General features: G+C 37.4%; 4 protein-coding genes and 1 long non-coding RNA gene across 5 annotated transcripts; 3 read left to right on the top strand and 2 right to left on the bottom strand.

Moving 5' to 3' along the window:
- Positions 1-14,852: 14,852 nt before the first annotated feature.
- LOC139130007 (scavenger receptor cysteine-rich domain-containing protein DMBT1-like) lies at positions 14,853-39,522 on the bottom strand. Its single transcript, XM_070695723.1, has 21 exons — positions 39,366-39,522; positions 34,795-34,878; positions 34,049-34,205; positions 33,488-33,663; positions 32,128-32,254; positions 31,285-31,451; positions 30,742-30,883; positions 29,577-29,758; positions 29,198-29,327; positions 27,816-27,991; positions 27,375-27,519; positions 26,476-26,648; positions 24,090-24,240; positions 22,033-22,205; positions 20,905-21,043; positions 20,527-20,714; positions 20,072-20,216; positions 18,598-18,770; positions 18,195-18,339; positions 17,438-17,636; positions 14,853-17,033 (listed from the first exon to the last, which is right to left on the bottom strand). The coding sequence occupies exons 2-20, from the start codon at positions 34,862-34,864 to the stop codon at positions 17,462-17,464; spliced, it is 2,934 nt and encodes a 977-aa protein (XP_070551824.1). The 5' UTR covers positions 34,865-34,878; positions 39,366-39,522; the 3' UTR covers positions 14,853-17,033; positions 17,438-17,461.
- An 11,322-nt stretch (positions 39,523-50,844) lies between these two features.
- On the top strand, positions 50,845-83,498 carry LOC139130006 (uncharacterized). The gene is made up of 4 exons (XM_070695722.1): positions 50,845-50,861; positions 77,605-77,808; positions 79,775-79,911; positions 82,061-83,498. The coding sequence occupies exons 2-4, from the start codon at positions 77,616-77,618 to the stop codon at positions 83,474-83,476; spliced, it is 1,746 nt and encodes a 581-aa protein (XP_070551823.1). The 5' UTR covers positions 50,845-50,861; positions 77,605-77,615; the 3' UTR covers positions 83,477-83,498.
- LOC139130004 (uncharacterized) lies at positions 54,161-57,637 on the top strand. Its single transcript, XR_011551739.1, has 2 exons — positions 54,161-55,049; positions 57,221-57,637. It is a non-coding gene; the product is annotated as an uncharacterized lncRNA (long non-coding RNA).
- LOC139130003 (uncharacterized) lies at positions 58,198-63,697 on the bottom strand. The gene is made up of 2 exons (XM_070695720.1): positions 63,520-63,697; positions 58,198-61,720 (listed from the first exon to the last, which is right to left on the bottom strand). Exons 1-2 carry the CDS (start codon positions 63,604-63,606, stop codon positions 59,633-59,635), a joined length of 2,175 nt encoding a protein of 724 aa, XP_070551821.1. The 5' UTR covers positions 63,607-63,697; the 3' UTR covers positions 58,198-59,632.
- Positions 83,499-84,067: 569 nt separating the features above from the next.
- LOC139130005 (protein mono-ADP-ribosyltransferase PARP14-like) lies at positions 84,068-100,669 on the top strand. The gene is made up of 15 exons (XM_070695721.1): positions 84,068-84,571; positions 86,387-86,562; positions 86,931-87,161; positions 88,264-88,485; positions 88,956-89,073; positions 90,516-90,665; positions 90,951-91,016; positions 92,230-92,400; positions 92,757-92,951; positions 93,271-93,449; positions 93,854-93,931; positions 96,757-97,120; positions 97,240-97,391; positions 97,682-97,856; positions 99,250-100,669. Exons 1-15 carry the CDS (start codon positions 84,127-84,129, stop codon positions 99,543-99,545), a joined length of 3,018 nt encoding a protein of 1,005 aa, XP_070551822.1. The 5' UTR covers positions 84,068-84,126; the 3' UTR covers positions 99,546-100,669.
- Positions 100,670-120,198: the final 19,529 nt, after the last annotated feature.

Here is a 120,198-nt window from a genome sequence, read left to right as displayed (position 1 = left end):
AATCTGTGACAAAATGCAATTTAGACATAATTTTTCATATCTTTCTCTGATTTCCACATCGAAATACGGTTGGCCTAAAAATGCCACGGATTAACTGAGCTGCCACAGGACGGTCTCAGATTTAGAATGTACTGGACGAAACCAGTATCGCTTAACCCTCATTCACAGAGAAACCATGACTTTTTTAGCTGTAGGTTTCACACCCATTTTATTGCGATCGACCACAGAATATTGATTGAGTGTTTTGTGGCTCAGTTCTATACGAAACGAACATCACAGAAGTGTTAATCAAATTCCTAAACAAAAGCTAACAGTCTCTTCAGTGCACATACTTACGTAAACCCGAGCTGTCGACAGACTACCAATGCCGCATTTGCGTCAAAGTCGTCATCGCATACAGTACCCCACTCATTGTTGTGATAAATTTCAACACGCCCTTCATATTGAGACGCACCATCGCTAAGCGAACGCGTATCTCTGAGAAGAAGAGAGATGTGATCACCAATGTAAAGGCATAGATATTTTTACGCAAACAAGTTATGTGAATGCAGGATATCTGCTGCGGTTGCAGTTTAAGTTTACTGTGCGAACAGTCCAAGATCTTCGCCTCCGAACACGAAATATGGGGATACTAATGGTAAACCAGAGGGCAAACGATATTCATTAATAATTTGTCCTTGGAATGTTGTGTTGGTTGCCCGACGTGCAGTGCACATGCTTACTCTTACGCGCATACATTTATATTATATCTTACTGTATTCAAAACGAACTGCAGCATTTTAGAAAAGAATTGGTTGAGCTCAGTACATGTATGAAATTTAGAAAACCTTTATATTTATGTCTTGATCTGGTTTTTAGCCCTCTAATTTACATATGAAGTACTTTCTGTTCTGCCCTTCGTTCGGTAACAATTAAGTACTAATACTAAGACTGGCATAGTGACCGCCTTGCTCTCAGACTGATGCTTAGATTTTCAAAATAGCAATTTTTAAGTTTAGAATGGCGATGGATGTGAAACATAGGCTTGAGTGTGTAAAATGAGTGTTTTTGCGTGTTTTGAAACATAACCTCATCCCTTCGCGAAAGTTATGAGGCCGCCAAAATCGGGTCAAAATAAGTGCGCCGCACCAGCGTTCGATTTCAAGCTCGATCGCGTATGAACAGCTGAGAGCATAGAGCAAACAGCTCTGCGACATCGGCACAATGGATATTGTAGCCGTACCAGTCAGTTTATCTCCAAGAATTATACATGTCGTTAAACGTCAAATATGCCACATTTACCATCTTAGAATGGAACTTGTGAACCCATTGGGAGAAGCGTGAAGTGTCGTAACTCGTTCACGTACATTTTGTTACTGTATGAATAAACACTTTAAATTTTTACATCGTCTGCTCGTATATTTTCATTTCTGGCTTGCCTTAATAGAACTGAACTTCTTTTAACAACCTAAACAAAAGTTTGATTTTCCCCAGTATCTTACATTGTGTCCGAACGGAAACCCGCATCGGACACGATCATGGCCTGTGAATCTCACTGACAGGTACAAATCAGAAATATGACACGTCCAACTTTTCTATCGCGAGTATTTTCAGTGCGGTTGGTATTTTGTGGCTCATTTACGGCTGTAGATGATGTAATTCACCGTCTAGATACTTCAACTCGTCAATAGGAACGTGTCGTATAGTGGTTTATCATGATGCACCGTCAACCGGGACCGTAATCTTCACCAGCTTAACACGACAAGAAAACACTGCACCGGCCGTGAACGATGACAGGTGTCGGTCGGAAAACGTACAAATTTGCAATGCATTCCTTTGTTTGTATTTTGGTGAAAATTTGCTTGTACCTAAGTTCAGTGCCCCTGAACTGAATGTAAACAACAAAATTTTGGCCACTAAATTATCAATGGCGTTTCGGAGTATCATAAGTCCTATTCGCTCAGCTGTTTTATGTATATGGACATACCAGCGAAGGGTACGCATAACCCTAATTCGGTTACAATGAAAATATAATAGATTCATATCAGTACCTTCTAAACAATAGAAGAATAGCAATACAGGCATGGCATGCATGATAACACGAGATATTGCAACATACTTTCTATACAGAAGGAGTGTTTTTAGCTGTGCAAACGGCTCTTGCGATTCAAAAGTACAAAAATACTTTTTTATGTATTTCTAGTTTAATCTCATGTTAATGGTGTCATGACACCCGTATTTTCCTCAGCATGAAGCTTGAACTGTAATGTAATAGTTCCGAATAGAATACTATGTTATTCGTAATGAGAAATCACAGATTTACCGTGTTCACATTAGATGTGTATATCTTCTGAGTGGATACAATTGTGTTCTCCCCATCCTTTGTGCGCGCATTGTGTCAGTTTGGTTTCGTTACCCGTACAACGTAAATCATCAAGCCAGATGGCGCCTGTGTCGTCGTAATGTTCGTCCCAAAAGTGCCCATTCCTTGACAATATATACACCATGCAGGTGTAGGTAATTAATTTCAAACACCGGGATATATATATATATATATATATATATATATATATATATATATATATATATATATATATATTATATATATATATATATATAACCGTACACTCTATGCCCAAGTTCAGAGGTTGCAATAAAGCCATTATGGTGATAACCGGGAGGGCACATTGTATACATTTTGTGTATATATATATATATATATATATATATTATATATATATATATATATATATATATATTATATATAATATATATATATATATATATATATATATATTGCAGCATACGAACAGTCCCAATATAAAGTACACTTTTTTAGACGTTATAGAATAGCTTAATGGCCTTTAGTTTAGCAACTGACAGAGAAAAAATGAAAATCATTTGAAATCCGAGAAATTCAACACAAGCAAGTATGAAAAGAGAGAGCGAACCCGTATCCTAGTTGTCGGCACACTACTGCTGTTGCCTTCATATCGAAATTGTCGTCGCATACTGTGCCCCATTGGCCCAGGTGATAAACCTCCAAGAGATTTTCTCTCAGCCTCACATCACCTTCGTCTTGATCAAGAGTGAGAAAAAATGGTTCGGTTTAACTTTGCTATGACAGCGAATATCCACTGGTCATGGGCACATGAAATGAATAACTGTGATTATAGTCACCCATGAGTCTTTCATTACATCTCTGGGGCGGGAAAATATTACATAAACCTGGCAAAAATCCATTAATGAATTGTGCTCCGTTTTCGACCGACACCTGTTTGACATTTCCTAACATTTTGAGATTACATGCTCACTACACTTTTCTCACTGCAAAACGCACGAACGTTCATCCTCCTATATTAAGTGCCATTTTAAACGATTATTTTCACAAAATAAGCAAAGGTCACTGACTCACTTGGTGTCGATGTGCAGGAGACGCTGACATACTGATAGTGGCCGCAGTTATTTTTTCTGTTTTCTGAAAATCCACATTCAAAAATTGACTGTTCATTTCCAGTGCAACGAATACTGTCAAACCAGACTGGTCCACTTCCTTCTCCGTATTTTGCATCATTATATACAGTTCCACCACTGAGTGAATAAAACGAAAAATGCAGAGACAAACAGACAGACAGACAAATAAAGAGCTGCAGACAGACATACCGACAGAAAGACAGACAGAAAGACAGATAGAAAGATATAGACTCACAGACAAACGCACAGACAGACAGGATGCAACATCATCCATGGCACCGTCCCTCCACCCACGGTAATACAATTTGCGCTTTTTCTAAGTTCACCTTATTCTTACGACAGGAGTGACCTGGGCTAGCTTGGAACTTATTCAACCTTTTGAAAGACGCCTTTCGTCAGCAAAATTCTTTGTAAGCTAAACTTTTTTGTTTGCCGTTGTGTTCATGTATATAATCAGCCAATTAATTGTGAATCAGACTCCATACTAGAAATGTAAATTTGCACTCAGGAAAAGTTTGCTCTGTTACAACATATGACTATGTCCATCGGTCTGAATATGCTAGTATGGCCATACACGATTTTGTCGGTGATGATATTTTATCATCTACAACCGATCACACATTAGACAATGCTTTACTTGTAAAAGTGTGGGTAAAAAGGGAAGAAGTTTACATTTTTCAAAGGCAATATAATGCTGCAAGATAGTAGACACACAGAGTGTGTTCATAGTTCGTATATATTTATGGCAAAACAAATAATCACTTCTATTTCCATGACAATCATGACAGAGTGAAGTACAATCAAAGAATTCTAAACTGAAGTGTCACTTTCATCTGTTTTCCGAAAAAAGTCCTGATTTGCGTACATAATAATAATTCATTAAAAAACATGAATACACATTCGGGCGGAGATCTTGGCAATTCAGTGACTACAAAACAGCCAGCTTAGCTTTGAAAAGATAAAATGTATATTAATGGACCATTTTGAGAGACGTGTATATAGCCTAAAGCTCTTCATTATGCAAACCTGGTACTCGAGATGCCATAGTAGATAATACTGTTTTTATGTTCCTTTTACCTTAGGCCCAGTTCTCTGCATACCACTCTGGCCGTGTTTGAATCAAAACCATCTCCACACACAGTTCCCCATAGGTCATCAACCAACACTTCAAGTCGTCCTTTGTTTGTTAGTATCGAGTTCACCAACCTCACCCGGGTTCCGTTGTTAGCGGCAGCTTCGCATAAAATATGACAAAAAATATTTATATATTTATTTATTTATGTGTTTATATATTTATTGATATATTTATATATTTATTTATTTATGTGTTTATATATTTATTGAGATGACAGAGAGACATTCAGATTTTTAATAAACGGCATTTCGGAAAAACGTTAAGTTTCCAGACTACTAGTACTTTGATGTCTTTCGCAGTGCACCATCACAAGACAGCTGTACTGCAGGATGCACATCTCGAGTGTGTTATCACAAACAACGCGCACTCGTGTAAGCGCATTCTGTTCCTTTTATACGGTTCAGTCACACTACAAAATGTGTCACTATTCACTCTGTGTGAGTGACGCATCAGTAGAATTTTATGCGATGCCTCAAAAATCACTTGACAACAAAGTCTCGTAGACATTAGTCATCCTAAAATCGCAAATAGAAAACTTGCATTATTGAACATGATATAAACGCCTTGTGTATTTCTTTTGTTAAAACGACAGAGTGCATGAAAACGCAATAATACAGATAAATTCACATTAATGAGTTGTCTGTATTATAGTATAATACACGTAAATTCACATGAATCCACATGAATACAGGCTTGCTGAATACAAGAAATGGATTCTTGACTGTATTCATCTGTATATGCACTCTTCAGCTAAAATACAGGCATTAATCCATGCTAATACAGTAAGTATTATAGGATTTTTATGCAGTGACAGTGATGAGCGATCATTTAGGTACATGTTGTTTTATTCTAGAGATTGCAAAGCTTCAATTTTGACTTTGAAAGTGATACCTTTTGGTCAGCTCGCCTCTTCTTCTGTAAAAAATTAACAGTGACCTTAAACGCGTCTTGTCCTCCCACTTTTATACGCTGATGATTTTTTTGTCTTTAGGTAAAACGATACTCAAGCAAACTCTTTTGTGCAGAATAAATAATCTGACCACATGGATGTTTGAGTAAAGTACAAGTTTATCAGTTGGCATCAGTTGCCGATGAGAGAAAATGCCGAGAGAGTTTGACCGGTTGACCTCGCTGTTAATTTTATGCAGGAAATTACAATAACAATGCTTGGTCGAATGACGCAGTGCTTTGAGGGTGGGATCACCAGTGGTATATGGGGAGGAGTACCTTCCCGATGGTGATAAGTGGTGCAGATTACCGTCGCCTAGGTGACTGGCGTATACGCGTGCCAAAAGACACCTATGGTTGATTTCCTGTTGACCAGTCGGATGGCAGAGTTGCAAATACCTGGACTGAACCATTTGGTTTTTTGTGGGTGTCGGTGGTACTTTGACAATATAAGTAAAAATGCACATATATTGAGTTTATTGTCTTGTTTATGAGCGGCCAGTATTTCCAACAGCATAAATTATGTGCATTTGCCCTTAAAGGAATAAATAATTTTCGAATAAAACATCGCGAATGTAACTACATTCCTTAAGCTCGACGGACACTTAAGTGCCCCAAAGAACCATGAAATCGCCCGACTTTCGATTGAAGAGATGAGTTTTGCCAAACCGCGTATACAGAAAAAGTGGCAGATGACTTTATTTTTAGAATCAAAGACAATATAGCGAGATGTAAAAAATGTGAAACAGGCTCCCCACCTAACTATCCTAAATGTTTTTGTGTCGAGTTTGTGTTTGATTCGTTTCGAAAATGTGTTCCTACATTCTTATCCGATTGTTTGTGTTAATGAAATGTTTGTTCCGCTTTGGATATTTGTAGAGAAGTTGGATTAGTGTGTACGGTAATGTTTTGTTTGTGTGGGGAAAGCTTATGGCGAGACGCTGCCACTGCATGAAAACGCAATAATACAGATAAATTCACATTAATGAGTCGACAGTATTATTGAATAATACACGTGAATTCACATGAATCCACGTGAATACAGGCTTGCTGAATACAAGCAATGGATTATTGACTGTATTCATCTGTATATGCACTCTTCAGCTAAAATACAGGCAATGATCCATGCAAATACAGTAAGTATTATTGGCTTTTCATGCAGTGTGCCGGACCTATGTTGTTACAAAAGTTGATAGAGTCGCCCTTTGACGCTTGCGTTTCGAAACCCGAGTGTGGTTTCTCATCAGTCGCAGTGTAGATTCTTTCCTTAGTTTTTGTTTGTGAAAATTTATTTTAATGCATTTTAGTGGTCTTGCTTTCCGATTAGCGAGGCAAGTATATTAATTTTGGTCACGTTGTGAGTCCGTTTGGTGGTTCGGTTTGTTTGTTCTATATTTCTTTACTTCGGTAAATTTTGTTTTGACTGGTGTGTCTTTTAGATTTTTGCGGAGGTTTGTGAATTTTTAGGCAATAAGTACCACTGCGGGGTACGGATTTTATGTTTATTGGATCAAGATACTTACAAGTATCCTGGTTGATGTGCTTGTTCTCGTACATTTTAATTAATAGTTCATACACTTTGTTTACTGTTTGTTCTGGCTTGTTGTGTATAATACTGAGTGTTACGTAATTGCCTTTCGCATTCGAGTACGTAATCGTTTGTGTTGACAATAACGAAAAACCGACCCTTGTCGAGGGTAATTTTCCCAAAATTTGTCCAATGTTTTCAAGCTGGTTTATCGCGATTCTTTTGGCACGCGACATGTTTTGTTTCCTTGTTTGAAAGGGTTTCTCTAGAAGTGCGAGTTTAGCAGCTTCAGATAGCTTTCAAGTTTTTGTTTTTTTGTTGTTCGTGGAGTCCAATTTGACTTTTCTTTGAATTGGTGTTGTTGCGATCGTTTGTGTCTCACGATGTAGCGTAGTCACATTATACGACTTTATTTGTTGAAATCCTGAGGTGGTTTTATTCTGTTTGGTTTTGTTGGTGTCCGAATGAATTTTAAGGCTTTTGCCTAGTACTATTTTTCGGAGTTTCATAGTTTGAGCGATGATAGGTTGTTGTTGAATTTCATGTTGTTGTCGGCTTTTCTTTGGAATAGCTGATTTATTTCCACGGCCATGTTTTCTGTTACGTTACTGTGATTGTTTCTTTTGTATTTAATGTTGTGTTTCAGTTGTTTGTTATGTGTACGATTTTTGTTATTTCTTTTAAGTGTTTGTGTGTTCTATGTCATCTTATCGTATTTTTTGGTAGTTCCCTTTTGGAGTATTTGGTGGCCCTGAAAAGGGCCGCTTGGTATGGGTTTTTGTTAGCGCTTGGCGCGTTTGTTTTGGCGATAAGCCTAGCTTTTTATGCTTCTTTTCGCCGATTCGATGTGCTTGGTGAGTAGGTGTTTGCCGCCTTCTTGTCACTGTGTGTGCTTACATGGACAGTCTGCATAGCCCTTGAATGTGGTCTCGATTTTGATCAAACTTACAATTTAGGAGTATATATCAAAACTGATAAATGATTTATGTGATTACTGTAGCTATAGATAGGCTACATTCAGGACGGGCAGCGACGGGCAGTAATTAGTAGGCAAAACAGGTGGTTTTCACCGTGGCAGAACTCGGTGCCATGATACTGAACTTTAATAGTAAGCCTGTCACCTTGAAGGTAATGCTGTAGGTGAAACAAGGACACACGATGGTACAAACAACACCACAAGTGAAACGTACATACAGAAATACACGCGTTCCTAGGTTGTGCCCACCCGGGCCACGCGATTAAAATATGACTGATACTGCTGGATAGTGTTAATTGGGTCGGTAAACAGTCAATTAATAGTTTAATTGACTACCTGGGTGATTGGCAGGTCGTGTCCAACGACGCATATGCAAAGCAGGCCAAAAGACAAAAGCCCCCAAAGTTATTGACAGCTGGCCAGGGGTCACCATGAATACGTAATGAAGCTTCACTACGCAGAAACTGCGTAGTCAAGCCTTCTTACCGGTCAAACTCTCTCGGCATTTTCCGGCAAGGATGTGAGGAAGTACTGACATTCAAGATACATGTAAAAGGACTATGAACGTGTTATAGCCTTTTGTTGTCCCTTTAAATTGTAATATAGTGAGAAAATTTCCTGGGAAGACAATCTGCAGCCTGGCGCATGCCTTTAAGCACAGTCATTACTTAGGAGGGACTTCTACAGCTTCTTCTTCATAATGTTGAAGTTATATTTTTTGGCTTTTCCTCAGAAAATAATGTTTTAAACATAGATCAGTTGCTCCTAGAATGAAAACCTCTCGTCATATCGTGCCATCTTGCATGCAATTTTTTTTATTTGATTTCCTTAAACTGTAGGGGCGGTTGGACGAGAGCCCCACTGAGCAGCCCTTGTAACCAGGACAAGGGTGAGATTAATAGAATCTCACACCCCAAGGACCTGGGATCAGATTTCTCACACGAGTTGGGGATATTTTGTCTCACACGAGCCGTTTTCTCACATGACCACAAAATGCGTTAAATTCATATTGGACATGTACAATATTATCCAAAATCGTGACAACTCTGTCGTCTGCCACTGTACTTTGACCTGCTTACGTTGTAGTTCTGGTCCGTGTGTTACTCGTCGTGTCATTGGATAACATTTTGCGCGTGGAACGAAACAGACTATTTATCATCCAATCAGAGCTCATGTAACACTTACTGCAGAGTGTGGGACGGTTTCTGAGAGTGTGGGATCGATTTTTCCCACATTGTCGATCCCGCACTCCCAGCGGCCAGGAATGTGAGAAACGACAGCCACTTCTATTGCTTTTACTCCCGTACGCAAAACGTCCCCGCATCCAAAAAAAAAACAATTTTATTCTTCCCTTAAATATTCCTTTATTGAATACTTTAGAATAAATTTTCTGTTCTTTTAAGATTTTTAAACAGTACCTAAGTTTTACAAGTCTAGTCTATTTGGAAAAGAAAGAAAAAACAAATGATAATACACACAAGTCTTCAACTGTGTGTTCGTTATCACATGTTCCATGTATTCAATATTTTTTGGAATGTTTAAATACATTTATTTTTCCTTGAGAAAAGAAAACGATCAGTACATTTTTCATATTTGTCTTATGTAGTGCAAAAGTAGCTATACTAATAACTATATTCATCTCATTAAACCTATCAACATCTAACACATAACCATAAACTATTTGTTTCAAAAGTATTTTAAAGTTTGTTTCCAATCCATATTTATCATCTCGTTCACTTTTTAGCAGAATCGCAATTTAATGATGCACTCAAACAAGAAATGCCCACAATAGTCTTTTTATAACATGCTTAACACCCAAATGTCTGTTAATGTCAATTTCCACAATTTATGCCGATGCAATAACTTACATGTAACATAAACTAATTTAAACTGAGATATTATATATATATATATATATATATATATATATATATATATATATATATATATATAATATATATATAATGTACAGATATCAGATATTATACTATATATATATATATATATATATATATATATATATATATATATATATATATATATATATATATATATATAATGTACAGATGTCTTCGTGGGAAATTACAGTGCTCGATCTAAGCAGAGCGTTATAAATAATAACACAAATTACTTCTAGTATAAAGTAATAAAATATATTACTTAAGTTTCATGCATCCTGCAATCTTCAAACAGAAGTGAAAGGATTCCTAGCAACACTCTCATTTATATGTTTGGGACGTACCACTCTATTTGTAGGTGGTGTTAAAATTTTATAAATAATATTTGTTTTGGTGGCATATTTTGAAATCAACTCAGAGCGTTTGTTTAATAGTGTAGATTTGTCAGCGTTGATAACGTGCAGCTTTTCTGATATACAAAGATTACATCGCTTGCTTATGTTAGAGTAGCTCGATGCTTTGTCAATAAATGACCACGAAATGTCAAACACTTGGTCCTTACTCTTAAAGTTACATACATACTTTGACAACTCAGTATTGTTCTTATATTTCTCGTTACGGAATGATTGCATGTGGTTAGTGAAGCGCGTCGTGAAGGTATTATCATAGAGACCGATGTAAAACTTCTCCGTGTTCAACAGAGGACAACACTTTCACTTCTGTCTGAAGATATGCAGGATGCATGAAACTTAAGTAACACATTTTATTACTTTGCACTTGAAGTGATTTGTGTTGACAAGCAAACCATATATATATATATATATATATATATATATATATATATATATATATATATATATATATATATATATCTCAAAAACCAAATTTCATCGGTGTCAATAACATGAAAGTGTGTTCGACACAATCGAATGTCTTAAAAAATCCAAAAATTAAATAAACCATCCTGTCTTCTTTTGTCAGGTAACTATTTTTCCACAAAGCGTCCTTTTAGATATCAAACCTGTTCACTTTTAATAATATTTGGAAGCACTTTTAATCCTATTTGCCATCGCACGCAGCAAGATGTTATAGTCATGGTTGAGCAGCAAGATCGGTCTGGCACAGTGCCATAACCTCCATTTATCGAACCAACTACAAGTTTCTCTAACCGATCCCACAAAACTCTAGAACCGTTTATGCAATTCTTGGTAAAACCATGACCTATTCTTCTTAAAGTTAAGGTGTAAAAATCCTTATGATTTAACTTCGGAATTGAGAATTTGTTCTTGATCAGTAACAATTTTGCCGTAGCCTTCAAAAAATTGCATTGTATATTTAAAATGAATGAACGTGATTATTGACCGGGCATTGATATAAAGTTGCTTTTAAAAACAATTGAAATCATTTTACTAGGCGTTTTTCATTTTTATATCCTTATAGCGATTACAACAATCGATTAATTGTGACATATTCCGTGTAAACATATCTCTACACATTATTCTCCCGATGTAAGAAGCATTGTCCAACTAGAAATCAGTGCATGAACCTACGTAGGTTCACAATATAAGGGGAATGCACTGTGATCGAACGTAGATAACATGATCAGTAAGCCTCTCGATGCAGAGTAAAGTACGGGTCCAATGCCTCGCTTTTGTTTTGTACCTTCCCGTTGTTAGCTGTACTGCGGAGTTTTGCGTGCATACAAACTTTTCACAATTTGTTTGATTTGGAAGCAAAGTATCCTCACGAGAACCGAACTATACTGAGATGGGTAGAGATAAGAGACTTACCGAAATAATACTCAAAGATGCGACAATTCTGTGCTTTCTTCGGCAAGGAACACACAGGGTCGGATGAAATTTAACCCTCTTCTGGTCTAAAAGCTCTTTTCCTGTAAGCTGGATTTATATAGAGCTTTGGACGTCAGTCGCAGATTGTGACGTGTGTTTCTCTGTAGAACGATCATTTACAAGAGTGCAGCCATGGCTAATTGTTCTACTCTGGAAGCAAAATGACACAAATAGTTCTACCGTGTCAATAAAAAGGTGTACAGTTCTACATTATCACTCGTCAGCTCCAGCTTCGCCTTCATATTTTCTATTGAATTTTGAAATATTAGTATTATTGAGGATTTAGCCAAGCGATTCTGTCCGTGGCTTCTCTGCCAGGTGACTGACTGCCGTATGTTGTGGGTTCGAACCTGATTGAAAACTAACTGTATTTATTTGTCCTGCTAGCTATTCAAGCCAGTTCTTGTGATAAATCTTCACGTCAGTGTAATAAGCTCACGTCTGCAAATTTCACTTATTTGGCAGGTCCACGAGAAATTTAAAACTTTTATGGTCGGTCTCATAAGTGTAGCCATAATATAGCAATGTGAAACATGTCCTTTTAAGAAAATGAATATTGAAAAACAAAAGTTTCACTTTGACTGAATTTTGCCTTACGCAACAAGGCATGCCAGGTCTCAGTTATTTCCAGAGGAAGAGTAATTTCAACCAGAATGCCAGTTACAACCTTCTTGCACTGACGCGACGAATTATATTTAAAAACTGTAGGAAAATCCGAAAAATGTTTTGCGGTAATTACCGTGACCATATACTCTCTAACTGCCATGGCCAACAGCATGTCAGATATAAAACAATAATTGATGAGTAGATTCATCAGCAGAATAGTTCGTACTCGCCGTTTGTACCACAGGGTCAACTTCAGCGGCAGAGCAGTCTTGTTACTTATATTCTGTCTTTCGCGGTCAAACTCGGCATTGAGTGGCCTGTTGACAACAAATGAAAACCCGAAGCCTGTTTGCCAATAACTCAAGACTCTCCGAATCTTTGAATGGGTCGTTCAAAAAGATTATTATTTGATTTAGTTATCTTCAAGCATTTTGTTCGAGGAAACTTTTCACATTTCTTTGTTATAAAACAAGCTAAACATCTGAGTCAGCGTGATTTCGTTTAACTGTGTAGTCGTTGGCACGATATCAAGATACAAACGCGTCGGAAGAAATGAATCACTTGTCACTTGTAACTCAAGTAACGGACGGAACTAAAATCACAAACTTCTGTTATCAAGCTTGCCACACACCATGCAATGGGGATGGTAGCGGATGACATGGATGTAAAACAATACAATGAAGATAACGGGCAACGATGGAAACTAATCGAAGTGAGTCATTTTGTTTTCGATCCTGATAAGCTTGACAAAGCATCGTAAAATCGTTTTAATAGAGATCTTTGAACTGCACCATAGAGTTTATGACCTTTATACAAGAAACGTAATGCGAAATTAATATGGATACTGTGGTTATTCATCGTAATGATGTTTATCTACAGTGGAGGAACGAATGATGCAGACCAGAGGTATTGCAGACTGCGTCCCGAAAGTAAATGATTTCTCTTTTCTCTCTATGCTCAGCTATGATTCGCTGTTGAGCACATCGATGCTCTCATCATGGTGCCACCGTACATGGCTTTGTCACAAGCGATCATCATATTGGTTTCTGCCCCTTTCACAAATATTTACCTACAGCTAGAAAGTTATTTCTTTGTTTTTAACCGATGCTAAATCTACCAATGCTTTGGGGTTTCACTGAGATTGACACCGAATTCCGTCCACGTGCGTTTGTTTGCGAGACGGATACGATATGCAGCTTGTATTACGTTTATGCTCATGCGCAAAGCTTTCACAACAGTCAGACTTGGCTCTCCCTATCAACCAATTAAGGAATTGGTCGGAGGTGCTTGTTGTTTGCTGGTCAACCATGTGCGAACTATTGCGGCAGATGCCGACTCCGTGATCACACAGTTTCGAATAATAATCATTTCAACGATGGAGCACGTCCAACGGGGGTGAAACAGACTCCACTACAAAGAAAAGTAAATTTGATATTTCCCGAGAATATCATGTGAATGAAGGAATATGACACGTAGTTTACCATTGTACTTCCTTCTTCCGCATTCAAATCACCGCTTAGATCAATGTTCCGCATGCCTTAAATCCAGTACTCTCTCGTAGTAAACAAGCAAACGAGAACATCTTCAATGCCAGGCATTTTGGGATCCAGGAGTATTTGTTAATGTAGCATTCGGAAGATGATCTTCCGCGCCATTAATACCTTTTATTTTCTGAAGTGACAAAAAAGGAGCAAAAGTTCCGGAACTTCTGTCCGAGCGAGCCAAGTCAAAAAGCTACTGGGTAACGAAACTGGACATAATTATATTTATCGTCGTCTTATCATGGACCCTTGAGCCTGTTGATAATGATCGAGCGTAGGCGTTAATGATCGAGGGTTGACACACAGCAAGCTGTTTGATACTCAGTAAACAACGAAGCAAAGTTCCCCATTTTGTTTGTTTGTTTGTTTGTTTGTTTATTTGTTTGTTTGTTTGTTTGTTGTTGTCGTTATGGTTTTTTTCCTCGGGAGATAAGACGTTGCAACTGAAAGTATACCTGTAGGGGCTAATAACCCTTCTTCTCTCAAGATTTGTGTCGCGCTGCAATGAAATCTACGCATTCGCTTAGTAAATTGCTTCTCGCATATCGACACCCCAACTGACGGCAGTGCACATACACTTGTCCGCTGTGCTGCTAAAATCTTCACAGTACTATGATTGCGCGAGCAAGGTAACTAACTATCTGAGAGTAGATACCTGGGTGGCTAAAATAACTTGCCTAAATAATAATCAAGATGCCACAACGTTGTGTTTCTGTGACAAGGAACACACAAGGACCTGGGACGTCTTGAATTTGGCTCCCTTTTGATCTGAACGCTCTCGGTCGGATTTTATGGACGGACGTGGACGTGAGCCGCAGATTGTCACTATTCTTACAGCACTGACATTGACATACGTCAGTATTCTTGAGCACAGCGTGCTTCTCTATAAAATGACCAATGCCAAGAACTTGTTTGTTATGTAAAATAGTTTTACTCCAGCAACAAAATAACCGTTCTACAGCGTCAATATGCCAAAGAGATAACATAATGGCGATACAAACAAACCCATGTGTTAAAACGCGTAAGGGGGAATACACGTGATTCAACGTGTATGCACGTTTGTTAACGTGGTTTTGTTTGTAGCATGGTCCATTCGAATTCTGGGTTCAACCAATCAAACGGTTTCAGACGAAGAAACCACCATTTTAAATGTCATGGCATTTGCACAGGTTGAAATTGAAATCAAATTGGATGTTTTTTATCTTTCACAAATAATATACATAGAAGGAATACTCATTTCCATACGCATAGTACCATCACGGTTGTTCTCAAGAAAGCAGAACGATCAAGCAGGGAGTGGCTGAACCTGGGTGAGTGTCTCTTTATCAATATTTGTCTCGCGAAATACGTGATAGTCTCTTGACGAGCTACGTATGAAAACCATATTTCTTGATAATTCATTTCCATCGTCGCGGTTATTAATAATATTTTTTGCTACAAGGACAATAATTGACTACAAATGCTTAGGTGTACAGGAAGCCAGTGTAGTAAAATTAGCAGGTCAAACAGACGTATTGCAATATAGATGTGAAAGTTAAGGAATCGATAACATGCTATCACTCACCAGGATTGGCTGAAACACTGACCTGTTTCAATGATTATCGCTTATACATCGTAGAATTACACAGCAATACAATTTCGATAACGTACACTTTGAAAATGGATAAAGGTCAGCTTGAGGCATACTTTACACGCTGTTATAATCGTGTATAATTCAGCTAAAGTACTCATGCCAAACAGAAAAATAGTCAGAAAGCCTGAGTTATGAAACTTATATTATGTGAATACAATGGCACTCGACGAATTGGAGAAGTTTGGGATCAATATAAGTTTTTAGGCAACATTGTGCATGTGACATTTCTAGAAGTGATGACGTCAAAGTTGTGTGTGTGATTATTGAAATGAGGTCAAAAATTATAAAAGGGGCGGTAAGCATTAGGAATGATGGCTTGGAATCTTAGGGGGAATGATAAAAAAGTCCCCAACTCTCAGGATTAATATTTCATTTTTCTAATTGTGTCATCCAAACTCTAGCCAGGTTTGCTTCGCACAGCTATCCTCACACCGATGCGGAAGGAACATTTCATTAATTTCACAGGGACATTTAATATTTATACTTTGTTTATAATGTATAATAAACAGTACCAATGCCGGGGACCGAACCTAAAACCTTCGACACTACGTATAACCTGTATTCCACGAGAGAACAAGATCCAAGAAGGGCGCTGCAGTTCCCGTGTAAAGATTACGATGGTAATGCTCTGGCTCTCTATACGATTAATTTGCATTGACATTTGTTAAAAAAATACGGAACACTACGTTTTTTCGTAATTTTCTTGTCTACTCATCGTGCTCTACACAGTATATATAGAAACAACAGATAAAAAAAACCAAATTGGCAAAAACTAAACTCTGCGTGAAGTTGAAAACGCATGGGCCTTGGGTAATGCAGGGCCCCCTAACACAAAAAATTAATCGGTGACCCCTCCCCAACTTTGAGATCCGTTATTTTTACGATGTTTATTGAGATATGAACCATACAGCGTAGAATAGACTTCGGTTCGATGTATATGTTTGTTTTTATGAGGAAAAGCGCCTTAGTAACTTTACAGTTTGCAATATTGACGCCAAGTATAGATTTAATTTATTTGCTAGTCTGAAGCTGTCCCTGTAAACATGCTATATATTGTATTTATAAGGTATTAATGACAAATTGATCATGGAATTTAATGCAACTGATAAACACTCCATCTCCATTGCAAAGCTACACGGCGAAGTTAATACACGACATCCATAGGTCTGACCTGGTTATCTTTTCTTTAATGTTAACAACTAATCGCTCTCAATTTTGAAAGAATCAGGAACGTTACCTATCTTGCGAATTCGGCACTAAGCTTAGTGTGCGATTCTAATTAAAGGGTGTATTGAATTAGAATATGCAAGGTATATGCGATCTTCATTTAATAGAAAATATAATAAAAAAGGAATATAAAGTAAACATGCGATACATGTTGATAGACCCATAAATACTGCCAATAGGCAATGTCTCTTGCTATCTGTTTCTTGTATTTTTGTGAATACTATTAATTCCGTGGTCTCTGAAAGAAATAAAAGAGAAAACATTCAATCAATCGCAATATTATGAGACATATCCCAATTTATGTGAAATACGGTGTCTTCCTCACTCTAACAACAATCAATTCAAGTATATTCTGCATATTGCTCATCCCTGTTCGGTCACAGCAGTGCTGTCTTCGGCGTTAAGCAAAATCTTCTCCCACTAAACGTTGAACTAAAGAGATATTTTACACTGCCGTAATCAAACTTACTTAAACAGTTCATTCCAAAGAAACAAAGTATATCGCGAGAATTGAGTTAATGATGTCTGCTGTACATGTCAGTAAAAACGTAAAATCTCTCTCTCTCTCTCTCTCTCTCTCTCTCTCTCTCTCTCTCTCTCTCTCTCTCTCTCAGTACACACATATAAGGAGATACTGCTCACATTTTACAGTATATTTTGCATATCCTATGGATCCGAACACTCGATTCCGACATCTTCATCGTGTTCGCCGTCGTGCTCTCCCCATGCAGCGTGGTCACACTCTGCTAAGTTTGTTTGTCCGTTAACGCACTCCACTTCATCAAGCCATATCACTCCAACGCCCTCACTGAAGTGCGCCTTACTAAGTGTTGTCCCTCCACTGAAGGTTCGGGGTTGGTTTTTTGTTTTATGTATACAGAACAAGATATGAAAATTAGTATTCGCCATATTTACAGAATGAGAATGCTCCACAAAGTTTATGTAAAAATAAATGACGAAGGCAATTGAAGATAGAGGATATTGCATAATTACAATCAGTGAATCTACAAAAATAAAACTACAATGTTAATGATGACTACTTGATGTAATTCTTGAGTATAAAATGTTAAAATCAAGTGAAACAAGTGAGCTAACTGAATTTTTTTCAGCCAGTGATTTGGCGGAACATCAGAGGAAAGCTTGGCCAAATTTCCGTTTCCGTTATGAAGTCATTTTGCCTTTTCCAATCCACTCTTCTTGGTTTGTGTGGCAACAGGATCCGCTGTTTCGATGTAAATTCATATTCTTTCTCGGTTTTAAGGCTGTATACTCTAGTCTTGCCCAATGGCGGGCCAACGACCTTGCCAATACTATAGTGGCACACGTTCACAAGCATAGCATGATTTTAAACACTGTTAATTATTTAAGTCGTTACCTTACGATTGTGAAATTACTTTACCTGTAGCCGAGTTGTCTGCAAGCTGTGGATGCGTCCTTGTTTCCAAATTTATCGTCACACACTGTTCCCCACTGTCTATTGTGTAAAATTTCAAGTCGACCTTCGTGCACACTTCGTTCACCGACAAGCCTGATATCATGTTCATCTAAAAAAAGATGGAATGAAAGTCAGAAATACAGATATAGATTGAGACCCCCCTCTCCCCCTCTCTCTCTCTCTCTCTCTCTCTCTCTCTCTCTCTCTCTCTCTCTCTCTCTCTCTCTCTCTCGTTTGTGACTTAAAATTCGTATCATAGCCATGTGCAGCTGTAGATCCATGAAAAAGAAATTTGATTGGACATGATGAGGGAAGATCCTGGACATACACATGAGGTGTTTAGAGTTTACCCATCGTTCTTTCTTACTTTGAATTAGGCATAACACGCTGACGTCTTCAAAGTGCTCACAATCGTGTGTTCCCCATTGTTCATGGGAACAAGATGAGAACTTTTCCTCGAGGCCAGTACAGTGTACGTCATCAAGCCAGATACGTGAGTTGCCTTCTCCAAAAGCGGCGCGGCTTTTGAAGATACCAGGTCTGTATTGTGAGAAATTGATTGATTATGATATACATTCCAGTTTTATTGGAGAGGGGGGACAGACAGACACAGGGAAAATAGGGAGACATATATACAGTCAGATGAGACAGAAAACAGATAGGCAGACAGTTGGACAGAGATGGCAGCAGAAACATGGAAAAACAATCGAAAAAAGACAGGCACACAGAGACAGAGACATGTAAATAGACGAGGCAGACAGACAGACAGAGACAAAAAGCGAATGAGATAGAGACAGACAGATAGACAGGCTGACAGACGAGACAAACAGGCAGACAGACGAGAGATGGACGGACAGAGAGCATAAGAGACAGACATACAAACAAACAAACAGGCACAGACACACAGACTGGGACAGAGCAACAGAAACAGAAAGACATATAGACCTACGAGATTCAAATAGACTGGATAACTACATTTACTGACAAGCAAACAGAGACGGTGACGTTGTTCCACAAATGACGAAGCAAATGTAATAAATCGAATCTTGATAAGATAAAAGGTACATATTATTACGTGGCCAAGTTGGATTTGGGTTTAGTCCACTGGTACGTTTATTGTTGTTGATGATAGTCGCTATCCCGGTTAGTCGTAAACTGGGTCGATAATAACGCAAGAGGTACCCCATGATACTTCTACGAGGTTACAATATTTAGAAATGTGATGTTGCCTACTGAGACGTGGTACACCACGAACAGTCAAAGAGACTGGGCACACAGAAGTCAGCATGACTACATGTCTATGTCCAAATGCAGTGTGGCGTTCGACTCACAAGTGTCAAGAGCGGGTACATCTTGTTCTAGAAAGTACGCAACTTCGATTGATTCCAAATGGACAAACTTTTAGCAAACTAAAGATGAGTCGGCAAAAGGGAAGGGGAAGTTTCTCCCATCTTCTTTCAAATCACGACGAAATATCTATCAACACATAGCATTGAGGTCTAGGAAACGTTCGTTCATTGCAAACAATTTAAGCGTGCACAGTTGTGAAAAATACACACTAAAAGGAATACAAACGATTACTTCGAAGGTCGAGACAAATAAAAGTTGGAAATTCTTCTCAAGGTACGGCTCAATGATGGGGTTACTGCAAGTAAAAGTTAGGGTCGTTGTCAGTCGTTAAAGCTTAATTAAAAACAGACAGAACAGGCGTATGTTAATCCAAGCGAAATGACAATAGTTGGGAGAAAAATTACAAAAATTACTTTACAAAATTACGAGAAAAATTACAAAATTGTTTGTAAGTTAGAAATGCACTTTTTGCAGTCCAATGATACACTTACAAATAGCCAAGCTGTCTGCACACGACGTCAACGTTCTTCTGAGTGAATCCGTCGTCACACACAGATCCCCATTGATTACTGTGATATATTTCAAGACGACCCTCATTAGGTGAATTACCATTGACCAGTCGTAAGTCGCCGTCCTCTGAAACCGACCAAAGTTGTTATATAGGACAATCGGACACGTAGGAAGCCTATGGTTAGATCAAACACAGGCAAAATAGGAAATATGTACCTGTTTTCTAAGATGCAATAAAATGATTCAAGCATGGATTATTTATTTATTTATTAACTTATCGACTTCAGATAATTTGTTTAGGGTTATGTTAACGAGCCTGTCAATAAAATAACAGACTCATTTTAAGACATACAGTTGTAAAATTAAAATGTTCCTCTTTATGCATAAATTGGTATTTACATTGAAGAGACAATTGACATGTGAATTCGCTACCTACCTTGGCGACTTCCATGTTGACACTGCACGTACATGTCTTTGATACCATGGCACATCACTTTCGGATTTCCCTCAAAATGTTTGATGCACTGTGTGAGGGCGTTTTCATGACCGCTACAACGAACAGTATAAGGTAATGCCGGTTTTGACTTTGCCGTTGGAAAATCTTTCTCTTGTACTTCGCTTAAACTATTGAAAAGAGACGCAAGAGTGAACAAATGAATGCCCATAAATTATAAATTTTAGCCTCTATGGCAAAAGCACATACACTGACACACAGACAAGATACAAAATATTGTCACCGATGCTTGTTTCAATCTGCACACCATTCACGCATACGAAATATTTTAGTGAACAACATGTTGAATAAATTTCTTACGTGTATCCAAGCTGTCTGCATGCAACTAAAGCTGTATGGTCGTCTTGAGTACATAGTTTTCGCCATTTACTGTCATGATAGACCTCAATTCGTCCGTCGTACGAGGAACGCCCATCAGCGAGCCTAACATCGCCGTTTTCTGAGGTCAGAAATGCAGATGACAAATTATTCGACAGAGACTGTGCTAGATCCGTAGAGTGCTAGTCCGTAGAGCTATAAACTCAGCCGTTGATAAATTGTATCTTTTTGTTCGCTAAGAGATAGGGTTTGCAACGTTGTAAGCGGTCGTGAATAATTACAACACGCGCAAGGAAAAACCAAAATCGTCACGTTTTTGCACCTCGAAAATCTCGTTTAGAGGAAAGAGTTTAATATCAAACGCGACGAGTTCAATTTCGTTATCATGTTCATCTTTCTATTTATCCACGGTTCCTGGAAGATCAGCATTTTTTCTGGAAGATGGTTACACGGAGAATTTCCAGAAAACCCACATCTTCTGTTGTCAATTCATATATTTTTACGCATACGTTGATCAATATGAGCTAAATTCAGCCATCTGTAAACGTTGTCACCGTTCCCAATTACGACTGAATCTTGTTCAAGCGCCTGTACCAGTCATCGGTAAAAATAGATGACTTATCTTGCAATTACTCCAAAAGATTCACTGTCTGACATCGCATAAACTCTGAGATACTTAAATGCATTTCAGTATTGACTAACTAAAGACACTCTTTTTCAAATCACAAGATATCATAAGTTTTTCGTTGTTTCAAGGTAAGAGAAGATATTCACTTTATACACATATTTATTTATTCACATTAAAGGATAACCAATTTACAGACACAAATTGAGTTAAAGTTCCCTAATTGGGCAGTAATCTTCCATGGGATGTAGAAAAGCTGTACAGATCAGAAAACTAATAAAAACACTAAAAAGTATGGAAAAAATCATTACAAAAATAATGAGTAGCAATAAATTAAAACTATTTGTCAATGTTGTCTTTAATAAAATGCTTAAGTTGGGTTTTAAAATGCGCAAGACTTGGGCAACATCGAATATTCTCTGGTAATGGAGTTGACTTTTGACTGCACTGGTACTTGGTCATAACAATCGAATAGACTGCCTTACCCGGTAAATCACAGACGACAGTTACAACGTGACGGTTACTCCTACTCGAATCCCCGCTGGTATCATGCGCACAATGCTTCAGAGTGTTTTCGTAACCACTGCACACTATATCCATGTCGAAACGTGAACTTCTGTGGTCTCGATTGCGATTGGCACTGGTTAGGTCTCCACCTCTGTACATTTGGGGTAATTCTTTTGTTTAATTCAATAAATTAGAATATTTACATCACAGATTTCACCACGATTCGAAGAAACTTAAGTAAGGTCACCCAAAGTGAGATGCATATCAAATTTCAAAGCAATCAGACTTGTGGTTTCAGGAGAAGGCAATTGTTGATGGACGACGTACGGACGGACGGACGGACGGACGGACGACAACGGAAAATCAAGCTATTTGATTATCTCCGCGTCGCTGACAGCGAAGCTAATAAAAATAAATTTATAATAAATAAATTTCAAAAATGCGTGCATTGGCCTTAATATAATAGCCCACTATGTTAACGCAAACTCATATATTTTTGAAAAAGTTGTATTATTTATTACATTATTTCCCTAAAGGGAAATAGGGTAGTTCAGTCATATTGCTTATTGAGTGTGGGTATTAAAACAGTATAATTTGCCAAAACATCGAGTTATTGTTAGGAGACGAAAATAAGTTCTGTATCGAACGGTTATAATAGGATGGGTCTCGACACAGGAAAAACACATCTTGCTTTTTTATGCCTTTGGTTTAATATACTCCTAGCGTAGCTCACACGGCATTTAGCACAGGCCTATTAAAAGGTTGACAACGTTGCCCTCTTGCGCCTGTATGATTCAGCAACTTGAGATTTGATACCTTTATTGTTTATGATTTCCATGTGTTTACCAATAATGTAGAACATTATTATATGTGATATATGTTTTTGTATTAACTTTAATAACGATATAATAGACATCAAATCAGGTCCAATAATCGTTATCATTCAAGGTAACTAAGAAATTTACCAGGTCCAAGGAACATATTGAAAATGACAAAGGCAATGGGGTCATCTTGAACCAAAAAATAGTGGTGGTACCAGGTGTCCGGAATGGGTAAGCGTACCCTGCCAGCTAGCCGCACCCGTCAAGATTGACCCAAGCGACAAATCCATTGTTATTTGGTGAATTCACCAAATTACTTTTGTGAGTCAAAATTTGGTATGCTGTCACTCATCATTTGAGAAACAGACAGGTCATATTTTGATACAACATCTCCGTATCTACCGTAGAACTTCTTAAATGATTTCACTAATCTACTTTCTTGGAATCCTTAAATTTTGGTTGCCTAATCCTTTGCATTTTTCATATCATGCTTTTAGAACTAAAAAGAAAATTAGAGCACCGTTGAGCGGTCAAAGAATATTCAAGATTTAAAAACTTGAAGACAGAAGTATCAGAGTGCGATTCCATCTTTTTTGCAAATTTCATTTGAGACTAATAAGAAATCTTACTCTATGATGAAGGCTCAGGTCCCGCCGTTCTTTTAAGACTTGAGATATTTTTGTTTTCGGTTTATTGAACGTTACGACGTCGTCGCTCTCACTTAAATGTGCATAATAAGGTCCGGCAATCGATTTCACAAATGACTATAAACCGACAAAATATATAAGGATCCCAGGTAACAATAGCATTTTGAACAAAGTATGCCCCGTCTTAGTGAGAGAAACATCTACCATATTCCTGTATATGTAAAATCTCAGTCAGATGGGTGTAGTCTTAGCGGTACAGGATTACTGTATGGTAGTGGTAAAACGTGTCATTAGCAAGACCACTTTTTCGAACAATAGTTATTCAGCAAAGAACGTAGTGTCATCAAAAACCGCCTTTCTTACCAAGGCGACTGTTTCGGGATTACAGATTGTTTTGATTTACTGAGATAAGAGGTGAGTCGTACATAATTACATACTGTCTTAGACATACTGAATATTTTTCGAAGCAAAGAGATTTGAATGAAAGAAATGGTGCGCATATTGGCGTTTTAAATAGTTCGATCGCAAAAAAAGGGTTCTGACCAATAGAGAGAATTTCACAGTTACCGATATCCAAGCTCCCGGCATACCACGGATGCGGTTTTGGAATCTGCACTTCTGAATGAAACGGGTACCCATTCCTCCGTCCTCCGATCAAACATTTCCACGACTCCCTTATATGCCCATGTACGACCACTTAGGCGCAGGTTGCCATCACCTAAAAAAATGGTTGCATGCCGTAACTGTTATTTCTTGACAATATGAACTATTACTTTACTGTAAAAAAACTGAAAGTAGGTTTACGTTTGGACGCAAAGTGTTTGTTTGTTGCAAGCAGTCAAGACTACGTTAATTATTCTTTGTAAAAAGATGCGTAAATGCAGCGCTGTATTATTTGACAAGCTGACAAAGGACCAGCGAAGTTTTCTGATAGATGTTTTCGTTGTTGCTCAAGTGATCCTACTCTTGAGAATCCCCTTGTATTGCGATGTAAATGTTGACGCATAAGAGGTCTTTAGTGTCGGTTTAACCCTTTCACCACCATGGTTCCACCCAAACCCATTGTTATCAATGGTGATCTTGGACCTGTATACAGGGAACTGGGGGTGAAAGGGTTAAGGTAGAACGCGCCTCGGGCACAGATATTAGGACTCTCAAAGTTTTACAAATCTTTTCTGATACACATCTTGTGGGGATTAATTTTAAAGCACTTGGAGTGAGAAAACATTTCAACGGCTGAGTTTTGTTTTTTTTTCGAAATTCGTGAATTTTATTTTTCTCCATGGAGTTAACACGGGGATGGCGGCCATTTTGAATTTTAAAATATCTGTAAATTTTTGGTTACTTGTTCCCCTGGTAACAAAATTTGCACGGTGACCCCTGATTTTTACTTTTAATTTTGAAAACGAATGGCTGAAATATTCCTCAAGGAAAGTGTGAGCAAAAGTTTAAGTCTTTCACTTTCGAGGCGTATGCTACCTTAAATCACAGTCCCTCTATGGATAGAGGGACTGTGCTTAAATGTAAGTTTATTTGTACGAATGGTCGATATGCACGATTACATAATGCCCTTTATACTAATAATTGTTTGTTGAGTGACAACAGACACTTAAATATAATTTGATCGGAGAGCTTTGAAGATAATTTGAGCATTAATATATTTTAGAAGAGATGTAAATGGTAAACTTGTATCTGGAAGTAACAGCTTGGCACCACAAAGTGAAGCCTCTGTATTGAAAACTTTAAAAAGTGACGTCTAATTTCGTTGAATACGTTGAATATGATGTCCTACCGTTTCAGAGATCTGAAGCTAGTGTTAACGCCCTGTGTAACTTCTTTTACGGTGTCCGGATGCACGCCAAAAGATATGCAAGTGACTTTTAAACTTTTTCCCGCACAATTTTTATCATCGTATAAAAGGCCACTTGAATTGCCTCATCAAGCGAGACTAAAACAATTTATGGTTATGATATAAAAAACTACTTCATCGTTCTACTGGTATTGTACAGATTTCGATTCTATGCGAAGTCATTCACATGTTCAAAATGGCGATTTGATATTTTTCCACTTTTAACTTTAACTTAAATTTAAGTAATATTTAATTTGATTCGTTGTTAGATTAGATCTTGTTGGATTCGTAATTGCATGTAATAACGCACTTATGTTAGCAGAAGAGGCTAGGGTTAAAGGTGATATTAACCGAAACGAAGTCATTAATTTTCTTGACAGATATTTAATAACGAAAAAATTGACAAAAATTGAGTGTTTTCAGCAATTATAGAGAGAGTGAATATATTTCAATAACAATTGCAGTTAAGGAATGAGCTAAGAAGGCTTTCACTCATACGCCAATCATGGTCTTTGACCTGTCGCTCATTTTTCCCTTTGCTTAATTGAAATCATTCTCCTAAATCATCAATTTTCCTCTAAGGTATAAAAGAAAGCATCTGCACAAATGTGTACTGTATACACAAGTTGTATTGTAGATAATTTAGTATCAAGCAACAGGAAAAAAAATGAATAACTGGAATACAAAGTTTTAAAATGCAAGTGTAAAACTACTCTAAATGTTTTCATAATATTAGTATATCATGTTCGTAACTTCATACATCGTCAAGTACATGGCTAACACAAAAACAGCAAGCTCCATTGGTGTTGTGAATAGTTATAAAGAATGCTTCATGTGAATTTGAAGAAATTTTGAGCAGTCAAGCATCAAGACTGTTGTTTTTACGTAATTGGTACCGAAATGTCCTTATCCACTACCTTAACATAAAAAATATCGTGCATTTACAAGTACATCCTACTAAACAGGTAATCGATCTCACATCAACTTTACTGCTCCAGAACCGTAGCAGATAACGGCTTTAACCTGTTTGAAATTTAATATGGTCCATGTCATAGAAGATGTATAAAAGTGTGCCTTCCAAATGATAAGATAGACATAGCATACCTGGTAACTTGCAGCGAATGCTAACATCCTCATCATGTTTACAATTATGTTCACCCAACCCACGATAGGCGCATTTATTCAACTTCAGCTCGTGTCCACTGCAATCTACATCGTCCATAGCTATACTGGAAAGCCCTTGTCCATGCGAACCTGCTTGTAGTATTTCGCCATAGCTGCCGGAAAGTAAGATATACACAAATCTATATGAGGGAAATTCATGATATCTCAGGCAGATAACTCTGAACATGTTTCACTCATAGAATATCATTACCTTGGATTTTTAAACATACATTCACCTGAGATAATGTGACTTGATATTTCATGTACATTGGTTTAATTAGCTGCATCACACTTTCATTACTGAGCTTAGGGATCATGATAACGATAAAATGTGAAAGTATAAAGATGAAGTATAGCCGTTATTTATTTATACTATCTATTTATATATTTATATTTTTTTGAGAGTACGAGTTGCTATATAGTAATATTAATCAGGACTCACACAGAAGAAAACATGAATAGCTGCAAATCACAAAAGTAGCACTTGTTGATAAAGAAATTTCTACGGGGCGATGTCACCCAATGTCAAATAAGCTTTTAATTTTTTTGTACTCCCAGGTAAAATAATATACCGTGGTTTCAATCGGGTCGAACTGACAACGTACGGTGCCCAGTCACCTAGTGGAGAATCCAAAGACAAAACCGCTCGGGCAAATCCCAAGTCTCAAAAAAGATTGGTTCAATAACCGAGCTAGGTTGTTACAATTTTTTCTGACTGCGCCCTCTCCACACGCTGTAGAGTTCGTGAAGCCTGAACGTAACCGTAAATAGCAAGTGATTTGGTTTCTTCAGTTAGAACAAAAAACTAATTGACAATAATATCTGGGATCTGTTCTCACTTGTATCCCAACTGTCTGCACACAACTTCAGCGTCATTGTCATCAAAATCGTCGTCACATACTGTCCCCCATTCACCATTGAAATAAACTTCCAATCGTCCTTCAAAGGGCTCTTCACCATTTGCGAGCCGAATAAGACCATTCCCTGGAGAAAATAAATTTAATTCTGTTCTTACATAAATTTAAGGGCCTTAACTTATTGATTTTTGACCATTTAAATAAATATGTGGTCAGATTGACTGTTGTTGAAATGTTATCAATTACTGCAACATTGTCAAAAGCCTGTTACTTATGCTATTTTTTTATTTTTAGGTCAAAATTACGTTTGTATTGTACATGTACTGCAAATCTATGCCATTTAACTGTATATCAACTTGAGTTGTGACGTGATTTCGGTGGAGATAATGTGTGTGTTTATTATTATGACGACTGTGATCTTACTGTGCCTGTCACATGTGAGGCTAATGCCTCTGCTACCATAACCATATCTCTTGCATGTATCCCAACCGTTATGGCTGCAGTCAATGAGTTCACTTTCATATCCCTCACAAAGGACGTTTTTCAGTTTCCACATGTCTCCATAATACGATTCATCTTCCCTCTTTGTCGTGCCTCCGCTGTGTAAATACATTTCATTGATTAATATCTGTTACTAACACTTTAACAGCGACGACTGTATCATTTCAACAGCTATCAAGTTCGGTCGTTCATATGCCACATTGATCAAGATTGATTGATTCAAATGCCACACTGATCTGTATGGCATGATCCATATGCCACACTGATCAGTATGACGTGTGATCCATATGCCACATTGATCAGTATGACGTGTGATCCATATGCCACATTGATCTGTATGGCATGATCCATATGCCACACTGATCAGTATGACGTGTGTTCCATATGCCACACTGATCAGTATGACGTGTGATCCATATGCCACACTGATCTGTATGGCATGATCCATATGCCACACTGATCAGTATGACGTGTGATCCATATGCCACACTGATCTGTATGGCATGACCCATAGCCCACACTAATCAGTATGACGTGTGATCCAAATGCCTCACTGATCAGTATGACTTAATTAATATGCCACGCCGATCAGAATGGTTTGATTATATATGCCAAACTAATCACTATTTATTTATTTATTTATTGCAACCCTATTAAAGCAGAGGCTCACTTAAATCAATAAGAGCAGCAAATTACACAGGGCACTGCAAATAAAAAATTACAAAGCAGCTAGCTAAAAATATCTAACAAAGAAAACTAGCTGTTATAAGCAACAAACCATAATGACTTTTTATGTTGCTTTTATTCGCTGTTGTATTTTTAGCCCTCACAGTTTATATAGACTTTAACCTTTATTTTTTGCTGTTATTGTTTAAAGGACCTCATCGAAGATTACAGCCTTATTGGGTAATCTCCCAGATTTGTGCTTGTAAATGGGAAATACTTCATTGTTAATAAATAAATAAATAAATAAATAAATAAATAAATAAATAAATAAATAGACCATATTGTTAGTGACTAAACTAAAAAGAAAATGAAAAGTTACTTCCTGCTACCTACTATATCTGTTGAGAAACGTCTGAAAAAGTGGTCAATTTCTTTGTAGAGATCTTTCTTGTAACTCTTTGTAGAATCACCCAGGAAATACATTTCAACTCCTTTCATTCTCTAAAATCATTGAGTTAGTTCAATTCGCTATTCTTTAATAACATTTCTTCAGTATGGCTTGATCCATATGCCACACTGATTAGTATGGCTTAATTCATATGCTTTCACCTTTTTTGCAATCAACACAATCAACGCACCTGTAACCCATCTGTCTGCATGCTATCTTTGCCATAGTGGAGTCAAATGAATCTGCACACAGTCTTCCCCAAGTGTGTTCATGATATATTTCCAACGCTCGTTCACTGCCGACTAGTCGGAGCGCACCATCTTAAAGAAAAACATGAGAGTTGGTATATTGTTGTAACACAATATACTGTTAATTCCACAAGGAAGATTATGACGATCTTACCGTCCATGATGACGGTGAAAATGAAGAAATCAAGATAGAAATACCAATAAACATTTCACACGTTTAATAAGTAATTTCTATGGCATTACACAGATATTTCGTCTCGAGGTTGGCAGTTCCAGATAAATGGCTGTTTACTATATGGGTAGGAAAACAACAACTATTACCGGATGGTTTTGGTGAGCAGGTCAATCCAGCGACCCTGTTACCGTCACAGTTATTCAATGGCCGACCAATCATTAAGCATTCACTCAGATGATCTTCCTGACCGCCACAAGAAGAGGTGTCGAGCTGAAATGTACCATTTACCCTGGGTGTGTGGGTATCGTTCCAAATGGAAATATATTCCCTTTAAGCAAAAAACAAATAAACGAATACACAAACATATAAATCGGAGGTAATATATATGAGGAAATAAAGTATTCCTTCGTGGAATTTTACTACCAGTGAATTTATAGATGTAATAAACATCAAAGACCAAAATGCTGGGTAATAAGATTCGTTATCGGTAATATTCTAGAGGAATAACGTCACTGGTAATGACAAAACCATAATGTAATCAAGCAATGAAGCTACCCTGCGACGTTATACCAGATATTTCGACTAGTTAACTGCAAACATGCAAGAGGGATAGCGAGTGCGAACATGAAAGGAACTGATCATAACCGAGTGGTATGCCGTCACTTGGTGTGATTTACTGCCATTGTATTATAACAGCATATTGAACTTTAGGCATGGGACATCGAAAAAGGAATTTTGACAAAGCCGAGAGCTCGGACCTGTGCTAGCCGTGGTATATCGCGAATATATAGTTCTTTCCCGGTTCTTTTCACGTTTCGAACACTCAGATCGCTGTATTTGCGCCATCAATATACAGGTATGATATCATTGACCAAGAGTGAAGATATAAGTGATCACAATGTGTGTTCTTTTCATCACGAGTAAGGTTGTGAGTTTTTGGATTAGGGATACATTGCATGCAAATGTAGCTATACGTCATCGAAAGAAGGCTCGATGGCATTGCATCACAAATTTGCACTCTTACCCAATTTAGTTCTTTAAGTAGGTCGACTACACGCAAGTGCACAGTTGTTGGACAAGACAAATTCTCCATGCCCTCGTTGTTGGGACTTGTGCGCAATGTGCGAAAGAATGATAAGTTAATTTCAGAGCCTTTCACATGACGTTCAGAACGTATCCAAATAAAATACCATTCGGTACTTTTTATGGTGCAAAACTGCAATGGATTTCGTAGCTGGTTTAATGTTCTTGTGTTCAGGAAGAACATTTTATACCTCTGTGAATACATAAATAAAATACAGGCATACTTACATGTGACCTTGCTTACTGCAAATCACAGATGCTGCATCTGCGTCGAGATTCTCACTACACAGAGCAAGCCAGGCGCCATTCTTGTATATCTCTACTCGTCCTTCATACGCAGATTCTCCATCTACCAAACGCACGTCTCCTTCTAGCGGTCAAATGTTGTATAATGTATAATAATGGTATCACTATTTTATACAGTTACGGAATCTTTGCAGAATCGACGTAATATTTAGTTTCAAGTGCGTTCCCGTTGTTATCTAGGGTAAATGTCAAACAAGTAAGTCTTCAAGATGAATAATTTTTATGATGAGTATATTAGTAGTCATGATAACTGTCATAATCGTCGTCGTCATCATCACCATTATCAACCGTCATCATTGTGTCCTTTGTGTCACCTTCATCACCTTTCTTATGATTCGTGTAGCGCTAGCTCTTGCGCGTCTAGTGAATATATATTAGCACACCCACAATAAGTCAATGTCACAAACTCGTATTGAGCATGTATTCAAGGCTTTGGAAGAAGAAAGTTTACGAATTCGAACTGACCACTTCTTTCACATCCAAGACGAACATCTTCGGAGTGAAGACAATCATGATGTCCCCATGCCTTGTGACTGCACTGTGTCAGTTTAGTTTCATGCCCTAGACATCGTATATCGTCTAGCCAGATAGTGCCATTACCAACAGTTGAGTCTGACCTGAAATGCCCATGGCTTTATCGAAGAAAATGTTGAATGAGTATTGACAAAGAATAGATTAAACAGAATGCATTCATTAAATCGGAAATCTTGACATTCAAGACACACCGGCTATAAAACGATCTTGTACAACAAACATATGATACTTGTTCAATAGAGGTGAACAAAATCAAACAGATCGCAGAGATCATAGTGTACTACTTGTAATGTGCTCTATGGGTGAAAAGTGTATCACAATCAGATATTTACAGATATACATAAAACGGCCGGGGATATTATACTCAATCAAGCGTCTGATGAGCAACCACATAGTCCGATCGCAACAGAGCACCAGGCGAGTGAATTTTTAAACTGCAGGTCAAAGGCGTCTCACTGAAGCATATCCCGTAATATTGCTAGGTATACAGTTTCCATCTTCTTCTTGTTAGTGACAAGCAAAAACTCAAGACACTCCAAACTCCAAAAGATTAAATAGGTGCAGCAATATTAATGTAGCCAGAATACAGCCATTTGGAATTTAAAGTACTGATGAGTTTTAGACTGTTTTTCTGTGTTCTCAAAGTGTGGAAGGTAGCACCTATTTCTTTCTTTTCTTTTTTCTTTTTTCTTTTTGTTTTTTTATTATTTAAAAAAGTACACAATCAAGAGAGAACAGCATATGCGTTATATGGAAACATAAGTTTAAATTAACCTGTATCCAAGCTGGCGACACACAACCGTCAAAGCATTTTCATCGAAATGGTCGTCACACACTGTACCCCATTGTCCTTCATGGTATATTTCTAAATGACCATCTTTCAACCGTACATCACCTTCACCTGAGAGTAAAAAAAAATCAATATTGTGCAACAGGTGTGCTATTAAATTACAAAACAAGAGATTTTTTCTGAATCAACTCTTCGGGTGTAAAAGATATCTTGTCCTTATTACGTAACCACCACAAAAGACCATTTCCAGGGTTGCATGCGATCTCGAAACTTATATACTGCAATCGACTGGATTGCCAGCAGCCTTGTAAATTAGTCTAGTCATACATTAACGGTACATTGAAGTGGGTACATATTATGTCCAAAGGAATGGCATCTCCTGTTCAAGATCGCCATACTTTATTTCGTCGTAAGCTTAAAAGTCACTCAATATTTGACGGCCGGAGAGTCTTCTGAAGCGCTGAGTATGTTTATTGCACATCATAAATGTTAAGGTTCCAGTGATGAATCCCCTTTAGGCAACTGAGCTCTTAACCCGTAAAGTATATTTTCTCAAAGTTTGGATTTTAGCATATGCTGAGTTGTTTTCAATATGCTTTATTAGTATTAATTCATGTGACACTAAACTTGCGTGGCTTTCATGTCGATTTTCCTACCAAACTGTGCAGAATTTCTGGTCGAAACGCGTAATCAAAATCTCTAGTATCAATGTAACACAGAATGTCTGTGCGATTTTCGTAAAAGGCTCCATATCGTTTTCAATCATGCGATAGTTTTCTTTTCCGTGATTAATCTCTTATTCTAAAACATTTGAGAGTCTATAACACAAAAATAGACACATCAAAGGAATCAAAGCCAAATTTTTCAGTAAGATCATTATGTTGTAACAATTGGTACACACCTTCGACACATTATTCGATAAAGATCTTACTTTGAAGTGTTCTGCAGTCTTCTATATAAAGAGCGGTTTGTTATCTTCTACCTCGGCAGTTACCACATTTATTTTGTTTGTATTAAAAAATCACTTAAATCACTGACAGTATTACTACTAAATAACCGTTCATATAGTAATGTATCATGAAGTAATTTGATCAGCATAAAACCGAGTTGGAAGGTCTGCTTACACCAAGTTCAAAAAGAAAATCGACAACATTTAATATTTGTCTGTTTTGTTTTGATTCGCTTTCCTCTCATCATTATCTACAAAATTTACAGTGGTACAGAAAATGACGTAACTTTTCATTCCGGATGGTGTTATACTTCAGTGTTTTGTTTTGTTTTTTGTTGAGTTTTTTGTTTGTGATTATGGTTTTTTGCTGTTTTGTATCTATTCAAAGTACATACCTGGTGTTTCAATACAAGTTACGCTGACATCATGGTAGTGAGCACACTTTTTTGTGTCGTTCACCACAAATCCACAACCAAAAAGTGACTTTTCTGATCCGCTGCAATTGACGTTGGTTAACCATATCGGCCCGTCTCCTTCCCCGTACTTGGCGCGATAATAAACGGTACCGCCACTGCAATTCGAGCAAAATGTTTAATCGAAACCGAGACAACTTCTCGTAAACAGCGATTGAAAAGCCCCCAACACTTGGAAGTGATGGACTTTCCTACCAGCCATCAAAACTGTTACAACACAAGAAACAAATGCACGCGCACTTTCACATCTAATATGCAAAGTGCAGTTTGGCAATTTATAAATCACTTATTGCGAAATTGTATACAATCATGGCATGAATGAATGAGTGAATAAAAAGGTCATGAGACGTCTTTGAATTGCCACTCATGTTCGTTCAGTAAAGTAACTTTGAACCATAACCAGCGCTATGCTGTACACAAAATATAATGTGAAAAGTTTAACATAAAATATCTCGACTGGATAATGTATTTCATATATTTCACCTGTAACCGAGCTCATGACAGACGACTCTCGCTGCCTTTGCGTCAAAACCATTTCCGCAAACAGTTCCCCATACATCGTCGACCAAAACCTCCAGTCGTCCCCGAGTTTGAGAGACAGAATTCGCCAACCTGACCCTAGATTGTGGACCTTGGGTTCCTAACAGCAACAGAAGATAGTTTCTACACTAAATTTGTCCTTGAATTTATGTGATAACATATATCAGCATATAACAGCATGTGATAACGAGAAATGAAATGCTTAAGGTTTTCATACTGATAATTCAGAAACATGATGAAATTCATTGAAAGGGCATCTCATCTGCATATGATAGTTTCGCTTGAATGCAATTAACATTATTATGTTGCTTTTCCGAAAGGTATATATCACAGGGCTCGAAGGTTTTCTTTTATGTATTATTTCTTGGACCGAGTGTTTTTTTTCTTTATATCACTATGTTTAACCAACCAACTTGCTTTACCCTCGAGAGATCGAGATGTGTTATTGTAATAATAAGGTTAAGTATATGCATCACCAGAGAACCTATAATATTGAATAACACTTAGTGAAAGATGCAAGGTGGATTACAATTAATTTATGCAAATAATATTCATGAGCATTGTTTCGGTATTAAAATTGTATGGCAATGAGTCCTTATCAGTGCGGAATATTCGTGTATAACGAATCTTGCATGGTATTCCGAGTAACTGATCGCCATCAAAGATGCAAACGTATGGATACTGTTTACCTGTCTCTAGTATGGCAGCGGAAGAAACGGCAGCATACAGCAACAACACAGCCACGCTTCCAGAGCACATGATTTCAGTCGTTTCTAACAATATAAGAAATAAGTTACTGATACAAAGGAGATGATGTAGAAAGCGTCATTTTGCAAACTTTGTCAGTTTGACAATTTATGATTTTCTTTACATGTGTTCTTTTTTAAGAATTTTTAACAACATTTACAAAGCTGGTCAATTTGTAACGATAAAGGACGTGGGGGGTAAATATTGGATAAACAACATCCTGCATGAATGTTAGACTTCAGCTTGAAAATGTTGCAATTTACTGACAAAGAAGTCAGTATATTTGTCAGTAAATGGCCAAGTTTTCATCTTTGAAGTCCGAGGACTCAAATCAAAACAAAATACAATCAATAAAATTTGACGTCAGAGAGATTTCTGGTCAACGAAATGATAACAGATAGAACACACAGAAAATTCCGGGAATGTAAATCACTTTTGGTTGTATTCAATAATGGTAGTGATTAACAAATGTTTAGCGATTCCCAAACAATAGGCGGAAGATGGCAATTTCTGAACGACAGTCAAGTATTCAAATTTTACAGTACGTGTATTAGTTGTCTCATAGAAATGTTTCGTGTGGCGTTAGCAGAAAGCATTCGCTTCTGAAAAAAACTGACGACTTAATTACGGGCAAGCAGACTCAAAAACAAGTTTCGTAGAAAGCAATTAGCAGCGACGTCAGAGGATTTTGTTTACATGAAACTACTTGACACAGAGCCTGGAGTGAACATACCTTATAATTTGCAGCTGACAGTTAATATCAAAGTTTAAGAATAAATTACTGCTTTCAACCACCAAGTATACAAGTAGCGTAGTTATATATGGTACTGGCTGTAACTAATAGATATCAATGTTATATTTCAGAAAAGTTTTGATCCGAGTTTTGCCACATATTGTTCCGTTCACTCGGGATGATAAGACAATCCACCGTTCAGGAGACTGAGTCTTTCAAACTTTACATGATATTGCATCAACTCTAGTACTTTGACCTGTTACTATACAATTACCAGTGACGTATAATTAGGCTCGGATCTGCATGAAACCGCCATTGAACAACAACGCAGGGCTTTCATATATTCATTGAAGTTTATACACTCTGGATTTCATTCGTGTTATTCCAATCTTTGAGCGTGAGTGTGTGATTGAAGAAGGTCGGTTCTAAAAGGTGTTTTTGTGACAACTCTCAGAAAGAAGTTGTTACAGACTAAATTTTCTCTGGCTTATTGATATTGTTTTTGTAATTTCGGAATCTGTACAAAGGTCAATGAACGAGACGGCTGAACTTTCCAAGTCTGTGTAAGGGTCAATGATCATTTCGAATTTTCCTTCATCTTGGTTAAAACTCCGCTGTCAGGGACATTCAATGTAATTGCGTCATTGATACCTAAGTATCAAGGATACAGGTAGAAACTTGTACTAGTGACATCTATTGTCAAGGCAGTAAAGTGAATTCGTATCATCAATACCAGACAGGACCCTGGGACGATTACATAAAGGAAATGTTGTATAACGATGATGTCATTTATGCAGATTATGTAAAATTTTATATGATCAATGTCCTATCAGAGAAAGTTTAGTAATGTATTTCTTGAAGGGAAGAATATTTTAATTATTTGAACCAATCAAGAAATACTAGTCGATTAGCGATTGGAGGCTTAACTAATTTAATCTAATTAGGATGCTACAATTTCTTTTAAAAAAAGGGATAATCACCCACTATTGTCAGTCGGAGATAGCTGGGCATCTGATGTGTAAACTTTACACTTCAGTAATAAACCACCATCATTGATATCCAACAACTCTGTGAGTCTCTACTCTGTCAAAGATCTCGAAGTACCTCTCAGCAGTGAGTACACTCCCCAGACCGGCGAGATACGACTATAACAAAGTCAATCATAGTTATTACAATGTGAAGTAATCTTTCGGGTATTTCGAACAAATTTTAAAACTCCCAGTCATTCGAACGGCAAATTACGTTGATATATGTTTTGTTTTATTTGTGATTGATAACAAGCGGTGTCACTAATATTTCTTGCAGCGCAAAAGAGTTCCCCTTAAACACAGTTTCCGACATCTCGATCGCTACCTTCTGTCGATTTTACTCACAGTCCATGTTATTTCACATTTATCTTTTAATTTGGTTTGATTTAGACCAAAAAATAAAAATGAGTTTATTCGCGGTAACATGTCTGCAAAGTTAGTGTCGTTAAGTTGGAGGATTGTTTTATTTTTTCATTTTTTGTTTCAAGCATCTTTTTAAAAATGCGAAACAAAAGTTTAGGTAAAGAGAGAAGGTCCTATAGACGACAGATGTATAATGCTCCGTGTCAGCATGTAGGAAAACTAACACGGCCATGAGAGGCCATGACAGGTATTATCAGATTATGAGAGACTACAACAAATTGCGTCAACTAAAATAAGACAGAATACGCGCGGGGGACAGATTCGCACTCTAAAACTTTTACAATTCTTTTCTGATCTATCACTGGGGGGGGGGGGCTCATTTCGACACTCGTGATGCAAGAATTTGTTTGTTACAGTCTGAGCTTTTCGCAATTCGAAAATTGATTTTTTATCCATAGAGTTAACACAGGGATGGCTGCCATTTTGAATTTGGGACATCGGTAAATCTTGGGTTATTTGTTTCTCTAGTTGTAACGTATGCATGGTGATACCCGATTTTTATTCATGATTTTCAAAGAGAGTGGTTGAAAGTTTCACTGAGGAATTTCAAAGTTTACGCAAAAGTTTAAGGCTTTCACTTTGGAGGTGCATAAACGGCAAATGGTTCTCTTTAAATGTGAACGGTTTCACCTACCCTGCTTACTTGTCGTTAATTAGTAACGTTAAGGGAGAGCTGGTAAAAGAGCGAAAGACATAGCAAACCTAAAAGCGCCACAAACAGAATGTTTTTGGGGTGGATAGCCTGCCAACTCTGCTTTACTGACAGGAACTTTTTTATATAAAGTCAATGGCAATATGTCAGAAAAACTCACGCTTTCTACGTAACGCTTTATCAGTGACATTTATGACCTACAGAATAAACGTTTACACTCACTGACGTTCATGTGCCCCGGGGTCAGGTTCGAAACAGTTACATTTGTCATAGTGTAACACATTTTTGTCGATTGTAAAAGCTCCAAATTTACATCTTTCAAGTTCTCAACAAGTGGGGGATTGATGGCAAAATGTGGTTAATTCTCTGCACAAAGGTCATGGCATGCGGGGCTTGTCGTTGCTATTGGATGTGCACGGGACGAGACGACAGCGAGCGATTACAATAGTAAAGTCCAGTGCAGGTCTGGGACCTAAAGTGAAAGACATTGGAACCCATTACAGAGGACGGCAAAATGTTTGAGATTTGCAAAGTTGGTAACGTCGTATCAATATACTTTTCAATTTGTATATCTCGCTATGATATCGGGAGGAACTTAGAGTGGTATTGTATGTCCTGCTGTTTGCTGATTACGTTATCTGGATCTGCCTCTACTTCCTTGCTGGGAGAAGTTATTCAACTTGGGGAAGAATCTGCAGCCAAACGTGCACGTCGAATGTCACAGAAAATACATATACTCGCCATGCGGGATATAAATAAAAGATCAACACACATGGTCGTAATTGTAATTGCTTGAACAAGCAATGATGCATATGTCCACTGTGTTCTTCTGATCAATGGATGTCGAGGAATGATGACATACTCAGCGAACGCATCGTAAACCAAAAGTCTTAAAGTCTTAGCAGTTTTCCCGGGGAGATAGGAACATTGAAAAGGATATAATGGGGAATTATCGACGTCGCCATTTTTAAAATTTCACCCTCAACCGTAAAGGTTCATAGTTGATCGATAACCTCACTAAACGCTATAAATGAATTGTTACTTCCGAAAAGTTTCTTCGTCGGCCTTCGTTTGTTCTATATGTGCACCTCTTGTTTGAAGAGTTTCTTTTCGGTCTCTCGAAGTTCTACACTGCACTGCTTTTTCTGGTCTGCTGTTTTTGTTAAACCATCTCGTAGACTGCATTCAGATTTAAAAGAAGCGTTTACTGTCTTGTTGTCACAGTCTGAAAATAGGGAGTCGGAGTGTTTTTTTTTCGTCACAATTGTGTGAACACAGGCTACAAAGAAACCACTTCGGATTTCAAACATCGGAAATTTTTTAGTTGTTCGTCCCCTCATCCGAAAATTTGCATAAGGACTTCATCATGTTTTCCTCGATATTGTGAAAGCTGATTGATTAAAGTTTCCTTGAACGAAGTTTGAAACTTTCTGTTTCACGCAGCCCTCTGAAAACACAGAATATACCTATTTGTGTCACGAAATAACGACTGCCCAAGTGACACTCGTAATAACGTGTGTAAAAGGGTAAACGGAGTGACAGAACTAGCGTCAGTGATTGTAGCAAGGCAATCATTCATTGCCAAAGGGATCTATTCGTTTTTTCATGGTTACTCTGTAGATCAATGACAGATCTTATTTAAAGGAAACGAAAACACTTTCTCAAATTCATACTTACACGATTCTAGTTGAAAGTCCGAAGAGGAGGTATCCTGGTAAGTCCAAATCAACCGCCTTAGGTTATGACGCTTCTCCTCCAAGCAGAGCTTACAATACAATTATGTTTTTGCAATACGAAGTGGCCTCCTTGCTCTTTGTCTGTTCGCTTTATTTCTGCGGAAACTAGAATGACGGACTAGACTCGTTTTCACAAATACCGTCACACATGATAGGAAATACGATTATCTCCATTCCTTTTGCATAATATCAATATCATTTTACAATCCCCACCCAAACAGTCTATATCTTATCGCGACCTCTTGATCTTAAGGTTGACTCAATGAAAAATTGTAGATTAAAATGATAGAAACTAAGTCTGAAAGAAGCATGCACAAGTTTCCGACGTATCAGAAACGTTTTGTTCACACATGGTTATGGTATAATTTGTCGCGCATGGCTACAGACATTCTAAAGTTAACTACCCCAAACTGAAGCAAATTTCGTGAAATGGCAATTAGGTCCATTAGATTGACAACACAAGAATGTGACACCGTACCGTCGAAGTAGAGCTTTTACCTCGTACTTCATTTTCCAGTCTTACGTCATGAGGCAGTGACCAACCAAGGGTTCTTCTTTGGGTGACTCAAACTTTACCTGGCCAGTGAGATGCAATTAACAATATCATTTCGTGTAACAAACAAGAGAGCACAGAATTGTATATGGGTTTTCTGGTTGCACAAATTTGACTCCAGTAACAGTCAGACGACAGCTGGTAAAATGATAAGTGTGCACAATGGCGACACTATAACCACAAGCACAGCGCAGCGGCAGCGGTTAGATGTTGTCGTTAAAAGTCAGAATGTAATCTTAAAACAGCGTCAATTTACTTGGAAATATCAGCCTAAACCAAATGTGATCCTCTAAACATCATTGCATTGATTTGGAATTTGCTCGTGACTGATGTTCATCTATTTCAAAATCCAAGTATAGAGCACACTGTCAAATAAACTAATCTGCAGAGTATTTTACATCGTTCTGTATAATTATTGGTGCTTATTGGTGATACTATTTCGACTTTTACTTCTTCTTGGTGCGACTTGTTTTTTCGTGTTCCACATTTCCATACGCCACTACCGATGCTTGGTACATTAGCCCATGAACGCACTTGCTAGACACGTAGTTCATTGTCATTTACTTTGCAGTTTAACAGACATTATAGTATTCTAATATCGCTAAATGTCACCATACGCAGGCCTTTTCACAATCATAATATCTCTACTATCGACCAATAGATTTTTAAACCATTTATTTTTAATATCTTTGCTGTATACGTACTTTCAGAGATATATATGATGATACATGCTAAATATTTATGTCTCCCGCGAAAGAAATCAAAGTTTCACTCTAGCTAACTACATGAACCGATGACCTTATTACTTGTTCCCAGGTGTGAAATAATTAAATAATAACACGTGACAGTGGGGGCAATATCACGATTTGTTGCCTGCCAAAGGGATAGTGATCCTGACAGAAATATCGTTGATGCACGAGCCGCAGGCTAGGGTATCATCAATATTTCGGTCAGGATCTACAGCCCGAGGGCAGGCGTCAAATCGTGACATTGTCCCCACTGTCATGCGTTGTTAATTTAAATACACTTCTTACATTTTTCAAACACACAATCTGAATATTCAGTACTTCACGAAGTGAATAATAATCAGTCCAAAGCTTGTGAATTTGAGTGAAATTATGACGTTGAACTATAACTTCTAGCACCTGCACAGCGCTGCGTAGGTTCATGTTTCGTTCTATACGTCGCTTAGCGGACGCGCTGAACTTGTCCCCTTCTGTTTACGTTTGCTCAGAGCAGGTCGTGACAAGCACCCTAAACATTTATTCCTTTGATTTGTTTTTTATCTCGTAGAAATGGACCAAAAAGGTGTATAATAATAATAAAGCTTTTCACGAAATATCGGGATTTATGTTCTCGTACATCGTACGCTTCGGTATTGTCCTCGACGCTACGCGTCTGAATGTGCTTATTTTATGAAGCGAGACCGTGTTCACTATGTCGCGTTCAGTCTTGATGACACATTAAGTACCAGTTGAAGCTGCATCCCATTATGCATTGATATGTTTATCATTTGATTCACTAAACTCTTTGAGTGGTGTTATTTTTTCCACCAAAATTTTAGTGCAACATTTTATTAACTTTTATGAATTTTTCTGAAATTCTTTTGAAAATATGACTAAATGTATATTACATTTCACTGGCTATACTTTTTTTATCAAACTTTTGGCAAAAATCTCAAAAACTTTGACAGAGACATATTTTACAAATGCGATAAAAATTGACGTTCAAAGGGTTCAAAAGTTAACATGCAGCACCCTTCCCTCCATCAGTTCGAATTTGCGTCAGACTCCACGATTTTTCATTGCTGCACGAGCAAATAACATTTCCTCTTTTAAAATACCCAGTGTTGTCCTTAGAAGCCGGGTGCCGGGTAAATAACCCGGCTGTTTTGCATTTTTTCCCGGCTACTTTTAACGTCATTAGATTATTTTATAGACCTGTAATTTCGGGATTGCACTGCCAGCTGTTAGGGACGATTCAGAATTTACTTCCAGGGGGGGTGGAGGATTTTCAGGGGGGGCCACCCATTTTTCCAAGAAAATTTAGGGGGGGGCCAGACAAAATACCACAATCTTTTAGGGGGGGCGCAAGGAAAAAAAACACCAATTCAATATTTGCCCAGAATTTCTGATCTCTACAAAAGAGAACCATAGACGCTACCTGGGTGACAGATAAACTCAGCATGTTTAGTTAAACTCCTTTAGCTGCCAAATTCGGTAATATTCACAGTGGTTTGTTTTATGCATCTATAGCAGTATCTTGTTCTCCTCCCTGAAGCGTTATGAAATGTCCAGTATTTAGCATGTCAATACAAACCATACAGTGAACAGTCAGGGTTGTTTTTGTTGAAAAGAGATCTCAGATCAAGTCCAGACTAGAATTCATTTATCAACAATAACAATGGTCATTTATGTTCACACTGGTATGTTGCTAAATACAGCATTGGGTGTTCTATGTAGTGACAGAATAACAAACAAATGCTGATACACAGAGATGAACATTGAACAAATGCTAAAAATTACAGCAAATGTCTTTTTAAGGTTGGGTTTACCTTGTAGCTTGTAAAGCAGTTGAAAGTTGCATGATAAAGAAGTGTTAATTTATGCAAATGTATGCAAATCACCCGATTTCTTGGCTTCTTTTGCCTCCCAATTTCAAAATTTCCAAAGAATTTAACTCCACTCCGGCTGGGTCAAATTTTCTGAAATTTCACATTATGTTTTTTAAATGCTATATAACACAACAACTATCAATTGGTTTTGTTTGGCAATAAAGCTCTTACATTTTTAATAAGAGGCATTTTGAATAAGAGGCATTTTAATTTTGCTGATCATGATTTTAATCAATTATTAGAGTGTCAGTCTTTAAACCCCTACAATTTTAAAATGAGGATGGATAATGCCAAATAAAATAGTTGTTTTTTCTACATGAATACTCTCCTTTCAAGTGAAATATTACATTTCAGAAAATACTGTCTAGATTTTGACTTAAATAAATTTTTATCATTAATACAAAAATTGAGGTTTTTTACCCCAAATATACACCCACTCATCCTTTGAGTAAACTACTGCTACTGCTACTCTTCTTTTCTGCTCCTTTTTTCTATGTTTCATTCTCATCAATTTTACCCTTTCTAAATTTTTTAAATGTTCTACATAACTTTTTACAGTGCTTACATCTACTATAAACTTTTTGAAAATAATTTATGGCCGTCTCATCTTCAAGGTGCTTTTCAGCGAATAGTTTTTAATGTTGAAAATAAAAATATTATGTATTACTGTCAAAAATATATGGTGAAAAATTTACAAAAGGGTTGATTTTCCAATAATCCTGTATGTGCATCCAGAAGATCATGTGGCACTGCGCCAATGCTATGGTGTCGGATTGTTGAAATATTGTGTACACAAGAAATTTGCTGTAGTCCAAGAAGTGATCTCAGTGTGTATGAGGCTAGGAGAAATGTGGATAGGCTTACACATTGTGTATTGATGCTAATACTTATGTGTCCCATTCATTCTGATATGTATAATCAAAGATTTCACAGTGGCGGCTGGCAGAAAAGGCAAAAAAACAAATTAACATTTATTGTTTCGTGTCATCTGAAAACATGCGCATCATGACTATTTTAAAATTAAAGTTTGTTAAAAAAATTTGAAATATGCATGCTCTGTCAATTTTGAAAAATACTGCTGACAAAATGTGAATTTTGACTTGCACAGGGCTGTCTGCATTTTAATATGAACATTGGATTGTGAATGGAATGAGCAGAATAAAATGTGAATTCATGTTTTGGATAAGGTGTTTTGTCCAAGAAATGTTCTAAAATATTCCTCAGCATTTTTGCTTTCAGTGGCAGCTACTTGGTTTTATGATAACCAAATTAGAAAAAAAAGAGAAAATTAAAAACAAGTTGGCTTTCACCAATTTTAATTCCTAATGTTTAAAACTTTCACCGTGAGTCTGCAAATATTCAGCATCATCAAATGAAAATGTATGCTGAACGTGTGCATGTACATGTACATCTCACTTTCCAGAAATGTCTGGATATCTGCAAATGATGTACCATTAAACTTCAAGATACTTTGCCAATTATCTGCTCCCTGATTTTCTGTTCACCATTTCTAACTGATATCTTTGCTTGTCTTTGTGTGCATCATATGTATCAGTGAGACATAACGAAAAAAGTATTCATATTTAGTAATTAACTTTTCTTTAGAAATTTACAACCAGATATGTTTATTGCTACCCTTTCCAAAAGTGTGCCACTTGCAGTCCCTGCAAATCATTCTTTTTATAGTCACATAACCCTGAAATGATTTGTTATATCATCGATTAATGTCCACTAGGCCCTACAGTTCCTGCAACTTGTTAGACTAGATATGTCTATAATGTACCATATAAGCATGCATGTATATATTAGGGGGGGCATGGAAAAAAACCAGGAAAGATGAGGGGGGGGGGCCATAGATTTTTTCTATAATTTACTAGGGGGGGCCATGGAAAAAAATCACCGAGATAATAGAAAATCCTCCACCCTCCCCTGGAAGTTAATTCTGAATCGTCCTTAGACGGCACACGTACGATTAACAGTTTCGCGACCTCTTTTCCCCGCATGAAACTGCACAAACATAAAACAGTTTCTAAATACCCGTTTGTGGCTTTTTGAGCCCGATCTTTTATTTGTTAAATAGTGTGATTGGCTGATGGACGCGCCTATGGTGTTGTCTTTGTTACGAGCAGTGTAATTGGTTTGACTAGTATGAAGGTCATCTTAGGTCATGATTTTTAACGATGGCGTCAACAAGAAATGTGGCGTCGGTTACTGGCACCTTGCCAATGGAATATTTTACCCGAAGAAAGCCCGTTCGAAAGGTATACTTGATTCCAAAAGATATTTAGTTTACGTATGAAAAACTTCAATTTCACTGAAGTTGTGAGAAAAAAGCGCCGAAAAGATGTGTTTGATCGACGATTCGAAGTTCATGAGACTGCAGCTAGTTTTCCGCCGCTGCGCTGGCTGCCAACGTCACGGTCACTACGAGTATATGATCTTCTCAACAAATCAAGTTATTCTCAGAGCAATACCGACGCATTTTCTAGATTTAAAAAAAATGAGCTAGAACTGATTTTTTAGAAGCAACTGTTTATTTGAATGGGTATTTTTTTTCATTGATTATTTTTACGTAATAGAATCCACGGTGACAGGCATGTGTGTTGCCGACCGGCGCATCATCGACGCGTCACGGCTCACGGCTTCACCTTGGCGCTGATCCCCTGTTGCTTAAGACAACAGGACAATACGTCGTGGATTCCGGCATGGGTTCAATTTCACTGCGCTTCTCCATGTTGGGTTGCCCGATAGTGTCTTTCGATGGACCCTCTGAATCATTTTTTTTCACGGACTCGTGGAGCAAATTTGAAAGAAAATAGAGTTGTTTCCTTCCGACGCCTTGCTGCATATCTGCTTTGATCAAATTTGGGGACAGCGAGACGCGATGATCGTGCGCGGTTTGCATTTAATTTGTTGCAACATTTCTGTCAATCACTCACTTTGTGTCATAAGTTTCAGAAACTATCGCTAGCCTGAAAATTAGACTGACATGGTAACGTGCCTCTGACTCGACGCTGCCGATTTTTCAGACTACACTCAGAGAATCTGAAACTTTCCACATAAAATGAGTGATTGACAGAAATGTTGCAAAAAATTTAATGTTAAAGCGGGCACTCATCTCGTCTTGTTGTTGCCAAAGCTCAGTCGCGGAGAGTGCTTTCGCGTTTGCGTATAGAAAACTCATAACAATGAAAAAATGCGTAGAGACTCAATCCAATGCGATCGACTCTCTACGCATTTTTTCATTGTTATGAGTTTTCTATATACGCATTTTTTTCGTAAATGCGAACACTGTTACAGTGAATTATCTTACCGATGTAGTTCTTAAGAAAAGCGAATGTGTTTTGATTAGAATAGAATGAGTTTGATGGTTTTTGGGAAACTACTATGTGGTAATAAAGAATGGGAAATGAGCAATGAAATAAGCAGACAGCGGGTGATTTAAGATTAAATGTTACATCTTCACTGCCAATAAAACCATAAGTGTGTCATAAATAATACAACAAAACAAAATCATGTTGTTTGTTTGTTTGTTTTGTTGTATGTGAGCCACGTCTAGACACACAACAAAAGTACTGTTTCAGTCTCAGCTAAATGTCACCTCAGATGTCACCAGAGAACACCATTTCCACTCCAAAATTTCATTTTTCGCCTTGCGAGAGGGGGACACCCCCTCTCGCGCTCTTCCCCTCGTTCGCTACGCTCACTCGCCGCTCGGTCGCTTCGCTTCCTCGCAGTACACCCGTCTACTTTCTTAAATTACCCGGCTACTTTTAATATAAGGACAACACTGAATACCTGAGACGACATAAAAATGTCAGCGACTTTAAATCATAACACTGTTGGAAAAATTGAATAATATAGTAATGTTGGTTTAATCTACCTTTATCAATATATATGTTTAATTTGTAATTACAACTTTCAGCTATAGGGCACCTCACACGTTTATAAATTTGAACTATTAAAAGATCCAATTTTCCAAATTAGTTCCAATCGTGTTTCTTGTTGCTTTTCTGGTGTAATTTCCTACTGCGTTTCGCTGCCACAACAGTCAGACTGTTTTCCTGGTAAACTGGGTCGAAAGACAGAAATGAAATTAGGGAAGGATGTGTTAATTAAAAATGTGATCCTTGCCCCGAAAAAAAATATACAGCAAGCGTGTGAGGGCGCTTTCTCAGACAGTACATCGGCAAGAGAATGGGTGTCAACTCCAAATGCTTCGTCGCTTTGATCATGCTTAACATCAGCAGATTTGAAGTTGTGATTTTTCGACTGCTCACTTTCGTTACGGTATAAGTAAAAGTGATAGGCAATATGCAGAACATCTCCTGATAATCAATAGCCCCTAATTAAATGTATAAACGGCTTCACTCCATTTCCCCTAATTATATGTATACACGGCTTTACTGGTTACCGGTTAATTTAAAATTAGTCTCCACCGCCTAACCCATTGAAGTAAACATAATTTCACTTCGATAACATTGAAAATGTTTTTTCTACATCTCTCTACATCGCTGCATTCCACCAACCAGAATCTCTTACAAGTTTCTTGTCATACCAAAATATTTTATCTGCAGTGTGCAGAGGAGTACAACATTGTCCCCTTCTGACGTGAAGGATGGAAAAAGCGATGACTTGGTTCAACTTCTGGCTTACGCCCATTTACTTGCCAATGTGATGCATTTTGGGAAAGCGCCCTCACACACTTGTAGTATTTTTCCCCGACTCACATATTTTAAGCTCCTTACTACTTATCTGTATCACAGAAAGCTCCAAAGCCTTTCAAAAATGCTGCGCATTTTCACAATACCAGAAAATGTGTTTAAATGTCTCTCGTTGACCACACTATTTGCGATTGCTATCTGGTATGATTTTATTACAAACATAGATTTGTTGGCCACGATTTGGTGAAAAATTTTAAATTGGAAGACTCGAAGTTTTCTCCTGTGTTGTTATTTAAGGAAGTTCCTAAGTTTGTTTCCAATTTAGCTCAGGCTGTCATTGCCACTTAAATTTAAGAATTTTGACTCCGAAGTAGCAGGCAAAAACAGATTTTTAAAGAAATCCTGTAGAAGTCCCTTGCAATACCGTTAATAAAGAGATCCCATTAAAGATCAAAATAGCAGAATCTTCAGGTTTTGTGTACATATTTCAATAGTGATAACAATGGCGTCATCATCATATTTTAATATCATCTAATTTAAGTTGTTTCTTAAAGTTTTAACGATATTGAAAAAATATACCGGTCTTGGGGCGAAACTGCCTCTTATCCAAGTAAATCTTTATGTGTGCGGGTTTCTGTATCTATAAGATCATGACTTTAAATAAATGTAAAAGATCACCCATAAATGAATTTCTTGGATCTGGTATTTTACTTTCTTTATCTATTAGCTGATCTAAAGAAATGTTTATATCTTCTCCGACGAGTATCTTTCTATGTGGAAAACTACAATTAGTCGCTCTTAATTCCATCGCAGTTTAATGTAACCGAGAGCCACAATTATACATTACGATCATTAAACAAGAAACACCAAGGTAGAGGTAGACATACAAAATAGATTTTTTATCATAAGCATGAAAAGACAGAGCATAGAATATTTTTCTTGTCTTTTGCCATGGGCGCTTAAAGGTATATTATCACCGGTTCCAATTTTGCCACAGATTCCATGGAGAGAGAAAATCTAACCAATCACAGATTTTAAGCGGGTGGCCGCTGTTTAAAAACAGCGCCCTCACATGAACATTTTGAATACCAAGGAACGCCCTTTTGACCATATATGAGCATATTTAGATTACAGGTGACTGTATACCTTTAAGTTATGATGATGATAGTATCAAGTACTGCCATAAAGATACAACACATGGAGCTAAAAGTACTCTAGACTAACTTGCACAGATCGAAATTAAGTTTTTAAAACAACCATACAAAACTGAACTACACGTATCAGATGCAGTGACTGCGGTTTTCTCAGTGGCACAAATCGTGGACATTACTGTGATATTAGTAATTTTATCTGACTCCTCTACTGGAGATGGTCAAAGGTATTCTTCATTGACAAGACTCACTTAGCATACAGTAGGAATATTTATGTAAAGCATTGACCGTTCACGAGATCGCGCGCTCATATCATTTTCAAAACTACTTTTTGGCTTTATTTACACAAGTCAATTGGGCAAAGCAAAAGAGAAATATAGCCTAGTAACGTATTAAGTTTTGTGCCCATTAAGTGCTTGTTTTTACAGTAGGCATTCTTCTGACTTTTTGACCCCAGTATTACGTGAGGCAAACTACCAGCGAGAAAACACATACAAGTCGACATTCAATTCAGGTCTCGAATAAACATTTTCGGGGAAGAAATGCTTTACTATGTTTGAACAATATCAGTCTTAGAACTTAGTCATGTTTTTCAGATATACATTAATACAGTTAGTCCAAAATAGGCTCACAGGAACACGCGGCTTAGTTTCTACTTGGAATGAATCATTTTTACCGTGTTTTAGTCGAATCGCTATGGGACGTCTGCCGAACTGCACCATTGAAGAAAAGGGGCAGCGTTATCACGTCACACTGTCTATCGAATCATGCGACAATATTGTGTATATATTGAGTGAGATTTGAATAGTGTTCTCGCATTTGCAGCAAATGACATGAGTGTTTTCATCCCAACATATTTTATCAACAAAGCTCAAGCCAAGATAAATGTACTTAATATAAAAATCTCCATATCAGACCCATCTATAATCGTTGGCTCTTAAGAAAATTCACCCTTCTAAACTGAATACAAATATCATTAGTTCTACTACCATTTTATTAAAGATTACTAGGTCTTTCACCACTCAAACGAGTAATCCACTATAGGACCATGACCGCCCTCGAGAGTTGTAAGTAGTCTGACAATAAGGAATCATCGGCAAACTTCACAATTCATCTATTTTCACTTTTGACTTCCACAACAGTCTGTAATATGTATGCAATATATATGGGAGAGGAGAGAGAACACACATTTGGGGCGAACCTGTAGATATAAAACACGTTGACAAGCAGCTGTTGACCTTCACACACTGAAATCTCTTGGGAGTGGGGACAATTGGTCTAAAACCGTTGAGTATTTGACTCACTGTACTGTACTCGGGTCACGACCAGTAAATGGCAAATCGGCTGTGCACCACAGTTGACTGGGGCTAATTATTAATTCGTCATGAGGTCAGGATACATGTTGTCCCTAAGTTGGGTCAGCTGTACTTCAACCTCGTAAAGTGTCGGTCGAATTTGAAATTGATAAGCAGTATCGATGGTCGCAATTAACCAAGGGAATTAGCACACTTCACCTTGATATGATCGTGTGCTGTGGGGAATATTGAGTTCACGGTTATGTGCGGTCAGCCATTACCTCAGACACAAAATGAACTCAGAGTCCGAATACTTAAATAAGGGTTGGTGTTCCTTCCTACTTAAACAGAACTTGTATTTCTTCGACAGCCACTGACTCTACAACAACGACCCGATTCAACTACCCCATCCACTCGGTTAGGACTGCCAGTGACTTCACACCTGTTCTGTCTTGGTGGCGCAAAACCAACGGGAAAATCCAGCCCAAAGTTGGTGGTGCAATGGATTCCTGAAATGGGATAATCAAACTCTGGATTCACCCAACGTCAGTGAGAAGTCGAAGTATTATGAGTGGTCGACGGAACATCTACACCTAAAAAATTCCAGATTCCTATTGGTGAAAAATTGACAGGGGGCGTGACCTAAAGATTTCATGACTTTAACCTTAACAAACAACCTGTGACCTAATTCTATGTCACTATTATTGATGATTTGTCTTTATTATCCGTGCGGCGATGTGTATCGGTGTGGGCACCACTCAAACATTTAATAACACGAGTTTGAACTGAGTTGTGTGCCTATAGCAATATACCCGGAAAATGGTCTGTGTCACTCTGTAAAACAGTCCATATCTGTTGATTGTCCACTTTTTCCATCTCCCTACTGATCATTTACGGCATATAGCATATGGAATATGGCAAAACAGCTTCTTTACAGGTCATAAGGATCGTCTTTCTACTCAGTTAAGAGATGAAAATCAGTCGGTTTTTTTGAAAGATAACCTTTGACAAACACCATCCATTTCTATAACTCATACACCTGACATTCAGAACATTTCTCACATGGTGGACACAAAAGACTGAACTCTGACACCGTAAATTTCCATAGCTATCTTTGATTGTACATTTTACCCCCAGCTGGCGTCGTGCAAGGCAGCAAGGTAAGTCAGGGTGGCAATTCTTGACAAAGTTGTGAAAGTTCTACTAATTTACAATTTTCATTCTTTACTTTACCATATGTGTCAAGGTCTTACTGGTTGCAAATTAGTAATATGCTTAAGTCCCAGTTTTCGTGACATACAATTGAGGTGACTTCAAGCGGGTGAATTAATCTTCACCCCTCAGTATCATCTATCAACTTTTAGACATGCATTTTAGGCGTATCGACTGGAACACACTTCATCTGATTAAGACATCCAACAAGGATTGTACAAACCATCATGATGCTTAACTGTTATATTTCCGTTTCACTTTCATAAGCTCCTCAATTTTCTTCACTACCGATGATGTTGTCTTTCTATTCAATATGGCCGCAAACGTTTTGCTGTTTTAGTCTAAAAATAGATGCCAGGTGTTTTTGTAAGAATTCAATGATCACGCGTAATGTTCGTGGTCTTTGTCAGGTGAAGTCACCCGAAATGTGTCAAATCTAATGTATTCCTTTGTCCCGATATAATGTTGTTATATTATCGCAAACAGATGGGTGTTTTGTGTCTTTAGTTTGTTTTGTATCGATACAAACTACAGCAAATATTACGAACAATCACATGTATGTCAATTCATAGTGTGAAGGAATATGACTTTACACGCATTTCATGGGGTAAGAGTAGACAAGTCTACTTAATAAGTAACTAGGTAACGATTTTGCGGTTGGTCATTTTCATATTTCAATTGGTCAGGCGAGTGAGATAATTGTAGCTAATATTGTAAAAGACATACGCCGAAAATTATTATATAGTCATATAAATTCTCCATCCTATTATCCTTATATACTACTTCATTGCTCGGAGATACAAGTTGTGGACTGCGTTATTTTATTTTTCTGCCGTGCGCGTGCCCTGTTATTTCTCAGTGTTTGCTTATTTGGGTTAAAGTAATGTAATCTTAAGGTCATGCCTCCTGTCACCTTTTCACCAATACGAATCTTTTTTTTTAATTTTTTTTTTAATGTGCAGGGAAGTACGGAAGCGTATTGGTGCCATTTTTATAGGAAAAAAAAGTAAAATAATCTCGTAATTACGAGTTTTTGATTCTCGTAATTACGAGTTTTAAAATCTCGTAATTACGAGTTTTTAATTCTCGTAATTACGAGTTTTGAAATCTCGTAATTACGAGTTTTTGATTCTCGTAATTACGAGTTTTTAAAATCTCGTAATTACGAGTTTTTAATTCTCGTAATTACGAGTTTTAAAATCTCGTAATTACGAGTTTTTAATTCTCGTAATTACGAGTTTTGAAATCTCGTAATTACGAGTTTTTGATTCTCGTAATTACGAGTTTTAAAATCTCGTAATTACGAGTTTTTTATTTTAATGAGTTTTGATTTATCGGAACAACAGGTCTTGATTGTTTCAATTACCAGATTTAATCTTTAAACATTGCTATAGCTATATATGGTTGTAGGTCTTTATTGTTTTCTACTTTCTTATGTACATTAATCATTATCTTTTGATGGTTAACACATGCTAAGGTGTACTAAATAATTGCAGTACACTTATATATGAATAATTGAATAAATGATCTTTTGACTGTCACACCGCTACATTTGTACAGATATTCAAACAGTTATCAACAATTCGAACTTCATGCATGCCAAGCTTCGTTGGCAGAGTTTGTGTAGTTGGAAACACATTTTTTTGCTTCGAATGATACATTTTTAGTATACCATTACGCAAATATAAACACCTTTTAATTTATTATAGTCTTCTCCGACAGGCTGTCAAGCCTGTGAGGTAATCTTTATGTTACAAATACATAGCACTGTGATGTAAGATTTCACATTCAGCACAGATTGGCAGTTTTTCTCATGAGGGTTTTATTCAGAAGTTATGAGATGAGCATCTTATATCTCTTGAAATACTAGAACTGTCTGTGTTTATTATTTCTGTGTGCTTCTTGGACAGCCTCCTTCTGTAAGAAAATCGTAGCTCACACAGATTTCCAACCCTCCCAATTTCCCCATATTGCTTACAAAGATAAAGACCGTAAAAGCTTGTATCGCGGCTGGTTAAGAGCATAATGTTCTAAAATGAATGTCCTTGCAATGTTTAATACCACAATAAAATGGAGCAAGACGATAGAATTGTGTATGATCTTATTGAATAATCCACTCGAGTACAGTCCCTTTCAAGAACCTCAGACAGGAATAAAAATGGCAATACAAGCGAAAATATTATGATTATAATTATTTTTTAAGATTATTATTTATATCGTAGATATCATTAAGTACTAATGAGGAAATCTCAAAAAGGCAGTGTTGGATGAAATGACATGAGTACTATTAAATTTTCACATGACTTCTTAAATATTGAAAATGATAGATTATCACTTTGAACACAATTTGACTTTCATAAACGAAAGTTGAAATTTAGTAATTTTCCATAAGCTTACCCAAGTTTTTGAATTACAAGGAATCAAGAGCAAAACAATGACATTACGATTTTTTTATTCTCGTAATTACGAGTTTATAAATCTCGTAATTAGGAGTTTTGATTCTCGTAATTACGAGTTTTTATTTCTCGTAATTACGAGTTTCTATTTCCCATAATTACGAGAATTGAAAACTCGTAATTACGAGTTTTGATTCTCGTAATTACAAGTTTTTAAATCTCGTAATTACAAGTTTTAATTCTCGTAATTATGAGAATTGAAAACTCGTAATTACGAGTTTTTGATTCTCGTAATTACGAGACTTAAATCTCGTAATTACGAGTTTTTAAAACTCGTAATTACGAGAATTGAAAACTCGTAATTACGAATTTTTGATTCTCGTAATTACGAGTTTTACGAGTTTTTAAAACTCGTAATTACGAGAATTAAAAAATCGTAATTACGAGTTTTTATTTCTCGTAATTACGAGAATTAAAAACTCGTAATTACGAGTTTTTGATTCTCGTAATTACGAGTTTTAAAATCTCGTAATTACGAGTTTTTGATTCTCGTAATTACGAGTTTTGAAATCTCGTAATTACGAGTTTTAAAATCTCGTAATTACGAGTTTTAAAATCTCGTAATTACGAGTTTTTGATTCTCGTAATTACGAGTTTTGAAATCTCGTAATTACGAGTTTTTGATTCTCGTAATTACAAGTTTTAAAATCTCGTAATTACGAGTTTTAAAAACTCGTAATTACGAGATTTAAAAACTCGTAATTACGAGTTTTTGATTCTCGTAATTACAAGTTTTTAAATCTCGTAATTACGAGTTTTCATTTCTCGTAATTACGAGATTTAAAAACTCGTAATTACAAGTTTTTGAGACGTCATTTTCTCATAATTAGCACTCTCAATATTGCCATGGCAGACAGAAATAGCCTCATCAAATTTTACTTCCACCTTGGCCTAAATTATGATGAAATCTTGGTCAGTCTGGTCGCCAGGCATAGAATTATCATCAGCATGAGAACGTTGAAGAGGTGTTTAAGAAATCTACACTTGTTCAGGAGGAAAAATTTTAGTGATATTTCTGAAGTTGCTGAGTTTATCCAGCTCCAGATCCAAGGATCAAATCAGTTGCCCGGTTACAGATGGATACATTTAAAATGCATACAAAGTGGATTTGTTGTCACACAGGAAACCGTGAGACATTTGCTTGGGCTTCTAGACCCTGTTGGAGTTGATCTTAGAAGACGTCGCAAGTTGAGGCGAAGGCAGTACTACAGTAAAGGACCAAACTTCATGTGGCATATTGATGGTTACGATAAACTCACGCCATATGGCATATGCATTAATGGGTGCATTGATGGGTTTTCTCGCTTACTAGTATGGCTAGAAGCATACACAACTAACAAAGACCCAACAATAATATCGAGCTACTTTGTTGAAGCCGTGAAAACAAGGAAAGGGTGTCCCCGCAGAATACGAGCAGATATGGGTACAGAAAATCGATACATTGAACAAATGCAAATTTTTATGAGAGGATACCATACAGACGCTCTGGCAGGTCATAAGAGTTTCATCTATGGACGTAGCACTGGAAACCAAAGAATAGAACACTGGTGGGGTATACTGAGAAAGCAGAATGCGCAGTTTTGGATAAATCTGTTTGAAAATATCAGAGATGATGGACTGTTTGATGGAAGTTTCCTCGATAAAAGTCTTATCCAGTTCTGTTTTCTTAATTTTGTACAGGTAAGAGTTATACAATTTGAAAATTAAGATATGTTTTCCAGGATCTTATTATTTCTTTATGTCTTTGCATCTACTATCAAAGAAACTCACCAAATATGCAAATGAGCAAACAGTCGGTCCATCAGTCACACCTACCAAATATTACCCACATTTTCATTATGAAGTCATTGCCACAATTTAAAGAGTCACATCAAACTTTGTCTATTCGTTCTTTAAAAATTTCTTGAGTCCAGATCATCAATAAGTCATTATTTTTTCTAAACAATGCAAACTACAACCTCAGACCACAGGGGAGCCAGGGAAGGACAAACAAACAAGCAAACAAACAAATAAATAAATAAATAATAAACAAACAAAAACAAACATCTAAATAAACATATAAATAAGTATATAAATACATTAATAAATAAAAACAAAAATACAGACAAGCAGAAACAAACATACAAACAAACAATATCATAGAATGTTGAATAAATAAACACAAATACATAAACAAATGTATACACCTATGCATATATATATATATATATATATATTATATATATATATATATATATATATATATATATATATAAATATATATATATATATATATATATATATACACACACATGTTTGTGTGTGAGTGTAAGAGACAGTGGCATATTGAAAAAATATTGAAAAAAGAATGAATGAAAATGAAAAAGAATGAAATACTATATATGGGAAGTATAGGGAGTAGTGGTACTGCCGTCGCATGCTGATTGTTGCTTGAGCTGTTCAGTCAATCATTTCATTCTTTTTTCAATATTTTTATTAATATGCCACTGTCTCTTACACTCACACACAAACATGTGTGTGTGTGTGTGTGTGTGTGTGTGTGTGTGTGTATATATATATATATATATATATATATATATATATATATATATATATATATATATATATATATATATATATATATATATACACACACACACATAAATAGATATATATGCAGGGGTGTATACATTTGTTTGTTTATGTATTTGTGTTTGTCATTTATTCAACATTATATGATATTGTTTGTTTTTTGTTTGTTTATTTGTTGCTGCTTGCCTGTATTTTTTTTATTTATTAATGTATTTGTATGCTTATCTATATGTTTATTTATAAGTTTTTTTGTTTGTTTATCATTTATTTATTTGTTTGTTTGTTTGCTTGTTTGTTTGTCCTTCCCTGGCACCCTGTGCTTCAGACAAGCGACCTTAAGATATAGCTCAACTGTGTTGATGTAGAGAACAACTAGTTTTGACACATGTTGATGAAGGTGGAAATCCTTGATAGCTCCTTTCAGTGGCCAGAAAAAAGTGCCTCAAAAGACAAAATTGCAGATTTCGTCATTATTTCAATAAATATCACTTAGTTCATCTATTTGGACCGGTATACCAAATTTCAAAGCTATGAGATGAGTAGTTTTGGAAATATCCATTTTTTGACCACAAATGGCAAAAATTGCCTTAAAAATGCAAATTTGCATATTTCTGCACAATCTGAACAAATCTGAAAAAGATCATCCCTGGGGACCTATGTACCAAATATCAAAGCTGTCTGACTGGTAGTTTTGCAGAAGAAGATTTTTAAAGATGTTTTACCAAAAACGACAAAAATTGCCTTAAAAATACAAATATGCAAATTTCACCACGATTTGAACAAACTTAAGTGAAGTCACCCAAAGTGAACAGCATATAAAATTTCAAAGCGATAGGACTTGCGGTTTCAGAGGAGAAGGCAATTGTTGATGGACGACACACGACAACGGACGCCGAAGGAAAATCAACCTATTTGATAAGCTCCGCGTCGCTGACAGCGGAGCTTAAAAGTGATTAAATCCTAGATGTGTGCATGAACACACCTGACACAAATATTCAATTGTATTGGTTGGAAAAAAATTTGCTCTATGAGTGGAACCAAATTTATTCAACATTCAGAGACACAAGTTCTCATATACACACGGACATACAAGCATGCAATAGGAGACATCCCTTGTGTTGACTACACCCATATGTGGGCTAAACACTCCAAATAAATTGATTATACATTGAACTTTGTTCCCTTCAACCGTAATATAGAGACATGAATTTTTTTAGCAAATTCATATGCATAGAATGTCCTTTGTCTGTTATTTATGAGTTGTCATTTTACATTTAAAGGCTGATTTGGATGAGGTTTCAAGTATATGGAACACACATCGTATTCGTTCCTCTCGCAACCAAAATGCACCAAGTGGTCGACCAATTCTACTCTATTCCCTCCCAGAGCTGTATGGTGCCGACAATCAGTTACGTAGGGTGGATATGCAAGCAATCCAGTGATGTGAGGGGAATGTGTCCCCAAAGGAGAATATCCATGTGATGTGACTATATTTGATCTGTGCTGTACTATTATGGAAGAATCTGACTGGGACAAACCATCAGATCCTTATGAGGCAGCTACACTCTATGCACTATTGCGGAGTTCTATCAGAGCAGACCTGTGAAAAATCACTTGGACCCACGAGCCATGCCAATTGTGGTTTTTAATCATTGAATATGTTTCTATCTAGTAAATAAAGAAAGTGTTATTTGTGACCACACCTGTGAACAGATGTTTATTATTTTTGCTTCACTGTCATTAGTGCTGTTGTTAATGTCAATAATGGTTATGAGGCTTACCACACACAATAATTATTCTCTGTTTTGCATGTACAGTAAAATTTGCATTTCATTAAACAGCTTTCAGGGCCACAAATCATTTGCATTACAGTAGACTGAATTTCATGTTTGATTTATGATCAAAATATTAAAAAGCCAAAAACATATACTGCAGAGTATGTCAACATATCACAGTCTTTTCACAGCACTAGATTTCCTGTAGATTGTACTAAGCCGTAGACTCTCATCTTCAACATTCTTGTCAAAGTGCTATGATGTATGATTTTGTTTGTTGACAAATATGCATCAAATTGAAAAAGATCATTAATGAATGAAAGACTTATTTATACATATCTAACTTCTGAGCAAGCCTTATCATAGCCTACCTGTGAATTAGCTGTCAGGATTTTTCTTTGAAATTTTCATCACAGATATGAAAATTATTTCCAAAACCATTATGGAACTCCTTTGCTGCCAATGAATTTTGATATTTTTTTTACTGCATTTTACAGGAGGTTCATAACAAAAGCTTGTGATGCTGACCATAATTAAAGTTTGCTCACCAGATGTTTACCATAACAATCAGAATCCCTATCTGCCCTGAATAATACATGTGATAATTAATACACATACTGCGAGCTGAGAGTAAGTGACCAACTTTTGAAGTTTCAACTTTCCCTTTGTCTGAAAATGAAGAAAGTTGATATACCAGGAATGTGTCTGTAACAAATACAATTGAAATTTTTTAGAACTCAGAAAAATGCATTTATTAAGAACATGAACGTAATTTTGTAACAGTAACTTGAGCAGCAGTACAGAAAAACTGCAAATGCAATAACAGTAAAATATGAACTCCAAATGACAGAGTAAGTTGAAAGAGATAATGATACAATATACTTTAAATTTAAAAGTGCTTAACTGAGATAACACTTTGGAAACAACAATATCGAATTTTCCAAACAGATGGATGTTTAAAACACCTACACTACAGAAATGCAGAAATTAATAGAAACAAAGAGCTGACTAACTCATGCATCTCTAGTCTTACTATATGGCAATTTAGTTCTCTGATAGTTGAACTCTTTTACTTGAAGTGTGCAGTATTCCATGCTATCAATAGGTTATGTATGCATGCACATTCAGAAGACATACTGAAGAAAAATAAAAGAACCCAAAGTATTGTTTTCACCAGTGTCTAAAACATGTATGTAATTATGCACAAACACAAACACACCACCACCCCCCACACACAAGCATACATACATGTATACATTTGCATAAGTGTACGTGTATACATATACACAAATATATACACGCAAATTTACATACATACATACATACACACATGCATAGATGCATACATACATACATACACACACACACATGCATAGATGCATGCATGCATGCATGCATACATACATACACACACACACACACACACACACACATAACATTGTTGAACAAAGGGGCAAATCATCCTTGCAAAGCAATTCAACTCAAGAATAGTAAAGTTACAAAATCTGATACTGCAATGCCTATAGTTTTTTTCACATATTTCCCAAACGTCTGATTTACATATTTGATCAGCAGCTCATAACATGCAATTATATTTTGTATTTTGATCTGGCTACAGCTGTATGTAAAAATATGAACACATGGTAAACACAGTCCTAGCTACTGTATCATTGTGACTAGCTTTACTTTACACCTAAAGATGGAGTGCTTGCCATCTTATCCTTGTCTTACATTTGGAAATTATTTCAAACATGTAAAACATTTGATACTAGGCCATACAAGCAAAAAATGATGACCTGTTTTGCATAAAATAACTTAAACATTTGGTTATGGGATAATAACACTAATAACAAACAACAATCACAGATAAATATCTGTTTAAGTCTCATTGAAAATCTGTCTTTGCATCATCAACATTTACACAATATCCATTACCCAAATACCTGAATCTATGACGGATTTGAATTCAGAACGGAATTGTGGGAAGTTCTCATATGATCTTGGCAGCTCTAGCACACATCCACAGGTGTGAGCGACTGGTCGCCGTGCCAAACCTGCCAAGTCAACAAACCGTACCCATATCTCCTGCTTAACCATTAAATTTGCACCAGTACAGAATCTCAAAAATTTCCCAAGAGTATTTTTATCAAGTCCCCGTATGAATCTGTGAAGATGATTCATAATTTCATTTTCTGCCGGTGACAGGTTGTCAGGATATTTTAGTATTTTTAATACTTTTCTAGCTGTGGGTTTGAGGTTGTTGTACATTTCCAAAAACTCCTCATGTGTTAATTTCAAAGGAGTCAACACTTGCTGCCAACAATCAATTACAAACATAGGCTCCTGGATAATTTCTTTGTGAGCAATCTCAGCTATGATAGATGCTATGTTTTCACTTGTTGGCTTGGTTTTGCATTGATGACTATCTAGGATATCTAGTAGCTCATCTTCATCAACAGAATCAAAATTATTTAAGGCTTGATTAACAATCTCTGTCTCTGATTCAGGTAGGTATGAAGTATACACCTCAGTTAAGTCACTTTTAATGTCCCAATACAAGCAGTATTCCATAAAAGGCGGTGCCAGGTGTACAGGAAAGTACTTCTCTTGTTTCCATCCAAAGTCCATGATCTTTCCAACAGCTACCCACTGATCTTTCCCATAGTCATGTCTCAGGAAGGGCACTTTATATGTCGCACCAACTGTGCACTCTTCATAGAATGTGCTCCAAAATTCTGACAGGCAATCTCGTGTGACTCCACCATTGTCTTCCCCAGCTTCAGTTTGGCCATTTGGCAGCACCATTTCAATTGTGATGATATCAATACCTGGTTTCAAGGATTGATCTTTGAAGGCATCAATCAGTTCCTTCAGGACATTTCCACGATGTACTCGTATTGTCCTTGCTTTCACAGTTGGTGGTGTAGGTTCTGCCAATGGAATGGTGTCATCCACTTCTATGTTATCAGTTATTGCATCAAACAGAATATCACTGTCACTATCGCCTACCATAGACTGCATAGCTAGCATTGCATCAAAGTCAAGTCTTTGTGTGTCACTTTCATCCCTTTCATCATTCTCAATATGATCTGAATTGTTTACTGCTACTACTTCAGTATCTTCAGAAATTGGTATTTCATGATCCTGTAACACCAAACTGTCATTGATTTCTGGGTTGATAGAAGCAGCCTCACTACCGGGCAGGTCACCAACAACTGACTGTGTCACATTACCATCAGGCCTCTGTGTTGATTCTTGGTGAAGCCTGTCACCATTGGTATTACCATCATCTACAACCATGTTTTCACCTGTGGCTTGCTCAACAGATGTTGGCTGTGAAGAAGACACACCTGCAGATTTGTCTTGACTTAGCTCTGTCATGTCACTCTCAGTGACTGATGTTTTGCTTCTTTTACGAGTAGTAGCAATGTAGAAACGTAGCATGGGTAGCTTGGTCTCATCATACATCTCACCTATAGTTATCTTGTCATCATGAACATTTTCAGTGAAATCCCACACGTCAAAGTCAAAACTGGTGAGAGAGCCTTTTCTAGATTGACCATGAGGGAAAAACAAGCTCTGTCCTATTTCAAGTATTTCTGACTTCTTTGCTCTCTTGTTTAGGCTGACTCTTCTTGTGCCGCCACCTTGCTTTGTGCGAACTTGTACACTGCGGGTGGTCTCTTTCACAATCCATCCAATTTCAATCATTCTTGTTTCTTTCTTTGCATTCTTGTTTCCTATTAGTTTATCAGCTGAACTCTGACGAACTGACTTGGATGTGTATTCAACATCACTATCACCTGATGATTCATCAGTAGCAGCTGACATATTTGTAGATCTCAATTTCAATTTCTTCCGAAGTTTACTGAGGAGGGTATGTTTCCGCTTTGATCCAGAAGTGCCCTTTTTATAATGTTGAAATATTGCTACTCTGTCACCATATGTCTCAATATACTTTGCCAACTGGTCATCTGACATATAATGGATTACACTGCTATCAATCTGGAAATGATAAAATAATAGATCATTTTAAAACATCAACATTTTATGACAGCAATGAGTTTACATGATAGTAAAATCTGGGAAAAGCTACATATGTTGTAAGCTACCTGCATCAACATGACAAAGTATATTATTTCAGTACTTATTTTTGTAATTTTAAAATGGAAATCTAATGAAGCCCTACAGCAGTGATTACACTTTAATCACTGTATGGATTACACTGCTATCAATCTGGAAATGATAAAATAATAGATCATTTTAAAACATCAACATTTTATGACAGCAATGAGTTTACATGATAGTAAAATCTGGGAAAAGCTACATATGTTGTAAGCTACCTGCATCAACATGACAAAGTATATTATTTCAGTACTTATTTTTGTAATTTTAAAATGGAAATCTAATGAAGCCCTACAGCAGTGATTACACTTTAATCACTGTATTTGCATAACAATACATTCAGGGAGTATAGGAAGGAAAAATGTGTACAAATATTGGCGGCATAAAAATTACTTTCATAAATGCAAGCATGCAAAAGTCATATCAGGAAGTCATTTCAAAACAATAGTTTTGCATGCTTTTCTTTATGCTATAAAATACTGCATAAAGAAAGGCATGCAAAACTACATAACAGTAGGCCTACTGTTGTGTGGAAATGCCCTCCTGATATGCCTTTTGCATGCTTGCATTTATAAAAGTGTTATGCTGCCAATATTTGTGTAATTTTTACCTTCCTGTACTTTTATTTTATTCCACAATAAAACGGTGTTGCTTCAGTGTCTGTGATTGTTTGATAACTGAGAGATATTTCTCTTTTGCAACCACCTTCATGAGCTCTGATTAAGAGCATGGAGCTGCGACCACGTGTTATTGTAGTTTTGTGAGTGTCTACAGGGGATGACGGATAAGACAAAAGCATACACTTACAATTTACTTACATTGTACAAAAGACAACAAAAATGAATAATTTTGATAAGCCTTGCAAAGCCTCGTCAATTTTTTGTCATACATTTTGTGACTAATTTTGAGATTCTGTGCAAAACACCAAACTGCAATTCAGTAAGCAAGGCAGACATTCCAAGCTAATAGACTCCGGGTACTCACGCTTGCGTCTCGATGTTCTGAGATTACCCCGTTTTATCTTGAGTTGATAGGATTTTTAATCTCCCGGTCAAAATCATAAAATCTTGAAAACGACGGTAAATCCATGTTTAGTGAAATGACTTGAACCAAAAGCATTCGGCCTACTGCGTGCGTGGTGCTGAGATTGCTTATAATTTGGCAATAGCAGGGCTATGGGTATCACGTCTGCAGGCAGAATTTCGCCAGAGGTTGAGGCTCAACGGCATTGCAGTCTACACCCAGGCAAATCAAAAATTATTCGAGCGACTGTACTGTACTGTGCTGTGCCTAGACCGTACATAGCAATTGCAGTACCGTACATAGAGTGAGCTGAATTCTTTGACTCGATCTCTCTTTCATCGAGCCCAGCTTTGTGGGAACCGTGACCTTGACACTGTACTCCATTTACTTGGCATGTTTGGTGTAACAGTGGTGCTTTTAAACACAAATTTTAATAGAGAAACCGTAGCTTGTATCTTTGGTATCTTGCCATAATGAATATCAAGCTAGTTCACTTCAAGTGGTGTTTTTCAAAATTTGCCGTAATTAAACCTGAATGATCAAACCACGTGCATCCAAACAGTCATCATATTGCTTGCATGGCATGGCGTCAGTGAAAACTGTTGTCCGACTTTACAGCTATACCGCGTTTGGACCCATTCAGAGCTCGTTCTTACCTTTTCCTTCTGCAAAGTTCTGATAACTCGTTCGCCGATACCTCTTCCTCTCAAGAACATGAAGAATTCTTCATCTATCTCCGTCATTTCGCCCGGCTAGTCAGGTGTAATACTGTCGGCGTGCGTGCCTCGCCTGGAGCAGACCGCGCTTTCTGGTGTCACGTGTCATTAGAACGAGAATAACGTTTAAAATACACTCATTTGTGCGGCAGGCCTACACTGCACTCGTCAATGAACTCCGATATTCCTTCAGGAACACATTATTCCCCGACTTATCAAAGCACTGAAATATTGGAGAAAAGGCATCGATAGCAGAATGACAAACATGCATAGGGCCAACCAGAGTCAAAATCTCGTAATTACGAGATTTGAAATCTCGTAATTACGAGAATCAAAAACTCGTAATTACGAGTTTTTGATTCTCGTAATTACGAGTTTTTAAATCTCGTAATTACGAGATTTAAAAACTCGTAATTACGAGATTTAAAATCTCGTAATTACGAGAATCAAAAACTCGTAATTACGAGAATAAAAACTCGTAATTACGAGAATGAAAACTCGTAATTACGAGAATTAAAAACTCGTAATTACGAGAATAAAAACTCGTAATTACGAGTTTTTATTCTCGTAATTAGGAGATTTAACAACTCGTAATTACGAGAATCAAAAACTCGTAATTACGAGTTTTTAATTCTCGTAATTACGAGATTTGAAATCTCGTAATTACGAGATTTAAAAACTCGTAATTACGAGAATCAAAAACTCGTTATTACGAGAATTAAAAACTCGTAATTACGAGAATTAAAAAGCTCGTAATTATGAGAATCAAAAACTCGTAATTACGAGAATTAAAAAACTCGTAATTACGAGAATCAAAAACTCTTAATTACGAGAATTTAATACTTGTAATCATGAGAATCAAAAACTCGTGAATATGGATATTGAAACATATTTTATAATTATCCTTTCAGGAAAATGTAAAATCTGTAATTGTCGTTATGATTGAATATTTATGATCAAAAGTTTTTGTCGAGTAGGCTGATTGGATATATCTAAAATTTTAAAATTGTGTAGTTATCAAAAAGGCCAGCATGTGAGCGTAATGAACATGTCGTAATATCACCAGTCAAGTGAAAATTTACTTTTCATTGTGTTATTTCATAATGTCCTTTTCATTTCTATTTAAACATCATCACTTCATCAACACCTTTTTGCTTTTATTCCCATTTTATTTGCCATTTATGTGTTTGAAAGGGATTTAATATAAATTTCAATTAGGTCATCAAATACATAACATTCGTTATTTTAACATTCGTTATTTTATGTTGAGAGGAAACAATGCAAGGACACTCATCATCACATACTTTTCTTTATCTGTCTCTGTGCATACTTAGATTATTTTGCGAGCAATGAAGCTTTGAAATCTTTCAAACCTTGTTGAGGTCTACTGCTCTTTAAGATATGTTTTTCATATATGAAGGGGGATGTCGGACAGATACATAGAAATCATACAGTAGGATAGTTCAAATATTTCAGAAGATGCTGGTTTCTCATCATGATTTCTAGTGCAGACACAACATGAAAAGGCTGACGGTCTGTGCTAAATGTAAAAAGTTAACATCACTTTGGCAGGCACATGTAGTATCGGTGTTATCTCCTGAGAGCGGAGATATTTAAGCTTGTCGGGGAAGACCCAAATATAGGTGTTTATAGGACTGAAGTATTGGCATAATAGCATACTTATGCATCTTTAACTCTAGCTCTGAATGTATTGCATATCCGGACAGACAAAATCTATAGGCCATGCTTGGCATGTGCTTGGCGTGGATTTTGATCTGATGGATAAGTTACTGAATATCTACAATTGTAAGCCATGTAACAACCCAAAAGTTTATTCATTCTTTTATTCATTAACGATTTTACTATACTTGCTCACTACACCTGATGAAGTCAAGATTCACGTTAACGGTTGTATTCGTTGAATTATGATCAATAGCAATATGTATAAGCAATTTATAGGTTCACACTAAAGAGCACAAACACCATAGAAAGACTACGAGTCATTAGAGTTTAAGTCTCATAATATGTAGGAGAATCAATGCTCATAATTAAGAGAGTCAGAAACTAATAATCACGAGAATTGAAATCTTGTAATTACGAGAATCAAAAACTCGTAATTACGAAAATCAAAACCTCGTAATTACGAGAATCAAAAACTCGTAATTACGAGATTTTAAAATTCGTAATAAAGAGAATCAAAAAGTCGTAATTACGAGAATCAAAAACTCGTAATTACGAGAATTAAAAACTCGTAATTACGAGAATCAAAAACTCGTAATTACGAGAATCAAAAACTCGTAATTACGAGATTTTAAAACTCGTTATTACGAGAATTAAAACTCGTAATTACGAGATTTTAATTCTCGTAATTACGAGAATCAAAACTCGTAATTACGAGAATCAAAAACTCGTAATTACGAGAATTAAAAACTCGTAATTACGAGAATTGAAAACTCGTAATTACGAGAATCAAAAACTCGTAATTACGAGAATCAAAAACTCGTAATTACGAGGATTAAAAAGTCGTAATTACGAGAATTATCTTGTAATGAGAATCTATAGTCCGTTATTGTCATTGCGAATAAATGAATACATGGTCAAAACTACAGTCAAGTAGTCGCAAATTTCTAAAATCTCAAAATTATGAGGTTTTCAAATTGCAAGAATGTTTGCATAATGATGATTTTGTAATTTCAATGTTTATTGAATCATATGAAAATTTAACTTTCACTGCGTTATTTCAACTCGTCGTCTATTTTGAGATTTCCTTTCCACTTCTACTTGATAACACCTGTGATAAAAATAAACATCTATTCGCTTTTATTTGCCATTTTCAATCATTTCTTGGGTTCTTGAAATGAGTTGCACTTCAATTCGGTCATTCAATGACATCTAGATCATAATCAATGTTTGTGTACTATTCTTTTACATTAGGAGGAAGCGATGCAAAGAAACGGATTGTTGTTTATCCAGCCATACAAAATCTACGCGCTATTATGCTTGACTTTTAATGTAATGGATAACATACTGAATATCTACAATTGTAGCCATGCAACAGTCCAAAGTTCGTTCATTTATCTATTCATCTACGAGTGAATTATAATTGCTTACTAAACCTTATAAATCAAGGTAATACCATATTGAAAACACCATATTGAAAACACCATATTCTCGTTGAACAATAAGCAACAATATGTATGAGAAACAAAAGCTCAAGACTATATAAGGACTGAGTTGTTAAGGATTGTCTGATAACTAAGAGAATCAGGGCTTATAGTTACGAGAATCGCGATTTTGTATTCTCGTAATTACGAGAATTGAAAACTCGTAATTACGAGAATCAAAAACTCGTAATTACGAGAATCAAAAACTCGTAATTACGAGAACCAAAAACTCGTAATTACGAGAATCAAAAACTCGTAATTACGAGATTTTTAATTTTTTTTCTTTCAAAAAATGGCACGAATACGCTTCCGTAGTGGAAGCGCTTTAGATTTCACGTCATAGTTGTTGATATCAGATTTTCTGTCGACCATTGCACAGTACAATAAATTACCCACAATTCTCTTTGATTTGTATCCATGAACGTTACTTTTCTAAAAACTTTTTCAGTTCTGCATCTAAGCACTAATATCCAGCATCAGAATAATTGTTAAATAATATCCAGTAAAAGTACGTTTAGATATTTCAGCAAAAGTTTCAAAATAACCATTAAACAACCATGGAAGTCATGTTCTGTAGGTACTACAAATGCCATGCTTTTTAGGCAGCAAGTTATGACGGACTGAAGGGGTCGTTCTCTGAGAAGACTTAGAATGCAAATTTCTTTTGTCATTTCCATTGGAAAAAATCAATATCCTTTTGTTTCAAAAACAAAAAGTCCCCTGCAACTGGTCTCCCTACTTTCCATCACATTATTCTGTATGGCTGAAGACACAATCATCGGAAAATTTTACAAAAATGCTATCTCCTCTCTCAATCTTGCACAATTTTCCAAATCATTTAAAATGAGAATTGAGAAGAATGGTGTCCTTAAAAGTACGTTTTCAGAATTTTACAACTAGTCTATGAATTTGTCTACACATGGGAGACCTGGTAGACTTCTCTGGGGAATCTCAGAGGATACAAATCGTAATGAATTATGGGAAATTTACAGTACTGTGCACTGTTAGTAACTTTTCAACTGACGTTGCCTGAATCAAAAGTTCGATTATCCCCTTTCCCGTTATTTCTTTCGAGAATCCGTTGCACCAATATTGGGCAGAGTTTCACCGTTGGTTTTGGGCCACCAAAACAGAATAGGTATCAAGTCACAACCAGTCTCATCCGCGCGAATACAGATCAAATCGGGAGGTTGTTGTGGACTCGGTGGCTGATAAGGAAACACACATTCCGTGACATCGGATGACAGTCATCGAATTGGACAAGGAGGTGATTTTGCTGTTATATCTACGGATCTATTGTTTAATTTTTAATTTTTTGTTTAATTTTTACTGGGAACAACGAGCTTGCGCCCAATTACAGTTCCAGCAAAAAAAGATAAACAAATAAAAATACAGAACAAACATAAGCTTACAGCCAGAAAACAAGTAAATAACAAACGAGTGACAAACAAGAGGAACAAAAGTTGCAAGATTAAGACGAACAAATCGAGTTAAATAAAAAACTGTGGAATTTACCATAGCTACAATTAAAAATACCAAAAGTCTACGGATTGAAAGGTTAATGCTGGCACGTACCAGGTGACTACCATTTGTTGAATTTCTAGTAGCCCTTTTGATCTAACGTCAGGGGTTATATTCATCATAATGTTGTTGGTTTCTGGTTGGTTCGACGACGCGCAAGGAGGGTTCTGATGGTGAGATCACACTCACATGTACATATTCACACAACCCGGCAAGCAGAACGTCCTGATATAGTGACGGTATTAGGTAAAAAAATGAAATGCGAGGAGGGACGAGCAACGAAGACAAAAACGTGAGCACGCTGGTATGTCTGAAAATAATCAGAATGACAGTGTGATATAACAAGCCATCGATAAAACAGAGGTTGCTGAGTAAAGGAAAAATGTTGCATTGACAAAAATAATAGCCCCTTACCCTAGGACGGTTAATGTTGTTTGACTTTGGATTTTCGTCGTTCGACACGAAAAAATAAATATTACACCGAAATCAAATAAATTGATTGTTATTACAAACTTACATTGATCGATTTATCAAAAGACACACGACATATTTACATTTTGTCTTGCTCAATGAACAGGTTTTGATGCTGCTGCATTGTAATTTTGATGTTCCGCACGCGAACGGTCATAACAGTCGATCCAAGTTGTCGGCCTAAACAGAAATAAATAGACCGAAAATCATTGTCATCTTCTTTTACTTGTTGTCTCGGTGTAACTGTTGGAAAGCATAGGCATACACTGGGAAGAGCGAACGTCAGAGGAACGGCGATCAGTAGTGACCTCCAGCAATCGATAGATCGTGTCATAGAAGACACGGGTCATAGTCGCTTGTGATGAAGTACAAGGCTGACGCCCTTTTGATGTCTCCCATTTTACGGCAATGAGGTAAATCTGTGCGGTTGCTGTTCAGTTGAACAGCAAAGTTTGCTTGAGTTAGCAAGCTTCGATGGACATTGAATACTCTGTATACTAGGAGGTATCTATAAAGGAACTCAGCCTAGGAAAGGCCGCATTTAAGTCAGTGTTCACTTATTTTCTCACATTCCTGGTCGCTGGGAGTGCGGGATCGACGGTGTGGGAAAAATCGATCCCACACTCTCAGAAATCGTCCCACACTCTGCAGTAAATATTACACGGGCTCTGATTGGATGATAAACAGTCTGTTTCGTTCCACGCGCAAAATGTTATCAAATGGCACGACGAGTAACACACGGACTTGAACTACAAGTAAGCAGGTCAGAGTACAGTGGCAGACGACCGAGTTGTCACGATTTTGGATAATGTTGTACGTGTCCAATATCATTGGGTATATTTGTCTCACACGAGCCTGCGGCTCGTGTGAGACAAAATATCCCCAACTCGTGTGAGAAATCTGATCCCAGGTCCTTGGGGGTGTGAGATTCTATTAATCTCGGCATTGCGAGGACAAATCCTTGAAAGAGCTTCGAATTGAAGGTTCACAGCCAGAACGAGTGCTTGATTGGTTTGAACAGGCTGAGTATTTGGGCTGCTGTAGGCTGTGGAAAAAATGTAAATTCCACGACAAAATTTCGTCCCACATGTCCTTGTTCACATTTTAGTCTGAGGGACCGCCAATCCCTATGGAAATAACCCACACATTTCTGATTTCTGAGCAACTTTGATAGAGTAATGAAGTCTTAAATTTGATTATGTTTGATAGATTTCAGCAAAGCATGTCAGGGAAGAAATGAAAGACTATTGAAATAGATAAAATGGATAAGATGGATATAATAGTATTTGAAAAAAATCTATCAGATCAATATTTCCAAAGAAATGTGTTATTCCATAGGGCGTCATCTGTGTCAAAACAGTTAACATTTAACATCTGGTCATTCACCTCGTCTACTATCCTTATTGCCAATCGTTTCAGTCATGCTTCTGTTCCTTAGTGACTTTTTGTAGCATCTAATTGACTTCCGCCAAATTAAAAATATAAGGCACCTTGACTTCTGTATTTACTCATGACTACTGTTATTTATTTTTATGTTTTGTTTGTTTTGTTTTGTTTTGTTTCGTTTTGTTTTGTGTTTGAAAAGTATGTGAATATATACCAATGGATTCTTTGAATTAATCAGTGCCAACGGTGTCATTTGCGATCACCATTTAATAACCTACAGTCAGAAAGTTCCGCTATTATATAATACATATACTTCAACCAAAGATGGCACTTAAACTGTTCAAACTGTCGAGAAAATTTCACCAATATGGAAAAATGTCCCGAGGTTATGATTAGCAAAGAACTGCTATTTTGACACTTTTGACGTTTTTGTGCTTCTTCGCAATTAATAGAATATTCGTAATGAGTTTTGGAGTTCATCAAAGAGAAGAAAATAACATTTTATTTTAAAAACATACAGTATAGTTGTAAACTTAAATCAACCAAGAGCTTTCCGTAGCTTGGAGTACAATGTGAAAATCTGTATATGCCATCTTTCTTCAAAATTTTCAGAGCACTTATCGCCATCCATTTGCTGTAATTTGTTACCGTGAATTGCGTTGAAATAGATGTGTCAAACTTTTAATCAACCGCTTCAATATTTACAGTTGACCCTGTTTGTATCATTTTCTTGTTATTATGAAGTAAATTCTTCATACTGGCAGATTTTCACATCACGCTTTCTACCTATAACATGTATGGCCACGTACATGTATGCACCATGAGGTAAATCTTGTCATGGATGAACACGACATTAAGCCATAATCCATGTTTGCATGGAAAGTGATTGTGTGTTCCTCTGTGTCACCCATAATCAGCGGTCGTACATAGCTGTGAACTACATACTCCAAATTTCAAATGATTATTTCAAAGTGATCTGTGCCGACGTCGCCAGGTTGTTTAGGACCTTTGATACTGTTTATCAATTTCACATTCGACCGACATACTCGACGATAATGGAGCGACCGCTGACCCTAGTTATGTACAATAGGTATTCTGACATCAAGACTAACAAATAATCTGCCCGTCAACCATATTGCTCAACCGATAGGCCATTTACTGCACCTGACCCAGCGAGAAAGATAGATTTAACAGTACAGTTGTGTAAGGCCAGTTGCCCACAGTTTCGAAATCAATCAGTTTGGAAAATCATCAAAATAACAATCCTGGACGAAACAAGACACTTATTAGACCCTCACAGTTTCCAGCTTAAGGTGAAATAGGGAGTTAAGAATGCCACACTTATCTGAATATTTATCTAAAAACATGTGGAAGACAACAAAACATACGCACGTATCTAATGTGTTGACATTTGTTCAGTATTTAACATGATTAAACCGCACCTGCCAGCCAGTAAACTTATGTTTTAATCTGCAATTTTAAATTGGTCGCTTGGTTTAGTTTTTTACTAACTAGATTTATTGTGTGAGGTCAACAGCTGTTTGTAAAAAGTATGATATATTTCAACAGTTTCGCTGGAAGATTGTGTTCTCTTTCCTTTTTGTATATATGGTACACATATCGGAGAATAACAGACGGGTCCCTCTGACTTGTCCGATAAGCGCGTTTTACGCACAAAAAATTGCTTCTTGCATTCAAAGTTACAGCATCCGTTACATAATGGCTCAAATCTGGTTGTTGTTTTGGAGAAGCAATATTTAAAACCAGGACGGAAACTAGTTTTTTGATCAACAGCCTGAGGGCTATCGGACGATTGAACAGAATCAACCAGCTTTTAAAATCTTACTTCTGTTATTTTACCCTATGGGTTTTACCCTAATAATAGCATTTCGTTAAAATTCGCTGATCTCGTATGTTCCAAATTTTATCAGAAGAAGATAAAATGTCCTCTCAAACAGTATGAACAATCGTATGCATGTCAGTCCACGGTGTGAAAGAATGATATTTTTGGGGAGCAACGCAGTACTACTTGACAGGTCTGCTTAAAAGTAACTATGTAACAACGTTCTGGTTGGTCATATTAATATTTGGTTGGTCAGGCGAGTGAGATGAATGTAGCTAGTGTTCAAAAGAAATACGCCGAAAATTACCATACTGTGATATAAACAAGTCATCGTAGATGACACAGTCCCCACTTGTTAATGGGTACTTTGATTACAAGTCCTCAGAGAGGATAGAGTCCTCTTCATGAATTTGGTCTCATGTCCTTTTACTAAGTTTGAATAAAATCGGTGAATAAAATCAGTTGAGACGTGCCCTAGTTTTGGCTAAGGACATGAAAAAATTGTAACAAAATGGCTGCCATGCAGCCATATTGGATCATATCACAAACCAAATTGACGTGCATGTCTATGACATTGGTCAATGTCCTTGTACCAACTTTGAATAAAATCGGGTGAAACATGTCTGAGTTATGGCTCTGTACATGAAAAAATCATAACAAAATGGCCGCCTGGCGGCCATATTGGATCGTATCACAAAACAGATTACCGTGCATATGTATTACATAGGTCAATGTCCTTGTACCAACTTTGAATAAAATCAGTTGAGATATGCCTGAGTTATGGCTCTGTACATGAAAAAATCGTAATAAAATGGCCGCCTGGCGGCCATATTGGATCGTATCACAAAACAAATCGACGTGCATATGTATGACATAGGTCGATGTCCTTGTACCAACTTTGAATAAAATAGGTTGAGATATGCCTGAGTTATGGCTCTGTAAATGAAAAAATCGTAACAAAATGGCCGCCTGGCGGCCATATTGGATCGTATCACAAACCAAATTGACGTGCATGTCTATGACATTGGTCAATGTCCTTGTACCAACTTTGAATAAAATCGGTTGAAACATGTCTGAGTTATGGCTCTGTACATGAAAAAATCATAACAAAATGGCCGCCTGGCGGCCATATTGGATCGTATCACAAAACAGATTACCGTGCATATGTATGACATAGGTCAATGTCCTTGTACCAACTTTGAATAAAATCAGTTGAGATATGCCTGAGTTATGGCTCTGTACATGAAAAAATCGTAATAAAATGGCCGCCTGGCGGCCATATTGGATCGTATCACAACCAAATTGACGTGCATGTCTATGACATTGGTCAATGTCCTTGTACCAACTTTGAATAAAATCGGTTGAAACATGTCTGAGTTATGGCTCTGTACATGAAAAAATCGTAATAAAATGGCCGCCTGGCGGCCATATTGCATCGTATCACAAAACAAATCGACGTGCATCTGTATGACATATGAAGTAATCCTTGTACCAAGTTTGAATGAAATCGCTCCTGGCGTATCTGAGATATCTGCGTGAACGGACGGACGCACAGACGGACGCACGCACGCACGCACGGACGGACATGACCAAACCTATAAGTCCCCCCGGACGGTGTCCGTGGCGACTAATTATCCATTCTATCGTTTGTGTATTGTTTCGTTACTTGGAGATACAAGTTTCTGGACTGCGCTAATTGATGTTCGGTCGTGGGCATGCCCTGTTATGCTAAGTGTTTATTTGTACCGTTTACGGTAGGATGCCCTCGGGGACAGATATTCAGACTCTCAAACTTTTAAATTCTTCAGTGATCTACAACTTGTTGGAGTTCATTTTAAAGCTGTTGGAGAAAGAAAATATGTCACCGTCTTAGTTTTTCTTTTAAATCGAATTTTCTTTTCCGTACAGGTGGCAGGGATTGAGGCCATTTTTAGCTCACGTGTGTAAACACGTGGGCTAATGTCATAGCGATGTATGTCTGTCTGTCCGTGTGTGTGTGTGTGTGTGTGTGTGTCTGTCTGTCTGTCTGTCTGTCTGTTACACGATAACTCAAAAACGCCTGAACGGATTCAAGTTAGATTTAGTACACAGGTACCATATGCTACTTGCAAGAACTGATTAGATTTTGGATAGTGTGGCTTGCATATCAATGAAGTTATGCAATATCATTTTTTCCGTACAATGGTTTCCCTATGGAGACGGTAATGACAGTGTAGACATACATCAAGAAATACTGCACAAAATTTCATGAAACTTTTCACAGATGACAATCTAAGAACATTATGATGATACTGTGTTGTCATGTCAATATCTTCTCATTTGCATATTTAATGAACTTTTGTTATTAGTGAGATAACTCTAAAATTCCTGCACCAAACGTGATGATACTTGCAACAAATATTGATCTGATATATATCTAATTATACTTAGAAGCATTAGGCAGTGTCAAGTTAATAAATAGCTCATTTGCATATTTTATGAAGGTTTGTAATTAGTCATATAACTCAGATATAACTTCACCAAATGTGATGAAATCTGCTGCAGATACTGATCCGACTGATATCTAACTGTAGTGTAAAGCATTTAGTAGTGTGAAATTAATTAAGGGTTCATTTGCATATTTAATGAACTTTGTAATTAGGTATATAACTCTGAAATTACGGCACCCAAGTCAGTGAAATTTGGTACAGATATTGTTTTGATAAATATCTAATTGTACTGAGAAGTATTCGGCAGTGTCAAGTTAACAAATAGGTCATTTGCATATTTTATGAAGTTTTGTAATTAATGATATAACTCCAAAATAACTGCACCAAATGTGATGAAATCTGCTGCAGATACTGATCCGACAGATATCTAATTGTGGTGTAGAGCATTTAGTTGTGTGAAGTTAATTAAGGGTTCATTTGCATATTTAATGAACTTTGTAATTAATGATATTACTCCAAAATTACAGCGTTAAATTTGATGAAACTTGCTACAGATGTTAATCTGATAAATATCCAATTGTACTGAGAAGCATTGAGCAGTGTCAAGTTAATAATTAGCTCATTTGCATATTTCATGAAGTCTTATAATTAGTCATGTAACTCCGAAATAACTGCATCAAATGTGATGAAAACTGCTGTATATACTGACCTGACAGATATCGATCTGTTTTGTACAGCATTTAGTAGTGTAAAGTTAATTAAGGGTTCATTTGCATATTTAATAAACTTTGTAAATAGGTATATAACTCTGAAATTTCGGCACCAAAATTTTGTGAAACGTGCTACAGATATTGATTTGATAAATATTTAATTGTGTTATGAATCATTGAACAGTGTCAAGTTAATTAGGGTTTATTTGCATATATATGTACTTGTAATTAGTGACATTACTCTAAAATTACAGCATTAAATTAAAGAAAACGTGCTTCAAATGTTGATATGATGGATATCTAAGTGTCCCATAAAGCTTTGAGCAGTGTCAAGTTAATGAACAGCTCATTTACATATTAAATAAAGTTTTGTAATTAGTGATTAAACTCTGAGAGTAGTGTGCGAAGTTGAAAAAACTGCTACATATAGTGATAACATATATCTCATTGCTCATGAACCTGTTGTAAAACACGTGAGCATATTCAGTTGATATCTGGTTATTTCAAAGATCAAATCAGGGGTAATTTCTTTATCTAGTACCAATATTTACAAGGTGACCCCATTTTTTTTCTTGATTTTGAATGAGGATGGTTGAAAGATTCCATAACGATAGTCAGCAAAAATTTAGTCTTCCACTTTAAGTCGCTTGGTCATGCCTCCCGTCACGTTTTCATCAATAGGAACCTGGATTTTAAATTGATGTGACGTTTATCCAGAGCTTGATTGTTGCATTTCTTTCGTGAATTCATTGAACATACATATGTACATTTGGCTGGGTTACACCGTTGGTATTGCGCCACTTGGACAAAATAGGTGTGAAGTCACTATCAGTTTTATCCGCGCGAATACAGATGAAATCCGGTAAGTTGTCGCCGACCCGGTTAATGTAGATTCCGCGACATGGCATGACAGGGGTCGGTTTGGACAAGGCGGTGATTTTGCTATTACATCTACGGATCAAAAGGTTAATGCTAGCACGTACATAGTAACAAATCAAAAGTTGCTATGATCACTACCAGTTGTTGAGTTAGTTGTGGCCCCTTGGGATCTATTTACTCGCTGTCGGTCTTGTTTCCGGTTGGTTAGATGACTAACAAGCCTGAGGAGGGTCTGATTGTAAGGTCGTATTTAACGACGACTTCGGTATTGCAGTAGCATTTACACATTTACATAACACCCCGGCCAGCAGAACGTCCCTATGTAGTGATGGCAAGGGGGAAATAAGGAATGCTTGGATGAACGAATTGTGTACAAAGCAAAGAAGACAAGAACATGAGTAAGCAAAGTTGGAAAAAGTCGCTTTTTTCGTTCAACAGAATCTGCTCAAAAGGAAAACTTTTCAGAAAATGATTCTATGGCGTAAAGCGCCTAAAACTCCAGAGCAACAATGTGATAAGCTTATCATCGATAAAGCAGAAGTTGCTATGGAGAAGGTTACATTCACACGGAGCTAACTACTGACCCAAGGACGGGGGTTGTCAATTGACTTTTGAGTTTCGTTGCTCGACATGCACAGATACTTTTAACCAGGGTGTACAATTAGCAAAATTATCATTTTTACAATTTGTTTTCAACAATTTATCCAAAGACACACTACATATTTACATTTTTGTATTGCTCAGAGAATGCGACTCAGAGCTGTTGCGTTACAAATCATAACTCAGGGTCCAGGCTGTCTCTATTTACATTTACAGCGAGGCCAAAGGAAATAAATATATGCTGTTCCGATAACCCGACCTACCCTATTTTTTGCCTACTTACCCTAAACTGTTAGAGTTCAGTAAACACTGAAGTAAAAAAGAAAGAAAAAAAAACACATAAAATCACATGTTTATTACCAGGTATTTGATTAATTCCTTAATATGTATGCTACGTTTTTCTGGCAATGTTGTGTACAGTGTTTGATCACCCTAAACCCCTGAAAATGTTTATTTAAACAAATATTTTGGAAAAAAAATCCCTGCCGACCTGCCTACCTACCCTATTTTTGAAAACCATGTTATCTGAACAGCACAATTTATTTTTTTGGCCTGATTGCCTTGGAGTAATCGATCTAAGACATGGAAATACACAGGAAAAAAATCAAACGTCCGTGAAATGGCAATCAGCATTGATCTCCCGCCATTTTTGATAGTAAGGTACACGGTAAGCAATCTTTCTCCATGTCTCATGATTTATGGGAATGAGGTCAATCTTTGCCGTTACAGTCAAACAGCAAAGTTGGAGGGAGCTAGCAAGCTTTGTAGATAATTATGAGATATGTTTGTCACTCCACTACGCTGAATGCCCAAATTAAAATAATGACATGTTTATCGCTTGAATACTATCCAAAAAACTTTTTGATGATTTTAAACGTAACGGCCGTGCTATTTTTTACTTTGTCACATTGATAAAGAAACAGTAAGACACGTTGACTTGTTTTATAATGTCTCTTATGCCTGTATCATATTGATGGGTGCAGTACCCTGTTATTGCCTTACGACGTAATTCTAATCTACAGAAGTCTGGACCATGGCATACCAAAGCGAAGTAAACGCTGTGCTTGTGACTGGTGTACCACGTTCCATTGCGAGTTCTGTGGCTAGGTTGAAGCTGACGATACACTTTCAAAGGGGAGCAGTCTCTGGTGGAGCCGATGTAGATGAAGTTAGGGAGTCAGACAGGGAGGATTCTGCCTATGAGGTGTACTTTACTGGAGAGCAAGGTGAGAACATAGTCACTCATATTGCATATCGTAATACTGTACCTCGCTCGCCAAACGTTTGACAAACCTATATTCTACAAGCAAGTGACTGACCATTAATGCAGGAAATTGAACTTTTCAAGTCCATGAATATGTATGATAACAAATCAAATATTCAACGACGGTTTACAGAAACGGGATAAATCGTTTGATTCAAAGTCGCATGATTCAATAGACAGTGTGACGTCAAATCAGGCAGCGCCTGTTATGCCACAATGCAATGCAGCTGAAGTCCATCAGAAATTATGGCGATTCGACTGAAACTCGTCTAAAAGGGCGTGTTTCCAAGTAGCAATTAACCGCTGCATTCCTTTTTAATATGAACATATTTTCGGACTTAGTATATTTTTTCATGTTCCAAGACTGCTGTAGTGCAAAGATTTCTGAACAATATTTTCCAGGAAACTGTATACACGAGATATAAAAGTCATCTTGTATTTGATTCAGCACGACCTCTGGTGGGGTGTCTATCGGAAGTCCCATTTGTTGCATGCATGCGGGGACACCTTGCCTGCACATCTTGGTGGCCAAGTCACCTGCTAGGGTAATTGACATAGTGTGCAAGGTGGTCATTGAAGGATTTGCGGACCTCAACTGCTTCAATGTATGACACGATTATTTTGTAGAGCTTAGTGCGAGCCGTCCAGTCCAAGTCATTTCTATGGGCCCACATGAAGACGTGGCCTCCAACACTAGCTGTGTTGTCCAGGATCGCAGGCGCGCTACACAGTACACAGACAGGGGATCGAGCATCTTGTTCTTGGAAATTCTTGTTCTCGCATATAAGTAGTGCATGAGCGTAGTCCTGTCAAGGGTCCAAAAATTCTTCTCAATGGTGAGGGGAGGGCCTGGTCACCAGCACCTGCTCCGATCTGTAAGATGGTCTCCAGGATTGTGGATTTGGGGCGTTCTTCTTCTGCAAGGTAAGGATGAGGACGATGGATATTGGGATGTGGGAGACGTCCCAGGCCTCTCGTGCAGCAGTGGCTAGTCGTACGACAATGCGAGTCACAGATCTAGCTTCCCAGGTCGTGCATAGGAGTCCCACCCCTGTGGAACATGCAATCGTCTTGGTGCAGGTAGCTAAAGACGTACACATCGTCGACGAAAGGGACGCAGATCGGTATGCCCCAAAGGCCTGCCAGATAGTCGACCCTTGTGATGTCGGGCACCAGGTTGGTCTCGTAAACATTCTCCGGGAGGAGTTGGAGGCCGATTGCTTTTTGGCTCAGCAGGCCCATCGCGGTGAAAGTAGCCATATTCCGATACCTGTCAAGGGGTGAGAGAGTAGGCCGAGATATTTCTGGCCAACCGATCGATTGTAAGTAGTTTCGACCACATATAGGCTGTTATATATCTTTGGTCAACCTTTCTCTGGTTCGAAGTTTCGACAATATGTACGCCATGATATCCTATTTTGCAGGTTATCGGGGAAATGAGTCTCATTTTCTAAGGAGGAGGCCTACTACACCAATGCTTGTCGAAATTGGGGGTTGTCCTAACGATTTTGGCACTCTAGTAAAACAGAAAAGTATTGGCATCAGAGTGCGGAAAAGAATTGGTCATTCTGAAGCGAGTTGGTCACGCTACACAGAGTTAGTCCCGACCAAGAGAGTCAGTCAAGCTCATGATAGCTGATCAAATGGGAGGTTTAAAATTGGATACAATACTGCAAAGAGTGGACTGCACAAGACTCAGTCCCGCCCCTACTACTTATAATAAAAAAGACAAGTAGTGTGTATGGCGGCCCCTACCTTGAGGCTTTCTGTTTTAAGTATTGTACTATAATTGTAAAAAAACTGTTCTAGTTTCCATTATAAACTGCAATGGAATTAAATTTTCTTTGTCTTGTAGTCGTCTTAACAGTGCTTGAAAATCGGGATCAGTTGAGCGCTTTGTCTGACATATTTTATCATTTTGTTTTAAGCTTCCGATGCTGTCAAGACTGTGCTAAATAAACGGTCACAAAATATATATTTTGGTGACGAGGGGCATTGTACTTGTGATGTGCGTGAACTCTCTAGACCTCGCAGTCATTACAAGATGACACCAAATGAAGGGGAGGTAGGTTGCATCTACTTAATATTCTTCCTATTTCTCCCGGTTTACAACATAGCACTTTCCTCGTCATTATTTTAACATTCGAGTCTTTTCTAATTATTAGAAAAGTGGCAAGGTAGTTTACGATTCCCCTTCATCCATATATTGGCTGATTTATCTTGATACTAAAATATCACTTGATACGAGTTCATTTATTGTTAATGTCTAGTTAACCTATGCATTTCTACAGTTTTATTTTTCGCTGAGTGCCAAGAAACAATCCTGCGCCGTTAATTACCATTTTCAATTTCGAATTGTAAAAGATGCGAGGTTTACCATTCTCTGGTGTAAGTTGATATACCAATTTGCGTTCATTGGACATCTCAACCTTTCATCCGGGCTGAGGACAAGCCGTCGAAGTCCTGAATAGTGTAATAGGGGAATCTGCGGAGGTTAATAAGTAAGATTTTAGACGCGATAGGTGGTTAACTTTGTGATCTTTGAATTCCACTATCATGTTTTCTTTACAGCTGTACATGTAATTTGGTCTATCTGTTTAATTGAGTGGAAAATACAATGCTGCGCAAAGTAGTTGTCTCATGGTGTTTGTTTGAATAACAGCGTAGCTAACCACAAAGGATTATTTTAGGTTTATTATGGCATATTAGGTCGTGAGCGTGTATCACCAAATGCAGACTAATTCTGCGAAAGATGTTTGCTTTAAGCAACCTTAAAATTTAAAGAAAGGACAAATTTGTAGTGCACCATAGTAGTGGAATCTCTCGTGGGCTATGTTAACAACACGATTGTGTTTGATTACCGTTACGCTGGGGTCGTAATTCTCTGAGCAGAAGCGATGAAAAAAAATCACTGTGTACAAAGATGTATGAAGGAAGGAATCTGGCTGAAAACGATAGGGAAATTCGCTGTGTGCAAAGATGTATGAAGGAAGGAGGGAGGAAGCTTTGCAAAAGTCTTTTTAGGTGGTTGGAGGGATTGGTATCGCTGAAATTGCGGTATGCATTACTCTGCATCGTCATTTGCTGTATCAGTCAGAACTGCTCTCGCCGAATCATGTGCATCCCTTTGCTATTTATAAGTTCAAGCTATTTAATTCTTTGATGATCAATTCGGTGCTTGATGTCGTTCGATTTTGTAAAGTGATTGACTCATAAGTCCGCCTGTGCTGTTTTGTGCTTACCCCGTGAGATGTCTTCGCATTACATGTCTTGCAATCGGCTATTGAAGATCGGGTTTACTACTCGTTTTCGAACATCCAATTCGAACACGTTTTAAAGACTCGGGCTCTCGCCAGACGAATTTGATAGGAACACTACCTGGGCAATTAAATTTATTTCGGTCGATGTGCTTTAATCATGATGTATAATGATCTTATTCTTTTACATTTTGAAAAGTAAAAATTCGAATAAGCTTGAGCGCAGTTGTATCTTTATTTAAAGTTAACAGCGTGCAATATCCATCATTGGTCACAGTCAGAATAACAGTTGATGCTTGAATTTAAGCGCTTCCCGATTACTTGGTAGATGTGGAGAGTGCGCAAGAATTTTACGTAATATTCAATTGTGATTGGTCAGATGTAGAGAGGCAACGTAAGCACCAACTTAGGTAAAATGTACATGCAAAGTGAATGTCTCAATCTGATTTTAGTTAACTTGCAAGTCGTTCTAAAGGTCTATAGGTCAATGGTGAGTGAAATCGTTTCATTTTGAAGGATAATTCACAGTTTTGATGATATCCTATACACCATTACAATGATCTATACTCTCGGTGATTCATCAGTGAAAACTAGCATGTCTCCCATGCTTAGACAAATTATGGACTGGTTTTGAAAATATGAAAACACAATTTTAGCTCAGTGCCCCTTTTGAATGATACATTTGACTGACTGGGGAGATATCTTTGTTTGTGATATTTCTTACTATAATGTGATGGTGGTTTATGTGATGTCTACAACTGAAGAACACGAAAAGTTACCCAGGAAAATATTCTGGCCGTCCCCTAGCAGCGCTCACAGTTTCACATTATATAAGTTAAATTGAAAAAACTCTACCACCAAGCATTGAATAAACTGACTAACTGGCTATGAATTCGGTAAAAAGCGTCTGATCATTTTTGGAAAATCCGTGAACTCCTATTCACTTTGATTTTTCAGCGGAAAAATGTTGACTCGACTGGCCATACTCCAGCAGGATCATTTCAAGACGCATTGCGGAAAACAAAAGAAAGAGCGCCAATAGCAGATGTGCATAGCATTTCTCTAAGTGACGCCGAGATGAGGCAACTAAAAATGTCAAACTTCGCAGATAAAGTTAAGCAGTCGTTTCCACATTTGGTTGTGTCCTATGGACAGTATACTCCTGCTGTGGACCTTAAAGGAACACAAGAAGACGTAAAGGACGTTACAGTGTTGACATACAAGCATCTACGAAACCTTCCTGTGGCTCGAAAAGCAAGACCACTTTCCCAAACTATCACGGATTTTTTACAATCACCAAAAGGAGAATCGGCAGTCGGCGAATATTTCCGGGTCCGTCAAATACAAGCATGTTATTTCGTGGACGATGGAGATTTTAAATGTTCTGGCATAAATGCAGAAACGATAGATCGTGCCAAACGATTCATAGAAGAAGAGATAACAGAGCGTAGATTAGAGTGTAAAGATAAAGCAGTGCCAGTAGTGAAGTCGAGAAAGTGTTCAGAGATCATCCGCAGATTAGAGAAAGACTATGAATGTCTCAGTGTAGACGTCACAAGACATGGTGATGTCGTTCTTGTCGGTAAGAATTCCTCAGTCATTAGTGCCAAGGACGAGATTCAAAGGTATATATCGGCCAATGTGGAGACCGAGTGGTTCGAGCCAATGGAATCCGGCAGGCTAAGATTCCTATGTGATAGGGAGGAGTTCCTGAAATTCAAGCAGACAACAAGGCAGTTGGTGACGATACAGGTGCAACGTTACGGCGAGAAGAAAGGCGTGAAATTACTAGGTGTAAAAGATGACGTCGACAACGCGCTACCCCAGCTGAAAACCATGGTGCAAAAAATTGCCAAACGTCGCCACAATGTTGATAGTCCAGGCATGCAGCAAATCATCAAAGACCACGATACCAGTGGTTATCTTAGACTGATCGAAGTTGACTGTAAATGTGCAATTGACGTCGCTGAAGAAAGCACATATCACTCCAGTGATGAAAGTTACAAGAAGTTGCCGACATCTCCGAAAGGCACTGAGCCTCGTTTTGAAACCATGCTGGAACACACGAGACAGCAGGACGGACGACGAATTGTTGTTGTCTGCGGAGACATCACCAAACTTAAGGTCGATGCTATCGCAACAACAGCAAAACGAGATTTTGGAACTCTAGAGGGACTGTACTCAAAAATAACAGATGCAGGCAAGTTATTGTTCGCATTTGTGTTTTTTGCTGAAATATTTTCTCGCTCCAAACACTTGATAGCATCTTGTGTCAGTCTCTCTGTTTTTCTTACACCTTTCAAACATTTTCCTCTTTGTTTAAGCTCCGCTAAATATATGTCATTCGAATTCAAACAGTATGAACTTCTGTAGCTTCAATAGTAAAAATTTAATATCACCGACTCATCTCTCATTAAGGTATGCATACTCTGCCAAAAGGTGCATCTTACTTAGTTTTGACGTCTAAATCTTTCAAATTAAGACTTTTAAGGTAATATGCACATCGAAAGTGAAATACTTAAACGTTTGCTCAAACTTTCCTCTATGAAACGTTTGACCATTCTCTTACCAAAGCAAGAATAAAAATCAGGGGTCACCGTGCAAACTTTGGTACTAGAGAGACAAATTACTTGCTATTTCTCGATATTTGAAATTCAAAATGGCCGCCATCCCTGCGTTATCTCAATGGGGGAAAAAATAAAATTTTCGATTTTCGAAAAACTAAGACGGTGAATACTTTTCTTTCGTCAAGAGTTTTAAAATGAGCCCCCACAAGTGGTAGTTCAGAAGAGAATTGATAAAACTTGAAGGCCAGAATTTCTGTCCCGAGGTGCGTGCTACCTTAAAGCTAAATTTTCATACCAAGTTTATGCAAGTTAAAACTGAATTAACCCTATCATAAAATGTTTGGTTCTGTGTCGTATATTTACAGAATCATTGTTCACTTTGCCTTAGCCTCATAACAATTACCGTTTGCATGAAACGCTGCTAAACAATAACTTTAAACCACAGGCGGTGGTCAAATGCAGCTTGAGCGTGACGATTTACTGCGAGAAAACAGAACATCCTTCGTCACGGGACAGGCGGTATCAACGCGGGCCGGAATGATGGTGTCGTGCAGTCGTGTGATCTACGTATTTGGCCCAGAGTGGGACAAGGGTGGGGAGAACAGTAGAATGGTTGATTTGCTCACAGACGCCGTATATTCAAGTCTAAAAGAAGCCGACGAACATACCTGCCCCACCGTGGCCATCCCGCCGATAAGTGCAGAATTTGGATTTCCGCTCGATCTCTGCATCGATACAATAGTGAAAGCCATCGATGAGTATTGGAATGGTGACAAGACATCGGTGACGAAAATATTCCTCATTCATCAGGTTCCAAGAAAATGCAAAACAATCGTGGAGGCAGTACAGTCAGCCTACAACTTGAAAGGAGACGATATGAAAAGCCATGACCTCGAACCAGGTGAATAGGCATCTTAAATTACAACAACACTAATTAAATAAATGAAACATCTCTCCAGTACCTTTGTTGAATATCTGACAGGAGTAAGGCTGCGTTCATAAAAATAGTTAGGGGGCTGGAGGAATTCCGGGGGATTCGAACATTTTGTAGGTAGTACAGGGGGACTTGAAAGTTTTGCTCTGCCTACAGGGGGACCTTAAGATTTTTGTGCTTATTTTACGATTCCAAGGTTTCATGGATAATTCAATGAAATTTAATGACATTTTAATATCATCCAATTGTTTTAATGTTAGTACTAATTAAACAAGATCTAGAACCATTTTGTCACATTTCATTTAAAAATGTATGAATTTTCGTAAAAGCAAACAAGTAGACCTAGTATTGGGGCAGAAGCTGCAACTGTTGATAATAAAATTTTGTTCAATATTTCTGTGGAGTACATTAAATACCTTTTCTTGTCAGCATGCTCAAACACCCAATATTCAGTTTGTCGACAAAAGCCTGTATATATGAATATTTGGTGATAATTGAATACGATTCCAGACTGAAAGTCATTTGCCAATGATACAAATGCGGTAAACGTATTCACAGGCTGTGTCGGGCAAGCTGAATATGGACATTTCAACACGCTGTAGAAAGTAAAACAAGAAAGCAGTTGTATAAACTGAACAAAATTATTATCAAAATTATCAAAGTTAATACAGCTACTGCCATGTCACTGCCTACGGGCAGTGTCAGTGTTACTGCATACCGGCAGTGACAATGATACTTTGACTGTGAAGTACTGAGCTGAAGGAGAGTCCGGGTCATGTGACGCTCATAACAATGAAACATATTGTACTCAAGCTCAGGCCAGAGAGCAACACATGGAAGACCAGGAGACTTGAAATTATCAGGGAATTTCAATTCTAGCATATGAGAATAATTAAATATTAAAGACTAATTAGAATTATTTTTAATTTTACCAAATTTACGATTGCTACACCAAACATGTCAGAGATTAAAACGTTTATTTGATGGAATATAAAACCTCATCAATCATATTTTGTCAACTTTGTAAAACTTATATGTAGCATCTACAGTAGACATAAGTTCACAGCTTGCGTACTCTCTCATAATTATCAGTTTGATGGCTCCTCAGCAGGTGCCATATTGACGTGGCCAGATCGAGTTGGATTAACTTAAGTCAGCTTTGACTGATAAATCCAAAAGTCCACTGATGCTTTTAAATTGAATCAATTTAAGAATTTGCCTTAGGAATATGGCTCTACAAAGTGCTAATAACAAGCAGTGTTGAACATCTGCTAGCAGAACTGCCTAAAACATGTTTATGCTTCCTTTGCGTGCATCCCTTATAAATATGCTGTTATATGATAATTGGGGGACTTGAAAAATTTTGATCATATAGACGCGGGCACTTGAAAAGTTTTGAGGGTATAGACGGAGATCTGAAAAAAATAAGATTTCAACCGTGATTCCTCCACCAAACCCCAACCCCACTAACCGTTGTTAGCGAATGCAGCCTTTCAGAAATGCCATGAGATAAATAACTTTGTGTCCGGATCTTACTGCCGTGTATAGCACAGCATTTGTAAATTTTCACATCTTCTATGCTGCATTGTAAGGGTGATTTGTATTGTAAAATTCGTTGTAAAGAAGAAATCCAAAATGTGGTCCCTAATATGAACAATGCTCATCCGTATTGACCCGCCAAATCTTTACATGTACATCCACTGGTTTAATTGTCATCCAATGTAAATGCTCGCTCTCAGGGTTTTTTATTAACTTGAATAATCAAATCAAATCTGTTAACAGACAAAGAAAATCAGAAGACTACTATGCACGGATTCCGGCCCGATTCGAATGCGGCAGTATCATCAATGGCACCATCCCCGGGTACTCAAACGATAAAATACATTGACCAAACCAGGGTGATGACCCCAGAAGGAAAGAATGTTAACCTTATCGTCGGCGATATGGCGACCCAAAAGGTAGACAGATAAGCAATCACAATGGACGCGCAAAATTGGATCAAAATGTACATTCAAATTCGCCTGGTGTTGTTTTTGTTTAACGCAGAAAGCACAATATAACTTCAAGAAATGACGTTCATTGTGAGCTATAAGGAACTTGTAGCTAAGTAGCATTTGTATCTCTACAAATAAATTGCTGTGTGTAATATGTGCTAGATTGGCGACATTTGCAGGTTTGCAATAATTAGAAAAAGAGTCGAGCTCAACAGTGATAAGATTGAACTCGGTCATATGCCTCGGTCATTAGATTGTGTGCATTCTATTTGAGCTAAAAAAACCGAGATATTACCATCGTCAAACACGACTCATGAACCTCTTTTCAATAGGTGGATATCATGGTTAACAGCGTAGGCCCGAATCTAGACCTAACGGCTGGGGCAGCGTCAAAAGCTATCTACTCTGCTGCTGGTACTAAGATGAAAAGTGAATTATCAGCTGTCACAAAGGGGCGCCCACCAAAGGCTGGAGACGCGTTCGTGACAGGAGGTGCCAAACTATCAGTCAAGCACGTTATCCACACAATTTGTTGCGGCTGGATCGGTCCGCAACCTGAGAAGGTATGTGAAGTTTATTACTCGGAAAAATTATTTTGTCATCATCACTTGAACTTGGGTAGACATTGCAGCTACCATCGGCTATTTAGTTTCATTGAATTTTGCTTTCTTACCTCATTTGCAGAGTTTATGAACTTTCGTAATTTTGTCATGATTAAAATACATTGTTCTTAATTGTATCGGACTGCAAGGGTATTTCGGCTGTACTTGGGTTATGCTGAAAGATTGATGATCATAGCACAACTATGAAACTATTTGCTTATTTTAGAGATGTACGCTGTACAAGAAATAAAAGTAATGAACAGTGAAATCACTTGCAAAGTGTCAATGCAATCAACAAGGTGGCATAAATTCATATTTTTTCATACCAACACTGTCTTTACTTGAATTTCTGTAACTTCAGATGTGCAAACGGGTATGCCATAATTAAAGGCTCTCTTTATTTAAGTTTGATAATTTCATTGAAATTATTATTTTAATTGTTACTATTTGGTGAACGTTTAACACGAGGGCCACTTGATATTCCTAATGAAAACAGTGGTAATAGGAAAATCATGTTATTATCGGTGGTGACGGTCAGAATGCTGTTTCAGTTTTAATATTAGAGTATTGCTGATTGAAAAGAAGATGAAGATTATTGTTACTACTCGTAAAGATGTAAGCGAGAAGGTTTAATAAAGTAAATACTAATGATTGACATAAGTTGTATTTCAATGGTTTTCTTATCTCTGTGCCACATATCAAACAGGGTTATGAGACGGTTAATTTTCAACAATATTAAAAGTAAAATGCCAAACGTTTCCGACTCAGTTGCTCGCTGGTAAAGCTCAAATACATCTTTTTACGATCATCACTATTTTCTTCGTCAAACCTTTTCTGTAACAGCCTCTATATTAACTGTGTAACTCGACCAAGATCATATACAAAACTATCTATACTACAAGAGCTCCAAATGAGTAGTCCATTCATGTGCAAATGAGTAGTCCATTCATGTGGAAGATCAGAAAAGTGGTGTAAATGTTTGAGAGAATGAATATATGTCCCGGAGGTGCATTCTTTCTTATTAAACTCAATACCGACACTAATCATACATTTTACTTTCCAGACGTTAAGAGACATCTTGAGGGAATGTTTCCGGATAGCAGTTTATAAGTCAGCCACCTCGATAGCGTTTCCTGCCATTGGTACAGGGAATCTTGGATTTCCCCGGGATGTGGTCGCTAAAATTATGTATGAGGAAGCAGAGATATTCAGCCGAAATCATCCAAACAGTGCTTTGACTGATATAAGATTTGTCGTTTATGCTAGAGATCAGCAAACAATACAGGTATTATAACAAAATTGAGAACACAGAACACAAAGTGAACTTACAAAATTGCTTCTGACAGAACATGATTATAACACGCCTCTCGTTCATTCTCTACTGAATTTCCCTAGAACAAATTACATGACTTAAACAAAGATAAGGCTGGTGCTGTAGAGGTCCAGTCAATCTAGGGTTATTTGCAGAAAGATGTTACGTCCAAGGTATTTGGTAATGGTGTAATTTGTATGTGCATGAGTTCATGCATGCGTGTCAGCATGCCAGCTTGCCTGTATATGCATGCATTCTTGTATGCATACATGCCAGCATCCATGCACGCATGTATGTACATACGTACGTATGTATGTATGAAAGTTGTTTTGACGCTTCTCTTGAATAATGGCTTTAGGTCGATATCAGAAATGAAAATGGTCACCCTTCTAATCCTAATCTAACAGCGAGTTTTATTTCACTGCGTTATTTATTTGTTGTAGTCATTCATGAATAAGATACAGATGTACGCATCACAGCAACCTATCCATGGCGGACCTTCAGCGGTTAGCAAACCGAGGAGACATGAACGTGGGGAGTCAAGGCTCAACTCAGCCAAAGGTGATCAATTGTAATAGATGAAATCATAAAGTTTTAAAATATACTTTGACTTGATTGGTTGATCTATCGATTGCCACCAAATTACAAAAAGGTCAGCAATTCATCATATGTATTGTTCAACTTATCTTGATTTGGTTAATATACAAGACGTTCGCCAATCTTTGTCATCGGCAAGGCTGAAAACCAAACTGTTCATTACAAAAGCTTACCTTGTTTTGCCTGGTTATACCAGGATGTTTATTCTATGTTTATTCCTTATCGCCCAATTACAGGTTATTTTGTTTTTAGGGTCATCTCGAAACTATTCAAGTTACATGATTATGCTCAGTGTTTTCTCTCATACTGTGAATGCTTTGGAGCATTGGCATTAGACGAACTAGACACATAGTCTAAATCGAGGTGTTGCCAACACTGTCAGGTGTAATTATCAGCTGAGCAGTAATTCCAGTCGACCACAGAGAAATCAACTCTGCCAAAGTTGAAACATTGTCTCGCAGCAGGTCAGATGTAGTCAAAACAACTACACCTGAAAGCAAGTGATAAGACTTGGACAGTGCTTAGACATATGTGGTGGTTTTGTTTAGACTACGTCTGACCTCCTGCTGAACAATGTTTCAACTTTTGCAGAGTTGATTTTTATGATCGACTCATGTTACCGCTTAGCTTTTAATTGCACCTGACAGTGTTGGCAACACCTCGATTTAGACAATATGTCTAGTTCGTCTAATGCCAATGCTTCAAAGCAATTCACAGTAATATAACGCCAAAGCATTGCAATGCAAAGTGCAGGTAAACAAAATAAAGTGGCTCGATCAGAAAAAATTCAAATATTTCGATTTTCAGAAAAATGAAGTCTCGATCAATGCATCAGTGAGTCGTCCCTAGCTTTGGAAAAGAAATGGTTGATTTTGACAGTCTCTGTGTGCCTTCTGTCAAGAGAATTCTTAACGTTACTTTTATGGTGGTAAACATCATTCAGTTTGATAGCCTACTGACACTTTATTATCATATCGCCATTAAGGTAGTACGCGCCTCGAAAATGAAAAATATCAAGTTTTGCTCAAATTCAAGTACACTTTGACCACTGTTTTTCAAAAGCAAGAAAGAAAGTAGGATTTCATTGTGCAAATAATGCTCGTAGAGAAATTAATATTTACCAATACTTGGAATTCGAAATGGTCACAATCCTAGTGGTTGGTAATAGGGTATAGAGTCAGAATGTCTGTCCCCGAGGCGCATTCTACTCTAACACGAACAGTATCGCCCGCGAGACAATTAACAGAATCCAAAGTAGGCAGAATCGTATAATCAAATCTGTGTATCGTCGAATGAATCGTCGAATGTTTTGACTTGAACTGCCACAGCTAAACATATGGCGACAACAGATTAGAATAAGATAAGGAGTGATAACATGAAGCGTATATATGTTCATTATGATGTAGGTGAACCACTCTATAAGGATCTTGACTTACAAGACGTAGGATGGCAGATGTCGATTGGATCAATTCGTGTTCATGTTATTGCTGGTGATATCACATCGGAAAAAGTAGATGCAATTGTCACGGAAATAAACAAAGACCTGGAACCAACAAGTAAGTCGTTCATGAAGAGAACTATATTATTCTTCGCCGTTGCAACTGTTTTTATGATTAATCAGGGCGCCAGTATGTTTGAAACGTTGTTAGCATCAAAGGGAAAACGTACTTAAATGTACAACAAGCTAAAGCTCACGTGTCATATCAAGTATTGCCAAGTCTGAGTATTTCCCGGGCCCAAGTGAGAGAGATACACAGCATTCAGACAGACAGACAGAGACAGACTCTGACTAAGATCTGTTTCATCTTTATATCGAATCTGTTATCTTTGAAAATAAATAGCAGATATATCAGGATTGATTATCAACAAGGGAGGAGCTGAAGTCAGAAGAGAACTGAAATCACTCGGTACGTATTCTTGGAGAGACAACACAACTTTTCTCTGCTAGTTGTTACTTAAGTCAATTCTTAAATAGCAATCGCCGAATCGATAATTTATAGTTTGGACGAAATCTCTGAGTTGTATAATTTATGACGTTTCCGTGGCATATATTCTTCTTGATAATTTTCTCTCTAATAATCCCTCTACTCCCAGTGAAACAGAATAGCCCGATCATATTGTCATTATTTTGAACGATACATTGTGCACAGCATCTATATATTAATCACGAGAGCAGTACTAAGCTGCTGTATTTTAAAGTGTATAATAGCGTACTGGGTAGCATGATTTTGAGCGTGCCCTTTTTAGTGGCAATCTGTTTTTAGGCGCAACACTTTTACTGCAAAATCCAAAATAAAATTTACCCACTAAGCAGTAACAGTACAGTAAATTTCGTCTTCAGAACTTACAGTCGTTGCGTTGAACCGTTGGTAATTCTGGAGCGAGACATGCTGTTAAAATTGAGGAGTTGCTGACATTCTCACGTGCAATTATCGTATACAATTATCATAGACAGTGGTTTTGATTGAACCGTTGGCAATACGGGAACTAGACATACTGTCTTAATTGAGGAGACGCCAAAACTGTCATGTGTAGCAGTAGTCTATGCAGCAATATTGGTCAAAAACAAAGAAAGGAACTCTGTGAAAGCTGAAAAATTATCTGGAAGGAAGTAACAAGCAGTCAAAACACACCACACATCCTCACACATCCCATCCCGAAAGCATCCATTACAAGCATCACTTCTGCTGATCTTGTTATGTTGTTTTGGCAATGTCTTATCCCCTTCCAGACAATGTTTCAACTTTCGTAGAGTTGAATTCTTGATCAACCGATAGTATCGCCTAGACGATAGTCACACCTGACAGCGTTGGCCACTCCTCAATTAAGACAGTACATCTAATTCATGTATTGCAAACGGTTCAACGCAAACCATTCTATATGATATACAGATATATAATAAACGGCTTTACCAAGAGGCAAAATGATAAGTATTTAGTTGTTACATGTCTAAATATTGATACTGGACGTTATAACAGACTCAGACACATGTACAAATTCACCGAGCTCGGATCCGCCTCATCCGGCCTTGTCCGCAGATATCGACTGACCACCTGGAGTACACAAACACATCTCTTGTTATTGGCAGGCATATAATGACAAATATGATTATTTTACCAGCAAACCATCACCACAGTAAAGCACATATAACAGCCGCTGGGGAGTTACCATGCAAAAAACTTATCCATGCTGTTATGGAGAACACTAAAGTGAAAGCAGTTATACAAGCCATCTTGGAACTGGCCGACACATCCCAATTGACTTCGATAGCGATGCCATCTATAGGCTTGGGTGAGTTTGTTTATGAATATCTATTTTACAAGCATTGACTTTTCTCTGTTAGTTCCAGGTTAAGAAAGACTAGCCGGGCAAACGTAATGTGCACTTGTCATGATGGGTTCCTGAAGTTTTAACGTTTTACTTGACCTACCTAGGATTCAATCACAAGACATCGGTACATTACTTGAATGTAAACATTTTACCGCTGACAGTTTCCTTTGGTGTCAACGAGTGTCAGTGAAGAAAAGTCCTCAATTACCCACATATCTTGTGATTGTCACTATCGATAACACATCCGGTGTGATATATTCCTTTCATCTTCTGATATTTGCTTCCGGAAACTGAAAAGGTACTTTTTTTTTTTGCAGGTCATGGAAATAAAGACGCGAAGGAGATTGCGCACAAGACTTTAAAATACTTCAGTATATTTGTTGAAAACAACAAGGAAACAGTTCTCAATACCATAAAGATAGTAACCTCACAAACAAAATTGGTTGAAATCTATAATCAAGCCATGATTGATATTATTGGTGATCAGAAAAAGACATCTAAAAGTGGTATCAGTGAGTGACTTCAAATTTTATTAGAATGTATATCACCAGTATATTAACTCATCGCACTGCTCTATCAATTGTTATTCGCAATAGCACACATCAAGTTTAAATTGTGTGCATGACCTTCGCCCAAAAAGATCTTACTCTAACCTTTTCATCTCGTATCTAAGGGTATGTGAATTTTGTCCCAACGATGCGGAATAGCCTATTATCATAGTTTATGTTTCAACAATCAATGCCAGAGGAAATTGTACTTTTTTGCGTGTTTTGCGGTGCATCTCCTTCTCCCAACTGAATCCTGGTTCAACTCCTTATCCTCCGATTTCAGGTAAAATGTTAAAGTTGCCGTCAACTAACACACCAGCAAGTGGAGAAGAAGACGAGACCATTCCCGTGACGAAACAAGAAACACGCATGGTATTGGATATATATGCAGATACAGAACGAAATATAGATCAGGCAATAGAGAAAATCGACACTTTCCTCGCAAGAGAATTAAACACTTTTGTGAGTTACACATTTCAGAATTTTTTTACAAATGAGGAGAATTATAATATAAATGAAGGGAAAGAGACATTCATAACACAGTGCTTCAGGCCTTCAGTAAACTCACGTTATAAATCTCGATTCTATGTTTGAGATGTTATGTTGAAAATTATTGCAGCTTAAAATTCGGAATCTTGCATCATCAGCATTCAGAAGGCCTGTGATACATTGAATTGGTGACCGGATGATTTTGGTAAGTTGACGACGAGGACTACATAAAATCCACAGTGGCATTGTTACATTGATAAGAATAGCTTACTAAATGTTTGACACCGACAGAGAGTATTAAGTGCATAATTTAATGATAATGAAGCATATGACATCATCCCGTATGTTAACATATTCCATACGATCATTATACACAGGAAATAGACAAACCATCTGTGAAAAGTTTGACAAGACGACAAATCGAGGAGATAGAGCAATTTTCAAAAGGCTGCAATGTAAGTTTTCATCTTCGCAGATATATCCCATTATGTAATTTTCAAGTTGTCTCGTGGCCTTTTTTCATTGTAATTTCTATCTGGCTTTTTATTACGTAAATTGTTTCATGCTCTACTAATTCTGATAGGTTTGAAATAAATATGATAATGAGGAATACTGAATTGATAGTTACGCCACAAGTTTATAAGAGGTTTATACCAGCAATTCTACCATCTAGCTGAGCTCCCTACTCGGGCCATATCACATGATCAGGCTTACTGTCGGAAACGTTTGACTACACAGTAAATCCCGAGCGCATGTAAGACAAACAACTGCAAGACTGCAGAACATTCTACACCTTATTGTGTGTACAGGTTGTGTATTTAAGCCTGTAACATTTTATCCCGAATCACTTACATTAATTACCAGTTGTGCAGTGTAAGGTCTGCAGTTCCTTGTTCATTTTAGCCCTGCAGATCGATAATAACAGCAATTCCCAACTAGTCTTGCCGGCTATCCCTCTAGGACTTTATTTCACACGGAATGTGCTCGTAAATTACCATGACTCGTTTCCCCCCCCCCCATTTTAAGCCACTCATATAAGCTCCAGCCTTTTGATTGAAGTCTCGGTAAAAATGGAGGAGGCCTATATTCCATGATGCATTTACTCTCCCTGACTTACTGTCTTACTTACTATATGTCTCGTCTACCTGACTTACCGTCTGAACAGCCCCGCCTTGGAATGGAATATTCCTCCCAAGAGGCGGCCTCCCCACCAACAACCTCAATTGCCCGGCAGAGGGAGTACATCGCTAAAAAAGGGTGGCTCCTCAACATCGCCCCAAGGAAGGGGATCCTCGCCATCGGGCTGGAAGAAGTTGCCAGGTGGCAAGACGGTTGATGGGGAGGAGATGGCTCTTGTGCTCGAGAGCCACGGCACCCGATCCTCTTGGCGCGCATCCTTGACAGCTTACTGATCTTCCGAGGCATATTTACACCATCATCTGCAACTGACTGACAGAGTTTGCAGATCCGTTGGGGGGACGAAGGGAGGAAGAAAGTCCATTTACCTCCGCCTGAAACAGTGCTGGGAGCTTTTTACTGGAGGGCGTGTAAAATGGTACATTGGCCCCCTGCTGCTAATGTCAGTAGAAGTCTGCTGCACCGCGAGGTATTGGGGAGTAGTGGGAGGCGGAGAGGTTCAGACCCCTTTCTCACTTTCCCGACCCTTGCTCCGTCACACTGAAATAACTGCAATGCCATTCACAACTGTTTATCCATCTCTCAAACCGATTCCGTGTATCAGCTATTAGCCGAAGCAGTGTAATTTTTAGATGCAGTGAAATTCTGAGAAACTTCAACTTTGTGTTGGCAATGGAAGGCAGTTACGTAAATCATGTGTACCTTGTCACTGTTACATCACAATCTTTTAGCTCACTCAGGTTTGCCAGCAGATTTTCATGGCGTTGCACTGCAGTCGGATTCAGGATAAACTGATTTCCAGTATATCTGTAGCATGATATGAAATATTTTATTTAATTCTTAAAAAAAAACGCACTCCACAACGTCTCAGTGCGCTGTACACAACTGTTAAAAAGATACAAGAAGACAGCTAAAAACTTTAGAAACTACAATTACGAGTAAAATTTAGTAGAAAGGTGGGTCTTTAAAAAACGTTTAAAAGATGCAATATTTCTGGCGCAACGAATTTCTGAAGGCAGTGCATTCCATAGCAAAGGAGCACATACCGAAAAATGCTCTCTGATCGTAGGACTTGTTAAAATAGCCGCGTGGAATAGTCACACGCAATTTCTCAGAAGATCGTAAATCTCTTGCCGGTACATATAGGTCAATTAAATCAGTCAAATACAGAGGTGCATCACATCTGACAATCTTAAAAGTAGTTAGTAAAATCTTGAAATGTATTCGAGCTTTCACAGGTAGCCAGTGTAAATCAATTAAAACGGGAGTGATCTGGTCATATTTTCGCGTACCTGTGACTAGACGGGCTGCCGCATTCTGAACAGACTGCAGATGATTTAACTGGTCATTTGAAATGCCATAAAACAGACTGTTGCAATAGTCAAGTCTGGAGGTAATGAATGCTGTAGTGGGCTTGTCAAGTAATTTACGAATTTTACTTATTTTTGACAAAGAGAAATATGCATTCCTACATAGCTGACTGATATGGTCACACATAAAGCCATCCCTGTTGAGAATAACTCCAAGATTCCGAACGAAAGGAGAGGGAGCGATGTTAAGTTCACCAATCCTGAGGCTATTCAGTTCTGCTGCATCTTTTTTTAAGCCTGATGAAAAATGAACAACTTCAGTTTTGTTATCGTTCAGCACCAGCATGTTACTTCTCATCCATCCGCGAATATCATCAACACACGTTTCAACTCCGGCACTTACTTCGTCAGGTTTATTACAGATAATGTACATCTGTGTATCATCAGCATACATCATACAATCAAGATCATGGCCGACTATAATATCCTCTAGTGGTGCTGTGTAGAGCGTGAATAAAATTGGCCCGAGGACAGATCCCTGTGGAACGCCATATTGTTCTTCCGGACAATCTCTGTGTCCCTATCAACTTCCACATTTAGGCTTTCATTTAGCTCTAATTCAAAGCTACTTTAAGTGCAAAATCACTTGCCATGTTTGTAATCGGTAGAAAAAAATGTTTTTCATGCGTAAAACTATAGTCTCTAGTTATGGAGTTGTTGGTGCCAATCAACGGCATTGGCAAATTGATGCACATTTGTTGGAGAGAACTTCAATCATAGCTATCAAATCAATGTGACATCCTCTCTGCTTTCTGCGATTTCATATTTTATAGGTTGATTTCAAACGTATAATCACAGGACGAGTTCATCATCTCAAACTCCATGGCATGCCACGCGATATTATTAAAGTAAGTAGTATGATCAACGACATATTGGATAAGATAGAAAAGGAAGAGCAAAGCCACAGAGAAGCGGAAATTCTCGCAAAAAACGTGAAGTGGTGCTTCAAGGACGGCGAGAATTATGAAGAGTATGAACGCCAGATATCTACTCTCATAGAGCAAGCTTGTCACAAAAGACAACCCGAGGTTGAATTTGAAATCCATGGTGGTCGCTACAAGATAATCTTCAAACGAATGGTAGAAATATCAATAGATGATGGCTCACAAGTACCTGTGCAAAGATTCCTTACAGAAGGTAAGAACCGAAGTGATTGTCAGTGCAGAGAATGATGCACTAAAACACGTATTCGAAATTTACACACTTTCTTGTAGCCTATGCATCATTGACAGATTATTTTTCCCTTCTGTTTTTAGACGCAATTCCACTTCCGCCAAACTGGGAACCCATGTCACCCGACGAGCCTTTCTTATCAGTGCCCCTTGATCGCTCGACACCTGAATATCTAAGTGTTAAATCTGCATTCATCGAGAGACTTGCTGAAACTCACAAAATCACTGATATCCAGGTAAGTACTGAACAAGGCAATGATGGCATTTGCGAGAAGTACTCAAATACCTGAATAAATTCAAGTCTTTTAGGCATAACATCTCCGTCACCAAACCATTTCAATGAATAGTCCTCGTCAATTCAATTGTCGCCCTGTCTATCACATTAGCGTCAGTCGCTCTCAATATGTGAAAAATGGCCTAATCCTACGTAGTTTAAGTTCGTTCCCAAGCATGTAAAACCGACTTGAATGTTTTACGAAAATATCATTTGATTTAATCTTGAATATTCAATCAAAATGTCTTCCAGATCGAACGCGTGCAAAACTCTAAGTTGTATCGCCAGTACATCATCTCAAAGCAAAATATGACGGCTCGTTTATCTGGTGTTCAGATCGAAAGAATGCTATACCATGGGACAAAAGAAGAATCTTGTAGCCTAATTAATGCTAATGGATTTAACAGAAGCTTTGCAGGACAGAACGGTAATAATTTAATTTCTTTCATTCCAGCTTGCCGCCATTGAATAAGCGCGCTGTGAGTGCTTGTCATTTTAGAATAATAGAATCCCACACCCCAACGGGTTGGGATGGAATGTCTCACATGAGTTGGACAATTCTGTCTCACACGAGCCGAAGGCGAGTGTGAGACAGAATTCCCCAACGAGTGTGAGACATTCCATCCCAACCCATTGGGGTGTGGGATTATTTTTCTCACGTCCCTCCAATATCTTTAGAAATTGCATTTTTTTGTGATAGGTTTATACTATCAAAAACCAGCACACGATTGCACTTGTTTCATTTGTATCATTCCGCAAAGAAAAATGAAGTTCCGTTCATTGATGAGCATATCAAACACGTTAACATGTATATTACCGATATGGCAATTTTGTTTTGTTGGTCAGTCACAAAATTCTCCAGGTCATCTGAGGAAAATGTTGCAAAACAGCTCTGGTTGCCATCTGTTGATGACATTGCGTGAAAGCTGTCGTCTGCTACAGCCTCGTGTGCAAATGGCTCGCTCATCGAAGTCTTTCGCTAACTGTATCGCTGTCAAGTCAGTTCTTCTCCAGAAAATATGTCGACGAGCGTAAATAGCCGATAGGTTTGTAATGGCCTGAATTCTCCCGTTACAACATAAAAGCGGTCATCCTCCGAGTATTTGTTGCCGAAGCTGCGCTGACCGTACTCAAATCTAGAACAACCTGTTCACTCTGCGGTTCAGTCGTCTGTCCCCTATAGTGCCAGTTGTACATTACGCGATGTTCTATTCGTCAAATAATTCGTACAGAGAACTAGGCGCTGAGCAGAATTGACCAATCAACATACGTTTCACATACGAGGTGTTCGGTCGCGCAACAATACAGAGTGTGAGAACAAATTGTTCTCACACTGTGTTCTCACACTCCCAGCGCACTGGGGACGTGAGAAAAGAATATGTATCACACGTTTTTATAGTAGAATGTGCCCTGGGGTAAATATTCAGACTCTCAAATTCCACCATATCTTTTATATGGTCTACCACTTGCTGGGGATCTTTGCAAAGCTCCTGAAGTAAGAAAAGTTTCCATCGTCTAAGTTGTTCGAAAATCGAAAATATTATTTCTCCTGCAGAGTTGCAGAGTTAACAAAGGGATGGCGGCCATTTCGAATTTCAATTATTGGTAAATGTTCAGTAATTTGTTTCTCTAGTTCCGCATTTTGCACAGATTTTCATTTTTTATTTGCTGAAATAGTGGTTGAAAGTTTCTTTGAGGTAAGTTTAAACAAAAGTTCTAGTCATTCACTTTCGAGGGGCACAATACATGTATCTTAAAAAGTAACTTTAAAATTAACTGCTTGTATACAAATCACCTATTTTCTCCTTCTCTCCATAAAGCTGCATTGTATGGTAATGGCTGTTATTTCGCGGTGCAGTCTCAGTATTCTGCAGGAGGAATGTATTCCCCTCCGGACGCCAATGGGTACAAGTACATTTACCAATGCTGCGTCCTTACTGGAGAATATACACCTGGTCACCAAGGAATGCTTGTCCCGCCACCTAAGAATCAAAACAAGCCGACTGTTTGCTACGAGAGTGTTGTGGATAAATTGGACGATCCTAAGATCTTTGTGATCTTCAACGATGCTGTAGCATATCCTGAGTATCTCATTAAATTCAAAGAGGGGTCGTAATTTGGTTGGGGCGTTCACCTAAAGACTTCCGACTAAGGAAACTTTAAAATTTTAAGAAATATTGAACACTTTACAACTGATTGGAGGTATAGAACCACACATGATAACACTAAAATCGATCCCAGCATGACAAGATAGTAAAAACTTTACATATTCCTCTTGTTTTACAAGTGATATCACGGACAATAATTTCGGATCTGTCCAGGTCCTTTTTGTGAACAGCTTTCGCACTATATAGCCATGCATTGAGGCTAAATTTGTGTAATTTGTACAACATATATAGTCTTATCGCTTATTGTCAACAACATATACCTTTGTAATAGTTTAAGAATTATGAAGATATGCTATCATATTAATAATTATGTTTTATATGCAAGGCAATGAACTGCAAGTATTATTGTCCGATGAGAAGTTTTCATGGTGAACTAATTGTTAGATGTAAAATGTAACTAGCAAGATCATTTCAAGAGCTACTTTGATCTTCATGATTCGATGTATATGGTGATGAAATCTATAGTATCCAATCTTAACAAATAGATAGTCCATTGTAAAGCTTTAATGATAAGCCATCCATTTGTGACTAACCGTGAAATGTAAATTTTAATTAGTGTGATTACTTCAAGAGCTTCTGTTACATTTCTAGTGATCAACAATCTATATTAGTGTGTGTGTATTTTACATTCTCAAATTTGGTAGTAATGACCAACAGCACATCTTGCTTTTACCTATAGTAACCTAATCACACAAGTTCCCTGTTCCTAAATTGTTGTATCAGGCGTTTTGGCGTTTGCTGTTGAAGTTACAAGCAGGGACCAGAAATTGAGTTTTCCCACCAATGGTATGTACTTTAGTTTGCAAAGACCTGCTAATATCTCATCCTGTTCTGAATTTAAGTCGAAAGCCAGGCCATTATACATGTATATGGCATGCAGAATCTGCATTAAATGTTGCATACATCCTAGACAGAGATGTTCTTCACAACTTTCTTAACGCTTAAAAAGACGGATGAAGACGCACTTACTTGCACTTGTATTGACCTCTGTGAGAGGACCAATCCGCTCTGCTTGCTATGGACCAAGTCTTTGTAGACAGCCGGCATTCCAATGTATTGTAACTATTAGAAGTATCACTATTAAACTTATGACAAATTTCAGAATCTCTCCCTGTATGTGCATCATTTCAGATCTGTATGAGTAAGTGAAATAATGACTTCAGACGTCAGTTATCGTACCCGACGACGACCGATACTTCGGTGACGTGATGTGACGTTCATCTTTACTCGTAATTAATGTATAACCAATGTCAATCATTAAAGGAACAGTTTATACTTCAACAAGTCAGACATGGTAGACAAACAAAACCCGACCGCCCTTAGATAGACAGATACATCAGCCGAGACAAACTCAGGGACATGTGAGTGGCTGTAATTATAGTCGATAACTATAGTAAGCCCATACTTGTATGACCTCTGTGAGAGGACCAATCCGCTCTGCTTGCTATGGACCAAGTCTTTGTAGACAGCCGGCATTCCAATGTATTGTAACTATTAGAAGTATCATTATTAAACTTATGACAAATCATTCAGAATCTCTTCCCTGTATGTGCATCATTTCAGATCTGTATGAGTAAGTGAAATAATGACTTCAGACGTCAGTTATCGTACCCGACGACGACCGATACTTCGGTGACGTGATGTGACGTTCATCTTTACTCGTAATTAATGTATAACCAATGTCAATCATTAAAGGAACAGTTTATACTTCGACAATTCAGACATGTTAGACAAACAAAACCCGACCACCTTTAGATAAACAGATACATCAGCCGAGACAAACTCAGGGACATGGGAGTGGCTGTAATTATAGTCGATAACGATAGTAAGCCCATATTAAGCATGCATTTAAATAAAGTCTATATCGGTCAATAGAAGTGAGACGCTATGAGTTCTGACAAATTAAGATCGCAAGGGTTCCTCTGCGGAAAGACATTGAGATGAGAATCCTCAAGAAGAGACGCGACGAGGAGAGGAAAAGAGGTACATTCTCACAACGATAATATTTCTAATTATTTCTGACTATAGTGACATGGTGGAGTAATCCGGTTGGTTTAATAATACACTCGCGAAGACAGGAAACCAATAACAAACCGAGATGACGACTAAATGCATTTTTAAAAATTAAAGAAAATGACGTATTTTTAGAAATACCATTAGTCTGTTCGTCTCATTTGCATGGCCTGCCACAAAATTGCGACGTGCTTTGACAGTTACAAAATTTAGTATCATTTTTTGTCTGCGTCGTTCGTCTGATAGGATTGGCATTGATATCCACGACTGAGTGATTTTTAAACTGAATTAACATCCCTTGTGTGATTTAAGGCATGCCTGCAGAATATACTTTATAAACCTATGCATTTTAAATATCAGGATGTATTCAGACACACAATAAACGACGATCCTTAGCCGACAGATACTGTAATTCGCTAACACTGACACAAAGCCAAAGTCCATGCTGACAGTGCATATATATCTACATGTAAAAAACAAATCCATGCTTACAAACTTGTCTGTGCAACTTTGATAACAGTTTATACCAAACATATCATTGGTATAGAAATAAATTCATAACAAATCAAATTAATTAATAAAAGAAATCAATACATAGTGAATAGTATTTGCTTTCAAGAAAGCTCATTTTATCAAATAAGATCTGACAGGGTCCATGCCGACTGAAAACTGGTAAAGATACCTCGATGTTTGCAAATCTATGTAGGTAGGTATTGGCAACTGTTGCTGTGCAGAACATTGTTACAGCCAAGACGAGAATATCAAGTGCTCAATTACATCCTAAGTTTGACATTACATTGAAGTCTAATTTTGACGCAATCCTATGTGTGAGGAGAAGAGAAAGCAGTCCACAATTACCAGTTAAGGCTGTCAAAATTGTAAATGAGTGTAGCTGTACAGACAATTCACGACGATGAACGGCAACGACAAACCCAACTAGTTATCTTTGATAATTTTGGGAAATTATTCCAGTCAGCATATGGCACAAAACCGCTAATTCACTTCCCAGTTCGTAACCCCACGAAGATAGTTCGGAAGAAAATTAGTGCAGACCCCAAAGTTTTGATTCCTGCATGGATGCCTGTTTGGTTTGAACTTTAATTTGAAGCATTTTTTAAAAAATATTTTTCTGCTTCAATTGAAATGAAGGCTGTTGTGAATAATGGCTTAAGCATTCTGTGGCAATATGGGGATTTCTTAGGCCCATAGAAGCCATACCAGTCAGCCTGAATTTTGTCAAAAACACCACTGAGGGCGCTATTTTCATCGCTATCTCTCAAGGGTTTCTCTGTGAAAGCGGTTGAGATGAGAATCCTCAAGAAGAGACGCGACGAGGAGGAGAGAAAAAGAGGTACATTCTCACAACGATTATTTAATATTTCTGATTATTTCTGAGTAACACGGTGGAGAAATCCGATGGGTTTAAAAAAGACACTTGCGAAGACAGGAAACCAATAACAAACCGAAATGACGGCTGAATTCTTTTTAGAAAAAAATCGAAAAATCGAGAAATACCATGAGTCTGTTCGTCTCATATGCATGGTATGCCAAAAAATTTGCGACGTGCTTTGACAGTTACACAATTGAGTACCTTATTTTGGTTCTCTGCGTCGTTCGTCTGATAGAATTGACTTTGAAATCCATGACTGAGTGGATTTTTTAAATTTCAATTAACATCCATTTAGTGATTCAAGGCATGCCTGCAAAATGTAGTTTATAAACCTATGCTTCGACAATATCGTCATGTATTCAGACACATAACGGACGACGATCCTTAGACCGACAGACACTCTAATCCGCTAACACAAACACCAAAGTCAAAACACCGCTGAGGGCACTACTTTCATCGCTATCTCAATATGACATTAAGCTGTTCCAATAATCAAAATTTCCGTGGACTTGCCCACGGGAAAAATTCATCAGTAGTCAAGCTGACAGTAACCTAACACATGTTAAGAGGATTCGTGCCGCTGAATGTTTTAAAATAGGAACATTGAGCTGAACGCTACTGTGGTGGCCTATGGGAAATTAGTAGTGGTCTTGTGCCATATGAAGTATGCACTGTAAAGTTAAGTGTTAAAGGATAGAACACCAATTAAACGCCTTTTTGTAACACTTTTTGAACGCGTCTAGACGTTCAGAAATTTAACACTACGTGTTCAACCAACGTTCACGTGTGCAGATTTTGAACGCTAAGTGTTCATCAGACATTATATTGAACACCATGGTGTTCCATATCTGAACACACGTTGCACATGAAATGTGTTCAAAAAATTGAACGCATTTACGCGTTCAAAGGGCTGTAACACTTTTTGAACGCATGGACGCCGTTCAACGATAAGTGTGTTAAAGGCTAGAACACATGATGCGCGCTTGTTGAACACCGTTAATTTTGGGCGTTCAGGGGGTGTTCAAGCCTTGAATTAACATTACAGACCACTGATATTCAGTAAAATTATTTTATTCTAAAAATAATACACAAAGCATTTCTAGAGAAAAATACAATAATTTACTGTAAAATGGGCAAATAAACATTGCCAAATTGTATGTAAAGTTTGTCAGAGGAAAATACCAACGGTGTTAACACCCTTCTATCAAAAACATAAAAAAATATGAACAAAGTAATGACAAAACAGGTTTTACTTAAATATTGTGGATTACGTTTTAAGGTTCATACTTTTTTAAAATGTACAAAAAATCATCTGAAAAAGCTCAAAATTTGGCTTACTTATTGAGTTGAAAACACGTATATGTATGGAATGCATACTTCATTGTTGTAAGATGGTTTCTTTAAGACATTTCCTCTTGTATAGACAATTGTAAATTTTGAAGAAAAAAAGTTAGTCAAGGCTTCTCTAGTGCACATGGTATATAGTTGTCCACATTAAAGTAAACACAACATGTCAAGTTGTCAAAGTGTCACAGTAAGGCACAACATGCAGAAAGTGGGAAAAGTTGGTCCTTGGCAGGGTAAAACCTAATTCCTTGTCCAAGAAAGTCCTTCATGAACAAAAAGCTTTGTTTGTTTGTAATATCTTTAATAAAAAATGTAGATTTCATCATAATGTGAATATATCACATTCTGCTAATCCCTCATATCTTAAAAATGTCTGAAGTGTCTTTAATGTCTTAAAAATACAAAGTTCCAAATTTCTGCATAATTTGAACAATCTGAAAAAGGCTATCAGTAAAGATCTATGTCCTAAATATCAAAGCTGTTGAATTAGCAGTTTTGAAGAAGATTTTTAAAGATTTTTTGACCAAAAATGACGACAATTGCCATGAAATATAAAAATTTGAATATTTCATCACAACTAGCACAAATTTGACTAGGGTACTCTACGGACTTGTTTACCAAATATTGAAGACGTCAGTAAAAGAGAAGAAGATTTTTGCCAAAAATAGCAAAACTAGCCTCAAAAATATAAATTTGCATAGTTCATCATAATTCGAATATATGTGATTAGGGTAATCCCTGGGGACCTGTAATCCAAATATTAAAGGATTCGTACAGGCTGTTTTGAAGAAAAACCTTGGGATGTACAAATTTGAGGACAATGCTACACATCCACCTATTTAGCTAACAGCAAAGCCATAAACCAGTTGCTAAGAACAAGAGACGTGTTGAGCTACAATACAAAATTCTCTAAGGTTTGGTAGCATGCTTTGATCAACTAAATTTTATAAGGGCATAAGCTTCCAAAGACGTGAAGTCTCCTTAATCAGATACAAGGGGGAATGAAAAATTGAAGCAGAAAGTGACAGAAAATTCAGAGTGAAAATTTCAGAAAATTCAGTAATTCAGAGTGGACATTTTTACTCTGAATTTTCCGTCGCTTTCAGCTTTAATTTTTCATTCCACCCTTTCATCTGATAAAGGAAACTACACGTCTGTGAAAGCTTATTCTCCGGCAACATTTAGTTGATCATAGCATGCTACCAAAGCTTATATTAATTTAGAAAAAAATACAGAAACTTATGAAAATTCAGTTACTGACCCTTGGAAGTTTAAATCTACATTAGAGATGAACTGAGGTTATCAAGCTTGTTTCAAGACAGCTACCTGTACACTCATCTTCTTCATTATCTGTACCACCAGCTTCTGTAACAACTCTTCGATTTTTCAGTTAAATCCAACTTTTTACATCCTGAAAATAATGCAACAATAGGTAATATGGCGAGATGAGACTTTAAATGAAAGACAAGTGGCTGATTAGGTTGAGGAAAAGGGGAGACTTTCATATACAGTGCCTCTTTTCAATACTGTTACAAAATATTAGCTTCTTCTTGTCATCAACTTATTAAAATAAAAAGCCAAACTCTCATATGCTGAAACAATACATTGTATACTCTACAATGTTCAATTGATTTTTACATGCGATTGTCTCTACTAAAAGACATGTGTCAGCTGTGATTACGCAGCGGTACTATGCAAAGCGTATCGATCGCGCTCAGGTCAAGGGTTATCGATACAGTTAATGACCCTTGACCCGAGTGAGATCGATCGATATGCCATGGCCAAAAGTATCACCTCGTATTCACAGCTTGTTGTTGGTATACTAGCCACTGAAAGAAAAAAGGTTTCTTCACGTAGTTAAGCTATTTCAAAGTACAATACGATTAATTTCGAAGGATATTAATACGGATGCTTCAAAATATAATACCTTTTACTATTTTAGAGAGAAAACTTACCCTTTCTGGTCATGCTTCCGCACGATCACGACTTCATGGGTGCGCTTACAAGAAAAATGTCGCAACTTCCGTTTTGATGCATCATGGGATAGGAAAAACACCAAACTTGAACACCAAGTGTTTAGAAATAGAACGCCTCTTGCATGCCGATGTTAAAATTAAAACGTTCATGGTGGTTTTCTGATTTTCTTTTCAAATTTTCAAAATTTCAACACGTAATAAACGTGTAAAATTATTTTGTATACTTTCTTTTTTAGAAAAAACATGCTTTCAGCAATTGTAGACCGGAAATATTTTTCACTTAGTGGGAAATTCGTTACACCAAAGTCCGTGTACGTTTGCCGGACAGCGAGGCAGTAGTAAATTTAATATAGCCATTGTAAAGTAAAATAAACAAAAGATTGTTAATTGTTTCACAGTATTGTAAAATTTCTTTGATACTGAGTTTTTGAACACTTGAAGGAGATGGTTGTTAACACTACGCGTTCAGGTTTAGAACATCATTTTTAATAATATGAACACTAGTGTTAACAATATGAACACTAGCCGTTCAAATTTGAACACCGACACGTACATTTTGAACGCGTAAAGACGCGTCTAGCGTCCGCTATTTTTACATATGAAGTATGCGTGGTGTTGTTGCTGTAGATTGTCATATACAGACCTAAAACAGGATTTTGTGAGGACGAAGCTTCTATTATTAATCTGTATATAAACTCTTTAGTTTTGAATGTTATGCACATTTTCATGGAGCTCGAATAAAAATTTGATAAATAATAAGAACACATTAAAGACAAGTATAAGACACGAAAACAAGGTCAAACTTCCTGAACCAAAACCGAAAGTGTTGGCCAAATCTCTTTGTATTATTCAATGACCGTTGGGGAGATTGTTGTGCTCTTCTACACATGCAACAGATAAAGTATATTGGTAAACTGTTGTACGTGATCTAAGAATTTTTAAGAATTTCTTGTTGGAGGTTTGCAGCTACCTAGGGAGAATGTTATCAAAATATTATTAATGTAATCGGAGTGAAATTATGAGTAGCTTTGTGAAATATGGATTAAGCAGTGGAGACCGGATTTCTACCCTTAACCATTCAAGCCTTGTGTAGGTCTCTTGGTAGGAAAGAGGAAAGAGTAAAGAATCCTGCTCCTGCATATTGACCAACACCTTTACATTTTTTTACATACAGGATCATCCAAAAGTGATGTTGTGATTCAACTTCTAGCTTACGTCCATTTACTAGCCGATATTAAGCGCTTGGGGAAGCGCCCTCACACCCTTGCAGTGATTTTTTTCATTTCGAATCACATATTTTGATCAATGCAATTTTTCAAATTTTTTCATTATCTTTTAACTCCGTCTTTATGTCACCAGTCCGCATCAAAAAGCGGACTGATATCTCCGGCACTCAATCGCCAAAGGAAGCCCCATCAATTAATCAAAACTTTACTCGATGGCAATTTTATAGTATCTGAGGTATTTATACAGGTGATGTGACTCGCCTGCACAGAAATACAAACTCGTCGGGTCTAACTGATGATATGTTGGCAGCTGAATGTTAAATGAAAGAAGTGTCAGAAGTGCCAGTGAACAAGGATATCTGGCTCAAGCTGAATTGCTCATTGTCGCATTTAAACAATACATTACATTGTAAACACGGTATAGCTTTCCAAAATGAGCACATTCAGTTATACTCTTATGTTCTAGGGATGAATAATACTAATTTTGGCGATTTCCTTATGTCTCCCCGTTCCCCCGTTCCACTCAATACATCAGAATACACAACATGGCAAAATAGTGTATAAATAATGTCTTTACCAATGAGCTAGAGTTTATTAATTAATTAATATTTATTTATTATTTGTTTATTTATTTATTGCGTAAATAAGATTCACAAAATGAGAAAATGAAAAATGAAAATAATAACATCAGCGAAATTAAATTACAGACGAACACAAATTGCTATTTGCGCATGGATAACACAGAAATGTCTTGAGAATTTTTCCCCTTGCGATCCAAATCAATACACAACCAAAACTTAGAGTGTAAAATAACAACAAAGAACAAATTAGAAATATCGAAATGCATTATCAAGTGAGCCGAACTCGTTATTTGGTCTTGAGACACGTGCAGTGTGCAAAAGGATATTTTACTTTTCGTTTTGGTGAGAAATTATTGTTCTATCGACATTACTTCTTAATCCTTTGGGTGCATTGGTGTATCGGATGGCGTAGAGTTGATATTTCGTAATTAACATAAGATGATTCAAGAGAATCGTTTCGAGGTTATCATGAACTGGAATTGTTACTGTGTAACATGACAGTTAAAGCTTGTTACTACTTATTCTTATATCACAGAAAGCTTCAAAGCCTTTTAAAAAATTGCTGCGTACTTTCACAATACCAGAGAAGGTGTTAAAATGTCTCATGTTGACCACACTATTTACGATTGCTATCTTGTATGATTTTATGACAAAAGACATATAGATTTGTTGGCCACGATTCGGTGAAGAATTTCAAATTGGAAGACTCGAAGTTTTCTCCTGTGTTGTTTTGTATGGAAGTTCCAGAGCTTGTTTCAAGTTTAGCTCAGGGCTGTCATTGCCACTTGAATTTAAGAATTTTAACTCCGAAGTAGGGCGCACAAACAGATTTTAAATAAAGCCTGTAAACGTTCCTTATAATACCATAAATAAAGAGATCCCATTAACGTTCCAAAAAGAATCTTCAGGTTCTTGTTTACATGTTTCAATAGTGATACCAATGGCGTCATGATCATCCAAAACGCAGAACCTCTAAATTTTGTGTACATATTTCAATAGTGACGAGAATGGCGCAATGATCATATTTTACCTTTGAATTAATATCAACTAACTTCAATTAATTCTGAAAGTTTTAACGATATAAAAAATATACCAATCTTAAGGCCGAACTGCCTCCTATCCAAGTAAACCTTTTAGTGTGTTGGTTACTGTTTCTGTATCTATAAGATCATTACTGTAAATATATTTAGAAGATCACTCATAAATGAATTTCTTTGATCCGGTATTTTACTTCCTTTATCAATTAGATAATTTTATAAAAGAGGCACTTCAACCATTACCCTTTGTCTTCTAATGATGTTTATTTAAAATATACCGACGGGTCGGCAACACACAAGTTGCCTTCTTCAGAGTAAAAGCTGACAAATAAAAGTGAGTACATACAAAAGTAAAAATCAGGCTGGTAAAATGTAAGCTGAGCATTAAATTGAAATCAAATGAAACTTACAATACTTATGAAAACTGGAAGTACAGTGAGTGAAAAAAGCAAAATTACATTAGCATAAAACGAAAATAAAGATGAGTAAGCTGTTTGAAACTAGAAAGGTGGTTGAAACAAAAGTACCATGGAATGAAACTGACCTGAGTGCAGAGAGTAGAACCATACCAGCTGAAGTGGAGGGTCGTATGAACAAGTTCATGGCGGAGGAACTGCTTGGATGGAAAGAAATAGTCTAAACTAAGGGGTCCCCTAAGTTGTTGAAAAAGGAAGTTGAAAAAGCGAGAAAGTTGCTTACCCTTCTCGTTCGTAATGCCCTTGGGTATGAGTGTGTCAATTTCTAAAATGTATTTTGTTCACATAGTCTTCTTTTGCGGGTATTCGTGGTGTGTACTTTGTGTAGACCAGTAGCCTGGCTTCTGGTCTACTGGCCTACTGGTTGAACTGCCTCCTTTATAAAATTATCTGTGCAATGATCCTGGTTTGTTCCCGCACTCTACGTGTTGCTTCTATGGTTTTAGTAGAACTGACTCTTTTTAGAACACTCTCCTTAATTCATGTGATGAAGTCCCCAGCATCAAGCAACTAGGATCCTGCAACACCCATGACAGATTTCAGTGAAGGACAATGGAATTTCTACAACAGAGTGAAGACTCTGCAGAAGAAAATTATTCAGTATGAAAACCAAATCCGTCACTTCACGGAACATTTGAATTACAACATCACACCACTTGGTTTAAAAATCAAGGTGAGACCTATAATACCTATCGAGAGACCACTGAAAAAACTATTACATAAGACTGAAAGATGAACAATACAGCTCATTATCAAAGAACAAAAGAATGCTTGTAACACCTTTCAAAATAGAATCAATGACACTATTTATTTAATGAAGCAACACTTGAACAGCCAACAAGTTGATTCTGTCGTAAGAAAGTTGAAAACTTTTCAAAACAAAATTCCGGTTTTTATAATCAAAAGCAAAGCGTCAAACTCATTAATCTGATACACAAACAAGGTAGACATATCAATAACACTTGTAAATCTAATTGGCGATACAGAACATATCGCCGTAACAATAGAGGTCACAAAAAACAAAATTATCACAGATTCAAAGATTGTTTTCAACATTTCTTACAAACAACTTACTGACTGTGAAACACGTGTTCAATTTAAGGGGCTGTCTTTTCGCCCAACCTCTAGAAATGTAAATATGGTTGCTTTACAATCAGGCATACACGAGTTCAAAAGGAGATGCAGATTAGCGTATTCACCTCGTGATGAAAATTCATCTGAACAGGTAGACACCTCTCCCGGTCCATTTCCCAAAGAAAAATCTGATTATAACCCTCCGCCCTGCTCTAATCCTTACTTAGAAAGATTTCTGAATACAGTTGAAGGGGACATTCTCAATTCTCAAAATTGGAATAATTATTGGTCCAATTTACATGAACAAGAAAGGATCTCACTTCAGAAAACTCGTAATAGAGACGATATCATTATCAAACCAGCTGACAAAGGGGTAGCATTGTCGTAATGGATAGCATTGGTACATATCAGAGTGTGAGAAACAATTCAATGACACAAAATTCTACGAGAAACTCGCATCTGATCCTACAGAAGAATATACTCTAAATAATACACTCCCAATAATAGGTTGGAGGAGAAAACCCACATCAATAATATATCGGAGAAACAGAACGATCCTTGCAAGCCCGAGTGAAAGAACATAGGCGTCCACGCTGCGTCACTTCGGCGGTTTCTATTCACAATGATTCCCCGGGTCATAATTTCATGGCAGAAAATGTGAAAATCTTGGATCGGTAGCCGGATTGGTTCAAGAGAGGTATTAAGGAAGCGATATACATAAATAGATTCATAAAACGAAAAAAAAATGACCTAGAATATCATCAACAAATTTTTTATTCGACGAACATGAACAGCTATATGTGCATAGCCAACAAAGCAAAGTCTCAAAACGTTTTTCACTTTTGTCAAAATAAATACACGACCTTATATTGGCAAAGAAACAACAATTACAACACAAGTGATAATATTAAAACGCTTCAGAAATTTAGCCGAACTCGTTTTCGGATCTTGAGACAAGTACACTGTGTAGCAGGCTCTTTACTTTTCGTGTAGAGGCACAACGAGAGACAACATTCCTAATGTCATATGGTAAATTATTCCTAAATTTTATAGAAGAAGAATGAAACCCAGTTTGTATAGACAGGAAGGTTCATCGTCGAGTGTGAACCGTGAACCTTTTTGTGTTGTACATAGTGATGAAGGTCCAAGGCCAGTGTATCAGGTTAAATGTAAGACCTAAATACTTTGCTCAACTGAAGACCGCCTACTATCTTAAAGAGAGATATCAATGTGTGTCAAGGGATGCAGATCCAACAAAACATGATAATTTTGTTATTTGAAGTTTGAAGGCAAAGTTTTGTCATTATTTTTAGCCTTGAATACCAATACTGGCATGCATAGTCGAAAAGATAATAACTGAAAATCAGCAAACTGCTTTCATATACTGGCGGTTTTCGTTCTCAGCTGCATATTAATATTTTAAATTCTTTTATTTTTTCGGAATAAATTTCATTTATGCCCTGAAATTAAAAATCAAAAGTTGATTTCCCTTTTTACTCGCTATGGGGCCATTATTAAGATGTTAAGACGTCGACAAAGACGATAAAAATGTCCATCGAGTTGACCAATAATTCACGCAAACAACTTAACATCATCACCTGTACGTCCTACCATCGACAACATTGAATGACCTGCATGGAAAGTGCAGTGTATCTTGCTCACCCAAATTTCACCGACTGTGCCAGCCAACATTTTAAGAGTTGTAACCGCTAAGCATGCATGAAAACGTCTTCGAGATCACGACTGATTGAAATTTTGATATTGTCCCCAACCCGACCATTTTTCGTACCTGTTGTCACAGTCTGTGTAGATTTTAACAATAGCCCCCTCTGCAGGCGTGCTTCCACGATAAGTGAGTAAAATGAGCAACATAGGTTACGAGCCGCTTGGGCAAATGCTGTATGGAGCAAATTGTTCCCACATCGATAATGTACTCGTCTGCAGAGGTTGTTAGTATTATTATTTGATTTAGCATTCAACTGGAAGAAAGAAAGAACAGAGGTTAGGGGCCGTAATTATTTACGGCCTATGGGGGTCGGAGGAATCTGAGGGGTCACTCAAAATATAGAAAGCTATGGGAGATTGCTCAAAATGTTGAGAGAAAGAAAGCGGATACTCAATTTTTGATGTAAAATGAATTGAAACACCTCTCAGATTACACCATTCACACATCAATTTCTCAAAATTTTCGATGCCAAGGGGGGACACCCCCTCTTGTGCTCTGCCCCTTGGGGTGTTCTAATAGTTTTACTTAGTAGAAGCACAAATTGAAAACACATATCAGATTGCACCAGACTGCACATTGCACACATCAATGTCTCGAAATTTTTCATGCAATAAAGGGGACAATTCAACCCCTCTCACACTTTTTCCCTCAACGTATCAAGTGTCTCTCTGTACTTTCAAACTCTATCCTGTCAGATATTTTAGTGAAAACCCTATCATGATACCCACTCCAAGTAAACAATACTATATGGTTGGATCCTGGTTTCCATACCTATATTTTGTTGTGACTTTCAATTTCATTTTCTTGGTTTAACCTCTTTCAACGATCATTAGGAAACTGATGATAGCTAATACAGGGTACACAATGATTTGAAAGGTCTTTACTATTGCTGTATTTTTGTAATTTTACAAATACATGTATTCATATTTAACTTTTCTAATCGGGGTTCAGTCAAAGTACCTATGTTAGAGAGGGTGGGTACGATTGGGAAGGCGGATTACTCGAAATTTTGGAGTTTCGATGAAATTCCTCCGACTCCTCCAGGTCGTAAATATTGACGGCTCTCTAAGAGGTCGCACGATTTCATGTTAAAATATTTAAGTAAAGTTGCTAAGTGTACAAAAATGTGACAGTGCATGACTTCAAAAGTGACATAATAAAATAACCCCTTTACTGACAGCAAAGAGATGATTTAGTTTAAGACGTCTACATAAATTGAATCTTTCATTTCAACCTGCTTCAACATGGCCAAGATGTGAAGGAAAACTGCTATCATTTATCTACATGAAAGGTTCGCTAATCAAAACCTCATTACAAATATATTTTATGATGAGGTCAAAGCTGTATGTGACTGTGTATTACCACTGAACCGTGTAGAGGTGTACACTGAACTTTTGTAAGAAAATATCCTGTTATCTGGATGTTTAATCTTGTCTGGCTGCAAGCAGCAGTAGAACGTGAGTAGTGTCCACTAGTATTCAATATATTTCAATAGGTCAAACAACACAAACAATTTCCATATCAAACAAACTTCATAAACAAAATACAAAAGAGATTGTTTGTCCCTCTTATAAGCTCTTCCGCCGATTATTCGCATTATGTACACGTTCTTCGTCGCGTTACCGACTTGGTTGTGAGTGGAAAAGTTAGGTGATGCATTCAGGTCACTGGGAAAATTAGCGGTTTCCACATGAAAAATCTCATTCATCTTCTCCAGGTCCTCTAAAAAGGACAGAAAAATGCCCAGAAAACTTCAGAAAATCACAAATTTTGAGAGCGATTTTCAAAAATATGTATCTTACGAAAGAAATGACAGAATTTCACCGGGTTTTCACTGTTTACAAGGTTGTCTTTCTGTCTTGCGATTTGCGCATGTGCAGAATGTTTTCAGCCAGTTGTTGATTCAGAATCGAGCGTGATTCCAAGACAAGCAAAACCTGTCCGCATGAGCCGATGGCGGCGCTCTTCAAAAAAATTACGTCATTGCTCATTAACCTCCCCCCTATAGAAAGTTATACGACTATAGGAAAGTTGTTTGTGCGAAGCAAATGGCAACATTTACCTTCAGAAATACTTTCAAAGTGACTGCAGGCCAAAGATTCACAGGCATTACTATGACTAAATAGTGATTCCGTGACCTTAATAATAAATATTTTACGCAGCCGTAGGTGTACATTCAGATATGCATGGTGAGATGTGTACACAGAACTTGCATTAGATACCTTAGAATGTTTCACATAATGTTCAATCTTGTTTGTCTGCCAGCAGAGCAGAGGTTGTCCAGTATTTCAACATGTTTCAAGAAGTCGAATAATTTTCATACCAAACAACATTCACGAAGCAAGGGTAAAAAGTTACTTTTTCCTTTATACAAACTCTTTGTATATAAGCTCTACCGCCGATTTTCGTTTTATGTACAACTTCTTTTCAGTATTCACACTCTTTGCTAAAAGAAGAGCTTGGTTCAACCCTGACAAAGCTAGAATGCGCTGCCGTCCAATCAGAACGAAGAATATGTATAATTGACACTGTGATACACATTAGGTAAATTATTTCAGCTGCTCAGTCCTTAATTTCTATGAAAGAGACTCGTTGATCGTTTAAAAGCCCTCTTCAAAATAAAGACGAACATTGAAACGACATTTAGCCTGTGTTCGACCTTTTTAAGCGTGACACGAATCTGCTAATAAAGCAAATAGCGATATTCACCTTCCGAAGTTCTTTTCAAATGATTGCAAAAGTTTTAGATTTAGCGTCGTGTTTTGCACAATCGTGAGATTCTTAGGTGCTGACAATTAAAGCTTTATGTAACAGGTGTATATTCAGTCATGCATGGAAAGACATATGTATATGTAACTCTCGTTAGAGACCTTAGAATGTGTTCTGAATAATCAATCTCGTCTGGCTGCAAGCCGAGCACAGGTTGATCAGAATTTAAGCACCTTTCAATAATTTGAAAAAACTATATTCATGGACAATAAACCTTAAAAGCTAATTTTACTTTTCATAAATTCTAACACCTATTTTTCGTATCATGTCTTCAGCATTCACACTCTTTGCTCGGCGAGGAGCCTGTTTTAACGTCGATGTATTACTATTTTACAACAGCTTGTGTTAGTCTGGTTTCATGACCCGTTTTCCCGTAGAGGAAAACGGGTCAGGGAACCAGATTACAGCTTGTGTGAGCTGTCGTCCTATCAGAACGACGAATAAATACAACTGACCCTCTGGTGCACTTTATATAATTTGTTTCAACTGCGAGGAAAACGGGTCAGGGAACCAGATTACAGCTAGTGTGAGCTGACGTCCAATCAGAACGACAAATGAGTACAATTGACACTCTGATACAATTAAGGTAATTTGTTTCAGCTGCGACCCTCTTGCAAGGTAGCCCCTATTTTCTATGAAAGAAACCACAGGCAGTCTCGACTGTCTATGAAGAAACTGGTTGAGACTTTCCGTGAAAAGAGCTTGAGTCAAAGCTTCAGAGCTTGTCAGACCAATCTCCAAAGGTTTTTTTTTCTCAATGGGAACACCTATATATTGCCGGGTTCTCTTTAAGGGCAGAACCTGGTTACACTTTGCTCTCCAAAATACATGATGAAAAAAGTAAGAAAGCTACTTTTCAATTTTATACACTGTAACGTCGATTTTCGTATTATTTCCTCCCTCTTTGCTTCAGATTTCACACTCTTTGCCTGACGAAAGACGAAGAGTCTATTTCGAGATTGACATCTTATTTTTTCACAACAGCTTGTGTGAGATGCTGTCCAATCAGAACGACGAATAAGTACAATTGATACGCTGATGCACTGTAGGTAATCTGTTTCAGCTGCGAACCTCTTGCAAGGTAGCAGCCTGATTTCTTTCATATCTATTATGAAAGAGACGTTAACAGTTTCCCTTATGATGGCTTGAGTCAAAGTTTCAAATGATTTTTTTTCTCTTCAGAACTTCTTGATATTGCCGGACACTCTTTAAGATCAGACTGGAGACGCCCCCATTTGAATAATGACCTACATTTAAACGACATTCAGGCCAACCTTTTCACCCGTGACATGAATCTGCTAACGTAACAGATAGCGATATTCACTTTAGGATCGTCTTTTCAAATGATTGCTAAAGCTTTAAAAGATTGTCAATTGCTTATTAAGTGACTTTGCGCCGTATTTTGGAAATTGTGAAATTCCTAGGTGTTGACAATTAAACCTCTATGTAACAGATGTGTACTTAGTCATATATGGAAAGATATTTATTATGAAACTCTTCTTAGAGACCTTAGAATGTTTCACTGAATGTTCTGTCTCGTCTGGCTGCAAACCGAGCAGTTTTATGTCAGACTTCCTACTTTTCCGCTTTGTTAATTCTAACGCCAATTTTCCGTTATTATGTTCACCTGTTTTTTCAGCATTGACACTCCTAGCAAGGGGTGGCGCCTTTTTAATACGAATATGTTACTATTTTACAACAGCTTATGTGAGCTGCCGTCCAATCAGAACGACGAATAAGGACAATTGACACTCTGATACTCTGTAGGTAATTTGTTTCAGCTGCGATTCTCTTGATTTCTATGAAAGAAACTGGTTGAGAGTTTCCCCAATGAGAGCTTGGGTGAAATTTTATGACTAATCAGATTCGAGACTCTACGACCTTCAAAGGGTTGATTTTTTCTGTATGGGAGCATCTGGATATTGCCGGGTTCGCTCTAAGGTAAGCACACGATTTTTACTTTGCTGTCCTTGAGGAGCTGCCATTAGAATAAAGGTCGACATGCCAACGACTTTTAGTCTTCGACCTTTTCAAGCATGACTTTAATCTGGAACTGAAGCAAATAGGAATGTTCACACTCCGAAGAACTTTTTAGGAGCCTGCCAAAGTTTTACAAGCACTACTATTATTATTTATCGACAGTGCGCCGTCTTTTGGAAAATTAATGTTCTATTACATTAATTAACATTAATCTACAACCGAAGCAAATGGCAACATTCATCTTCAGAAATACTTTCAAAGTGACTGCAGGCCAAAGATTCACAGGCATTACTATGACTAAAGATTCCGTTGCCTTAATAATTAATGTTTTACATAGCTGTAGATGTACATTCAGCCATGCACGGTAAGAATTGTACACAGAGCTTGTGTTAGAAACCTAAGAATGTTTCACTTAATGTTCAATCTTGGTGGTCTGCAAGCAGAGCAGAGGTTGTCCAGTATTTCAACTTGTTTCAAGAAGTCGAACAATTTTTCATACCAAACAAAATTCACGAAGCAAGGGTATAAAGTTACTTTTTCCTTTATATAAGCTCTACCGCCAATTTTCGTATTATGTACAACGTCTTTTCAGTATTCACACTCTTTGCTAAAAGAAGAGCTTGGTTCAACACTGACAAAGCTAGAATGCGCTGCCGTCAAATCAGAACGAAGAATATGTACAATTGACACTGTGATACACATTACGTAATTTATTTCTGCTGCGTAGTCCGTAATTTCAATTAAAGAGACTGGTTGATCGTTTAAAAGCCCTCTTCAAAATAATGACCAACATTCAAACGACATATGGCCTGTGTTCGACCTTTTAAAGCGTGACACGAATCTGCTAACAAAGCAAAAAGCGATATTCGCCTTCCGGTGTTCTTTCCATATGATTGCAAAAGTTTTAGAGTTAGCGTCGTGTGTTGCACAATCGTGAGATTCTTAGGTGCTGACATTTAAATCTTTATGTAACAAGTGTATATTCAGTCATTCATGGAAAGAGATATGTATATGTAACTCTCGTTAGAGACCTTAAAATGTGTTCTGAATGATCAATCTCGTCTGGTTGCAAGCCTAGCATAGGTTGATCAGAATTTAAGCACCTTTTAATCATTGGAAAAAAGTATATATTCATGGACAATATACGTTAAAAGCTAGCTTTACTTTTCATAAATTCTAACACCTATTTTTCGTATCATGTCTTAAGCATTCACACTCTTTGCTTGGTGAGGAGCCTGTTTCAACGTCGATGTATTACTTTTTTACAACAGCTTGTGTTAGTCTGGTTTCATGACCTGTTTTCCCGTAGAGGAAAACGGGTCAGGGAACCAGATTACAGCTTGTGTGAGCTGTCGTCCTATCAGAACGACAAATGAGTACAATTGACACTCTGATACACTGTAGGTAATTTGTTTCAGCTGCGACCCTCTTACAAGGTAGCCCCTATGTTTTATGAAAGAAACCACAGACAGTCTCGACTGTCTATGACACAACTGGTTGAGACTTTCCGAGAAAAGAGCTTGAGTCAAAGCTTCAATGCTTGTCAGACAAATCTACAAAGGGTTGTTTGTTTTCTCTATGGGAACACCTACATATTGCTGGGTTCTCTTTAAGGGAAGAACCTGGTTACACTTTGCTGTCCAAAATACATTATGGAAAAAGTAAGAAAGCTACTTTTCAATTTTATACACTGTAACGTCGATTTTCGTATTATTTCCTCCCTCTTTGCTTCAGCAATCACACTCTTTGCCTGACGAAGGACGAAGAGTCTATTTCGAGATTGACATATTATTTTTTCACATCAACTTGTGTGAGATGCCGTCCAATCAGAACGACGAATAAGTACAATTGATACTCTGATGCACTGTAGGTAATGTGTTTCAGCTGCGAACCTCTTGCAAGGTAGCAGCCTGATTTCTATCATATCTATTATGAAAGAGACGTTAACAGTTTCCCTTATGATGGCTCGAGTCAAAGTTTCAAATGATTTTTTTTCTCTTCAGAACTTCTTGATATTGCCGGACACTCTTTAAGATCAGTACACTGTCCTCGAGACGCCCCGTTAGAATAATGATCTACATTTAAACGACAATCAGGCCAACCTTTTCACCCGTGACATGAATCTGCTAACGTAGCAGATAGCGATATTCACCTTCGGATCGTCTTTTCAAATGATTGCTAAAGCTTTAAAAGATTTTCAATTGCTTATTAAGTGGCTTTGCGCCATATTTTGGAATTGTGAAATTCCTAGGTGTTGACAATTAAACCTCTATGTAAGAAATGTGTACTTAGTCATATATGGAAAGATATTTATTATGAAACTCTTCTTAGAGACCGTAGAATGTTTCACTGAATGTTCTGTCTCGTCTGGCTGCAAACCGAGCGGTTTTTTGTCTGACTTCCTACTTTTCCGTTTTGTTAATTCTAACGCCAATTTTCCGTTATTATGTTAACCTGTTTTTTTAGCATTGACACTCCTAGCTAGGTGTGGCGCCTTTTTAATACGAATATGTTACTATTTTACAACAGCTTATGTGAGCTGCCGTCCATTCAGAACGACGAATAAGGACAATTGACACTCTAATACTCTGTAGGTAATTTGTTTCAACTGCGATTCTCTTGATTTCTATGGAAGAAACTGGTTGAGAGTTTCCCCAATGAGGGCTTGGGTGAAATTTTATGACTAATTAGATTCGAGACTCTACCACCTTCAAAGGGTTGATTTTTCTGTATGGGAGCATCTGGATATTGCCGGGTTCGCTCTAAGGTAAGGATTTTCACTTTGCTGTCCTTGAGGAGCTGCCATTAGAATAAAGTTCGACATGCCAACGACTTTTAGTCTTCGACCTTTTCAAGCATGACTTTAATCTGGAGCTGAAGCAAATAGGAGTTTTTACATTCCGAAGAACTTTTTAGGTGCCTGCCAAAGTTTTACAAGCACTACTATTATTATTAATCGACAATGCGCCGTTTTTTGGAAAAATAATGTTCCGTTACATTAATTAA

Source organism: Ptychodera flava, chromosome 3 (genome assembly GCF_041260155.1).
Source record: "Ptychodera flava strain L36383 chromosome 3, AS_Pfla_20210202, whole genome shotgun sequence".
Lineage (NCBI taxonomy): Eukaryota > Metazoa > Hemichordata > Enteropneusta > Ptychoderidae > Ptychodera > Ptychodera flava.
Note: the sequence above shows the minus strand (reverse complement) of the source record. Positions and strands in the feature narration are given on the sequence as shown.

What these genes read in the sequence shown, in the direction of transcription:
- LOC139130007 (XM_070695723.1), bottom strand. Translation starts at nt 34,864, where the DNA reads ATGTGCTCTGGAAGCGTGGCTGTGTTGTTGCTGTATGCTGCCGTTTCT. An exon ending in TGCAGACAGCTTGGATACAC is followed by an intron (nt 20,715 to 20,904) that starts GTAAGAAATTTA and finishes TCTTTTCAATAG; the next exon opens with TTTAAGCGAAGTACAAGAGA. An exon ending in TGCAGACAACTCGGCTACAG is followed by an intron (nt 17,637 to 18,194) that starts GTAAAGTAATTT and finishes CCGAACCTTCAG; the next exon opens with TGGAGGGACAACACTTAGTA.
- LOC139130003 (XM_070695720.1), bottom strand. Translation starts at nt 63,606, where the DNA reads ATGACGGAGATAGATGAAGAATTCTTCATGTTCTTGAGAGGAAGAGGT. An exon ending in GAACTTTGCAGAAGGAAAAG is followed by an intron (nt 61,721 to 63,519) that starts GTAAGAACGAGC and finishes TATCATTTCCAG; the next exon opens with ATTGATAGCAGTGTAATCCA.
- LOC139130006 (XM_070695722.1), top strand. Translation starts at nt 77,616, where the DNA reads ATGGCATACCAAAGCGAAGTAAACGCTGTGCTTGTGACTGGTGTACCA. An exon ending in GTACTTTACTGGAGAGCAAG is followed by an intron (nt 77,809 to 79,774) that starts GTGAGAACATAG and finishes TTTTGTTTTAAG; the next exon opens with CTTCCGATGCTGTCAAGACT. An exon ending in TGACACCAAATGAAGGGGAG is followed by an intron (nt 79,912 to 82,060) that starts GTAGGTTGCATC and finishes TTGATTTTTCAG; the next exon opens with CGGAAAAATGTTGACTCGAC.
- LOC139130005 (XM_070695721.1), top strand. Translation starts at nt 84,127, where the DNA reads ATGCAGCTTGAGCGTGACGATTTACTGCGAGAAAACAGAACATCCTTC. An exon ending in AAGCCATGACCTCGAACCAG is followed by an intron (nt 84,572 to 86,386) that starts GTGAATAGGCAT and finishes ATCTGTTAACAG; the next exon opens with ACAAAGAAAATCAGAAGACT. An exon ending in GAGATCAGCAAACAATACAG is followed by an intron (nt 88,486 to 88,955) that starts GTATTATAACAA and finishes TATTTGTTGTAG; the next exon opens with TCATTCATGAATAAGATACA.